We start from the raw sequence: 131,984 nt of genomic DNA, 5'->3' as shown, positions 1-131,984 counted from the left end.
CTGTGGCTGCCATGCCACGCCTCTCACTGGGGATGGCAGGGGCCTTGCCCTGAAAGGACAGGACTGGATAGGAGGGCAGGGACGGCTGGGGACACAGCCCAAGGTTCCAAGTCCTGCCTGTCACTGTGCAGTGGGGGCCCTCCTCTGCTCCTACCGGGGGTGCCGCAGGGACCGAAGCCCCTTGCAGGGTCCAGAGCAGAGATGCCTGGGGGCCTGAGGACCAGGCCATGCTCAGGAGCGGCAGCAGCGCTGAGGTGGGGGTGGTGCCCAGAAGGTGCACAGGGGGACAGGGCAGGGCCCGCTTCTCCGGCTCTGGGACCAGCCATCTGGGCACCTATTCCTGGTCCCACCCTGCCCCGTCTCAGCCCCGCACTCCCCGCTTGCCGCCTCGCCCTGAGGGGCACTCCAGGTGGCAGGAGCTGAGCCCGCAGGGGAACAGAGAGAGGAGTCCCCACAGGGGCCACTCTGCCCCGTGGGAAGGGCTGAGGCGAGGCCATGGTGAGGGCTGCGTGGACAGGCTGCCTGACCCCTGGCCACGCGATGAGGCCTCTGCCTGGGACTGGGAGTGGTCAGGAAGGCCCACGGGCAAGCTGCTGGCATAGAGGGGGCAGGGCCTGGATCCAGCCGCAGGTACAAAGGCCGGGAAGGCCGGCAGCCCCACGGCCAGTGTCTCACTCTGCTGGTGCCTGTGTCCTGGGTGCTTGTGATCTTCCCCGGGGTGGCGGCTCCTGCCATAGGCAGGAGGCCTGCGGCCAGCGTGGTGGCTCCCTCCCCAGCTGAAGGGGGACCACACTCCCACTGCTGTGGGGGGTCTGGAGGTGGATGGCAGCCACGCCTGTCAGCGGGCCAGGGACCGGGAGGCTGCCCCGAGGAGGCGTGGTGTGCGTGAGCCGTCCCCGTGGCTGGCCAGCACTGCCTAACCTCAGCTTCCCCGTCTGTGCTGAGGAGCTGAAGGGGGCCCCCTCTCAGGGCTGTGCAGGGCCCCGCCTCCCTCCTCGGCCCGGTCCTGTGCCTGGGCCCCACCCAGCTGTGGCCCCTGTACGGCCCAGGCCCAGGCTGGCAGGTGATTGGGACCTGGCTGTGCAGAGTAAGCCCTGCCCACAGAGTACACCACGGGTCAGTGGGGGCCGGCGGAGGGGAGGAGCAAGGCGGGAGGGAGAGACCACTGGCCTGGGGCCCTAGTGTGTGACCACCCGGGAGCCCACCTGGGGGAGCGACCCATCCTCCGCTCGTGAGGCCCACACGCCTCATGCCGGAGACACAGCCACCCCGTCCTCCTGGCCTGGGAAGCTTCGGCAAAAGGCAAGGCCTTGGCTCAGCCCATCCCACCACGAGGCCCGGGGCCTGTCACAACACTGCACACTGTACAAGATGTCCCTGAGCACCCTCACCTCAGCTGAGACACCCACCACCCACTGCCTTCACCCTGAGCCTGCTCTGCCTGGGCACCAGGCGCAAAGGGAGCCCCACTCAACCTTCCACCCACCCAGCCATTAACTCACCACCCGTCCACCCATCACGCATCCACCCGCCATCACTGAGCAGCCAGGTGCGCTCAGCCTCTGTGACGGGCGCCATGCTGGAGTCTGGGCCTGAGGGACGACAGAGCAGACCTGTGCCCACGCTCAGAGAGCTCCTGCTGCGGGAGAGGCTCGCACAGAGAACGCCACGCTGTGACCGCAGTCACGTGCCGCTGCCGCGGGGGTCTTCGTGGGGTTGATCTTGTGAGGTCGTGAGGGGCTGTCTGTTCTCCTGCCCAGGCCAGGATCCTGCCCAGCTGGAAGTATCTGTGGGCTTGCCTCCACCGCCAGGGCGCAGAGGGAAGGCCCGCCTTCAGAGGGACTCTAAACAGGCCGCAGCGAGAGGCGCCCTCCTGGGGGAGCCTTCCCAGAGGGAGAGGGGCTCGGGGTGCCCTTCACAGACCAGTGGGGCCGCTCCAGGCTCCACGGTGGGCCCTGGGCCACAGTGGGGCCAGGAGGACGGGAGCCTTGGGGGGCTGTAAGTGTGCGGCTCCCTGTGGGGAGGCCGCGGGGTGACGACTGCCTCGAGGGAGCCTGGCCCAGGGTCGGGGCGCCCAGACGGGGGTGGGCTGTGGCTCTCTGACCGTTCCTGAGGTGTGCCTGCACCCAGCAGAGGCCAGCCCGGGGCGGCTGTCCCCACATCCCCTCGTCCCCACGGCAGGAGGCTGTGCCCTCCTCTCCCCTCCCCAGGCGGGGGCCTCTGTGTCAGGGCCTCCTCATGTTCTGGGGCTCCGGCTGCACCCCTGCCCACGGTATCCCCGGGGCCCTGCCAACTTGCCCGGCTGGGAGCTGAGTGGGGTGGACGGAGAGACCGTGTCCTGGGAACAACCTCGCCCAGCTCACTATGACCCACAGAGACACACACACACACACCCCTCAGGGAGACTCGAGCAGGAGGACAGGCCCGGCAGGCGGCGGGTGAGCCTGAGTTCGCTCGGGGGCTGTCCTGGCCCTGCTGCACTGGCGGGGCCCCTGCTTCATGCTCCCGTGCCCTCCCACCAAGGTAACAGCTGCTCACACTCCTGGATCCTGAAGCGGTGCGTTCACTTCATGCTGAGAGCAGAGGGGGACAGTGCTAGGCGGGGAGGCAGGGCCTGGCTGGGAGGAGCTGGCACCCTGCAACAGGTCCCCGGATGCAGTAACCAACCTGAGGGGGAGACAGAGCCTCAGGGTGGGGGACGGGGATGAGACGCAGGGTGGAGCCAGGAAGAAGGGCCGGGAGACAGACAGAGGGTCGGCTGGAGGGTGCTGAAGGCGAGAGAGGGGCTGCAGCCACTCCAGGGGAAGGGGCAGGGCCGGCTGGCGAGGGGCTGAAGACCATGCCGCAGGGTGCTGTCCTGCCACCAGCCCCCTTTGTTGGGAAGCCCCCGTGGGCCCCCAGACTCACTGCAGACCAGGTGGCCAGGCACAGGGTGCATGCAGGCGGGTGTGCAGGTGGGTGCAAATGTGCACGTGCTTGTGAGCAGTGTGCACAGGGTGTGTGCGCCATGTCTATCTCCCTGTGCATGTGTGCACACATGGGTAAGTGGGTACGTGTACATAGTTTGTGCACATGCTTGTCAGTGTGTGTGCACGCATTTATGCATGTGCAAAGGGCCAGAGGCAGGCAGTGCAGGGGCACAGTGGGAAACCCACCTGGAGTGAAGGACTCAGGAAAGGGCAGGGAGGGGACCCCAGGGGGGAGGAGGCGGCCTAGGAGTGGAGGGACCTGGGTGAGGTCAGAAACCAAGGAGAGATGAGAGCCCCCAGTTCAGGCTCAGGCTGAACCCTCTGGGGCTGCCAAGACCGCAGATGTGAGGCCTGAGCAGAGTCTGTGCCCACCTGCAGGGACCTCACAGGGCTCTGAGGTCAGGGGCACATGCCCATCTGGGTCCAGGCCCCCACCCCAGCCTGGGGACCTGTTACCTGCCAAGTCTGGGAAGACAGTGTTGTTTTCTGAGAGGCCCTGAGTTCGGACCAGGCAGACAAATTCGTTCAGCATTTGGGTCTGTGCCGCCCACACTCTGCCCGGGGCAGACAAGCACAGTGTAGGGCTCAGCAGCTGGGGGGTGGGTCGTGAGCCGTGAGGGTCCGCTGCCCCGCTGGGGCCTCCCCACCTGGAGCCCTGGGCCTGGCTCTCCCCGTCCCCCTCCTTCCTCCCTTGGGCCCACCACCCACAGCCGCCGGGAGGGGCTCACACAGCAGGCTGACCCTGAGGGTGCTCTGGGCGCCTGCCTGCCTGTGGAGAGCATCAGGGCAAGCGTGGTGCGGTCAGTGCCGCACACCCGGACCTCCTCGGGGTCCGCCCCAGGCACTGAGGGGCGCCGCCACAGTGTCAGGGCCCCTCCCACGAGCACGCCCCTCCCCGCCTCTCACCTCCACTGCTGCCCACCAAGCATCTCCCAGGCTGGCCAGCAGGAATCAGCAGCTAAGACCCGGTGACACGACGCCGGCCCCCGGTGGGGGTGATGGGCAGAGGGGTTTCCAGATCCTGGCTGGGCCTTTCGCAGGGGCTGCTCCGAATGCTTCATAGTTGAGCAGCACTGAATGGGGACCCCCCTCCACTGCCCAATCACTGAACCTCCCTCTAGCCAGGCACATTAGATGCCCCCAGGAGCCCAGGACTCCCTGATGGGGGGTCTGGTGTGGCCCAGCCTGGACAGGGAGCTTCAAGGGCTGGTGTGCGACCATGCTCACTGGCAGGCTGGGGCAGGGGGCTGAGGACAGCCTGTCAGGCGGGACTGCATCCCATCCTGGGCTTCTAGGAGCTGCCCCTGGCCTGCAGGATGAACCTGCCTTGCGTACGCGCTCTATTTCATGGTACTTGGAACCAAAAGCCCTAACCGAAGAAGTCTCTGGGCCTCTCCTCCCCCGTGGCTGGGTGGGGGCAGGACGACCACCAGGCCTGCAGGAAGGCTGGCAAGGGTCAAGAAGCCCTCATGGCATTGGTGCCCTCAAAGGGGGCTGCGCCATGCTCTGTGGGACTCCTGGGGGCTGCCCACCTGGATGAGCAACCGCTCCAGGAGCACATGATTCAAGAATAGCCTATTGGGGGCTACCGCCAGACTGGCCTGCATGCCCTCCTTTCTGGAACTGGGACCCCGATAGGGGCATCAGCTTAAGCCACTGTCTTATCCCCATGCAGCGAGAACCTCCCTGAGCAGAAGATTGGGCAGCAGAGCTGAGAGGGAGAGGTAGGGGGAGGGGGTGATAGGGCCCTGATCGCAGCGTTCGAGCTCCCAGATCCCGCTGTACCTGAAATCCATCAGCCCACGGGCTCTTCTGGGCCTGTGATGTAGCAATTACCTTCCCTCCTTTGTGCGCCCCCAGAGCTGGGTTGGTCACCGGCAGCCTTGTGCTGAACTTCGCATTGGGAGGAGAGTCTCAGGAGAACACGGTACCGGGACCACGGTGGATCTGGGCCGCAGAGCCATTGGCTTCTGGGGTGCAGGCTGGGGATTCTCACTTTCCGGGTCATGGAGTAGGACGCTTCAAGGCGGCTGCCCTCATTCAGCTGGAATGTTGCAGTGAAAGGGGCCAGCAGCGATCTGTCCGCTTTCCTGTGGGTGCCGCCTGCCAGGCCCAGGACGAACCACTCCCCCTGGAACTGCAGGGGGCTGGGGATGGCAGAGCGCACAACAGCCCAGGACCTGTCGGGAGCCGGTCTGAACCACCAGCCTGATGACAGTCTGGGCAGTCGTATGGAAGGGACTGCACAGTGGCCTTCCCAGAGGAGCAACCCCAATATCCCTCCTGCTCAAAATGCCCCAATAAATTTGTTTATTTTGGTTTCAATTCAAGCTGCCCTTTCAGGGAAGAGGCCATATCCAACTGCCCCTGAAAATTTTAGGTACTGACTGGCCCTAAAGGAAATTGGAAAAAACCACTACTGCCCTGTGACTACCCCCGATGATGGGAAAGAGAGACCCCATGAGAATTGGACCCAAGTTTATGGGAAAAAAAGATATGGAAAATGTACCTGGGTCAAGGTCCCTTCCCCCACCCCTATGTGGCCTCCAAATGACATATTCAATGATTAATAGCAACAGGTGGGTACAGAGAACAAATGATATTCTTTGGCTAGCCCGCCAGAGAACAACCTGGCAAACTATAAAACAAATGAGAACAGGGCATCGCCTAACTCCAGATCAGAAAAACCTCCATTGTGAGTCTTACTGAAAATGGGTCCAAGGTGCAGTCTGTAAACTTTGTCCCTGCCTGCCAAAGGTCACCGTGTCCTTTCAGAGAGAGCCTCCTTTCCTACCGGAGATGAAGAATGGGAGTATAGCTATGGAAGAATGAGGGCCCTACATAAAAACAATAGAACAGTGAGCTTTAGATAGTCATCTGTGAGGAAGCCAAGGGCCTGACACCTATCTGACCTTTGTAAGATTTTCTGGCCGCAGTAACTAAGAACAATGCTTACTTAGAAACAACTGCTAAGACCTGCCACATGACTGAATCTCATTCTCCAAACTCACATAACCGTGCTGTGTGTCAATTAAGTGATTAATATCTGCACTTTACTTTATGTGATCACAGAGCATATGATCAGGCTGTTACTTGTCATTAGAGGCCTGGCTCGGCTTTGGCCAGTGTCCGTGTCCTCACTCACTCGGTCCGTCGCCAACGCCGTCCACCCTTCAGGGACTCCTGGGCTCGCTGGAGCTGGACTCTGGCAAGGACCCCCTCCACAGGCTGTGGCCCCAGGCCGGGCCAGCACCAAGGACACTGGCAGGAGCTGGAGGCTGCCCCAGGTCTGGCAGGGACAGGGTGGCCCTGGCCAGTGGTCAGCCTGACTCTCAGTTTCCCCATCTGTGCAGAGGGACTGAGATGCCCCCAGTTCACAGAGACTGGCAATAGTTACAGAAGGAGGGGCTGGTCTTTCCTGTTGGAGGTTGGGGTCTCCTTGGTGAGGGAGACCTGAGAGCAGGGCTGGCCAGGCTGGGCCCCCCAGGCAGTGCCCGCCAGCTGGCACGGCCTTCTTCCCTCCCTGCACTTGGACCCCGCCGGCTGCCTCCCCCTCTGTCCTGCCCTCCCTCCCAGCTCCCTGAACCCGGTCTTCTTGGAGGCTCTGCAAGACTGAGGTTGGCTGGAGGCTGGGGTCCCGGCCCTGCAGGCCTTTCAGCAGAGCATTACCCACAGGCATGCCAAGGCCCTGTCCTGGGGGATGGGGGAGAAGGAAGCGGCTACTGGCACTGCTGGCTCACTGACCACCCTACCTCTTTATGGCCGACATGGTGGGCACCCCTCCTCAGATCCTGTCCAGCAAAGGTGGGGCAGCTGCCTGGGAGAAGGGGGAAGGCAGGAAATGGAAGGGTGGGGGTGCCTCTGGGTCCACCAGCTCCCAAGGAGGTTCCTGGGCCTTGTGCTCCGATTCCGGAGACTGCCGGCTTGCACCTCCTCGCGCCCCTTCTGAGAACCCCATGCTGGGGGTCAGAGGCCAGCAGTTAGAGCCCTACCCCAGGCTTACTTCTGCCTCCACCAGGTGGAGGACAGAATGCTCCGTCCTAGACAAAGAGCATGACCGTAGTCCAGAGGCGTCAGGGCCACGGCGTTCTAGCTGCAGGAACACAAGCCTGGGGCAAGGACAGGCCAGGAGCCCTGCAGTCACAAGGGTGTGGGGTAGCCGCCCATCATGGGGAGGCTAGGCAGGCAGCTGGTCATAGCCTGGTGGGACGCTCAGGACAGCCAGATCAGAACGACCACAGGGCACTCTGCAGGGACCCCTCTGCCGGAGAGAGGGCAGGGGCAGGGAGACCCAGGCTAGTGGGCAGGTGCACCCACACAATGGTCCTGGGGTTGGTAGGGCAGCTGGGCGGTCTTGGGCAGGTGCGGGGATATGCAGCCTCCTGGCCGTCCCTGGAAGAAGGGTCAGGGAGAGAAATACGGCCGCGTCTCCGTGGGCAGGTCGGCACGTAGGTGCTGGGCTCAGGGGGACAGCCGGGAAGGACATGTACCTAAGTGGCCTGTGAGCTCCCTGTCCTGGGCAACCTCTGCCTCTCACCCACTGTGGCCTCCGGCAGCTTGTGCTGAGCAGGAGCCTCGCCCCCCGAGAGGGCGGAGAGGCTTCAGGACTCAGCTCCTTCGCGGGCCTCCCTGCGGGTGGCAGGGGGGGCGCTGCCCTCCTCCAGGACAGCTTCCCAGTGCAGGCTGGCCCCAGAGCGGGGAGGGTCGGGAGCCCGGAAGGCTGGGCCCACGGCCCGGTTCACGGAGCTCACAGCCCGCTGTCCCTTCCTTGGGCTCCGGGGCCCAGCTGGTCAGCGCGCGGCACTATTTCAGGAGACGAGCCCACAGCGAGAAAAGTTGCAAATAACCTGATTGTTTCTCCCTGAACCTCCCGAAGGAGCGACGCGGCTGGCCGACACCCCCAGGCCCTGGCCTCTAATGCCCACCCGCAGGCGCCAGCCTACCCCTGGCGTCCGGGCCCAGCCCACTCCGCGCGGCCCGGGAGCTCAGCCCCGCCAGGTGCCCACGGCTCCCCCTCCGTCTCATCGTCCCGGGCCTGGGGGCGGCGGCCGCAGGCCTCGGAGGGGAGATTCAGGCGCCCGCCCCACGCCCCGCTCCTCCAGCCCCAGGGGCCAGCGCGGCGGCGGCGGCCTCGTCTGCTCCCAGGCAGCCGGCGCTCCCTTCCCCGCGGGGGAATCCGGGCCAGACGCGGGTGTGAGGGGCGTCCGCGCCCGGACTCCAGGTCGCGCAGGTGTGGCTCCTCCCTCCTTTGGTGTGATTGGTCGAGGGAGGATACATGATTCCGGCAGCCCAATCAGGGCGCCGCAAGCGTGTGGCCGGCGGGGGCGGGCGCGGGGCCACGTGCTGGGCCCCGGGACGCGGGTGGGGCCACAGCCTCCTTCGTGGGGTTCGGGGGCGGGCGCCGCGGTCCCGGGCGGAGCCGGGGGTGAGGGGGTGGCTGTGGGGAGGCGGCCACGGACCAGGATGCGACAACAGGCGCAGGCCGGACCGCCGCCCGCCCTCCCAAGCCTGGCCCGGCCCGCCTGTCTTCGCAGGCCTGCTGGGCACCGGCCTCGCCGCCTGCCCTCTCCCTCCCTCCGGCCTTCCCCCCTGCCCTGGGGCCGTTCCTTCCACCTGGGTGGCACCGGCACCGCCCCCCGCCACTGCCCCGGGCCTGTCCTCCCTTCCCAAGCGTGCTGGGCTCCGTGCTCGCCCTCCCCTCTCCTCCTACTGTTCCGTCCACCCCAAGAGCTCTCCCCAAGGGCATCGTCCTGGCGATAGAAGCCCGGCGCTGCCCTGGGGGTGGTCAGGGACAGTTTTGCACTGGGAGGGGAGGATGGCACCAGGCTGGAGTTGGGGACCTCAAGAAGGTCTGTCCCTGCTACTGAGGTGCCCACCCGCTGGCATGGACCCAGGAGAATGGGAGCAGTGACCCGTGGGAGGAGGACAGTGTGGAGGGACGCTAGTTTAGCACCCCCTCCGTGAGCTGGAGGGTCCCCAGCTGCAGGGGTCCTGGCGCACCTGCCCTGTGTGGGCAGGGAGGGGCGTGCCCACCAAGAAGGGTTAAGCATGAGGGCCTGAGGTCTTGTGACAGGGCCTGCAATGGGCCTGCCCATGGGGCCACTGCCTCTGGGGGCCTGGATATGGCATTCTCGCATCCCGCAAGGCCCGGGGCTCCAAGGACAGTGCTGCTCTGGCAAGGGGGGTTCCCCGGGACCCGCAACCAAGACTCCATATTAAGGTTAGTTTTCATAGATTTTTTTTTCTTTTTTTGCTATTGTTAATGTACAACTACATGAACATTATGGTTACTAGACTCCCCCTATTATCAAGTCCCTTCCACACACCCCATTACAGTCACTGTCCATCAGCATAGTAAGATGCTGTAGACTCACTATTGTCTTCTCTGTGTTGCACAGCCCTCCCCATGCCCCCCCCAACATTATACATACTAATCGTAAGGCCCCTTTCCCCCCTTATCCCTCCCTTCCCACCCACCCTCCGCAGTCCCTCTCCCTTTGGTAACTGTTAGTCCATTCTTGGGTTCTGTGATTCTGCTGCTGTTTTTGTTCCTTCAGTTTTTGCTTTGTTCTTATACTCCACATATGAGTGAAATCATTTGGTACTTGTCTTTCTCTGCCTGACTTACTTCACTGAGCATAATACCCTCTAGCTCCATCCAGGTTGTTGAAAATGGTAGGATTTGTTTTCTTCTTATGGCTGAATAATATTCCATTGTGTATATGTACCACATCTTCTTTATCCATTCACCTACTGGTGGACACTTAGGTTGCTTCCATATCTTGGCTATTGTAAATAGTGCTGTGATAAACATAGGGGTGCATATGTCTTTTTAAAACTGGGCTCCTGTATTCTTAGGGTAAATTCCTAGGAGGGAATTCCTGGGTCAAATGATATTTCTATTTTTAGTTTTTTGAGGAACCTCCATACTGCTTTCCACAATGCTTGAACTAGTTTACATTCCCACCAGCAGTGTAGGAGGGTTCCCCTTTCTCCACAGCCTCGCCAACATTTGTTGTTGTTTGTCTTTTGGATGGTGGCCATCCTTACTGGTGTGAGGTGATACCTCATTGTAGTTTTAATTTGCATTTCTCTGATGATTAGTGATGTGGAGCATCTTTTCATGTGCCTGTTTGCCATCTGAACTTCTTTGGAGAACTGTATGTTCAAATCCTCTGCCCATTTTTTAATTGGTTATTTGCTTTTTGGGTGTTGAGGTATGCTGTCAACCCCTTATTGGATCTGTCATTTATGAATATATTCTCCCATACTGTAGGATGTCTTTTTGTTCTACTGATGGTGTCCTTTGCTGTACAGAACCTTTTTAGTTTGATATAGTCCCACTTGTTCATTTTTGCTTTTGTTTCCCTTGACCAGGGAGATATGTTCATGAAGAAGTTGCTCATGTTTATGTCCAAGAGATTTTTGCCTATGTTTTTTCCTAAGAGTTTTATGGTTTCATGACTTACAGTCAGGTCTTTGATCCATTTTGAGTTTACTTTTGTGTATGGGGTTAGACAATAATCCAGTTTCATTCTCTTGCATGTAGCTGTCCAGTTTTGCCAATACCAGCTGTTGAAGAGGCTGTTGTTTCCCCATTGTATATCCATGGCTCCTTTATCATATATTAATTGACCATATATGCTTGGGTTTATATCTGGGCTCTCTAGTCTGTTCCATTGGTCTATGGGTCTGTTCTTGTGCCAGTACCAAATTGTCTTGATTACTGTGGCTTTGTAGTAGAGCTTGAAGTCAGGGAGCGTAATCCCCCTGGCTTTATTCTTCTCAGGATTGCTTTGGCTGTTTGGGGTCTTTTGTGGTTCCATATGAATTTTAGAACTATTTGCTCTAGTTCATTGAAGAATGCTGTTGGTATTTTGATTGGGATTGCATTGAATCTGTAGATTGCTTTAGGCAGGATGGCCATCTTGACAATATTAATTCTTCCTATCCATGAGCACGGGATATGTTTCCATTTATTGGTATCTTCTTTAATTCTCTTATGAGTGTCTTGTAGTTTTCAGAGTATAAGTCTTTCACTTCCTTGGTTAGGTTTATTCCTAGGTGTTTTATTCTTTTTGATGCAATTGTGAATAGAATTGTTTTCCTGAATTCTCTTTCTGTTAGTTCATCGTTAGTGTATAGGAATGCCACAGATTTGTGTGTATTAATTTTGTATCCTGCAACTTTGCTGAATTCAGATATTAGATCTAGTAGTTTTGGAGTGGAGTCTTTCGGGCTTTTTATGTACAATATCATGTCATCTGCAAAGAATGACAGTTTGGCTTCTCCCTTACCAATCTGGATTCCTTCTATTTCTTTGTGTTGTCTGATTGCTGTGGCTAGGACCTCCAGTACTATGTTGAATAAAGGTGGGGAGAGTGGGCATCCTTGTCTTGTTCCCTATCTTAGGGAAAAAGCTTTCAGCTTCTTGCTGTTAAGTATAATGTTGGCTGTGGGGTTTGCCATATATGGCCTTTATTATGTTGTGGTACTTGCCCTCTATACCCATTTTGTTGAGAGTTTTTATCATGAATGGATGTTGAATTTTGTCGAATACTTTTCCAGCATCTATGGAGATGATCATGTGGTTTTTGTCCTTTTTGTTGATGTGGTGGATGATGTTGATGGATTTTTGAATGTTGTAGTTTTCATAGATTTTTTTAAGGGCTTTTTCTTTCTTCTAAGGTAGTAAAAATTACCTGTTGGAATTAAAAGGCAGAATACAAATTATATGTACATAAAAGCGATTTACCTAAAGCTACAATTATTTCACCTAGTTTTCAAAAATAGAAATAGAACTCATTAAACATTTTTGTGAAAATAACATGCATTGCGAGTGCAGCACTCAGTGTCCCTGGTCCTGGGGTGAGCAGCCAGCTGGCCTTCTGGTTCCTGCCTGCCTGGGCGGACCTGCTGTCAGACTGAGCGAGCCTGGCCGCCCTGTGGTGGATTGGGAGGGCCTCTGGCGCCCCAGTTCGGACACTCAGCCCTCCTGGACCCTCCTTCCTTCCCCAGAACCCCTGGGAGGGGGGTCTGAGTGCGGAACCTCACTTGCTGTCAGAATCCTCCTCCACTGTGTGGGGGACTTGGGACCAGACATGCAGGGGGCTCTCTGGGGCATTGCCAGCTGAGCCACAGCCCATGTGTGCAGGTGCCCTGTGGTCTCCACTCTGTGGGTCTCGGGGACATGGGGCCCATGAAGGGCACAGTTCCTTTGCCTTTCTTCCTCCCAGTCGAGGGGGCCAGGGCTGCTGTTGCCCCTCCTCCCACCAGTCCTATCTGTCTGCCCTCCTGGGAGGCTAGCACTGAGCGGTGGGCACAGCCCCATCTTGGGATCAGGTGTGACCCTGCCCACTGGGGAACTGGAGCCCCTCCAGGGCTATCACTGGCTCCTCCCAGCAACTGCCCACCCCATTATGCAGTCTGGACTGGCCAGTGGGTGAACTGAGCAAGTGGGCATGCAGTGGGGGGACCAGGGCCCCACCCCTGCTCTCCACGGACCAGTGACCTACAGCTCTTGTGCGATGGCCTGGGCCTCCTCACAGCCCAAGGAAGAAGGCTGCTGGACAGGAGGAAATGGGGGCTGGGTGGGGGCCCAGCTCTCAGGTGCCCCCTCGGCCTTGCCAGCAGTCAGGGGGTGGTAAGCCCTGGACTTTGAGCTCCTGGGGTCAGGGACTCAATTGCCCGTGTGCCCTGGCACGCAGTGGGCACTTCAGAGATACTCACCACACAGATGTCAAGGGCCCTCAGACAGGACAGCTTGGGGGCCAGTTCTAGGCCCCATTCCCCGATCCCCCCAGTCCTAGTCTGGGGCTGCCATTTGCCCTCAGACCCTCCCCCCAGTTGTCCTGAAGGGAGGCCACCCCTCCTGGTTTCTGAGGGGAGAGGCTGAGGGGACATGTACATAACACCATGGCTGGCAGTATGTGCTGGGCACATCTGGCCCACAACATCCCTGGCAGAGGGCACTGACCACTGACCAGTCTGGCTCCTGCCCAACTCAGGCTGATGGGGAATGCTGGGTGCAGGCTGAAGGGGTGGCTGCTGCGGAGCCAGACCAGCCTGCAGGTCACAGGTCACACACCCTCCAGGAGCAGGGTGCCCAGGCCCAGTGGGCAGGTGCCCTCCAGCGGGCAGAGAAGGCCCTGAACTGTTTAACCAGAGGGTGGTGTGGGGGAGGGGGCAGCCACTGGAAGGGCTGCGCTGGAGAGTTCTCACCGGCAGGGGGCAGAGCCGAGCCCCCTGGGCCCCTGGCAGGGGTGAGGGCCGCGGCCCCCCCCACAGCGGGAGCACTTTTCCCGGGACCCCCGGGCAGACCCTGGCCCAGAGGGGGCGCAGCTGGGCTCCAGAGTGACCTTGACTTGGGTTTCCCGGACTGTTCCCTCCAGGGGCGGCGTTCCTGCGGTCCTGGTCCTCTCCCAGTGTCTCTTGCACTGCTGGGGGCGCTCGGTGAGGGGCAGGCAGGTCGGTAAGACCTCGGTGTTGGGGAGGGATGTGCACAAGTTTTCCTGGCACTCAGACCTTTCTCGGCACAGGGGCCCCTCCAGGCAGCCACTTGAGGGGGAAGGACCCCATTACCCCATTTCCAGCCCCCGCCTCCCTCTCCTGTGGGCTTTGGAGCTCCCACATTCTGGAAGGGTCTTCTTTACAGATCAGAGCACACCTTGTTTCCCAGGCTCTCGTGACTGGTGGCCTTGGCCAGACCCTGGCTGTGGGCTCCTGGGGGCGGGGGGGGGGGGCCCGTCTGCGTCAGGGGTCCCTCTCCTGTGCACTCAGGCCCCATGATCACCCCAATCCTGGCACATGAGATAGGCTGGCCTGCTTCCCCGAGCTTGGGGCACAGATGCCTCCGCCTCTCCTTGTTCTGCCCACCTACATGGTCTCCCCCACAGGGGCACCTGGATGCCCAATGCCAGGAGTAGACTCACACCAGATGGTCAGTCCTGCTCTGGGCCAGTCCCATGCCCTGTCTGGCCCTGCCAGCCCCCAGGGTGGCCAGGTGAGGGGGAGCTCACCCCAGACCTGGGCACTATGTCCTAGAACTGAGAGGGGGTCTCCATGCCTGCCCATCCCCAAACTGCCTGGCCCTCCCAGTGGCCCATCCTTCCTCAGGCCACAGGGCCCCTGGGACTCTGGGCTCCCTGCCTCCCACGAGGGGGCTCAGGAGGCAGGGGGACTTGTGGGGAGGGCACCAGGCAGCAGGCTCGAGTCCTGGGCTCACCCAGGGCAGCCCAGCAAGGCCAGCAGGGAATGTGTGCAGAGTCTGCGGGCAGGGGCCCAACCAGGGAGGGCAGGGTGCTGGTGCCTTGGGCCTGGACAAGGACCCATTTCCCCCCACGCCCCAGAGGGTTCTTGGCCAGGGGAGCTGATTCCTCCTCCGCCCACCCTGAGGGAGCAGCACCCCATGCCCGTGGAATGGCAGCGCCCACCCCAGGACCACAATGAAAGGAGGGAGTCAAGGGTGGAGGCTGATGGCATTTAATGAAGGCAGGGTCCCCGAGCTCCTGGCGGTGAGGGGCAGCTTCAGGAGCAGGTGGGAGAGGCCCTCCTGGGGCCTTCCTGACCCTGTGGAGTGCCAGGGCTCAGGGAGGGGACAGTGGGCACCCCGTCTCAAGTCTTCGTTCCCGCTAAGCGTGGGGCTGCTGCCAGCCTCACCTCTTCACTTCTGGAGCACAGAAACGAGACTCAGTCAGCGAGCAGCCCGCAGGGCGGTGCCCCCCGGAGCCCAGCCAGTTCTGCCCACTCACCATCCAGGATGTGGAACTGGTCTGCGGCCTCACAGAAACCTGGGGGCCCAGGCAGGGGTCACCGTGGCCAGGGTGGGGCATGAAGAGGGGGGAGGCTGGCCACCGGGGACACTCACCATAATTGGGGAAGAACAAGATGTGGTCCTCGGTCAGGTCCGCCCCCTGGACCCGCTGCTCAAAGGCACTCAGAGCTGTGTCACTGGCGGGGAGTGAGCGGACTGCAGAACACAGGGCTCCTGGGGTTCTGGGCACCCGCTGGGGAGCGTGTGGACGGGCGCTCTGGGGACACACCCGCCCCCTCCCCATCGCTCCCTCACACCACCGGGGCTCTACCCTGGACCCCTGCTCAGCAGGAGAGGGTCAGACACTGGGAGGGAGGATGGGAAGGGTCTGTGTGTCCATTGGGGCTCGCCCGACCCCACCCAGATGGCCCCAGGTGTGTGCAGCCTGGGCTCCCGTGCGGACGCACCATACAGCTTCACTGACAGCTGCTGTGCCCGCTGCAGGTACAGAACGGCGAAGTCGCGGTAGTCCGTCTCCCCGACGACTACATCCACCTTCCCGTGGGCACCTTGGGCTGAGCAGAGCCGGTCAGCTGTGTCAGTGGCTCCCAGCCCTGCGCCCCGCCCCTGCTGCCCTTGCCTCACCTTGGAGCAGGAAGTGGCCCGGGACCCTCGTGTGTCCGTAGAGCTGCCGCACCTGCCAGCAGATCCCATCCCTGGGGGTGGAGGTCGGGTGAGTGGAGGCACAGCTGGCTTGGAGACTCCACCCCAGGAAGGGTGCATGGGCCAGTGGTCCAGGCCACAGCAGAAGTGTGGCTGGGGGCTGTGGCAGGAGTGGGGAATGCTGGGGGGCGGGTATCCCTGCTGGGACTCACAGCTTTCGGAAGGTGCTGACCCTCATGGCTGCACCCTGTGGGGCCACCTGCAGTGTGGTAGCCTCAGCCTGGTGGCCCTGCTCCTGCAGGAAGCGGCACGAGGAAGCCACGGCCACGAGGAGCCACGTCCCTGCAAACTGCAGGAAGGCCACGTTGAGGGCACGAGGGGATGGGGATTGCCTGGGCCTGACCCCAGCAGAGCGGGGCACTCTCCTGCCCCCCTCTACCTGCTGAGCATCGAAGCCGGCCTTGGGTTGGATGGTGCTGAAGTGGGACAGGGGTCGGGGTGGCCTCTGTGCCCTGTGGTCCAGGGAGCCAATGGCTGGGAGCAGAGTCAAGAGGAATGCAGTCCTGGGGGTCAGCATGATGGTGGCGGCAACTGTAATGGGGCTGGGGAAGGCTAGGGCAGGACGGCCAAGTCCCTGGTCGGAGTCCACTGTCCAGTGCCACCCAGGAGCCTGGCCCAGGAAGTCCGCGAACGTCCACCTCCAGCCCAGGAAGTCCACGTCTGTCCTCCAGCCTTCCAAACCCCGCCCTGGCCCAGGGTCTCCGCACCCCAGCCTCATGAACTCTGCCTCACCTTGGACATCTGACCTCGACTCAGCACTTCCTGGCAGGGCCCTGGCGCCATGTTCTGAGCACAAAGTCCGAGTTGACTCTTGGCTCTTGTCCACTACTTTCCATTCCTGGGACCGACAGCGGGGAGCTCGGAGCCGGGTCTCGAACCCTGAGACCCTGAACCTCACCCGCAAGCTCCGCCCACAGGCCCAGGAGCAGGCTGCCTTCCCTCCTGGTCGCTAGGGGCGCTGTTCCGAGTGAACACAAGCGTGCGCAGGCGCACCCAGAAGCATGGCCCGGGCCGCGAGAACCGAGGCGCAGGCGCATGAACCGTCGACACCGGCTCCCGGTCGCTCGGCCCTCTGCGGCCATCAATGCCTCGGGGCTCGTAGCGTCGGCCTGGCGGTCTCCATCGTAGAGACGCAGCGGCCGGAGTGGCGGGGGCGGAAGCGGGTCCGCGGGCCAAGCCGGGGCGCCGGGGAGGGGGCAGTGCAGCCGGGCAGAGGCGGCCGCGGTGAGTGCGCCCGGCCCAGGGAAGCGTCGTCACCGGTCCCCGATCCCCGGCCCGGTCCCCAGGTCTAAGGCCCTGGACCCCTGGACCTCGAATCCCGAGGCCCCCTGGATCCGAGACCCCGGCCCCCGGCTCCAGCCGCACCCTCGGCCAATGAATGAGTCGCCGACACTGTCCGCGCCGGGGCTCAGAGGCAGAGCGAGACCCCGCCCCTGGCAGCCCCTCGGAAGGGAGGTGGGAGGGGGCGCCGGGCGCTCCGCCCCCGCCCCGCCCCCAGCTCGCCCGCTGAGCGCCCGGCAGGGCTTCCCTGAGCCACAGGGCAGAGGCCAAGGGCCAGCTGGTGTCTCTGGCGGCGTCTGGGGCCCACGGGCCGGTCCTCTTCCCGCTGGCCCCAGGCCTCCTCTAGGACCTCTGTCCCTTGACAGCTCTGAGACCTTAGGGCCGCAAGGTCAGGATGACGGGAGCGGTCGGGGGGCACCGCTCACTCCCCAGGAACTCATCCCTTTTTCAGCCCCGGAGCGGTCACTAGCCTTGGCTCCTAGACATCTTCCTGGGCCCTCCTGGGAGGGAGGTCAGAGGGCCCCACCCGGAAGGCCTGTCCCCGAGGCCAGGAACCTTTTGGGGTGAGGAAGGGTCTGGGGTCTCCAGGGCCGCCCCACGCTCCAGCTCAGGCTGGACCAGCCCGGAGGTGCTGAGAGGTGCGTACTGCCCGCCGGGAATCACTGGGACTTGCAGAGGAGCCCCTCAGGCGTGGGGTCCTAGGACGGCCCTCGGGGGCCTGGAGAAGCTGCCGGATCCGTGGCGGGGCGGCAGTGCCACCTGGCCCTCTGCACACAATGTGGGTGGGGTGGTCAGGCGGCGCCTACTCCTCCGGGGCCTGCATCCTGTCTGGCCTCGCTGCCGACTAAAGGGGCCGTGTGTGGGTTCCAGGGCCGTCTGGGCAGGATGTCACGATGGAGGAGGGGGGCACGCCCCTGCTCCCCGACAGCCTCGTCTACCAGATCTTCCTGAGCTTGGGCCCCACGGACGTGCTGGCCGCCGGGCTGGTATGCCGCCAATGGCAGGCAGTGTCCCGGGATGAGTTCCTGTGGAGGGAGCAGTTCTACCGCTACTACCAGGTGGCTCGAGATGTGCCCCGACACCCAGGTCAGCGCCTGAAGCGCGTCGCAGCCTGCCGGGCGGGCTGGGTGGGAGGCAGGGCCGTCTCCACGACTGCCATCTTCTGAAGCCGCCAGGCCCGCTGACCAGGTCTGCACTGCGGTCAGCGTGGCGCCGCATGGCCCTCACAGACAGGGACAGCCAGATCGGCCTCAGCACAGGGCCTGGCAGGGAGGTGAGGGTGGGGTGCAGGGGTGCCCCCCAGCTGAGGCCTGTGTGGAGACTGGCGCACCCGGGGACGTGGCCTCTGTGGGAGGCAGGCTCCAGGCCGTAGCGGTGACCTCCCCACAGCGGCCACATCCTGGTATGAGGAGTTCCAGCGGCTGTACGACACGGTGCCCTGCGTGGAGGTGCAGACGCTCAGGGAGCACACGGACCAGGTCCTGCACCTCAGCTTCTCCCACTCGGGGTACCAGTTTGCTTCCTGCTCCAAGGACTGCACGGTGAAGGTGAGGGGCGGGCCGGGGGAGGGGCTCTGGCCGGCAGCCCATCCAGGCGGGAAGAGAGGGCCACCTCAAGGAAGAGGCGACAGGGCCGGCGTGGGGAGGCCCACGCCTCAGGGGTGCTGCCAGCCGGAGCTAGGAGCCGTGACCAATGGCCTGGGGCCGGGCTTGCTCATGAGGTCCCGCCTACCTCTCTCCGCAGATCTGGAACAACGACCTGACCATCGCGCTCCTGCACAGCGCAGACATGCGGCCCTACAACTGGAGCTACACCCAGTTCTCCCAGTTCAACCAGGACGACTCGCTGCTGCTGGCATCGGGGGTGTTCCTGGGGCCCCACAACTCCTCTTCGGGCGAGATCGCGGTCATCAGCCTAGGTGAGAGCAGGCCCGCGGCACGTGGGCCCCAGAGGCCTCGCTCCCCCTGCCCACCTGGCTGACCCCACCCCGCCTGCCCGCAGACAATTTTGCCCTGCTATCCCGAGTGCGCAACAAGCCCTATGATGTGTTTGGCTGCTGGCTCACGGAGACCAGCCTGATCTCGGGGAACCTGCACCGCATCGGGGACATCACGTCCTGCTCAGTGCTCTGGCTCAACAACGCTTTCCAGGTGCGGGCACGGGGGCGGGCAGGGCGTCCCAGTGGCGGCCGGCTCCCTGCCCAGCACCCACTCCGACTCCCATCCCCAGGACGTGGAGTCGGAGAACGTTAATGTGGTGAAGCGGCTCTTCAAGATCCAAAACCTCAATGCCAGCACCATCCGCACTGTGATGGTGGCTGACTGCAGCCGCTTTGACAGCCCTGACCTGCTGCTGGATGCGGGGGCACCCCCGGGCCGCATCTTTGACCTGGGAGGCGACAGCGAGGACGAGGAGTCCGGCCCGGCCCCGGTCCGTGCCAAGGAGGGCTTGCGGAGCTTCCTGGACGGGTTTCTGGACGGGCGGGCGCAGCCCCAGCTGTCAGAGCGTGCACTGGAGACCAAGGTGGCCGAGCTGCTGGCGCGGGGCCGCACCAAGCCCCCCGAGCGCAGCGCGGCTGACGAGCGGAACAAGCTCCTTCTCTTCACCACGGGCTGCCTCACTTACTCGCCACACCAGATCGGTGAGTTGCTGGCCCTTGGTCCCTGGAGTCCTGGGAGTGAGGCTCCCCGGGGCCCCAGGCGGGGTTCCATGGCCAGGCAGTGAGTCTGCATCGTCTTTGCCCTGGAGGCCCAGCCCTGGCCCGGCCTGAGCGCATGTTCCTTTGAGGGCCAAGTTGGGGTTCATATCTGGGGAACACTGACACCATCCTCACCCTGCTGTCCCACAGGCATCAAGCATATCCTGCCCCACCAGATGACCACAGCTGGGCCTGTACTGGGCGAGGGACGGGGCTCAGACGCCTTCTTTGATGCCCTGGACCACGTCATCGACGTGCACGGACACATCATTGGCATGGGCCTCTCCCCTGACAACAGGTGGGCCCCTGGCAGCATCCTGGGTCGGGGCATGTGCAGGTCACTGGTACTGAGCTGCGTGTCCCTTGCCCAGGTACCTGTATGTGAACAGCCGAGCCTGGCCCAGTGGCTCCGTGGTGGCCGACCCCATGCAGCCGCCACCCATCGCAGAGGAGATCGACCTGCTGGTGTTTGACCTGAAGACCATGCGGGAGGTAAAGCGGGCTCTGCGTGCCCATCGTGCCTACACGCCCAACGACGAATGCTTCTTCATCTTCCTGGACGTCAGCCGGGACTTCGTGGCCAGGTAAGAGCTCAGGCAGGCAGCGCCCAGGTGAGGCCTGGCCCAGGTGGGGCTACAGGGGCTTATCCCAGGCTGTCCTGCAGTGGGGCTGAGGACCGGCATGGCTACATCTGGGACCGTCACTACAACATCTGCCTGGCTAAGCTGCGGCATCAGGATGTGGTCAACTCAGTGGTCTTCAGCCCCCAGGAGCAGGAGCTCCTGCTGACAGCCAGCGATGATGCCACCATCAAAGCCTGGCGCTCGCCTCGCACGGTGCGCGTCCACCAAGCCCCTCGTCCACGCCCGCGCCCCTTCTTCTCCTGGTTTGCCAACCAGCGGCGCTGAGGGACTCTGGCTGACAGAAGCGTCCTCGATGTCCTCGAGCTGCTGGGGACCTACTGAGGATGCCATGGAGGCCTCTGGGCCTCCCAGGGTCGAGCCACCACCCAGACCACACGGGGGGCCATCGTGGCAGTCGGGCGGGCACACCTTAGGAAGGAGGTCCGGCAGTACTGCAGGAGGGGACAGTCTGACCCCCACCACACTTGTTCACACACACGCACAGCGCTGGGCGGCTTCCTGGCTGGCTTGGGGTGCACAGCAAGCTGGGGGCCCTGCTCTTCACCTACCCCCTTCTCCCCAGCCTGGGCCCTTGGACAGTCAGCAAGATGCATTCCCCTTGGCAGGCCCTGTGGGCCCTGGGCAGTGTTCCTGGGTCCAGCCTTGTCCTGATAGCTCATTGTGCATAAGTAAGGTCTGTGGCGCAATTCTGTCTGCCATGGGCCCGGGCGAACTGCATGTCACTTGTCACCTGCTCAGGGCCTGAATAAATAGTTGGCAATAGCACACTGCCGTCCGGTCTCTGTGTGCAGGGGTGGAGGTGGGGCCTCCTGGTAGCCACGTGACCTCTCTTGCCTGCCTGACAGGTGGCGGGATGCCCAAGGCTGTGGAGGAGTGCTGGAGTGCACTGAAGAGGGCAGGGGGCTCAAGTTTGCATCCCCTGAATGCTGCCCCTATGGTCTCTAAGGCGACAAGGATGTGAGCATGCGGCGTGTGGCACACCCCGCCAGCCGGGGATGTGAAGGGACGCACACACCCCGGCAAGTGCAGTGGAGGACGAGGGGGTGCACAGCAGGGCAGGCAGGGCTGGGCGCAGGGGCTCTGGAGACCTTGCAGCTTCAGTTGTATTCTGGGGTTCCCTGGCTGCTGGGGGCAGGGCAAGGTCAGGGCTCTGCTGCCAGATGTGAGGACAGCATGGAGCAGAGGTGGCCCAGGCCCATCCCCCTGGGGCCCTCCTGGCCCCCTTGTTCACCTCAGGATGCCCTGAGTGTCGGGTGATGCATGGGGACGCCGAAGGGGGCAGCAGGCCTGAGGAGCGTGCCTGCTGCACGTAGAGCTGTGTCAAGTTGCCCTCTGATCCTCGCACAACAGCCATCGTGCAGCTGGGGAGACAGGCATGGACAGGACCTTAGGGATGACAAAGTTGATGTTCCTCCAGGCCAGAGGCAGTGGTGAGCAGAGACTACCAGGGCCAGAGCCCCACTAGCACTGGGAGAGGGCAGGGCAGGACCCCAGGGGTTCAGGGCCCCAGTGAGGGCAGAGGGCCCAAAGTTGCCACTTGCGGGTAAGCCTCCACCGCTGGGGGCTGCACCACAGAGAACGGGCACCTGGCCCACAGCAGCAGGAGGCCGGGGGCTTGCGTGCTCGCCGCGGAGCCGGTCGACAGGAGTGAGGATGGAAGGAGGAAACCGGGTGGCACACCAGCAAGCCCAGGTGTTCCGCACAAGACACACCTGCGGGCGCCCTTCCAGACCCGAGGCCCATGCCAGGGGAGCAGCCAGCAAGCCCACAAACAAGTGTACCCCTGAGACGAGGCCTCAGCATACATCTCACTGAAAGTCACCAGGGAAGCTAACAATAAAATCCATAGAACAAAAAAGGGGGAGAGGAATCAAGAACACAGAAATTTAAAGATTTAAGGGGGCCGACTGCATGTAGCAGGTGGAGAGAAGCTCAGTAACTGGACAAAGGTTGGCCCAGACCCACCTGGTGTGAGAACTAGAAAGCAGGCAGCGGAATGGAGACAGAACTGAACACAACGCAGTGAAACGGAAAAGTGGAACGAGGCTGGTGCAGGGGCTCTGGGAGAGCAGGGCAGGGGTAGAGCCTCGGGTCCAAGGAGAAAAGGGCTCAAGTACCTAAAGACATACATCCTCTGAACACAGGTGCTGAGGCTGACTGAGCAAAGTGACCACACCAGATGCATTGCCATGAAACCGCAGCCTGGCAGGGATCCTGAGAAACCTGCATTCTGAAGGGAGGCCGGAGCTGGCATGAAGCCCTCTTCCTCCATGTGCAGCTGAGAAACCCAAGCGAGCACAGAGCTGCTCAGAACGTGGAGGAGGGCACAGCAGCGGGGCAGAGGTCCCACAGAACCGCACTCTGGCCACTGTTTGCCCTCATACTCCGGCTGCAGCCACTGTCATCAGCCCCGAGGTGCCCCAGGAGCAGCCGGCCGTGGCACCAGGAGAGGGTGCGACAGATGCTCCTGGTGTGGGAATACCCCAGGTCTCTCTCTTTCCTCTGGTCTTATAAGCCCAGCGATCCCCAGCGGCAGGGGGCGTAGCTACAGGAACCCACAAGAGCCAGGCCCCAGGGTGGGAAGCGTGGCCTGCTGCTCTGCGCAGCTGCTGTTCCAAAGCTCCTGTTCCCTGGCGCACTCTGCTCTCCTGCGGCAGGAACCCAGACATGGTCTGCCCAAAGGGCATGGCAGAGAAGGGTGATGAGAATCCCAAGTCTCTAGCTGAAGGCCCAGATGGGGTGCTGGCACCCAGACCTGAGGGAGCAGCTCTGCAGGCCGCCCATGAAGTGACTGGCTTCCAAGGCTCGCCCTTGCGCTGCAGATGCATCGATCTGCTCCTCAGGATCAGACCCTTGCGAGTTTGCAGACCAGCACTCAAGTCCCAGCCGGAGGACTGGAGGGTGTACACGGGACTGGCCTGAAGAGCACGGCTGCGGAGACCTGAGTGACCCTGGGTCCAGTGCACACCTGGCAGTGAATGTGGGTCTGAGTGTAATAAGACCAAGTGCCTATGAAAAGATTCCAGCGTTCTCCCAGGGTGTGAACAAGACCCAGATCTGATAAAGCGATACTTGAAATGTCCAGAATGTAAAACATAAATTACTTGGCACAAGAAGACCCATGAAAATTTCAACTTACAAAGGAAAAGACATTCAGTGGATGTCAAAGCTGAAAAGACAGATTTTGAAATTATCTGACAAAGACTGTAAAGTAGCCATTATAAAAATGTTTGAACAAGTAGTCACATTTTGCAATGGATGTAAAAATATGAAAGTCTCAGTGAGAAACAGAAGATATAAGAGGAACTAAATGGAAATGTTAGAACTGAAAAGCAAATTGACCAAAATTTAAAAACTCACTGGACATACTCAATAGCAGAGTGGAGATGACAGAGAAATGTCAGCAAACTGGACTGAAGACAGTGCAACAGAAATGATCCAGCCCGAACAGAGAGAAGAAAGATTGGGGGGAAAATATCAGAGCCTTGAGGACCTGTGTTCAGTAAATGAAGATTTAACATTTGTATTACTGGAGGCCCAAAAGAAGAGAAAGTGATTTGAAGAAATAATGGGTGAAAACTTCTCAAATATGGTGAAACATACACCTACAGATTCAAGTAGCTGAATAGACCCCAACAGAATAACCTCAAAGACATGCACAAACAGACACATCAAATTGAACTGCTGAAAACTAGAGGCAAAAAGTCCTAAAAGTGGTGAGAAAACAGCACTCTGAGCTCCAGGGGAGCAACGACCGCAGAGCTCTCTTCTCCCCCTTCCTTGGACGCCAAGGAAGCAGTCATTTCTCAGGGCTAGGAACACAGAAATGCTGTCAACCAGAGTTCTGTATCTAGTGAAGATGTCCTTCATAAAGATGAAATAAATTCTCAAATGAAAGAGAAGTTTGTAGGCAGCAGACCGGCTTACAGAGGCTCTGTGACAGGAGGGAGGTGACATCAGGAGGGCGCATCAGCAATGGGGGCATAAAGACAGACTCTTCCTCTGGATTCACTGAAACATATTTGAAGTGGAAAGGGCAACAGTTGTGACATCTAACGGAGTTTCCAGTCAGGAGAGATGTCATGTGGGGAGATGGTAACGGGACCTACGGGGGCAAGGTTTCTATATCCCAATTACCACCACTGAAAATACAAAGAAAGAGAGTCAAAATCACAATAGATAAATTAAATAAAGTATTAGAAAATGTTCAAATAACTATCATTGCAGTCAGGAAAGATGAAACTGAGGAACAAAAGAACCAACAAAAAATAAACAATAAGATGGCAAGCTTTAGGCATATCAGGAATTATATTTTTGTCAAAATGAGACTTAAAGAAAAACAACCCACCTGTAAGAAACTTACTCCAAACACGAGAGAGATTAAAACCAAAAGGATAGAAAAACATTCCACCGAAGGACTAATACAAGGAAATGGGGTTGGTTATGTTACAATCACACAGAGTAAAAGTCCATGTCAGAAAAAGAACTTCACCAGGGAAAGAGGGGTATTAGCATAAAGTCAGAAGGGGAAATTCTCCAAGATACAGCAGCCCTAATGTGTGCACACCTAACAGAGAGCGGCAAAAATGCAGCAAAAGTGATGGTACTGAGCAGGACACACGGGTCAGGGGCCCACCTGGAGCCCAAGCAGTCACATGGACTAGGGGACAGAGTCAAGCGAGGAAGAGCAGGGAGGAATGCCACCACTGTTGGCTTCCCAGGAAGGTGTCACAGCCCCAAGTACAGCGCGCTCTGAAATTTTAAACAACAGAACCTATTGTGTCGTGGTTCCGGGGGCTGGAAGCTGCAAGCCCGAGACCAAGGTACCGCAGGGCCGCCCCCCCCCACCTTTCTCTCTCTCTCTCTCTCGAGGAGAGGGCCCTTCCTGGCCTCCTCCAGCCTCTTGTGGGTACCAGCCATCTTGGGTGTTCTTTGTCCCACAGAGGCACAGTCCCAGCCTCCTGCCTTCACATGGCGTCCTCCCTGGGCTCCTCACAGCTCCCCCTGTGCACATCTGTGTCCCCATCTCCCCTTCCTATAAGGACACAATCACAGTGGGGTGGACCAACCCTGATGACCTCATTTTAACTTGACTACCTCTGTAAAGACCCTATTGCCAAATATGGCCATTTTCTGGATTACTGGAGGTTAAGACTTGAACATACCTTTTTGGGGGGATGCAATTCAACCAATAACAACTAATCAACTAACTGAATTTAACTGATATGTATAGAACATTCCACTCAACAATGGAATACATATTGTTTCAAGTACATGTGGAACAACCACCCACATAGGCCACAGCCGGTTTCATAAAGCAAACTTCAACAAACAAACGTCAACACTTCCAAATTCCACTTATCTAAACCTAGCATAATTCTGATGCCAAAATCAGACAGAGTGACCAAAAAGCCAATTACGGGGCACATCTGTCACAAACACAGGTGCACAATTCAATGCAGATGCAGAATTCTCCACAAGATATTATTAAAGTAAAACTCATCAATGTATAAATGAATAGTGGGATTTATTCCAGGAATTCAAGGCTGGTTCAATATTCAGCAATCTCTCCATATATGCCACCCTCTCAACAAGGAGAAAAGCTACCTGGATATATCATTTGATGCAGAAAGAGCATTTACAAAGCATCAAGCCATGATGAAAACTCTCAGCAAACTAGCAGTATAAGGGCACTTGCTCAGCCTGACAAAGGTCATCAATACAAAAAATCTACAAGAACCACCACACTTAGTGGTGCGGAGATGCTTTCCCAAAGCCCAGGAACAAGGCAGAGATTCCCACTCCTACAACCCCCATTCAGTCTCACAGAGGGGAACAGCGAGCAAGAGAAATGAAAGGCATACCGGCTGGGAAAGAATAAAGGTGTCCCCCATCAATAGAACAAAAAGGAACCCTACAGTATGGGAGAATATATTTGAAAATGACACATCTGATAAAGGCTTGATGTCCAGAATATATAAAGAGCTCACATGCCTCAACAAACAAAAAACAAATAACCCAATTAAAAAATGGGCAGAGGAACTGAACAGACAGTTCTCCAAAACAGAAATACAGATGGCCAACAGACACATGAAAAGATGCTCCAAATCGCTAATTATCAGAGAAATGCAAATTAAAACTACAATGAGGTATCACCTCACACCAGTAAGGATGGCTGCCATCCAAAAGACAGACAACAACAAATGTTGGCGAGGCTGTGGAGAAAGGGGAACCCTCCTACACTGCTGGTGGGAATGTAAATTAGTTCAACCATTGTGGAAAGCAGTATGGAGGTACATCAAAATGCTCAAAACAGACTTACCATTTGACCCAGGAATTGCACTCCTAGGAATTTACCCTAAGAATGCAGCAATCAAGTATGAGAAAGACCAATGCACCCCTATGTTTATCGCAGCACTATTTACAATAGCCAAGAATTGGAAGCAACCTAAATGTCCGTCGATAGATGAATGGATAAAGAAGATGTGGTACATATACACAATGGAATACTACTCAGCCATAAGAAAAGGGCAAATCCTACCATTTGCAGCAACATGGATGGAGCTGGAGGGTATTATGGTCAGTGAAACAAGCCAAGCGGAGAAAGAGAAATACCAAATGATTTCACTCATCTGTGGAATATAAGAACAAAGGAAAAACTGAAGGAACAAAACAGCAGCAGAATCACAGAACTCAAGAATGGACTAACAGGTACCAAAGGGAAAGGGACTGGGGAGGATGGGTGGGTAGGGAGGGATAAGGGGGGGGAGAAGAAGGGGGATATTAAGATTAACATACATGGGGGGGTAGGAGAAAAGGGAGGGCTGTACAACACAGAGAAGGCAAGTAGTGATTCTACAACATTTTGCTATGCTGATGGACAGTGACTGTAAAGGGGTTTATAGGGGGGACCTGGTATAGGGGAGAGCCTAGTAAACATAATATTCGTCATGTAAGTGTAGATTAATGACACCAAAAAAAAAAAAAAAAAGGCAATTCCTGTGTGCAGACCTCCAATGAGTTCTACACAAGGGTATAAAGGGCATATAAAAGTGTAGGCAAAGGGTCTGTTTGTGTTTATACAGAGGATCAAAGCCTAATTGGGCTACCCCGAAAATGAACTAAGATACGATATGAAAGAGAACTTCCAACATCAGCACTCTCTGGAAGACTCATGCCAGAAGATGATCATCAAAAAACCCCAACAAAGATCCACGCACTGCTACAGCTGTAGATGCACTCATCCCACCAGCTCCTGGACCTGCCATGGGAATGAGGAAGGAGATATCTAAGCTGGCCTGTGCATACAGTAAAACAACAAATTTGACTGGATCTATACTGTTGGAACTCAACCAAGAATTAGGAGAAGTGCAAATTGTAGCGCTCCAAAATCTTACAACTACAGACTATTTACTGTTAAAAGAACATATGGGATGTGAACAGTCCCCAGGAATGGGTTGTTTTAATTTGTCTGATTTCTCTCAGACTGTTCAAGTTCAGTTGGACAATATCCACCATATCATAGATAAGTTTTCACAAATGCCTAAGGTGCCTAACTGGTTTTCTTGGTTTCACTGGAGATGGCTGGTAATTACAGATATGCTTTGGTTATGTAACTATACTCCTATTATGTTAATGTGTGTGTGCAATTTAAGTAGTAGCTTAAAACCTATACATGCTGAAGTACTCTACAAGAAGATATGTCAAAGAAATAATCAATCTTCCCATGTTTTCTGCTGCCTGCTACTTCTATAGCTTTTCTTCTTCCTTCCTAATTACAACCCTTAAATAGAATTCATGCCTCATATCAAATTTACCGAGTATCATAATTCTTCCAAGTGGTAAAGATACCTCAAGACAAATGCTGGGCATAGAAGCCACAGGGCATAAATATGCAAAGAAGTAAAAAGCTAACCTTTTCAAACAATAAGGCTTCTCTCTCACTTACCAACTTTACATTTCCCTGTATGGCCCCGGAAGATGACTGGTTAGCCAGAGACGGGTAAGATTCCTCAAGGGAGGAACAACCTAAGACAGGCACAGTCGCAGGGGGGTCATCAGGTGAGAAATTGGGGATCAACAGAGGTGAGGCTTAGAACCTCACCCCCCCTGTTCTGAGAGAAATCTTCCTCATACGTGGATGTTTTATTGCCCTGGTCTAGCTTGGATTAACACTTAGTCTACAGGCACACACATGATCATCTACATTTGCTCTCTTACAACACTAAACTATGTTTTCTACCTTTATCTTGTATCTACCTACCACTTCAGCATTTTATTAAAAATAATAATTATAAAGAGAGAAATGTGGTATCCACATATAAATCAAGTATAAAAATCAAATGAGTATTCATATTTGAACTGACTGTTTATAGTTCATAATGCATGAGCAAAACCAAAAGTTTCTGTGATGACTGCCCTTGTACTGTTCACTATGTAACTTATTCACTATGTAAGAATTTGTTCTCCATGTAAGAACTTGTTTATTATGCCTCAGAAGATTGGAGACTGACGAAAATTAGGCTTGGGGTGGATTAATGATTGTGCATTGAGCACTGACTCCCCTATACAGAATTTTATTGTTGTTAACAACCATTTGATCAATAAATATGAGAGATGCCCTCACAACAACAACAACAAAAAGTACACACTTCCAATTGTAAAATAAATAAGTAACTGGGATGTAACGTATAGCATAAGGAATATAGTCAAAATATGGTAACAACTTGGTAGGGTGATAGCTGGTACCTAGAATTATCATGTATATAAATGTTGAATCACTGTTGTACACCTGAAACTAATGTAATGTAATACTGTGTGTAAACTACCCTTCAATAAAAAATAATTATCTACAAAAAAAAAAAAAAGAATAAAGGTGTCCCCATTCATGGAGGGCCATCTCCTGAAACAGTGAGTTTATCAGGCTTACAGGATATAAAGACAACATACAAAACCGGTTGTGTTTCTAAACACTAGGAATATACAACTGGAAAAAAAAACACCTTTTACAATAGCTCAGGAAAAAAAGAAATGCTTAGACCTAAACCTAACAAAACATGTACCAGATATATATGCTAAATACTATAAAATAATGACAGAAAACCAAAGACCTATACAGAGACAAAGTAGGATCATGGATTGGAAGATTCAGCATAGATACCAATTTTCCCCAAACTGATCTATAGATTTAACACAATTCCAATCAAAATCTGAGCAGAATTTTTTGGAGATACAGATGAGGTGATCCTAAAATTTGTGTGTACTGGTGAAGGAATAAAAATAGCCAAAATGAGTTTGGAAAACTAGAATAAAACTGAAGAATCACACCACTTGAGTCAAAACTAACACATGAATATCAGAACAGATCAGCGTTGATGACGGGATACACAGATCAACGGACACAGCAGATGGCACGGGCAGGGCAAACCAGCTTTTTACAGAAGCACAGAAACAAGCCGAGGGAGAGCGGGGAGGCTGCCGCTGACCACACAGCTGGGCAGTGGGCATTCGTTCCCATCTGTGGTGTGGGGACACCCGGCCATCCACATGTACAGACGTGCACTGGCTCCAGCTCAGTCCTGGTACACAGATTAACGCCAGTGCACCACAGATCTAAACGTACAATGTAAAACAGTACACACTTCTAGACACACTTCTATGAAGGTGTCTAGAAAACCTTCAAACACCTTCATAATGTGGTGTTGGGCAAAGAATTCTCTGATGTGACACAAAAGTACTTTCCGTTTTTAGACAAAGTTGATAAGCAGAACGTCATCAAAACTTCCAACCTTTGCCCTGGAAAGCACTGTTAAGAGTAGATGGAAAGATAAGCTACAGACCAGTAGAAAATATTTACAAATTACATGTCCAACAAAAAACTTCTGTACCTAAGCTCAACAACAAGAAAACAACAAACCCAATTTAAAAATGGGCAAAAAAGACACCTTACAAAAGAAAACACTGAACATCACGAGATGTTAGGGAGATGCAAATGCAGCCGAGGCAGCACCACACCAGCTGGCGCAGTGGCCGGGGTACCAGGCGGCGGGGTGCGGGGTGGTCCTGCGGGGACACAGCAGGGGTGCTCCCTGGCCTGGTGGGAAACCCAGGTGGTCCGGCCACTGGCTCAGCTTGGGCTGCATACAAAACGCCACGCCAGGCGGCTTGCGAGCAACAGTTACTTCTCACATTTCTGGTGGCCAAAGTCTGAGATGAAGAGACAGCTTGGTGGGAGGGCCCTTGTTCTGGCTGCAGGCTTGTCACCATGTCCCCCCTCACATGGCAGAGGGGTGAGGTGGCGCTCTGGGGTCCCTTCCATAAGGGCACTGATCCCATTCACACGACTCCATCCTCGCGACCCAATCAATCAGCCCCCGAGGCCCCACCCCCTAATGCCATCACCTTGGGTGTTAGGCTTCAACATATGGATTTGCGGGGTACACACGCTCAGACCACACCAGCTCTTCTGGAAAATGGTGGGCAGTTTCTTACGAATTTAAACTACACTCTGTGTGACCCACAACTCTGGTCCTTAGAGAAATGAAAGTCTGTTCCGTGATGGCCTGCACTCAAATGTTCACACAGGGCTCTTCGTAAGTGCAAAAATCTGGAAAACACCCAAATATCCTTAAACAGGTGTATGGACAGCCAAAACGATGGCCCATCTTTACAGTGGAATTCCATCTATATGACATTTTTGGAAAGACAAAACCACAGTGACAGTGAACGTCAGCAGGGGGCTGTCAGGCCTACCAGTGGGAGCGGCCATGCAGAAAGGGCAGCCAGAGACGATGCAGACGTCCTGTACTCCCCCGGGGCTGCCATCCACATGCATATGGCTGAGCTCACAGGTCTGGCCCCAAAACACCAGCAGCTCTACTATGCGGCACATCTAGGAAGCTAGTAGGAAGAAATCTATGCCTGTAGAGACAGTGAGAAGCTTGCATCAGACTTTGACCTGCAGTGGGCCTGGTGGCAGCAGAGGCCCACATCAAGATGCTGAGGAAGATGAGCCCAGAGTCCTAGACACAGAGAGCAGGCACCAAGTGTGGGGACTAGATACCTGCCTGTAAGGGAAGCCGGAGCCCTTGGGAGAGGCTGCCAGCTGGCTTCCTCTCTCCAGACAAGGCACACAAGGGCGGGTACAGACCATGTGAGCAGACATGCAATGCTGTGACCTCTACTGGGTCTTTAGAAACAATTATTTTTTGTGTGTTGAGAAAGATGGAACTAAAATTCTAGCTGGCGTTGCAGATAAGGGGGGTGGGAGGGCAAATAAAGGCATAAATGAAAAACTACAGCCCGTGGTTACAGAAGACAGGCCGTCACCCTGGGAGACAAGCTAGCGGTGCCTCAAATGGCTTAACACACTGCCCAGCGACGCACGCACAGCACCTTCCCAAGAGGCAGCAGCTCATTTTCACATGGAACCCTTACATGAGTGCTCATGGCAGCAAGATTCCCAACAGCCAGAGGTGGCAACAACCCACAGGTCGTTAAGGACACGTAAACGAATAAGGTCCCGCCACACGACCGACCGAGGCTCTTCACAACCCTGAAGGGAGGGAGCGTCACTCACACTGCAGAATCTGGGCAACTGTGCCCAGAGAAGCCAGGCACAGGAGGAAGGTGGCGCTGCAGGGTTCCACCTTCCCGAACATCCAGAACAGGCAAGTCCACGGGACAGAAACTGAGTCTGGCTGCCAGGAGCATGGGGTGCACTGGCAGGGTCGCTTTGGAACTAGGGTTACCGGGGCAATTCCGTCAACTCAGCCCGCAGCGGTGGGGACGCAGCTGGACTAGGACTGCTCATGGGCTCTTCCTCTAGAACATTCCATCTTTCAGGGGTCCGTTTCCCTGCAGCAGTGGCCCTTAGCAAGGGCAGAGGGCTGCTGCCCTGCAGTTTGTGGGGCACCTCTGCCCTTCCTTGAGCCTGCCTCTACCATCCTCTGCACAGCAGGGTGGGGACCTCAGTCCTGGGCTCCACCAGCAGGTTCTCCAGGCCGAGAGCTCCTGCCTGCCCTGTGGGCAGGAGAGGGGCAGGGGGCAGCCAGCTGCTCTGGAGAGTAAGGACCTGGGTGGCGGCTGCCTATCCAGCACCCGAGCAATGCCCCTGCCACAACCTGCCTTCTCTGGGCCCCAGGGACAGCGCCTGCCCTCCTCTGCTCAGTTGCCACTCCCCTACCCACTTTCCACCCTTCCACGATGGGTTCCAATCTCCCTTTTGCTGTTGTCGCCTTCCCTGCTGTCCCTGTGGGCTAACAGCTCCCACTCCTCTCGATTTACTATTGTTTCATTTTACAGAAAGAAAACTCATTCACTATTGGCTTTAACCTAAATTCACCTACTTGGAAAAAAGTAAATTTATATGTTACACACAAATACCACAAATAAACAAAGGTAGAAACACAGCATGTCAAAAACAAAATTTTAGAACAGTCTGAAGAAACATGGAAGTATTTTTCAACCATGGGGAAGGTTAGGATTTCGTGACTGGCAACAGCATTGCTGATAAAGGGAAAGATTATCTGACTGACCACATCGAACTTTCCATTTCTGAACAGCTTCACAAACAGGTCAAAGCCACAACCAAGGACCAAGAAAATGAGGAACGCTTACCAACCAGCAGGAAAACAAGACCACCGTCCAGCAGAGACACGGACAGACAGGTGGGCGAGCCTCCCGAGATTCTGGGGCAGGAAGCTGACCTGGAGCCCAGGGGCTGTCTCCCACACAGCGGCCAGCCCACACCAGGAAGCCTGAGGCCATGGCGGGACAGGACAGGACGGGACAGGAGGCACCCAGGGCTCTCCTTCTGGGTCAGCAGAGCGATGTGGGCATCTGGGCTGGGGACCTTGGAGGGTGCAGGCAGTGAGGGGTGCAGCCCCAGGGCACAGCCTGGCAGTCAAACCTGCCACGGTGCACGCCAGTAGGTGGAGAACCAGCCCTCTGCAGGAACATGGAGTGAGCCCCACTGAAGGAAATGCAGACTTCTTGCTCGTGGACGCAGAAATGAAGCAGGGAAGGACCCATTCCTGGGGACTGGGAGGGGCGGGAACCAAAGGGCATCAGCTTCCCTGAAAAAGGCCTCTGCTCACTGAAACCAAGGGCCTGGCTCAGACATGCCACGCACCCCAGCGCTCGCCCCACTGCCCTCTTCCTATGGTCTCGGCCTCTCAAAACAGAGGAGCGACTGTGTCAAGGGGAAGCCAAGTGTGTCACAGAGCCCCCAGACCAGCCAGTCCTGAGAACACACGAGCAGTCCCCAGCACAGTGGGGGACAGCCAGCCAGAACTCCGTGTTGAGTCTGCCTGACCCACAGGGCTGAGGCCCAATCAGGTCACACTGAGGTTTCCTCCTGTAGTCAGGGTGCCATGGCTGCCAGTTATGGAGGAAATGCCTGGTACCCAGACAAGTCCTGGTTCTGGGGGCAATGCTCTTGTCAAGTCCCCAAACGCAAATAAAGCCACTGGCCACCCTTCTGGGGCTGGGTTCCGCTGCATAGTGGGGTGGGGCAAGCCTGAATCAGAGGCACATGGGGCCCTGCTCTCCAGGAAGCTTCGAGAAGGCCCGGCCAGCCTCACCGAGGGCCCCCGAGCTCAGAGTCCTAAGGGAGCAGAGGCACTCAAGCTGCTGGGGACACAAGGAGGGGCAGGGTGCCATGGGGAGGGCTGCAGAGGGCAGGGAGCCGGGAGGACCCTCTGAGGGTTGCCATAAAGTCAAAGCCAAACAGACACCTCTCACCACAGAGACTGAGCGAACGGTTTAATAGCAACTTCTCCACGGCAGCTGACACGCCTCACGGCAGGGCTGAGTGTGCCCCCCACGTTCTCCGGGGGCAGCACACGGGATGCTCCAAGGACACAGAGCGCCCTCCTCGCCCCTGGCCTGGCCAGGCTGGAGCCCAGGACCCCCCCTCAGAGCGGCAGCAGAGCCCCACGACGCCCCTTCTCTCCAGGGCCCGAGGCAGGGGCCTCCCTGAAGGCCACCCGCCCTGCTTGCCTCACTCTGGCCACTCCTCTGCAGCCGCGCACTGAACCCTGCCCAGGGAGGCCCTGGCAGGCCTTGGTTCCTGCACAGCCGTCAGCTGAGCGCCTACACCAGGAGGCAGCCCCTTCCCAGGGGAACTCGGACTCGGCAGGCACCCGCCAAGCCACAGCAAGGTTCAGGTTGGCGCGCCGGCACCTCACTGAGCCCCGGGCCGGCTGCCCTGCCCTGGCCCTGGTGGGGGGTGGCTAGAGCCCCGTCAGGTCCACAATGGCCTTGATGAAGATGGCATCGTCACGCACATACGAAGTCTTGGCCTCCATCTTGGAGACAGGGCAGAAGAGGGGGCAGCCGCTCGCGATGTTCATGTCACTGACTGGCCTCTGGAAAGAGGACGAGCTCACGTCAGGCCTGAAGGCGTCGATCACATGCTCCCGGTTGTTCTGGTCCAGTAGCATTAAGGTCACCTGGGAGGAGATGATACCCAGCGGGTCACCCCCATCAGCCCAGCATACCTGTCTACCCACACTTGCAGCCCAAGGCGAGCACTATGCCAACCTGCACCCACTCTCGATGACCTCCATCTGTACATGTCCTCTTGCCTCCAAGCTCAGGGAGCACCCACTGCCCAGCCCTAAGGAGCAGGTCTGTGCCCACATCCCTCCCGAGGGCCCCAGGCCCCACACCCGACGTGGAGTCAACCAAGAACGACTCTGGGTCTCAAAGTGCTGGATCGCCTCCGACAAGGCCCTTCAGCTGTATTCCTTCCTTTAAACAGACTCTGCGGCAGCCTCTCTACCTGCTGGTCTTGAGGCTGGGATGCCACCTCTGGGCATGTGCCCAGCATGGAGAAGCCAGGGAGCCGTGGTGACTGGGCCCCATGCGCAGGCCCTGCAACCAGGAGCATGAGCGTCCTTCCCACGGCCTCCCCGCTTGGGGCTCTGAGGTGCCCCACAGTCTCACGTACCTTCTGGTTGAAAGGCCACCGCAGGAGGGCATCATTGGGGCCCTTCATCACCACGAAGAAGAGCGACAGGTGTGTGCCGCGCCCTGTGCCGTCTCCATTCAGGTAGACGCGCAGACACATCTTGTAGCCGTACCTGCTTGTGTAGAAGGCTGCAGGGGAAGGAGCCAGTGAGCCCGCGCCTGTGAGGGCCCAAGGTCCCCGCCGCCTTCCCTGAGACAGACATACGGACGTGCTTGGGTGCGGGAGTGTGAAAAGGGAAGCTCCTTTCAAATTGTGAAGTTAACGGTCACTGACAACAAACTCCAGAAACCCCACGTGGCAGCAGAAATGGCACTTTTGAGTCTAATTGAAGGCGCTCGCACACTTGCCATGACGCCCTGGGCAGTGGGAACCACAGGGGTGAGGCACCGGCTTGGGCTCCAAGCCGGCAATCGGCGGTGGGGAGAGCCAGCATCGGATGCCCAGTGGGGTGCCCAGAACACAGCCAGAAACATGCTGGCTGGTTTTTCAAGTGACAAGACAAGCTGTGGGACACAGGCCACCTGCAGACAGCGGCCCTGGCTGCTTTCTCCCCAAGCCCCCAGAAACCACCCCCTCAGCTCCCCACGTGCCCACCCCATTCCTGCCCAAGACTCGCCAGGTGGGTCAGGGCCAGCAACCTCTGCCTGAGTGGAGACCAGTGCCCACTAGGAGCCCATTTCACGTTCAGGTCTTGCCAAGAGCTAAGCCCACAGGGGACCCAAACTCCCTCTACTGCCAAGGGAACGTGCCAGCGACAGCGCCCAGCAGACTGCACGCCTCCCTCCCACCCCACTCGGAAGGCAGGCGTGTGCACTCGGCCCAGGACACACCACGGCATGCGGCCTGCGTTCCCCTCCCTGCCTGCAGATCCAGCCGGGAGAGGCACTGACACCTGCTCAGCCTGGACTCTGGACCACGTGCTCCCCAACAAGCTCCCCAAAGTAACATCAAGATAAAGGGCTCGTGTGCTCTGTTCCAGGGGTGGCGGGGCAGTGTACACAGGGGCCCGAGGCCGCGGCGTGTGAGGCCGCACAGGAAGCACCTGAGGGTGTGGCTATGGCCTGGCAGGGGCAAGGGGGCCGTGCAAAGCACACTGCCTCCCCCTCCAGCAGCACTTTCCCAGTACAGACATGCCTCACAGAGACTGGCTGGGGGGCACGCGGGGGATTAACAACCAGCAGTGTGGCCCGCAGTCTGCAGGCGGGTCAAGTGTGGGGAGGCCTTGGAGGGGCAGAGCCCTGCCTCAGCAGTGGCGCCGTGCTGCAGGTGCGAGGAGCCATGGCTGGGGTCTTCCTGCCCTCTCAGTGCAGCCACTCAGGCATGAGCAGATAACAGGCCCAAAGCTGAGGGGATGCGGGCCCAGAACAGCAGCACCTGGGGAGAAGATGGCAGGAGTGCGGCCGGCCACTGCTTCCTGGCGCTTCCGGGCAAAGTCTGAGATCTTCCAGATGAACACGCCGTCAAAGGTGGACGCCTCCATGTCATGGACCTTCTGCTCCAGGTCGGCCATGGCCAGGTCCTTGAGGCCGATGCTCCGCTCCAGCTGCTGCACCTGGGGGCATGGGGATCCCGTGAGGACACCTCCCTCTCATGTGAATGGCGGGAAGAGCTGGGCCCACTCCATCTCCTGGGTAGTCTGGCGTGGCAGTGAGGCTATCTCTGCTCCTGGGGCTTTGCCAGGCTCAGCCCGTCTTGGGTCAGCTCTATCCCCAGGAGGCCCCCAACCACACCCAACCCCAGGGTCAGGAAAGGCACTCGTGAGGCTACACAAAGCAGGACACCTTCCCCATGGCCACCTGATGCCTAGGTCTACCACTGACGGGGGCTCAAGGGGAGTCAGTCAACCCAGAACATGGTTGGTGTGCCGGAGAGCATGGCGCTGTCCCTGAGCCCCAGCTTGGAAAGCTGTCCAGGGCACAAACCTGGTTACTGAGGGTCTCGATTCTGTCTTGGTCCAGCCGGTGCTGTCGGCCACAGGCCTCAGCGGTCATGGCCACCCGCTCTACCTCCCGGTTCAGCACGCAGACGATGTTCTCAAAGGTGGCCGTCTTCCTCTCCAAGGCCTCGCATCTCTGCATGAGCTCCTCGGCCTTGGAGAGCTCCACCCCAGGGCCTGGCCTGCCAGCCTCCCAGGGTCCCTTGCTCTGGCCGAGAGGGCTGCCGCCTCCTGGGAGGTGCTCCGCTTCCAGGACAGCACCCAGCAGCATGGCCAGGTGCTCCCGGAGCCGCTGTGCCTCGTGCTCCTGCCTCTTCTCGCTCTCCACCTGGGAAGACCGGATGGTGGCTGGCACAGCACCTGCACGCCCGACCCAGGGATCCGCAGAGCACAGATGCGCCCCAAGCGAGGTGGGGCACGAGGTGGCCACGGTGCTTCCATCCCATTCACCTGTGGCGTCTGGACTCCATTATGTTCCAGAAACACAAACCTTCCCCCAGGACTTGTTTATGTTTAAATAACAGGTGGGGACACACAGTGGGGGCAGCGCTAAAGCTGGACTTCTTTGAATAGTCTGTTCTGTACAAATCTGACTGCAGCCAAATCTCTTCCAAACCATCACGATATCTGTATTTTAAAACGTTAGTAGATGCTCTCAGAAAACTGAAACAAATAGGCCTCCCTGTGAAGCGGCCCACCCAGAGCAGCTCCTGATGGTTCTGACAGGAGACCCCCACCATTCTGGGAGTGCCCCCATGGCTGTACTTGGGGCCTAAGGGGGACAGTACGCCAGTCCCAGCTGGAACCAGACTGGAAGACCTCGACTGACCCCCAGGTAGGTGAGGCGGCAAGCACCCTGTGGCCTCAACAGTCCTGCATCAGGGAACCCCACGCCTGAGCGGAAACGGGCCTGCACCACGTAGCAGCCGGAGCGGGGGAGCAGGGGCACCGTGCCTGTTCACAGTGTCAGAGAGAGTGAAGGCCGGGAAGCGGAGGCCACCAAATAACGACGCTCTGGAGGGGCAGAGTGCAGGCCGTGCCATCCTCCCAGGGCCTTGGGCCCTCAGCTGCGGGGTAGGGCAAGGACAGGGCAGCAGGCTCCACATGGACAGAGTAGGGGCCACTCAGAGACAAAATGCAGGTGTACGGGAGCAGAGGGGAGGCGGGTTGAGGTCCTGAGGGCCAGGGAAGGGGCAGCAGATGGAGGCCGTTCCTCGGACTGGCCAGCACGTGGGAGACAAGAGAAGGGCCCAGAATGACTGCTGGGCTGGGGCCGGAGCAGCTGGGTGACTGAGGTGCTCTCTGGGCAGGTGGGCGGACTGGGCATGGCTGAGCTCTGAGATGCCCACATCCCAGGGACACAAGTTGCTGGGCATCCTCAGCACATGGGGGGTTGGAGCTGGGGTCCCAGGAGCGCATGGGAGGACTGTATGGAGCTGACTGTGGCACCTGAGGGGCAGCAAGGGAGGCAAGAGGAGCCAGAGGGCTGGGAGTGCTGGGGGCAGGGTGGGGCACATGTGCTCAGGCAGTGGGAAGTGACTGGGTCATTGCAATCTGCCGCCTCTACTCTGGGCAACCGGGGTTCCCAGGATGCCCATGTGGCGCCACCTGGCCCCATGGACTCACCAGCTCTGGGCAGCCGACAGCGTGGAATCTGCACGGGGCCCGGCATTTGCCACAGGTCCTGACATGGTCCTGAAACTGGAAGCAGGTGCACTGTGGCAGCATGCTCTGCGCAGGGGTCAGAGCCCAGCCAGGGGTCACCGTGCCCATCCCCAGGGGCTCCGGGAAACGGCTCACTTTCTCACGTGAGATCTTCTTCTTGCCACAGCCGTTGCAAGTCAAGGGGAACTTGGGGCAAACTTCGTGGTGTGCCTGAAAGAAAGCAGTCAGGAGCCTGAGCCCAGGGTACCCAAAGTCAGGCGGAGCAGGTCCCCAGGCCTCCCTCCACTCGTGGGGGCAGGAGTTTCAGATTCTGGGCTTCCTCTTCATGCAGCAGCAGCCATCAGAGCAACACAAGGTGAGCCGCCAACCACCACTAGGGTGGGGTCACCAGTGTGCTGTGGAGGGTGCAGGACAGCGGCTTGGCTCCGGGCACAGGGGTGGGGAGACAGGGGAGGGGGACTCTGGCAGGAGGGGAGGCCTGAGCACAGCCGGAACACCTCCATGGGATCCCAAGGACATGCAGCAGGGCCCAGCTCTTCAAATGAATGGCAAAGGAAAGAGATGCCGGGGCGTTGAAGAGGGAGCCCTGTAGACAGCAGTGCGGCTGCGGGCCCTGCCTGGGTCCCTGCTCCTGTAAGTCAACGCTGCAGACGCTGACCGATGGCCAGAAACGTGGTACTAGTGAGCTGGCGATAAGCCGTCACCGCTGAGCTGTAGACGCGATGACCCACACAGCCCTGGAAAAGGCCCGCCAGCCCGCCGCAGCACACTGAGGAGCTCGTAGGTGAAAAGGCCAAGCACGGGAGGCTGGATCAGCCCGGTGAGGCTGAAGCAGCCTGGCCCTGCCGTTCTGTGTGGGAGCTTTCTAAAATAAAACCATCCCCCCAAGCCCGGTTCCCCAAGAACCCTGTCCCCACGTGGCTGCACGTGAAGGGCTGAGGAGCTGGTGCCGTGTCCCGGGCTTGGCATCCGTGGTTCCGGCCACCACCAGGCCCGGCCCAGGCCCTCACCTTCAGGTCGGCCCAGCAGCAGGGCGCCCGGCAATGCCTGCAGCTGAGGCTCCTCTCAGGGCACTCCTGCTCCGAATGCTGCTCCTTCTGCCCAAGGCGGACCAGGCCTTTACAGGCTGGGCACTCTGTCAGCATGAATGGGCAGTGTCCCTCGTGGCAGCTCTGGTGGCAAGGGAGCAGAGCGTCAACAGAGCACATGGGGGATGCTCTGGGCAGCCGAGGTTCCTGGTAGGTTTTGGCACTGAGGTACTGGTGATCCTGTGTCACTCCAAGTGCCCAGCACAGGCGGCATGCCAAATGCCAAGAATTGCAGCCACTCCAACACCTGCGCTCCAGGTCAGAGATCTGCACCCAGTCCTGCTGGCTGCCCCCACCCACACCACACCCCAAGCATGGCCCTCCCTGCACCACACCCACAGGACACAGACGGGACTGCTCAGGAGTGATGCTGAGGGACAACAGGGCCACAGAGGCCTGGGATGCGGAGTGGGGGGCACAGGGGCAGGGGGAAGGCATCGAGGCAGAGCCCAGCTGACTGAGGGACAAGGCCCTGCTGGGCGCCAGGCGGTGCAGATCCGGTGTGCTGTGCCAAGGCGCCAAGGGCCAAAGCGAGAAGAAGCGGGACCAGGAACTCAGGACCCCACCATGCGTCCCAGCACCCCTGCTGCAGGTGGGTCCCACCCTCCTGGAGCTGACAGCCAGCCAGAGACATGCACGGCGTGTCCTCAGGAGGAAGGGCCCCAGCCTGGGCCCCCTGCAGCAGCGATCCAGAAAAAAGGCTGGGCAAGGCCTGGGCACAGCAGGCGACACTCTCTGGCTAGGGGTCAGGAGCGGGGTCGTGGGGTCAGGGATCCAAACCCCACTGCATCTCAGGCTGTCGCTTTCCTGAGAGTGAGATGCACACAGAAAGCCGCTGAGGGCCCGGGGTGACATGGCATCAGGACCTGGCCGGGGAGGTGAGAAAGGGACCGGAGGCCCACCCACCGACCCAACCCCTCAGGGCAATGGAAGGACAGGCCAGTCCCAACCCTAACAGGCCTTGCAGGGCCAGGGGATGGGGAGACCCACAGGCGCCCTCAGGGAAAGTCTGCTGTGAATCAGGCAGGGAATGGGTGGGAGGCCGAGGAACAGTGCTGAAAACTGCTATTTTTACGGTGGAGAAACATTAACATTTACCACCTAAGCCGTTTCTAAGTGCACAGCTGAGGGGCATTGGGCACATCTGCCTGGTATGAGGCTGTCCCCACCCCCCCCACCGGGACCTCTCATCTTCCCCAGCCAACACTCTGTCCCTATCAGACACTCACTCCCCCTGCCCGGCCCCCACCCTTCACTGGGATTCTGAAAGGGCTGGGTAGGCCTGTGCAGGGCGGGGCTCTGCAGGATCTGTCCTTTCTGGGTCTCTCACCAGGCCCGACTCAAGGTGTACACAGGACGCACTACAGCACGTCCGGCATGCCAGGGGACACCTGGGGAAAGGAAGCCTGCTGAGCAGTGGGGGTGAGGAGCAGGAGGCCCCGGTGCTGTCAGCAGCTCCACAGCAGTGTCCACAGGAGGACCCATCTTCAGGGCTCCCTTGGACAGCTGTGGCAGCGGACTGGAGAGAACAGAGGGCCTCACATGCACCTTCTGAGTGGCCCTGCCACTCCGAGAAGGCACACTGACATGCCGCCGGGCTCGGCTGCTGCGGCCAAAGCTCGCCATTCTGGGAGCAAGCAGGAGAGGCAGCCGTGGTGCCCAGTGCACTGTGCTTCCCGGAGCAGGCACCCCATCCCTGCGGCCTCCTGCGTGCACACACCAGATCAGTGCTATGTTCCCAGCAAGCCTCCCTGCTGATCCCCCACAGCCCGGCGGTGCACCAGGCTATAACCAGCCACACAAAACCAAGGAACATCAGCAGAGCAGGAGGAGACCTGGCTCCCCATGGCTTCCGTTCACCCTCCCAGGGACCACCCCCCACACTGGCCCTGCAGCTGCTTAGCAGACCTGCCACTCCCTGTTGACAACTTTTCAAAGGCTCCTGGTAGGGTGCGTGGCTCAGCCCTCCCAGACCTGCACCTGCACTGGCCCACACAGTGCTTGCCTGAGCCCCCAGGGTGAGGACCGCGGCGGCAGGAGGGAGCCTGCAGCATGCCTGTACGGGGCAGGCACAGCTCTCTACCACCACCCCAGCAAGCTCCCAGGGCAGGCTGCTCAGGTATGCACACACGCTTCACAGGAATCGGTATCATTCAGCCACGTCCAAATAAGGCACTGCAGCCAACGGGCGTTCTGGCCGAGTCCACCAGGACACGTGGTGGCCAGGCGTGCCCGACTCAGCCTCGCCTCTCCCTGCCCTCGTCAGCTGCCTGGGGTCCCCCTGGGGCCCTTCTCTGCGGCTCTCTCCAGGCCCTGCTGGTCTTGCCCCACAGCTCCTTCCTGCTCCCCAGGCCGGGCGGGCTCTGCAAACATCCAATCAACTGGAGTTTGAAGTCCCTGGGTTCTCAGCAGACTGGACATCATTACAAAGGAAAAACACACTCAAAGCCTACAAAGGATTTCCCCCCTCTCTCCACACTTTTCCGATAACTCAGACACGGTGGGAGCACTGTATGCCACCTGCCACCCAGGTCTGAGCGCCCCAAAGGGCCAACAGGCTGGCTCAGAGACAAGGGCAGGGCCTCCCCTACAGAGGTGGTCAGCACTGGGCCTTGACCCCTCAAGCCTGTGACACTCCAGCCTGAGAGAGATTTTATCACGACATTAAAGGCCAGGCCAAGTGTCCAAGGGCAGCGCCTGCCCTCCCACATGACCACACCACCCCTCTCAGGGACTTTCCGGAGCTCTCCGTTGCAGCCAGGGACTTTCCACCCTGCATGCCTGCCGGCTGCAGCGCCAAGCCATGGGCTGGCTGCAGTCCCCGACCCTCAGCCCCAAGCCCATGAAGCCAGTGGCTACACCACGGGTCAGAGGGCAGCAGAAACCTGAGGAATTAGGAGCTGGGGCGCTGTTTCACCTGTCCTCTGGGTTCTCTTGGTCCCCTCCAAAGGCAGCAAGGCACACCACGACCCACTCCCGTGCCCCACACAGCCTCCTGTGCCCACTGCCTCCAAGCCTGCTGGGCTCTCCATCCTCCCAGGAGAGACCCTGACCTGAGGCCTGCTCTCTGGACAGCCCCGGGCAGTAACAGCCGAGCAGGTCCCTGGCTGCACACGTGCAGTGCTGTGGCTCTGGGCCATGCGGGGCCTCTGTCCAAGGAGGCAGAAGTTCCTCACTCCCAGGAAGGGCGCAGGTGGCCAGAGCTGCTCCACTTCAGGCCCCACCAAAGGGTCTTCCCCAGACAGGGCCAAGCAACTCCACTTGCAAAACAACTTAAAGCCCAAACTGCACAAAGTTGAGCAGATTAAGAGGAGGAGGGAGGGATGCACAGCACACAGGCAGGAGCCACCAGGAACCCAGGATCCCAACTGCAGCCGGCCTGCCCCTGCTGTTGACTGTCACAGCCCCAAGCCTGGCCCCTGAGAGGGGGCTTCCCAAAGCCGAGCAGCCCTGGGCAGCTTGCCTGAGCGTGGGAGAGCTGGGGTTCCATGCTCCTGCCTCACCAATGGGCTTCCTGCTCCGAGAACCCTGCCTATCACTCTGCCCCAGGGAACACAACAACTCCCACCCAGCCCGCAGCCCCCATGTCACCTCCCGTCTGCGAGCTTGACTGCCCTAACGGCCCTCACAGAGCGGGGTCCTGAAGGATCAGTCCTCGGTGGCTGGCTCATTCACTCAGCATGATGCCTGCAGGCCTGTGCGTGCAGTAGCACAGGTCATGGCTTCCTTCCTCCCTGGGCTGGACGTTATTCTGTGGTTTGGATGGACCACACCTTGAACATCCCCTCACCTGCGCACAGCACTGCCACGGCCCTCACGTGCAAGTCACTCTGATGTGCTCCTTGAGAAGAGGCGGTGGCGGAAGGCCATGCACTGGGGAGGCCTGCTGGTTAGGGGTTAGCTGCCAGGTGCCAATCACATGGCCACCCCAAACATGGCGACGCAGGGAGGGGCGCAGGTCAGCCTTGCCTACAGACGCAGCGAAAGATACACACCCATGGCTGGCCCAAAGGACAAATGTGCAGGCTACCACTGTGATTTCCAAGTTGATACAGTTCAAAATAGGAAAGCTACGCTTCCCTGCAGCTCAGAATAGCTGCAGTGCCCTCAGGGCCAGTGGCGCTCAAGGCCAGCACCAGGTCTTGCACACACACTGTCTCACCACCACTGCCATGGCAGGGGATGCCATGGCCTGCGTCCCCATTTGACAGACCAGGAAATTGGGCAGAAAGTGTGTAGTCCCAGGCCTGCCATGTGCCTGGCTGTGGTGCTAAGTGATGTCGCTGGGCAGCTGCCATACCCTCCCCGCACACAGCAACCAGGCTGAACCCCTGCAAGGCAGGGGTGGCCAAGGGCAGCTCTGGGGGTGGGGCTTCACCCTGGAGGCTGGACCAGCACTGGAGGCCCTACCTCATACTCTTTAAGGGTCCCCTTCCAGCTACAGCCCTCGCTGGGACAGGCGGCCGGCAGGCTCTCCACCTCCCTGCGGGCAGCGTTGTCCGGGAAAGCCTGGGGAGAGAGCGCCGTGCGGTCAAGCCTCTGCCCAAATGCCCGCTGCCTGCCTGGACTGAGGCTCAGGGACCCAGTCACCTGTCCGTGCTGCCAGTCCCAGCTCCAGATGTCCCTGCAGCAGCAAGGCAATGGCTGCAGCATGTGGGCCGCCACGCTTACAAGCCACCAGGGCCACGGCAGATGCTTTCATTCTGCGGTCGTGTTATTAAAGGGAACACCAGCCACGTCTGATCATTTCAACATTAAGTCAAAGGCCTTTCACTTACCGAACTGCTCTCTAAAATAGAGACGCCTTCCTCGTATATGCCCTCATGCACACAGGCAGCACAGTTCTGGGGCCCGGAGCTGGCAGGAGAGAGCAGAACGTGGGCTATCGAGTCTCCCGTGGAGAACGTCCCATCCAGACCCATCCAGCTCGACCCCGTTTTTTCTCATTTGCCACCAAGTCAATGACAAGCCCCAAGTAACTGCAGGATGATTACAACATTTATTCCCATCCTCCGCGACACTCATTCCTCCCACCATGAACAAGGGTGCCCTGAACGGCTCACGCTCACATGGGAGCACCTGCTGGTCAGCTGGGCACCACGCCCACGAGCGGGCAAGGTCCCTGGGTCCAGGACATGCCAGCTCCCACTCAGACTAGTGGAGCTGGGGTGTGGCTTTATGCTCCCCAAGACCCACGTGAACAGCAGGGCAGCAGAGGAGCCGCTGCAATGCCACATTTCACCTGCATACCCACAACTGCTGTGTCGACGCTGAGTTGGCCTTCAGGCTTCCTGCGGCTTGTGCCACCAGGGAGCATTTCACCTGGTGCAGACGAGCTGCCCAGAGCCACCCGGCGCCTGCCGTACCTCAGGATGCTGGCCAGGCAGCAGGAGCAATAGCGGTGGCCACACTGGGCCTGGAAGGGCCTGCGCAGGACGTTCTTGCAGGCTGAGCACAGGTACTTGTCCTCCAGCGTGGCCCCCAGAAGGGCCTTGGAGAAGCCGGGCTGCAGCAAGTCCAGGGAGCCGGGAGGGGTCGCACTGGCTGCAGCCATGAGAGCCGCACGCCCGGCAAACTGCCAAGCCCTGAGGAAGAACACAGCGGGTCACAGTGGCCCGGAGAGCTGCCTCAACTTGAGTGGCTGTCCGGACACTGAGGGGCCCGGGGTGGTGAGCTGACCCCTCAGAACCTGGGAAGCAGGATTCTGTGCTCTGGGAGCCTTGGAGATAACCTACACCAGTCTCCCGCTACAAACCCAAGGTGCGGAGGCCTGCCCACACTGCACAGCTGGCCCTGGGTGTCCGCCCCATTGCTCTGAGCCCAGCAGGCTGTCCCTGAAGTCACCCAGCCCGGGCTCCGCTCCTAGGCCAGCTTGCATCTGAGCACAGATGATGCCACCTTCGTGCCACCCTAGTGCTGTGCTCCTTGATCCTGGAGCGTTTCTGGCTCTGGGGGTTCCTACAATCAAGATGACTTCAGAATGGTGGATGGCTTGTACCACAGACCTCATCAGCCCGCCAGGAAACCCCAGTGCTGCCCCCGGCTTGAGGCAGCCCCAGGAGATGGCCACACCAACTGCTAGCCCCACAGTACCGGCCCCGAGACCGGCTGCACTGCACATGCAGCACCACCGCCGGGCTCCCTGTCCACCACCGCCAGCATCCCTCTCACGTAAGAGCTGCCTGCTGCCATCCACCAGGCCTGGGCAAGACCCCCAAGACAAGGCTACCGGGACAGGCATGTCTGGAGGACAGGTTCCCATGGAAAAGGGCAAGTGCCCACAGCCCTGAAAGTGAGGCACAGCTAATGCAGAAAGGCCAGAGACGCAGGAGCCTGCAGCCCCTGGGCACACTCTCCTGGGGGCCCTGCCTGCCATCCCGGGGACACATCCTGGGTGTCTTCCCACAGATGCACATGTGAGGGGGGCACACCGACTTTCAAGCCATGACGTTCTGAAACAACACCTCTTTCCAGGAGAGGCGGACTGCGCGGGACGGTGCCAATGTCCACAGGCTGTCTTTGCTGTCCCGTGACAGCCTGGCGCTATAGGAGGCAGGACAGCATGTCGTCTTCCTTTGCTGGGCAAGGCGACTCTCTGCTGACTCCTTGGCTTTGGAGTTTGGTGAGGCCTCACGTTCAGACGCACTCTCACTCACATGGGCATGACCTGCATTTACTCCTCCAGCTACGGATGGAGAGGACGCTGTGCCCCGGAGGTCACTCATGGAAGGGCACACCCTCCCTCCCCCACCCTCCCTCTCCCTCTCTGCCTGGGCCCCTGCACAATCCATCCATCCAGGTGACCACTGGGTGGTCTTGTCCTTTCAAGCCCTCATGACGTAGATATGTGAGCACAGATGGGGCCGCTTATGAATGAAGGCTGCCAGCAGAAGAGCCCAGCAAAGGGCCCAACAGCTTGCAGACGGTCTGACAGGGCTGGCAGGCCGGGCCGAGGAGGAGAGACCCCTCAGCCCGCATTTTCTCAGGTCATATTCGATCTAGTATGTGTGTATGAGACCACAGCAGGGGGTCTATGAGGCACACACTCTGAAGGCCTTCCACACTTCCCACTTTTCTTCTCTCTGATCATGTCACTAAATTGGTTTCATGGGCCTTTTAATGGCTTAAAAATCACGGCCCTCAACTACACTAGAGAGTTTTATTTCTAAACATCACTAGTGAAAAAGCCATGTTCTCTCGGTCACAACCCTACCATGTATTCGTCATGTCAAGCAGAACAAACTATGAAGCGCGAAGGACCTATGACCGCAGGGGCCTTGCACGGCAGGGCCAGGAGGGGACATCAGTGGACCAGGATCATCCTCAAGCTCACGACGCATTTCTCTTCTCAAGCTTCCCTTGACAGTTTCCTGAGCGCCTGTCAGACATGGCTTCACTCTCTGGCATCGACATCACGCCTAAACACGGCCGGGCCCAGCTCCCTGGCCTCCTGGTCACACCTCCTATGGCACACTGAGCCCATTTTATTAGGCCTTATTAATCCCACTTTTACTCCTGTTAGATGTCAAAGAACCACAAGAATGCTCTCTTTTGTGTGATAAAACAGGGAAAATGCCCCAACGCACGTCTGGGCCTGGACCTGTCTGTCCACTCTGCGGTGACCTCATAGCTGCAGGGCATGGCTGGGGGCTGGGTTGTTATTCTTTGTCACACCTGGGGAAACAGCCTCTCTAGCCCAGGGCTCACCCAGCAGCGCATGCTGCACGAGAGGAGGTCTTAGAATTCAAATACTTAGACATCGCATTCAAATCTCATGTGTACATACAATTTAATCTGACTCTTAAGAACTGTAGACACAATCACACTCAAAATCAATGCACCGAAACATGACACTCTGAAGGCTGATCCTGTCTCTCCTGATGTGGTGTGGTGTTCCCAACACGTGGGACCCTCCTGCCTCCTCCAGCCCTGTCTCAGCTTCTGACAGCCTGCCCACGCCCTCCCACTGAATCACACAGGGCTTGGCGGCTCCCCGAGACCACGGGGGCCAGCTGCACTGGACGTGTCACAGAGGGGAGCAGGTGGTCAGGCAATTGACAGAGGGCCAGGCACTCCAATTGAAGCCAGACATTCTACTGGGCCTTTCGAGCTTCCAGGGTGCCCCCCAAACCCTGACTCTCAGGGAGGGTTGTAAAAGTGAGAGTGATGTCCACTTGCGGGACTCATGCGAGTGTGTGGGCAAATACTCTCACAGCCTATCCCGATTTCACACCATTCATCCCAATAAGACACTTGACGTTAATGCACTAGCTCCAAACAACACTTACTTTTTGTTAAAAGGCCATTTCTTTTTTTTTATTATTAAGGCATCATTGATATACACTCTTATGAAGGTTTCACATGAAAAACAATGTGGTTACTACATTCACCCATATCATCAAGTCCCCCCCATACCCCACTTGAAGTCACTGCCCATCAGTGCAGTAAGACGCCACAGTCACTACTTGTCTTCTCTGTGCTACAGTCTTCCCCACGATCCCCCCACACCATGTGTACTAACCATAATACCCCTCAATCCCCTTCTCCCTCCCCACCCCTCCCCTTTGGTGTCCTCTAGTTCTTTCTTGGAGTTTGTGAGTCTGCTATTTTGTTCCCTCAGTTTTGCTTTGTTGTTATACTCCACAAATGAGGGAAATCATTTGGTATTTGTCTTTCTCTGCCTGACTAATTTCACTGAACATAATATCCTCTAGCTCCATCCGTGTTGTTGCGAATGGTAGGATTTGTTTTCTTCTTATGGTAAAAGGCCATTTCTACCAGACGCAGAACAGTATTTACAGAACAGTTCCCACGAAACGAAGTTCAAGGGCTGGCAAAGCAGGTCCAGGGTGACAGACCTGGGACAGCAGTCATGCTGCAGGTGGGGCACTGCGACAAACAGGTATTTGACCTGCTCTCTGACTCCTGCCACGGAGCTCCTAAAGCCCCTGGGGTTTCCTGAGTAACAAGACAGGGGGGCCTCTTCTGTGATTCACACAGCCCTTTGCAAGGGGAAGACCCGGAGACCGCCGACCACCAATGACCAGGGAGCCAAGCCCCCGAGCATGTCCAGCTTGGCGAAAGGTTGCAGTGCTGGGAGAGTGGTGTGCTGGAGAAGGCATGGATGCTTGCCTGGGCAAAGTCTGTGCACCCAAGCAGGGGTCGTGGGAACCCTTGGGTTATGGCAGGTCGTCAGCAGTTCAGCCCTGACTGTGGCGCCCGTCAAGAGATGTGCTGGAATGGGAAACCCACGGAGTTGATGTCAGAGGCATTCTGAGTGGAGAGACACAGAAGTGCTCCATTTAGGGGTCAGCGTTGCCTGCAAGGGTCATGGGGGCCTTGGGTGCTGGGAATGGCTGTACACAGACCAGTGTGTGTGCTGCACATTCAGGCTTCTAGGCTGCTATGTATACACCTCAACTCAAAAACAAAAGGTGGGGTTTCTGTTCCCAAAGTCAAAAAAGATGGTGAGGTCCCTAACTATGGCAGACTCATGCATGTTTACTCCAAATAACTGTCTAACAATACTAAAAGCGGTGAAGCAACCTCAGAACCAGGCTTTCACATGAAAGAAGTCCCCCAGGAGAGTGGGGTCACCGAGCACTGTTCTCCCATCTCTGTGCTGCAGTGATGGCTGGACTGCAGGCCCCCCTCAAAAACCCAGGTCCTGCCTGAGAGCAGAGCAGGAGGGCCCCAAGAAAGGCCATCTCTGCAGGAAATCACTGAGACCATGGCTGGGCTGGAGGCTCCAGCAGCCTCACCTGGGGGCACTTCACCTGGTCAGGGGGCTGGCCCTCACCTGGGGGGGGGGGTGTGTGTGTGGGGAAAGTGGGCCTCACCTGGCATGTGTATGTGTAGAGGCAGGCCTCATCTGGAGTGTATGTGTGGGAGGAGGTGGCCCTCACCTGGCGGGGGGGTGAGGGAGGCAGGCTTCACCTGGCGTGTGTGTGTGTGTGTGTGTGAGGGAGGCAGGCTTTACCTGGCGTGTGTGTGTGGGGGAGGTGGGCCTCACCTGGGGTGTGTGGACGCTGCATCAGTGCACATGTCTGCAAAGGGCAGACTGTCCTGCCATGACAACTCAGCACAGCCCCACCCATGTGAACTGCGACACTGGAGCACCTGGCTGCTGGGGCACGGCCATGCCACCAGTGAATACAGCTCAACCCAGGGCCCTCACCTAGGACACCCTGATGCCAGGGGCTGGGCTTGTCACATTCCTGCCCCCAAGGCAGCCCACTCACTCTGGGACATGTTGAGACTCCACGTCACCTCTCCCTTGGCTGCACCCGGTTCCAACCACCTCCGTAACAAGCCTACTTTGGCAGCATTTGGGGACTTTAATCAGTGCACAGCCGTTAGTGTGAGCCCAAGGGCTGGAAAGCCACGTCGAGAGTATAATTTTACACGTAAGTCCAGACTCAAAATAACGCCAAATAGTAGTCGGGTACCATCTTAATGTCAACAGTGGTTTATACTAGAGCATCATGGGCACATGTTGTCAGCGAGGACCTTTCCAATGTCCCAGTGCTGGTGTGAAGCACTGTGCAGTCAACACTTAGTTTCTCTCATTAAAGACTCTCAACTGGAGAGATTAACTAATGATGATGCTGCCTTTCTGTGCCTCTGAGGTCTCAGCCTAGACTCTGGTGACCCAGACGACCTCCTGCCTCCTGTCCATCTCCCTTACCCGGGCAGGAGTGCCCTGGGCCGGGCATACATCCGCCACCCTACGGGAAGCTCCAGGGGCCCGTGCCCCGCCCCCACCTTGGGCATGCAGCACCCCCTTGAGCAGCTGCAGCAAACCCTTGGAGACCACTCTCCTTACCTGCCTGCCCCTTATGTGTTAGTGAACCCACTGGTCTGCTTCTATAAACACCTGGAATCTGACCACTGCTTCTGTCAGAGCCCGACCACCAGCCCCGGCGACCTGACTCGCTGCCACAGCCTCCTCCAGCCGCCCCGGCAGTCAGAGGGACCCTTAACCCGCGACTGGGACTGAGTGGGTCCTCCATCAGTCCCCCAGGGCTTCCCTGCTGCCCACCCAAGGGTCTGCTGTCAGCGTGGCCTTCCCTGTCAAACCTCCCCAAAGCGTCTAGGTGCTGGCTCTCCCTCTTGCGTGGCAAAGCTTGCCACCTCACCTGCTCTGTTCTCCTTGGGACTGTGATGCTGTGGGGCTGTCCCCTCTACATACAAGAGGAGGCAGGGGAGGGTGGGTCCAGGCCTGTGTCGGGGTGCATGAACGCCCTCCTGCCAGTCCACCGACTCCTACATCCATTAATCTGGCCCTTCCGCCTGACTGCATATTGGCCCAGCTGTGTCCCACCCCACTCCATCTCAGGACACCCCAGTCCTGGAACCCATGTCAGCCATCCTACCCGAGTCCCCCGCTCTACTGCACCTTCCACACCCACCCCGCTGTGTATTCATCTCCCTGAATCACAGCAGGCCACAAGCCCACCTGCCCCAAATGCCACCACCACGACCTGCTGGCCCTACAGGGGATGTGGTCTCCATCCTCTTCTTCCTTGGGGCCTGGCACATCTCAGCTTAGACCTGAACACCAGCTGTGCCTGCCTCTTGGCCTCCCCTCTCTAGCCTCTATCCCTCTGGGCAGGAATGGGGCACCCTGGTGGGACAGTGATATGCCACCCCACCACCTCCAAACACACACACACATAGCTGGGCCACCATGATGGTCCTCACCAGACTGTGAGGGAGCAGGCCCCGTGCAAACGCCTAGACTCCAGAGCAGGCAGAAGTTACACACCCCATCCTCTGCATCATCTCAGGGGTGTTTGGGTAACTTTGTGTTCCTTCTCTGGACCTTCCTGCCCTTAATGCTCAAGATGTCCCACTGTAGAAATCCACCTGCCGGGCAGAGGCCAGTCAGTGCACCAACCATGAGGTGGACAGGTGGGCAGGCTGCATCTCCCACTGTCGGGGGCCCCAAACCTGACTCTCAAAACACAAAGTGAAAAAGCACTTTCTCTAGGAACAAGCAACCACTGTAAATCCTGTGACCTTGACCCCAAATCACAGCCACTGCAGAAAATCCACTCCATCATCAGTAAGTTCGAACTCCTTATGAGAGCCCCCTGGCTGAGAGCCCCTCCCCTGCACTTCTGTAGCTCCCTACAAATGAGCCAGAGAGGCACAGAGGCACCCACCCAGCCTTCACTCTACTCACAGCCCCATGTGGACGGTCCGGGCTCCTGTCCTGGACAGCACATGAGGACTCATGCAGTAACATGAACATTTTTTGGAAAAAAAAAATTCAAGCAACAATTTCAGGCTGATTTGGACCTCTACCTAAAACCAGTAACAGAGTCACTGAACACCATTGTCCTGGCAGATGACATGTGGCCCCAGTCAAGCAGGGCCAGGTGTGGCCTCTGCACCTCTGCTCTGGGCTGGGAGTCAGGCCCAGCTCACCCCCGCTCTGCTGAGCTCAGGCAAGGACAGGAGCCCTGACCATCCACCTGGGGCTGTGAGTAGAGTGAAGGCCGGGTGGGTGCCTCTGTGCCTCTCTCTGTGCTGTCCCGGGCTGCCCACTGTCACAGTCAACAGTGACCCCGCTGTGTCCACAGAGCCTCTCAGCCCCCTGAACAGTTTGCCGGGGCACCCCACTCCAGGCTCTGGACCCTATAGCCAAAACCAGCTTCCCAGCGCCTGCACTCGGACCTTGTTCCCGTCACAGAACGCACGCATGTGGACACCAACAGGGGACTGAGCCTGTTCTCACAGGCTTCGCACCGTGAAGGGGAAAGGGATGGAGGCTGACACGCTGGCACCTTAACCTAACGCCGCCGACCAAGACTCTGCTAGGGATCCCACGGGGTGGCGAGCTACGAATGGGGCTGGCAGGGGAGGTGACACCTCGAGGGACGGAGGAAGGAGGGCAGACTTAGAAGGAGGATGAGCAAAGACCAGGAAAGGCTGACGGGGGGCAGGGGGCACTGGGGCCTTTTGGAGAGGCTGTGGAGGGGCAGCAGAGAAAAGATGGCCCAGAGGCCCGAGTGTCACCCCAGAAGCTCAGGGAGCTGGTCCACATCTAAAGCAGACCGCAAGCTCCTCTGGGAGCAGGGAAGGGACACCAAGCAAGGGGCAGGGGAGCCCACGGCCGGGATCCAGGCAAGGGGCGGGACGCACACAGGCCATTCGCGTTGGCGACGGACGCTCGGGGCAGCTCGGCTGGGGGCACCGCGACCGCAGGCCAGAGATCGCAGGTCAGGACCCTGCACCGCGGACTCCGTGTCCTGGATCCCCAGCCACGGACCCTGCGTCGTGGGCCCTGTGCCATGTCCCCAAGCTGGGACTCTGTGTCGTGGACCCCCGCACCGTGCCGACCTGGTAGACGGCTGCGCAAGTCGCCGCGTTGTGGACCCCACGCCGCGACCCCGCGCAGAACCCCGCGTAGACCCCCGGCAGCAGGCCCGGCGTTCGCGAACTTTCGGCGCCGGCCCCGCTCCGACTTTCGGTTTCCGGCTCCGAGAAATCCCCTCAGGCCGCGGGTCGGCGGGTCGGCGGCCCTGCCTCCACGCCCTGCCTCCAGCGCCGCGCGCCCCACTCCCGCGACCCGTCGACCCCTTACCCGGCCCGCCCGCCCGGCCCCAGATCCCGACCCGACCCGACCCCTACGTCCCGACTCACAACCTTCGCCGTGCGCCCGGAACTGCGCGCCTGGCCACCACAGCCGCCCTCGCCGCCGCGGCGGACACGCCCCCGAGCTCGCCCTGACGGACTGACCCCGGGACCTACCAGGAGCGCGCAGGAGCCGCAGCGGGCGCCGATTGGCCCAGATTCCCCCCGCCTCCTTCTCGGACCCGCCCTCCTGACGGACTGACACAGCAGCCTATCGGAGCTGCAAGGAGCCGCCGCTGGAGCCGATTGGGCGGAGCCGCCGCGGCGCGGATACTTAACGTGCCTCAGCCGTCCGCAGCCCAGCCCACCGGCGTTGGCGCAGCTCTTCTCGCCAAGCTCGGCCGCGACCGCAGAGGACTAGCTCCTGGCCGAGCGCGCCGCGGCGGCACCTTCCCCTCCCCAGCGCCCGGCTCAAAGCAGAGCCTCAGTCTGGGTTACATTTATGAGAAAAGTACAAAAAGACACCTACTAACTTCAAGGGTATGAAGGTGCCCCAAGCCTCCCTTGCGGGAGTGAAATGTTCCAGAACTAGTAATGATCGTTGCCCGATACTATGAATGTACAAATGGCACTGCATTGTCCGCTTTAAAATGATTTGAGTGGTGAATCACTTTATGTGAATTTTACCACCAAACAAAATAAAAAATGCACCACCTGTGGCCTCCAGACACATGGCAACGTGGAACGTGCACTTGGAAACATCTAGAAACAAGGTGGTGGTCTTGGCCAGAAAAACGGGATAGCACTGGGAGCCAGGCCAGAGCAGTGACCCCACCCCATCCTGAGGCTTGGGTTGGACCTGAGCCCAGTCTGTTCCTTTATCTGCCAAAGGAAAGCTGGGACAAGACAGATCATCTCCTGTCGAACTGGGGATTTGCTAAGGGTCTGATCAACAGCCTCTCGCCTCACACCGTCACTCCAAGGTGGGGATCACTCCACTTTGCAGAGAAGGAAGCAGGATCAGGGCAACGCCTCACCAGGTCACACAGCACATCTGGAATCTCCACTCCAGGGGACCATCTGAAGCGAGAAGAGCTGTTCAAGGAAGGAGTAGATCAGAAAACAGGCAGGCTTTTAAGTTACGGGGTTTAAACAGTCCATGTCATGTCCAGAAGTGCTCACACTGCATAAATCATTACTTGGTTTACACTTAGAATTCCCCTGTGCAAGGTGCCACATCCCTGGGACGCGGGGCAGGGCCGCCTGCCTCTGACGGCGCTCAGGAGACAACTGGGTTCCATGAACTCCTAGACTCGTTACCCGCAGTCACGGAAACCTCTCCAGTCTCCAACTACAGGTTCAACGAGGTTTCATTCAAGCCCCATAAGGAGAGAGCTCATGGGCTAAGCGTCTGGGAGGTCAAGGCCATCCAGTGAACCACCAGCAGCCCAGCAGGAAATGGTGCTTGTAGCAAACAGGAGGTTCACCTGCAGCAGTGCACCCCGCTTCCTTCAGGGTAGAATCAGGAAGTGCCCCCTGCCTTCGACCCTTCCTGGGAGTGTCAGACCTAGCTCTTCCGGCATCAGGGATTGCAGAGGTGCTGCTCAGGGGCCCCCTGAGCCCTGCGCCTTGTCCAGAAGAGTCTTACCTCCTGGGAGGACAGCTGCCTGCAGACCTGGCACGGGCAGGGTGAGCAACTTGAGGTACTTGCCCATGCTGCCAGTGTGAAAATGCTGCTGCTTTCAGAGGCTTTCCACACACACACATTTTTTTCTTTTAAATTTTACTATGATGCCCTCCCCCCACCGCCCCCACGAGGCGTGGGGATGTGAGAACAGAGGGAGGGGAGCCTCGGCAGCAGGGCCCTGACTGGATCGCAGCTAGCCGCCCCCACCCACCAGCTGGGAAGAGGTGACACTTCGGTCCTGGGTGGCTGGAACAGAGTGACTCACAATGCTTGTCTTGGGCAGCTCAGGGAATTCCCATGCAGGTTCCTTCCTGCCAAAAAGAAAGCAAAACAGCCGCAGAAGCAGCCACCTCAGTGAGGGTGGGGACAACCCCGAGCAGAGTCGAAGGCGGCTCACACCATCCTCCCACTGCCCCCTGACAGCAGAAGGCACACACTTCAGGCCTGGAGCCCCCCACAAGGAGGCGAGGGCCCGGTGGCAGACTGGGGTCAATGCTTCGGTGGACAGCAGGGACTTGGCTGGGCAGGAGAGGCCCCATCAGCTGCCCACTGGGCCTGCAGACCACTGTGCCCGAAGGCAAGCCTCCCCGGCCTCTGACAGCCCACACCGCCACCCCCTTTGTTTTCCTTGCCCATGTTAGCCCCAAAGACACTTCTGAACACTAGCGGCACCTTCACTCCACACCAGTGTATTCTGTCCTGTTGGAGGCCCTCACCTTACACCCTTTACTTACTCAGGCCTTTGGGAGGACACACACCAGCTTGCATGGGACTGCACCTATGTGTCCCATGCTGTCCCCAGAGAAGGGGCTGGCACTTGGCAGAATTAGCCTCCCAGGGTGGGGCCACCTCACCAAATACCACCCACTTCTGCCCTAAAATCTCACTCTTGTTCTCTCATTTTAAGACATTTAAAGGCCAACCTTAGACTACAGCTTCTGAAAGAAGCCCCCTTATTAGGTCACACCACAGTCACCTGACAACCTTTCCAGAAAGGCTGCAGACAGCTCTGCCACCAGAATTCCCCTGTGCCGGCACCAGCCAGGAGGGCCCCCCCACCGCCACCTCCACTCCCCAAAAGTGCACAGCCACCGCAGTCTCTCCCCCAGGGCAACCCCCAGGGAGAAAGACATGGTGGGCATGGTGAGGCCACATGGCTTGACAGCCCACTCCAGACCCAGGAGGTGGGGACCTCTCATCTTAGAACTGCAGGGAGGGGGAATGAAGCCCACAGCGGAAGGGTCAGCCCAGGGTGGGACTCCCACCAGGAGGCCTGCCCCAGTGAGCCCATGCCCAGCTCCGCACACAGAAGAAAGCATGGTCATGAAGGCATGCAAGTGCCACATTCTCAGTGAGAAAGGTGGAGAGGAACAGGATTTCACCCATCTGCTCTCTGTAGACTTGGAAAGGACACACAGGAAAGTAACAACAGTATGGGTGGGGAGGGGGGCGGATCACGTTCACATACAGCACTTCACACCTTTAAAACCATCGGATACTACCAATTCAAAAAAGTGTGGGTTTGAAGCAACAGAAGGTCACTTCGGAAGCTCCTGAAAACACAGAAAAGCACCAAGAAGAAAGCAAAGATCACCCCAAATTCCCCACCCAGAAACAAGCTCTACAGAGATTCCCTACTCAATTTTACACCCCAGCCTTTCAGCCTTTCAGCCAACCTCAGAGCACAAATGCCACATCACACCCCAGAGTCAAAGGCCCGGGTGACAGCCTCACAAACAGAAGTAAAGATGCCCCAGCTGCCCTGGCCATCTGGGGCCTCCAGTCTCCTGGCAGGCCTGGCCCCAGGGCCTTTGCACCAGCCAGGCCTTCACCTGCATCAGCTCCCTCCCTCCCCCAGGCACTGGGTACAACCTGGGCCCTCTGCAGTCTTAGGGTCCCAGGTGAAGATGATCTCCCTCCTGGTGGCCCTGTGTTAAGTGAAGTTCCCCACCTCTAGAATCAAACTGTGCCCCTGTCTCCCCCACATGTGGGTCCCTGGAGGGCAGTGGCCCCTTCAGCCTCATTCGGGATCCTGTTCCTGGCTCATTCTTGTTAGATGGAAGAAGGCTTGAGTGGGTAACGAATGGCTGAACAAAGCTATGGCCCAGGAACTGCCCTTTGCATCTCCTCTCTACCAGACACAGCGACGGTGGGCGGGGGAAGGGATGGGGCGGGAGGATCCTCGCGCCACCTGCCAGCTGCAGCCGGAACTGCTACCCTGGCCGCGCGATCCCCACCCCCTGACCTCCCCAGAGCACCGCGTACCTGCGCTCTGCAGGGATCTCGCTCCGGACCGCTTCACTCCATCCCGCAAACCGGTGAGATGGCTCTGCTCACACTCAGACCCAGCAAGCTGATCACCTGGCCAAGGTCCACAGCCTCTCCAAGGGTCTCCTGTCCATACTGCAGCCTTCCATAATGTGGCTCCCGCCTGTTCGGTGTTACCCCTGGTCTGGGACCTCAGCATTCTTTCGCACAACTAGGACCTCTAACGCGGGTCCTTCCACCTGTCCAGCATCCTTCCTTGCTTTCCCAGAGCCCAGGCCCATGCCCGCCATTGCCCACCCTCTCCAGCTGGCCTCCTTCCTGGGCAGTGCCATCTGCCCATGACATGCCCCTGGCAAAGTCTAGGCGGTCCTGTCTCTGCTGCTGACTGGGGCTGAAGGCAGAAGCTGGTGGCCCTCCGCTGTCCAGTCCAGTTGCTCGTCCTCCCGGGATGGCAGTCCACACCACTTCCCACACACCCAGCCTTTCCTGTCCGCATCGACAGGGACGAAGTTATCAAGGAAATAGACTGTGAAGATCTCACCAACTGCAGGGCATTATTTTCCTAATTTAAAGGGCCTGCAGTGCTGAGCAAATGCTGAGGGTCCTGCTACAACCAGTCCATTCGCATGACGCTGCACAAAACAGAGGAAAGCAGAAGATCCTAAAAACTTCCAGAAGGGGGTGGTGAGCCCACACAAAGCAGATCATGTATAAAGGATTGACAACCTGCAAGCTATGAGACTTCGCAACAGTGATATGGAAACTAGGAGACGATGGAGCATGCCTGTGAAATTCTAAGAGAAGACAAATTCCAACCTACAATTTGCTGCTCACTATCAGTCAGTCAGCCGGAGGATGGAATGAAGACCTTTTGAACATGCTGTGTCTCAAAAAATTTGGCCCCTGTGTACTCTTGGTCTTTAAACTACTAAACTACTGGAAGATGTCCACCAAGGGGACGGCGTAAGCAAAGAAGAGTCTGGCATTGGCCCAAGGAGAGAGGAGAAACTCCTAGAGACAAGCAAAGGGAAGCTCCAAAGGCAGTTCCAGCCTGGCCCGTGTCTCGGGTCTGCAGGCAGCCCACCCTGACTGTGGGGAGGGCAGACTGCAAAGGACAAGGCCCGGGAAGCACAGGGAGGCCTCACCAGATGGGTGTACCCCTCTGAGAAGAAATGTACAGTTCTGATGACCGGTTGGGGCCAAATTAAGAGGGGTGCATAAACATGAAGCACAAAGACATGTGACCAACCCCAACTAGGGACAATTGTCAGCACAAAGAACAAGTTTCTGGGAAAGGAAACGCCATCACTGCATATGATGTGGCTCTGCTGTGAACAGTACTTACATAGGCATACTTACCAGAACACGGATGAAGGAGCTAAGCAGTAACTTTCAAGGTAAAAATCAATAGCAAGTGACATGCTGGTCTGTTGGTCCCACCTGACATTGTTTGCCTCCATGGGGTGTCAGCCCTTTCTTTTCCTGTTGCCCTAGCCAGTCCAAATCACTGTCCAACTCCTGTGAGCACCACCTCAGCCCCACATACACACACCTGTCCTCCACACCGTGGCCAGAGGGCTCTTCCCCAAGGGCAAACTTAGTGGATTACCCCTGCTTGAATCCCAGAAAGGCTCCTTCTTCTCAGGTGTGTGTCTAGAGGTGTTAGACCTGTGATACCTTCCACACTGCAGATGGAGCCCAGGTGCAGTATCTGAAATGTAAGCTTCTGTAAGTATCATATGAAAGATGGCAGAAAACAGGATGACTGACCCAGAAGATAGGACCATAGACATTAGCCAAACTGAAGAACAGTGTGAATAAAGATTTTTAAAAAGCCCTGTGAGACATAAAGAGCAGGATTACACACATTGACTAGGGTGCCTGAAGGAAAGGAAATTAAAATACTTAATTAGTAAAAACTTCCCAATTTGATGAAAAACACTAATAGACCCAAGAAACTCAGCCAACCTGAGCAGGATAAATACAAAGAAAAGTATACTTAAACACATAATACAAAAATCCAAAAACACAGAGAAAATCTTGAAAGCAGCCAGAGAATGTATCACATCACATGAAGAGGACAATGACAAAAGTGAACACGAAGCACAGCTGACTTCTCATCAGGAACAATGAAAGTCAGAAGACCATGGGATAGTATTTATAAAATATCAGATCTTTCGAAAAGCAAGTATGGACCTAGGAATAAACCTAACCAAGGAAGTGAAAGACCTATACCCTGAAAACTACAAGACACTCTTAAGAGAAATTAAAGAAGACACTAATAAATGGAAATTCATCCCATGCTCTTGGGTAGGAACAATTAATATTGTCAAAATGGCCATCCTACCTAAAGCAATCTACAGATTCAACGCAATCCCTATCAAAATACCAACAGCATTCTTCAATGAACTGGGAACAAATAGTTCAAAAATTCATATGGAACCACAAAAGACCCCGAATAGCCAAAGCAATCCTGAGAAGGAAGAATAAAGGAGGGGGGAATCTCACTTCCCAACTTCAAGATCTACTACAAAGCCACAGCAATCAAGACAATTTGGTACTGGCACAAGAACAGACCCACAGACCAGTGGAACAGAATAGAGAGCCCAGATATTAACCCAAGTATATATGGTCAATTAATATATGATAAAGGAGCCATGGACATACAATGGGGAAATGACAGCCTCTTCAACAGCTGGTGTTGGCAAAACTGGACAGCTACACGCAAGAGAATGAAACTGGATTAATATCTAACTCCATACACAAAAGTAAACTCGAAATGGATCAAAGACCTGAATGTAAGTCATGAAACCCTAAAACTCTTAGAAGACAACATAGGCAAAAATCTCCTGAATATAAACATGAGTCAACTTTTTCCTGAACGCATCTCCTTGGGCAAGGGAAACAAAAGCAAATATGAACACATGAGACTACATCAAGCTAAAAAGCTTCTGTACAGCAAAGGACACCATCAGCAGAACAAAAAAGCATCCTACAGTATGGGAGAATATATTTGTAAACGATATATCCAACAAGGGGTTAACATCCAAAATATATAACGAACTCACAAGCCTCAACAACCAAAATGCAAATAACCCTATTAAAAAATGGGTGGAGGATCTGAACAGACAATTCTCCAAAGAAAAAATTCAGATGGCCAGCAGGCACATGAAAAGATGCTCTACATCGCTAATCATCCGAGAAATGCAAATTAAAACCACAATGAGATATCACCTCACACCAGTAAGGATGGCCACCACCATCCAGAAGACAGACAACAACAAATGTTGGCGAGGATGTGGAGAAAGGGGAACCCTCCTACACTGCTGGTGGGAATGTGAGTTCAACCATTGTGGAAAGCAGTATGGAGGTTCCTCAAAAAACTAAAAATAGAAATATCATTTGACCCGGGAATTCCACTCCTAGGAATTTACCCTAAGAATGCAGCAGCCAGGTTCGAAAAAGACAGATGCACCCCTATGTTTATCGCTGCACTATTTACAATAGCCAAGAAATGGAAGCAACCTAAGTGTCCATCAGTAGATGAATGGATAAAGAAGATGTGGTACATATACACAATGGAATATTATTCAGCCATAAGAAAACAAATCCTACCATTTGCAACAATATGGATGGAGCTGGAGGGTATTATGCTCAGTTAAATAAGCCAGGTGGAGAAAGACAAGTATCAAATGATTTCACTCATCTGTGGAGCGTAAGAACAAAGCAAAAACTGAAGGAACAAAACAGCAGCAGACTCACAGAACCCAAGAATGGATTAATAGTTACCAAAGGGAAAGGGACTGGGGAGGATGGGTGGGAAGGGAGGATAAGGGGTAAAAGGGGTATTATGATTAGCACACATAATGTATTGGGGGGCACTGGGAAGGCAGTATAGCACAGAGAAGACAAGTAGTGATTCTATAGCATCTTACTATGCTGATGGACAGTGACTGTAATGGGGTATGTGGTGGGGACCTGATAATGGGGGGAATCTAGTAACCACTATGTTGCTCATGTAATTGTATATTAATGATACCAAAACAAACAAACAAAAAGCAAGTATGGTGATTCCTCAAAAACTTAAAAATTGAATTACCATATGATCCAGAAACCCCATTTCTTGGGTATATGCCCAAAGGACTGAAAGCAGGGTCTTAAAACAGGTATATGTGTGCACCCAATGTCATGGCAGCACTATTCACATCAGCTAAATATGAAAGTGACCCAAGTGTCCGGTGGATAAACAAAACACGGCATGTGCACGAGGGGGAATGTTATTCAGCCTCACAAAGGAAGGAAGTTCTGACATGCAGAACATGGGTAAACTGGGAGCATGTTTTTCTGAGTGAAATCAGCCAGTCACCAGAGGACAAAAACTGTATGATTCCACTTACATGATGGTCTTAGAATAGTTAAAGTCATAAAGACAGAAGGTAAAATGGTAGATGTCAAAGGCTGGTGGTGGAGGGAAACGGGGAGCTATTGTTTAAGGGGGACAGAATTTCAGTTCTGTAAAGTGGAGAGAGATGGAGATGGAGATGGCTTCACATTATAAATGCACTGCATTAATATCACTGCACTGTTCATTTAACAACGGTTAAAATGGTTATTTTTACGTTGAGTATATTTTACCACAGTAAAAAAGTTTTTTAGAGGGGGGATGGGATTACACAAAGGCTGGATTACTAGGAGGGAAGATCAAGGGACCACCTCAGAGTCCGGCTGTCACTGATCAGGAACAGTTCTTGCATGTGTGAGTAACCCGTCCTTCATGAGGTGTGCAGGCTCCCATTTACCAGATTTTACTAGATAGCTTTTAGTTGGTAACTTTTAACGCTAATTTTTTATCAGGGATACATTCAAATTGATATCTTTATTTCAGAAATATAGAAATAGCTGGGTGTTGGAATTCTCTTCTCCGTATATGAAGATAAGCAGGTACGCTGGCAGAATGCTTACCTTGACCATTGCAGTCCCAGGGTCCGACAGTAGTGTGGCTCTCTGGAGACAGATGAACTGCTCGCCAGGCCTCCCAATGTTGATTCTCTGTGACACCTGCTGCAGCTTTACCCCCAAGCAAATAAGAAGTACCCAAAGCCAGGAGGGAGTGTGCACAGGTGACCCCAGAGGGAAAGAGTGGGTGAGGGGGGAGGCCACAGACATCTATGTTAAGTGCCCTAACAGTAGCACGTGCCACAGAGTAAGTCTTTGAGGCATGAGACCTGGACTCCTAGCCAAGGGCCAGCTGGGACATCTCGGTCTAGACGGCCCTCTCCAGGCCTGAGCAAAGCAGACCTAACTCTATGGAGCTGATATATCTTCTCTGGCAATTGGTTACGCCTCCTGCCTCTTTCTAGGCTGCTCCTCCACACTTAGACACACGCATTTTTGGGACCCCACTAAGGGAACCTTGAGTTGGGATGCATTTAATTGTGGTTCATGGTACAATTCTGTGCTGTTCAGTCTCACTGGACTGTCCTGTGGTGAGTATATCGTCTATGGGTGCCAACAACCTGCCTGCACAGCGCCCAGCCCTGGGAGTTTGCGGGGATGAAGGAGAAACAAGACTTGGGGTGAGAACCCAGGAGTGAGTCTGCATAAACGAAGTCGGAGTTGGTCCTACCCAGCTCCCAGAGTGAGATGTCTCCTTACCATGTGCCTTCCACAATGCAGCACATTCGATCTGACACACTGTGCACCATTTTTCTTTTTGGCTGGGGATTGCATTCATCAGAATTTCTGTGTTTGTAGAGCATTAAAGGAATGAATATAGGAATGCTACAGATGGTGAGCACAGCTACGTAAAGCCCCAAGGGTCACCCAAACCGATGTCTACACTAACGTTCAGATACAAATCTTATCAACACTCTAGACAAGTATCTTAACTGTCTTTCTGTTCCTCCCATAAAACAATCCCTCAAAGTCATAATACGGCACTCAGAGAACACAGCCAAAAATATAAGGAAAAGCACTAAAGAGATGCATTTATTAATTGCAATCAGTTTCTTAAAATTTATAATTGACTTTTCTCATACAAAATTACCACAAATAACTGTAAAATATAACAATTATTGTAAAATCGTATATTTTTAACATGCAAAACATGTTACTTTCAGAACTAATTTTGTTTTTACAATTTCACATCTCTTTCCTTAAGAGCTCTCCCCCAAACTGTACATGCTCCTGGCCCCTGCTCCCAACATCACTTGAGTACAACTCCAGAAAAATAAAACTTGGGGGGTTGCATGCATCGTGGCAAAATAAAGGTATGAAACACAAACCACGTTCAACTACACAAAACCGCTGAGGCGGCATTTGCTTCGGTCACTCACATCCACACACACCCCCACACACGTGGCCGGGCTGACGGCTCGTCCCGTCCCGCAGGTGCGACCTCCGAGGCAGCTGGGGGAGCCCAGAAGCGGCGCAGGAGTGCAAACTCGCCGGGCTCAGGGCTCCTGCGCACCCGCCTTCCCTCCTCCCCTCGCCTCCCCGCAGCCTCTCCCTTTCCCCCGAGAGGAGCCCTTCTCCTGTGGCGCAGTGTCCCTCACTCCTCCTACCTGTGCCCGTCGTCCTGTCCCCGCTTCTCCCCTTTGCGCACGGCACCCCTACCCGCGTTACCCCCCCAGCACCCACCCGGCCACCCGTTCTGAGGCCCTTTTCGCTCCGCGAGGCCCCGCGGCCGGGGTCCCCGATGTCCCGCCCGCCGCCACCTCCCCGGCCCCCGCGCGGCCCAGCCCAGACGTCCTCCACCCTCACGTCGCGCGCGGCCCCGGGGATTCCTCAGACCAGCCGGACGCGGATTGGTGCAGAGCAGCAGGAAGTGCCCGCCTCTGGGCTGCCGACCAATGGGAGGCAGGGGCGGGGCCGTGGCCGGCGCCGGAAGCGGCCGAGCGACGGGGGGACGTCGCGTCGCTGGGTCTCCAGCAGCTGCTGCGGAGCTGCCAGGCGGATCGCCAGACGCGCTCGCCGCCATGGCCGAGAGCGACTGGGACACGGTGACAATTCTGCGCAAGAAGGGCCCCACAGCTGCCCAGGCCAAGTCCAAGCAGGTGCGGCGCCGCGGCCTCGCCACCCCGGGGCGGCCGGGCGGGCGGGGAGCCGGACGCTGGGCGGGGGCCGGGGGCGGGGAGCGGCCGGGGCGGGGGCGGGGGCGGGGGGAGGGATGGGGAATGGGGCACTGGGCCCGGGAGATCAGGGCGGTGGGGCCAGGTCCGGGGGACTGAGGCTGGAGAGTCAGCGCGGGGCCAAGGGCCACGAGACAGGAGATGAGGGGTGGGGAAGGGGGATGGAGTTCCAGGGTGGCGGACAGGTGGGGGCAGCGACCTGGGACGGGCAGCGGGCAGCGGCGGGGGACCGGCGAGGGGCCTGGGGTGGAAACAGGGCGAGGGGATCATACTAAGATGGCCAGGTAGGAACAGCCTGGGGTGGATGTGGGGTGGGGGGTGATGGACGAGTCCACGGCGGGTGGAGTGGGCAAGGGTCAGGGAAAAGGAGGATAGGAACTGGGATGGGGAGAAGGCAGGGCCGGAGGAGAGTCGGGGGCAGGGGGCGGGGGTGGGATGGGGATAGGGCAGGACTGAGGTGGAACCGGAGGCGGAAGACTTGGGGTATAGCCAAGGGCACAGAGTCCGCGCTGGGATGGGGGTGGCAGAGTGAGTGCGGGCTGTTTTGCAACCAGTGATCCAGGCTTGGAGATGAGGCCCAGGAAGGTCCCGAGACCCTAGCCCTCCAGGTGGGGACAGGGACACTGTGGATACATGGTCAGGGACAGTGGTGATGAGGTAGATCAGGGAGCAGGTTGAGGTTGGTGGGGAAGACGGAACAGGGCTGGGAGGCTGGGGTACAGATGGGGAAGTGGCACAGGGTCTTCCCCTCCCACCTGTTCCTGCCTGGTTCTGCTGGGGCCTGGCCAGTCTGATGCCACCTGTAGAGCCCACTGAGGTACACTGCAGACTGTAGGGCGTCCCCATCCCCTGGCTGAGGTGGCCCAGAGACCCAGAGTGGAGGTTCATGTTCCCCACCTGCTTCCCATCTTGCACGGACCCAGTGCTCTGAGAGATGCATGGGGCAGAAGGCTCTCAGCCTGGCTGGTCCATCCAGGTTCATCTGGGGAGTCCCATGTGGAGGGGGGGTGGTTTGGTCAGCACCCCGGCATGGTAGCTACCCTCAGACAGCCTTCAGTGCACGGTGCGGGTCTATGCCAGGACTAGCTGTGCCCTGGGGACCAGCATTTGTTGACTGCCGTTACAAGGTCAAAATCAAATTCACTCTTTTTTTTCCCCAAGGAAACTTAACAGCCCCAAGTTAGGAGTCACGTGAACAGGTCTAGAAAACATTTTTTAATGCCCCACGGCTACTTCTCTGAAGCATTGGCATTGTTAGAAATACTTACGTAGACTTAGGTGCCTGGGTCAGAGGGCGTCTGTCCTTGGTGACGCTTGTGGACGGGGCTACAGGCCCTGGGCGACGCACCATCTCCTACTTGGGAGCCAGGTTCAGTGAGAAAAGCCAGACCTGGGCAGCACTTGATGCTCCTTCCACACTTACAGGAGAGTCTAGGAGGGAAGTAAACTTACCTCAAATAAGGATTTTTAAAGGGCTCCATTAGCCTTTTTGGAATGGCACGTTTTCTTAGTAGCAGTTCACTGGGAGTTGCCTGGACATTTGGTTGTAGAGGGTTTGTGTAATGAGAGTGGGTTTTAAACCCAGCATTGTCTGTCTTTAAAGAAGGACCAGTGGTGTGCCAGGCAGGCAGCACAGTGCTTCCAGGCCAAGCTCCGAGCAGCCTACCTGGGTGCGCACAGCACTGGGCGCGCCAACATGTGCCGACTGGCGGGCAGCAGCCTAACCTGGTGTTTGCCAGAGCCTGCCAAAGCCGACTGTGACCAAAAAATGTTTCCTAATTTTCTAGGCCATCTTAGCGGCTCAGAGACGGGGAGAAGATGTGGAGACTTCCAAGAAATGTAGGTGCTCAGTTTCCACTTGCAGGACGAGGGTATTCTTTGGAGTTCACCTCTGCGGACATGTGTGTGGGCCCCAGGGTGTCAGGAAGGTGGCTGCCAGCAACTGAAGCTGCTGCCGAGCTGGGAGATGTTTGGGATCCTCCTGGAGTGGCTGTGGTTGGCATAGGTCAGGAGGGGTTGCTCTGCCCACCTCCCATGGCTGGGAGAAAGTCCTGGCCCGTACTCTTAGGTGTGTAAAGTTTCCTGAACTTGGGGTGCTTGGTTCGCATTCCGAAAGGACTTTCCTTCAGTTTGCTGTAAACCCTCTTCTCTTCTCTTGCGTCACGCCGCTCCAGGGGCTGCCGGTCAGAACAAACAGCATTCTATCACCAAGAACACGGCCAAGCTGGACCGGGAGACTGAGGAGCTGCACCATGACCGGGTGACCCTGGAGGTGGGCAAAGTCATCCAGCAGGGCCGGCAGAGCAAGGGGCTGACCCAGAAGGACCTGGCGACGGTGAGTGGGACGGGTCCTCTGCGCCCAGGCCGTGGCTGGCAGGACGGAGACCAGGACTCAGAGAGCTTTGCGGTGCGGTTTAGCCGGCTCTCTCTGCCCCCCTGGCACCCCGAAGGCCCCTGGGAAGGGAGGCCATGGCAGGCCAGCCATCACTTCTCTTAAATGTGTGTGACCCCAGTGTCTCCGAGACCGAGGGCCCTGGGTCCACACACTGTCTGGAAGGCGGTTCCCCTTCATTTGGGCTAATTTTGCACCATTTTCTCATTGAGCTGATGTGTTGAAAATACATCTCTTTAGAAAATCAACGAAAAGCCACAGGTCATCGCGGACTACGAGAGCGGACGGGCCATTCCTAATAACCAGGTTCTGGGCAAAATTGAGAGAGCCATTGGTGAGTGTCCTTCTGTCCTTCCTTGGGTCTTGGCTGCTGCCGCCTGACCAGGTGCAGGACCTGCAGGGGTGCAGGAAGGCCCGAGGCCTCAGAATTCTTGGAGCCTTAAGAAAATGCCCTCAAGGGCTCAGGACATTTGGTTGTAGAGGGTTTGTGTAATGAGAGTGGGTTTTAAACCCAGCATTGTCTGTCTTTAAACTCTCCCTTTGCCTGCTTCACTGTCTGCCAGCCCTTCCTCTGAGCCTGTGGGCAGAGCCCTGTGGCTACCTGATCAGGCCCTGGCATCCCCTGGTGATGGCCACATCCCCTTCTGCTCCCACACAGCCCAGCGTATGGAGCCCCAGAACATTCAAGTCCTAGTTCTGGGGAGGGATGTCTGCCCTTTCCTGGAAGACTGGAAAGTAGGAAATAAGACAAGGGACCTGGTGGGGTGTGCTGAGAGTCCAGGCAAGGATGGGGTGGGGCTCGTCCCCTCTCCACTTCCCATGGTAGAGGGGGCCGGGGCTCCAGGGGCAGGCCGGGCCCCTGCTGCCCCCTTGGGGCTGGTGGTAGGGCTGCCATGGTGCTGCCCTGTCCCGTGGGGTCCCAGAGGGGAGCTGCAGTGGTCGGGCCAACGGCTCTTTCAGGTCTCAAGCTGCGGGGGAAGGACATTGGGAAGCCGATCGAGAAGGGGCCAAGGGCGAAATGAACACAAAGCCTCGAAATCTGCGCTCCGGCTGCTCCTGCCTGGCTGGTTGCCCTTGACCACCAGTGCCAGTGTGGCCCCTCCACTTGGCCAAGCGGAGCACAGGGCAGTAGCACTGCCTGGGAACCCCCTGCCCACATCTGCTGTCAAACAAAACCTTGCAAAGTGTTTGCTTCTCCTGGTATTTTTTTCCTGACTCTTGTCCCCCAGATTGGGGTGCACAGTGCTACCCTCCTCTCCCCCATGTTTGCGTAGTCTCAGTGTGGCTCCCAGGGGAACACTGAGTGGGGCTGCCTTGCTTGGCGGGGCTGTGGGTGGGGGGCCCGGCCGGGAAGAGAAGGTGCGCCCCCTAGTTACGCTTTTAGAGAAGCTAATAAACATTTGTGGCCCTTCCCGCGAGTGCCGTGTGCTTTTGCTGTCTGGTGTGATGTGCCTGCCTTTAGTGGGCCTCCGTCTGGCCTGCCGTGGGGCCCCCGGGGGGGCCGTGAAGGCCACACTCTGCACGGTTGGTTCCCGGTCCCTGTCTGCCGGGACGCTGTGTGGCATTGGTCAGCCTCTTGGCGCCCCCGCCCTTGGTGTTGAGCTCCCAGAGCCCAGTGGGCTGGGCGGCGAGGTGGAGCCTCCTGTGGGCCGGAGGGGGCATCCGGCTGTGCAGCTGTGTCTAGTTTGGTCTGTCACTCTGCCTGGAGAGCCAAGCCCAGTGGGGCCTTCCAAGCCTTGTGGAGGGGCACCCACATTTCCTGCATGGAAGATTGGAGCCTGGGACCATTTTTGGGTTAGAAAGACTTGACTCCCTTTCATTAGATGAGGATGGTATGTGGGGCACCGGGGGCCACACCCCAGGGGTGTCACCTTCTCTCTCAGACCCTGTGAAACCAGAAACCTCAGCTTTGCCCTCTGGTGACCTGCTCAGGGGCATCATGGCACCAAGTGACCTCTGTTTCAAGACGTCCTTCTGGGGGCACTGGAACCTTTGCTGTGGGCAGTGGGCGGTAGGCAGCCCCAGCAGCCCAGCTCCCTGCCACCACAGGCCCCAAGGTGTTCCTCCTCAGCCTGTCACTTGCACCCGGTCCTAAAAGGTGTGCAGAGCCACCTGCCAGGCGGGCGCTGCACAGGGCCCGGATGTTGGGGTGCCTGCCGAGCCTGGGCCATGGCCGTGGCTCCCGGGGTTGTAGGAGTCTGCCTCCTGGCGCCCCTCACCCTGGCTGTTACACCTGCCTCTTTCCTGTCGCTGGAGTCACTGAGCTGTGGGAGCTGCCCCCAAGCACATCCCCAGGCGAAGCAGTCTGGGGGTTCCACGGCTGCCTCCCAGCTGGTGGCAGTGCCGGACACAGGCCTCAGGCAGCAGGGGGCCGGCCCTTATGGCCGGCGTGTTTATTGATGGGTGAGGACCGTCCCGGGCACGTGGTGTGGCAGTCTGTGCAGGTGGGCGCTGGGGCCTCTGTGTGTCCAGGGGAGGGGCAGTGTTGGGCTGGGGCTGAGGGGCTGGGGGAGCTGTGTGAGAGCCAGGATCCCCTGGGGTGTCTACTGGTCGTTGGTGATGGATGCCGGCAGAGTGACGCGATCCTAGGAGAGGAGCTCCGTGACTGCTGGGCAACGGGCAGCCGCGGGAGGACGGCCCTGGACAGGTACGGCTGGCACAGCGGCTCCTGCCTGCCCGTCCCCACCCGGGGCTTGTACCGCGTGGAAGAGAATGTTGTCAAAGCCGGAGGCCACGGCTGCCATCTCGCCCTGGGAGGGGCAGCCCTGCTTCTGCAGCCAGCGCCACCCTCCGAGTCCAAGCAGCACCAGGAGGACGAGGAGGAGGAGGGCACCGCCAACCGCAGCTGGCACTGATGTGGGCACTGCCTTGTCCCCTGTGGGCCAGGGGGCATGTGACCTCAGGACTGCCCCAGCCCCCCCTCTCGGTCAGTCCCACATGTAGGGCCCAGGAGGATGCCCAAGACAGCCTGTCCCCGTGGCCCCAGTGGGCTGGGTGTCACCCTGTCTACAGAAGGTGCTGGTCTCCCAGCACAAGGCCAAGGCTGGGGACCTGGCAGGCAGTCGGCTGCTGTCTGCAGGCCTGGGAGGTACTGTCCCAGGCTAGACACCCCTTTCTCACAAGGAGGGAGCCGCCAGAACGGCTCCACTCCGGGCCCTTGGGGTGGGAATGCAGAAGGCAGAGGCCAGGGAGGGGGCTGCAGGGGGCCCGATGGTGCAGGCCCAGCCTTGCTAGCTCTCCTGGCCTCTGGGCAGGGCCAGTGGCAGCCACGTGGGCCACAAGCCAGAGCAGGGCCTGCTGCCTGGGCAGGGCTTACCCTGGCCGGGTGCAGGCAGCTGGCAATGCTGCCCAGCCAGATACTCAACGTCGTCCAGGGCAATGGGCCCCAGGGCTGGCTGGCCGCCCAGAGTGGCTTCAAACACAATCTGACCAGGGGGAAAAGAGGCTGTGTGGACTCGAGCAGGAAGGGGCCCCCACACCCCCTGAGGTCCCCTGGCCCTGGGTGGTCAGCCTCACCTGAAACTCCTCAGCGCTGGCCACCTCCACCTGGCCTTCCAGCCACTGGTGCCGTAGGTGCCCGCCCACACCCCACACGACCAGCTGGCCTCTGGCACTGCCCAGGAGCACCCTCAGCTCGCCCTTGTCTGAGGGCAGGGCCGGGGTGGGTCAGACCCCTGACCCAGTGCAGGGGAGCTCCTGGGCCCCTGGTTCCCCCACCACCCGGGTGCCACCAGCCCGGCCCAACTCACAGAAGTGCTCAGGGAAGCCCATGTGGTACCAGAAGTGGAGGCAGGACGCCTCAGTGGCAGGCAGAGGCTGGCTGCGCAGCCAGGCCACCCGGCCCCCTGGGCCCAGCACGCCCGTTTCAAAGAGAGCAAAGTGACCTGGAAATGAGAGAGGGTGGGGTGGGGTGTCAAGCTGACTGGGGGGAGCCTGCCCCAACGACCCCGACCGGTGGCCTCTGACCCAGATGGGAGCCTGGATGGGCCGGGCTCGTCGGCCCAGGCTGGGGTGCGGGGTGTGCCCCAGGTGTGTGTGGCTTGGGCCCCTTCCCCTACTCAGACACACCTGCCTCTGTGCCCAGGGTGTGGTCCACAGGAGGCTGGGAATAGCGGGAGGGTGTGGCCCCACTGCTCCAGTCCCAGCTGTACCCGCCCGGCCTGGGCCAGGGCAGCGGGCGCCAGCCACACAGGCCAGCCTCAAAGTCACAGGAAGCTGCAATGGGCCTGGGGTAAGTGGTGCTGCTGCACGCCTGGCCCACTGCTGCTCGGGGCAGTGGGCCCGGCCGGCTGTCTGGGGTTGGCACAGAGTGCATTGCACCCATGGGCCACAGCAGGGGCCAGGCCCAGGCCAGGGGCTCCCACCTGGCCGAGGGCAGGGCCCGTCCTGGAGGAGCAGGTCGTCCAGCGCAATGTAGGAGTGCTCCATGCCAGCGGCCACGGCCTCAAACACCACCTGAGCGGGACAGGCATGGGCAGAGTAGCCTCATGCCCGGTCTGGGCAGCCCTTGCCAGTGAGGGGGGCCGCTCCCGGTGCTCACCCTCCAAGCCTGCTCAGCCTGCACATCCACGTTGCCCAGGCGCCACGCAAACCCTCCGTGGGCTGTGATGCTGAGCACCTGCTGCCTGGCAGCCTCCTCCACGTGGACCCGCAGCGTACCTGCCACGCCGCTCTGGGTCAGCAGGAGTTGGGGGGAGAGTGCCTCCTCAGGCCCCGTGGGGGCTCCCAGGCACAGGGGCCGGGGGGACCCTGCAGCTCTTCCTCCCACAGCCCCTCACCTGGACTGTGGACACTCAGGTGGTACCAGAAGGTCAGGCAGGCAGGCTGGGCCAGGGGCCTGTGCTTCTCTGAGGTCAGGGAGGCCACGTGGCCACAGGGCAGGGCCTGTGGGCTTGTGTCCACCACCATGTAGTGCCCTGAGGGGTGTCAGGGTTAGCCTCTGGCCCCGGCCCTGCCCCCCCCCCCCAGCCTGCTGCCCTGGCCCTGCCGCCCCGGCCCCACACCCTGGGCCGTCTCTGTGGTGTGGTCAGTGTGGGGACCCCAGGCGGTGTGGCCTGTGGCATTGGCCTGGCGCCTCCAGAGGCCCTGGGTCCCGCTGGAAAAGCCACAGGCCGAGTCCTCAAATGAGCAGTGGTCGGGGGCCCAGCAGGGTCCGGGCCGCACAGCCAGGTCGTCCAGCGCCATGCTGCCGTGGTAGCCGTTGCGGAGGCCCTCGAAGAGCAGCTGGGGACAGAGGGTGTCAGTGGGCTGGGGGCCTTGCCATGCCCCTCCCCACCTGGGAGCCGGGCTCACTTGGTACTTGGCGCCAGAGCCCAGCTGGTGGTGGAGGGTGGCCCAGGCCTGGTGCCAGTGGTTGCCCTGGGTGCCAGACCGTGACCACAGATGCTTCTCTGCCTCTCCTTCCTGTCTCATCACCAGGCGCAGTGTCCCTGGAGAGAAGGTGGCATTGGAGGTCACCAAACCCCAGCTCCTGATGGCTTCCCATTCTCTCCAGGGCCCCTGAGGGGCTGAGACAGAACGCGGGGCCCCCAAGGGCCTCCACCAAGGCCCTGCCCAGCTCCAGGGGTACTCACCGATCTGGGGCCCACAGAGGTGGTACCAGAAGGTCAGACACTCCTGAGGGGCTGCTGGTGTCTGGGGCTGGGTGAGCAGGTGGGCGCCAGGGCCCCTGGCTGGGGGGTCCGTCGGGTCCAGCAGCATGAAGTAGCCTGCGGGGGAGGACACGGGCTGAGCGGCAGGGCACCAGGCTGCAGGAGGGGCTCAGCGCCGGGGAGACTGCCTCCGGGTCTGTAGCCTCTGGGTCTAGGCCCCCTGAGGTCCCCTGGTCTGGGCCATGTCCTACCTTGGCCGGTGGTGTGGTCGTACCCTGGGCCACGGCTCTTGGCCCGGTGCCAGTGGACATCTGTGAGGTGGCCGGTGTGCCAGCCACATGTGTCCCTCTCAAAGTTACAGGAGACCTCTGGGGGGCCATGGTGGGGTCAGCACACCCTGCCCCTGCCCCTCCCCAGTGTTGAGAGGGTAGGGGAGACTTGTTTCCAGGAATGGGGGCTTCCAGGGGTTCCTCGGGTCTGGGTGGGAGGCCCTGGGTGGGGTCTGTAAGCAGGTGGGAAGGACCTGCATCTTCCTTGGTGGACGCCATGGGGCTGCAGTCCCTCAGGGTCACGTCGTCCACCCCAGCGCCTTGCTGGCCAGGCCTGTCCAAGTCCACCAGGCCGACAAACTCAAGCTTCATGGGGACACAAAGCGGGCTGTTAGGTCAGGGCTGGCTCGGCGCCTGTTCCCCCAGGCCGCCCTCCTTACCCGGAAAGGCCGGCAGCGTGCTCCAAGTAGGACGGTGTGCACCTTCCATCCCCCACTGCTGCTGCCCCCGGCCTGCCACACCAGCTCACGGCTGCTGTCCTCCACCACGACCAATGCCAGGAAGCCTGGCCGAAGGGTCCCCGTAGGTTGGCCTGCCCACCCGCCTTCCCCCGTCAGGGCCAGCTGAGGGACCTCTCAGCCCCAGGGCTGGGCAAAGGGCTGGGGTGGGGGATGGCGGTACCTTGGGAGTGACTGTGAAAATAGTAAGCCATGTGGAGTTTGCAGTGGGGGCCGGAGGGGCCCAGGGCAGGTGTGAGGACCCGGGCCTCCGCGGTCAGCTGCCCCCAGGCCCTCTGCAGGGACAGGAAGTGCCCTGGGACACAGCAGGGCTACTCAGCGCTGATTTCTACCAGAGACCCTCCCTAGTGAGGAGAGCCGGGGCAGGGCCCTCTAGGGATGCCGTCCCTGGCAGTCTCCTGGGTGCCTCACCAGTAACAGCTCCACGGGCGTCTGTGCCAAGGCCCCTGCCTTCCTGGGCTGGGAGACGCCCCCACTGCAGCTGCCCCACGCTGGCGTCCTCCCAGCCCCCAGCCTCGGGGGACTCAAAGTCTGTGGTGCCTGCAACAGTGGCTGGAACTGAATGGCCCCGGAGCCGCTGCCTGGCCCCTGCGGTGGGGAGAGCCTGGAGGAAGGGGGCCCCCCCTGCCTCTGTCTGCCCCTTACCGCACTCCTGCTCGTCCTCACCCCCCCCACACTGCTGCTGGAAGTCACACAGCTGCTCTGGGGGGACACACAGGTCCCCGCAGGAGAGATGTCCTGGCTCACAGAAGTCCTGGGGCTGTGGACCAGGAGGCTGAGGCCCAGGCGCTGGGGCCAAGAGCCCGGGAGCTGGGCTGGACACCTCTGTGGGCGCAGAAGAGGGTCAGGCTGGCAGGGGCTGGGCTTCTCTGGGAGGGAGGGGGCTCAGCAGGCTCACCGGGCACTGGCTTGCAGTGGTCTGACAGGATGAGGTCGTCCAGGCCCACGACACCCCCTGGGCCCGTCTGCCCAGCCAGGAGGATCTGAGGGCACCAGGGGCTCAGGAGGTGCCCCAGCACCCCACTGCTATCCCCAGGTCTGCTTCCTTGAACCCTCTCCCTGTCAACCCACAGCTCATACTTCACGGATCACTGGACACCCCTGCCCGCCATAACCCCAGCCCTTCAGGAGGGGCTGTGGCCCCTGCCCAGCTCTCTGAGCGGCCCCAGATCTCCCTGTCTCTCCCCTTACCACTGGCCTCACCTGGAAGGGGTGCTCACTCCGGATGTCAACCCGGTCTCGGACCCAGGCGGCCCCCAGCTCCCCGTGGCGCCTGCGCAGCAGGATGGGGACCTGGGGGGCTCTGGGGCCATGCGTCTGCAGGAACAGCTGGAGGCAGCCATCCTCAGACCCGTGCAGGTAGTGGTAGAAGGTGAGCTGGAAGGGACAGAGAACGGTCAGGGGAGACCCCTGGGGCTGGGCAGTCTGGATGGGCAGCCCTGTATCCCCCACCTGCCTCACCGAGCAGTTTTGGGAGCCCGAGGCTTGGAACTCAGGGCTGGAGAGGATGGCTGGGGCGCTGGGCTCAGCCACAGAGACGAGGAAGGAGCCTGGGGAGAGAGCAGGTGTGGTCCGAGGTGGCAGGCCCAGCACTGTGTCCGGGGAGGCGGCCAGGGGTCCCCGGCGGGCCTCACCCCGTGCACTGTTCCGGCTGTGATCACGCCGTGGCCAGGTGGGGCACCCAGGGCCTCCGGTGCTGCGGTTCCGGGCCCAGCCCTCTGAATGGCTCCACGGGCCCAGTCCTGTCTCAAAGTCGGTGGCCATGTGGTGGCCTAGGGTGGGCAGTGGGCTCAGGCCACAGAGCCGGGCCCGCTGCCAGCCCTGGTCGCCCTCCATCCTGAGGGTGCCAGGCAGGCCACCACCCCTCCGTGCCCCCTCGGTGGCCTCGCAGCCCTGCCCACTCACTGCAGGCGGGGGGGCTCTCATCGGAGCTGTCCCCGCAGTTGTCCTCGCCGTCACAGAGCTGGTGGGGCTCCACGCAGGCCCCGTTCCGGCAGTGGTGGTGCCCCAGGGCACAGTGGGCCTGGGGGGCTGGTGGGGAGGGTTAGCCATGGCCTCCAGGACCCCAGGGCGGGTGTGCTGGGGGAAAGGGTAATGCTAACCCACTGCCCCCGTGTGGGCCCATGGGATGGGGGCCTTACTGGGCAGCCCACAGCCCCAGAAGACCACGTCGTCCAAGGCCACAGCGCCCCTGTGCGTGGCATTTCGGGTGGCAAAGAAGGTAATCTGAAGAAAGTAGGGTCCTTAGGACCTAGGTTAGGGCTCAGACCTCCCGGCTGCCCCCACCACCCGGACCGCCCCCGCCCCCCACCCCACTCACCCGGAAGTCACCCTGGATCCGGCCAGTGGCCACCACCAGCTCCTGCCAGCCTGGGCCCCAGGGCCCTGAGCTCTGCCACAGGGTCAGCGTCTCGGCACCGTGGGTCAGCTCCAGCCGCAGCTCAGCTGCATCTGCTTTGGGAGCCTGGAGCAGCTCAAGCCCCTGCTGCCTCCCACAGCCTGCTGGCTGTGAGCTGCCCTGGGACCCCAGCCCCTCCTTTGGGGTGCCTCCCAGCCTCTGCTGTAGCCCCCTTGCTTCCCCAGTCCCTCCCCTCAGGGCACCCCCCACCCTGCCTGGGGCACAGGGTCCTGGGCATGCACCTCCAGAGGCTGTGTAGTGCCAGAGCCTCAGCTGGCAGGTGGGGGCTGCCTCGCGCAGGACAGGGGAGCGCAGGGCTGCAGTGGCCACCTCCTTCCCACGGTGGGTGCCAACAGCCATATACCAACCTGGCCGGACCGAGAAGTCAGGAGATGGGCAGGAAGCTAAGAGGGTTGGGGGTGGCACGGAGCCCCACCCAGGTCTCACCCAGATCAGTGCCTAGCGTGTGATCCGAGTGTGGCCCGGGACCCTCCCGTTCAGCCCCTGCCCGGCCTCGGAGCCAGCTGTAGCCTGAGGTGCTGATGTCCCTCCAACCGCAGGAGTCCTGCTCGAAGTCGCAGGTGAAGGGGGTGTCTGGGGCAGGCAGGGCCCCGTGGTAACCTGGGGAGCAGGTGGCCAGGTGAACCACCTGCAGAGAGCTGGCCTGGCCCCCCTCCCAGCCGGCCCACTCACCACACTGGGCCTCGTCGGAGCAGTCCTGACAGTCACACACGAAGTTGCACACAGCCTCAATGGGAGGCCTGCAGTGGTTGGGGACCCAGGCCCAGCCTGGGGGCCCTGCTGCCAGCAGAGAGACAACCAGGTGGCCTGGGGCAGGGTGACCCCTCATCTTGGCTTGCCTGGGACAATCCCATATCCCAGAAACTCCTCAGACCTGGAGAAGCCTCAGGTGTTGGTCACCCTGCTTTGGAGCCTGGTCAGGAGATTGTGCAGGGAGGGGGCTGGGCCATAGCTGGGGGCCTGGGACCCACAGAGGACTGCCACCCAGGGGTTCATTGTTAGGGCCAAGCAGAGCACATCTGATCCCAGAGAGGATGGCTGCATGTCAGGATGAGGAGATGTGGGCATGCATGCCATCAAGGGCTCCCAATGTGAGACACCCCCTGGCTAAGGAGGTACAGGTGCCCAAAAAGGCACCAAAGAGCCTGCCAGGAGGGTGCCCCTCTGCCAAAGGAATTAATTAGTGGCCCAGGTTCCCTCAGTTCCATCTAGTCCAAGAGCAGCAGACCAGGATGGGCCTCCAGGCCCTCTCGCTTTGGGGCCTGGGTGGCGGAGATTGGGGCCAGGCAAGCAGAACCCTGCCCCTTCACGGCAGGGTAATCCCCAGGACCCCAAGGGTTTGCCCTGGATGCCCCTGTGGCTGGCTGTCCTGGGCCTTGCACCCCCTCCTTCCCAGCTGGCCCTGCTTCAGAAGCCAGACCTGATGACTCACCCAGGAGCAGAACCCCAACAGGCAGGAGGTGGCCACACAGACGCATTGGTCAAGCCAGTGGGGGCGAGGTGAGGGGCAGTGTGTGCTGGGCAGCCTGGTGGGGACTTGGTCCAGTTACCAGTCTGTGGTCCCACAGGCTGGCTCTGCTAACTGGAGAGAGGAGCTGGGCCCCTTCTGTACCTGTGGCCCCTGGCTGGCCCCTCCCCATGCTGACGAGGACAAACATCTGCCAGTAAAGGCGTTCAGGAGAGGGGCCCCTGGCCCGGGAGGGTCCCACCTGCCGGACTCCGTCAGAACAAAGGTCAGGCCCCTGCAGTCGTACCCACCCCACCCCCGGCCCTGCCTGGTGGAGGCCCCCGTGGAGGCAGTTCATGGGGCACAGGGCACAGCCCTTCTGCTGGGGCCCCAGCCCCTACCCTGCTGTGGGGTTGACTCAGCCTGGCCCCAGGCTGCAGGCAGGAGCCCGGTGTGCAATCCCTGGCTGCTCTACAACCAGGAACATAGCCCCCTCCCTGCCGCAGCCTGTGGGTTTCTGCTCACCTACTTGCTTAGATGCTGCTCACTTGCTTGACACTGTTCAGAGCAGTGCGGGCCAGGCAGGTTCTTGTGGCACAGGCCTCTCCGCGGAGGGCTTAGAGCCAGGCCCTGCTGCATGACGTACCACTGCTGGCCCTGGAAACTTTCCCCCCAGCTCGTATCCTCATCTATAGGTCATGGTGGAGACGCTGCCATGAGGCCCCAGGGAGCTCAGACAAGGCACCCACCCTGCATCGCAGCACGGCGAGGGGCCAGTAAGGTACAGGGCTGGCTGGGCCTCTGCTGTGCCTGGCCCTGCCCTCCCTGAACTGGGAGGAGGGTCCTGGCAGAGAGGCTCTCAGCTCCAAGTCTGAAGTCCTGCCTGTCCACTTTGAACAGGAGTCCGTGGCTGCGGGCAGGGGCCTTGGGCCTCTTCACGAGTGACCTCAGCTGGCAGGCCACTAGGGACACTGAGGTTGGTTGGGATGGTGGATATGGGCGCTCTGCCTGCCCTGCACACTCGGATGGGCACCCCGGCTCAGCTGACCCAGCGGTACCAGGCACTAACCCCTTGCGCAAGGGCTCCTCAGCCTCCTCCCACACGTCCTTGGGCACAGCAGCCACGTGGAAGAGCAATCCAGCCATAAATGGGGGCAGCAGCCCAGGGGCCCCCTTATCACTCCCCAGAGGGCTGAGTGTGCACTGCCACTCCCTGGGGCCCCCAGAGGCACAGCTGGCTGAGGGGCCTGCTGCCCCCAGGGCCACGTCCAGCAACCTGCCATCCACTCATCCAGCTAAGGGTCCAGAGGGATGACTTGGAACAGAGGCCAAGACACACAGTACCAGGGAACTCTTTGGGGTGACAATGCTTTTAATTCCTGTGGGTGAGGTACACTGGGGCATAGGGGCTGGGCTGGCGTCCATCTCTGAGGCCTGGCCAGGGGGCACAGTGCCAGGGGGTGCAGCCCAGCCCCTCAGAAGGAGCCTGGAAGGCAGAGTTCCGAGCTGGCTGCTGGAGGCAGCAGGTCTGAGTAGGTCTCAGTAGCCATCATCAGCCCAGGTGACCTCGTAGTCAGGGTACCTGGCTTTGATCTTCTCAGTGGAGATGTTGTGCTGGGCACGACCATAGCCCTGAAGAGAGAAGGCAGCTTCTGCAACCGGTCTTGGCACTGCCGGTCCGGTCGGCAGCACCCAGGAACCACTGGGGAGGCCGTCAGGTGGAGCCACACACCTTCACCCCCTACTACACCAGGGAAAGGTGGCTGCCAAGACGAGCAGACCCTAAGGTAGGGCCTGGGCTCTTGTAGGTGACAAGATAGGCCGGGTGAGCACCCGTGTGCCTACTGGTGGCTTGGAAAAGGACGAGGGAGGGGTCCCTGAGCGTCCCCCCAGTACTGCCTCTGAGGGCTGGGCCAGAGCAACAGAACAGCAGGCCTCTTGGAGCACAGAAGGCGGCCCACCGGCTGAAGGGCAGTCGGCGACTCCCCCCTCCTGCCCGGTGCTTCCTGCCCCACGCTGCGCGGGGAACAGGGAAGCACGGCTGCGGGCTCACCATGGAGTAGCCGTACACGTGGATCTTCTTGTCCCGGCTCTGGTGGGAGATGCGCCCGCCGCCCAGGCACTCACAGTCCAAGCCCTTCTTCTGCATCTCGCTGGACACCTTGTCATAGATGTCCGCTGGGGCGGGAAGGGCGGCTCAGAGCGGGGTGGCCAAGGAGGCACGGGGCGGGGACCCTGAAGCCCCAGGTCCACGCAGCTGCTTCCCCGGAATGGGAGGCAAGGGCGCTGGGCCTCGGGCAGGGTCGGGCCATGTTCGTCCCTTGACCTCCAGAACCCCAACTCTTCCACGGTCGGCCCACGACGCGACCGGGGCAGGACTACTTCCCACTACGCCCCGCCCCCGGATGCAGGTGGCCCCGCCCTCACCGTGGTATTCTGCCCACTTGTAACCGCGCACGACCTCCTTGCTCTCCCCGGCCGGGGCTCCGGAGGGTGGCGCCGCGTGGACTCGAATCAGCACATACTTGAAGACGCCGTCGGAGTCGATGTCCACCTCAGGGATCTGGGCGAGGTCGCCCGCCGCCATGTTCCTGGAGCTCGCCCGCCCGCCTTTCCCACCGGCGACCCCGCGCTGCGTCCTCCGTGCGGGAGGCGGGTTCTGGGACCCCGTGACCAATCCCTCGGGAGCATGCTGCCCCGGCCCACAGCCTCAGCCAATCGTTCCGCCGACCGGATACACAGGCTAGCCAATTGCAACCCATCTCCTTGGAGCTCTGCGACCACGCCAGGCGCACTTAAAGGGGAACGTGGAGTGGGTAGTGAATAAATACAGCCCACGGAGAACTTTTTTTACGGTCGAGAAGGCGGAGTGGCGGCGGCGCGGGTGGCAGGCCCCTTTGGGGGTGGGGGCGGTCCGTGTGCCGGCTCTGACTCTGCCCCACACCCGGTCGGGGCGTTGCCCCCGACACCCAGAGCCTGGTCTGAAGGCTTCCGCCCACCCCGTTCTCCCCAGCCCCCTCCGAGGGTCTTCCCTCGCACCCTCAGTCTGGTCGGGTGGCCCCCCGACCCCCGTTCGCCCCCAGCCTGGTCGGAGGGCCTCCCCCGGCACCTCCAGCCTGGTCTGACATTCTTCCTTCCCGTTTCCACTCTCCTTATAATGAGACAGCAGTAGCTACATTCGAGTTGTTTTACTTGGTTCGAAAGCGCTCGCCCTCTGGAAATAATTCTGGTTGTTCCCGGGTGGCTGGATGTCAGGCGTGGGCCCCAAGGCGGAGGCCCAGGGGCCGCGGGACGGCAGCCGACTTGGAGGCAGCGAAGGCAGGTGGAGCTAGCGGGGCGCTTGGCCGGTGCGAACGCGCAGGCGTGGATGGGGCGCGGGGAGGGGAGGAATGGGGGAGGTGAGTGGGGTGCACGGTCTCGGGCGAGAGCCGGGAACGGAGGCGGAGAACGTTCATAATTTAATCCACGGGCTGCCCCCTCTCGCCCCGATGGGGGCTGGGAGCTCCAGGAGGGCCCTTTCGAGGTCTGGCCTTGCCTCCTCTTCTGATCGCTCACCCTCGGTGGAGCGAGGGCCAGGACTGCGGTGCACCCCGGTGGAGGGTGGAGAGCGGAGGCCGACGGCCGCCAGCCTCGCCGCTCCAGCCCACAGCACTGGCTCCGGGTGACTCCCCCCCACCCCGCCCCGCCCTGGCCAACTACCTCGCTCCAGAGCCGGATCCCACTCTCAACTGGAAAGGCCCCTCCCGGACGGCCTCTGCCGCCCCTCCTGCTTATCCATCCTCTTCGCCTGCTTCCTACCCCCTGCGAGGTGAGGGCCGGCGCTGCCGTTTGACCGTTGCTCTGCCCTGGAGCCTGTCCAGAGTCATCCTGTCGGGCGTGGGCACACAGCCCGGCTGACGCCCAGCCAGGTCTCGGCTCTGGGCCGGCGCCTAGCCAGCGCCCTCAACCACACCCTGTGCTTCCCTGACCCAGGCCACCTTCCCTCTAGCTGAGTGCCTCGCGCCTTAGGTGAAAACCGCCGAGCACCCCTCCACTCTGCTTAACCCGCGCCCTCCTGCAGGGCCTGCAGAAGGGCACTGCGTAGGACAGGACGTGGTCAAGACACAGACACAGAGGCCAACAAGAGTGTCCTCCAGAGATGAACTCCTCTGAGCAGGACGCACCCCAGACCACAGGAAGCGGGTGGGGGGCGTGTTTAAAGGGATGGGACTAGGATGTGATGGATCTGGGCTCCTGAATCACGGTGAACCAAGGTTGGGGAGGTTTCTGGGCGGCCCTGGACGACAAGGAACGGAAAGCGAATCTGTGCGGTGGAGTCTGCATTAGTGACCCCTCCACGTGAAGGCAGGCCCGGGCGGTCCTCAGGCCCACCCCACCTCCCAGCGGGGAGCACCAAGCGGCTGAGGACCGGCCTCTGCGGAGGCGCGAGGGCGATTTTCGGGAGGAGAAGCAGGGCGGGACCGATTGAGGGGTTGTGGATGGGGCGGAGGGAAAGGCGGAGCTTGTGGGGGCCGCAATGGGGCGGTACCTGGGGCAGAACTTGCTGAGAATAGGGACAGGCGAATTGGAGGCGGGGCTTAGGAGAACTGGGGGCAACCCTGGGTGGGCGGGGCGGGGCCTGAATGGACAGGGCAGTCAGAGTGGGCTGGGAGGGGTCCTGGGCGGGGCACGGGGGCGGGCGGCCCTGAGTAGACTGGGCGGGGCCTGAGTGGGCAGGCGAGGCTTGAGGGTGGGCCCTAGGTGGACTGGGTGGGGCACGGGTGTGTCCCGCGGCTTACATGATGTCGTCCAGCAGATTGGCACTGGCCACCCAGTCGAGCGCGCGCGGCTCGGAGGCTGCCATGATCATGCACATGAAGGGGCGGCCGGTGCGCCGGTCGGTGGGGTAGATAGTGGTGGGCGTGAAACGCCGGTTGGCCTCGACGAACTCGCAGAGCTGCTCATAGACGCGCGGGAACTCGTGGCGCAGGAAGACGCCGCGCAGCCGCAGCTCACGCTGAATGTGGATGAAGGCCACCTCGCGCGCGCGCCGTCCCGCCTCGCCATCCTGGTCCAGGCCCGCGGTGCCTGGCGGTGGCGTCAGAATTAACGTCTCCATGTCGGGCTCGCAGCCCCGCGCCGGGGGCGGTCGCGCGGGACTACCGGCCGCTAGTGCCACCTTGGCGAACTTGCGCACCGTGGGCCCGGCGCTGCGCGGCGCGGGCCGGGTGGGGGCGCCGGGGGGCGCGGCACTGGGGCCTACGGCCACCGATACGCTCAGCAAGAAGCACTCGTTCGGCTCATAGAGGCGCCCCGCAGCCGCCAGCTCGCGAGCGTAGCTGCCCAGGGGTGCCGCGTGAGTGGCCAGCTCTCGCAGCGACAGGTAGGTGGGCGACAGCAGCAGCCCCTCAAGGCCGAAGCGCAGGAAGTTGTCCGCGGAGCCGGGGCTTGGGAAGCCCAGGAAGAGCACGCCGCGGCCGCGTGACAGGAACCCGACGCGCGCGATGCGCGAGAAGGCGCGGTGCACCGGGTCGCTATCACGGCAGAACTGCAGCACGTGGCGGCACACGCTGCCCACGCGGCCGTACACGCAGCGCGCCTTGTGTGCGTCCCAGTCCTCTCGGCGGCACAGGCGCGAGCAGTAGTAGGTGTAGCAGCTGTGGCAAGACTTAAAGTAGAGGCAGGCGTTGAACATGGTCTCCGTGCGCCGGCAGCGCGCGTTGGAGCAAGTCATCAGGTCGTCCTCGTCGGCGCTGGGTTCCGGGGACGCGTCGGCCGCCTGCCCGGGGATCGCAGGCTCTTCTGCACTGCCGGCGGACGCGGGCGGCGAGCGGGGCGCTAACGCGGGCGCCCCGGGGCCTGCGGGCCTTGAGTCCAGCATGCGGCGCAGCTGGCGGCCCAGGCCTTCGGCCCCGGGCTCGGGAACTTGGCCGGCCGGGGGCCGGGAGTCGATGACCAGGTCTGTGATGAGCTCGTCCAGCTGCTCAAGGCTGCGCTGGCGGCCGGCGACGGGGCCGTCGGGGACGGCTGGGGGAGGCGGCCTCGGGCGGCCCCCGGGCAGCTCCCAGGCCCTAGAGGTCGTGCGCTCGGCCGCGCGCAGGTCGTTGTCGGTAATGGTGATCTCGGGCGTGACGTACCAGTTGCGGCCGGGGCCCTCGCCTGCGCGGCCCTTCTCGGAAAGCGACGTCTCAGACAGCGACAGCGCCGCGTAGCGCCTGGGCGAGGTGGACAGGTTTACAACGACAGGAGGGCGCCTTCCTTCGGGGGATGCACCCCGAGGCTCCCGAGGCTCTCTACCCAGCAGGTTCTCGTAGCTGCGGCCGCGGCCCAGGGGGTCTTCCCGGCGCGGCCCAGGCGCCAGGATGTTGTCCCAGGAGCGTGAGTAATGGCGGCTGTCGGTGGCCAGTCGGGGCGGGCTGGTGGCGGTGCCGCCGTGCCACGAAGCAAGCAACTGGCGGGGGTCTGGCGGAGGCGCCACCTGCAGGGTGCGGTAAGGCCGCGGGGCCCAGTCTCCCCAGGCCGGGCTGCCGCGTGGGTGGGGGTAAGTCCGCGCCAGGGCGTCGCGATCATGGTACCGGCCGAAATCCTCTGTGTAAAAGCAGTGGGCAGCGGGGTGGGCCCGGGGCCCCTGGGGGGCATAGCGGGGGCCGCAGGGCGGCCCGTAGGCTCGGGGGGCCTCCCCCAGGTAGAAACGGGAGGGCGGCTCCTGGACCGGGAAGGTGCGCACTTCCCCAGCATAGAAGCCGCCCGCGCGCCTTGGGCTGGGCCCCGGGAGCCCCTCAGACAGGAAGGGCCTGGCGTAGTGGCTGTCGAAGGGAGGCCTAGGGCTGGTTGTAAAACCGCCGGGGTGGCCCTCGGGCTCCTCGGTGTAGAAGAATTGCGTGGGGCCTGGTGGAGTGGTGAAAGGCAGGCTGCGGCGCTCCGGGTAGTCCCGCGGCCCTGTGAGGGGCCCGTCGCAGTACAGCACCCGGGGATCCATGCAGTAGGAGTCACTGGGGGTAGGGGTGCGCGACAGTGCCACGTGGCGAGGCCCGGGCACCGTGAGGCCGTGGAGTTGCGGGGCCGCGCGGGCCCAGGACGCAGTCTCGGCGGGCCCGCAGGGCCTTGAGCCTCTGGCGGCGTGCTGCAGCACCGCGTCGTCAGGCTTGATGTCCAGGCGGCAGCGGACGTGGGGAGCGGGCCCAGCAGGCGTCTCAGGCGGCGCACAGCGGCCGGAGGCGGCGCATAGCGGCGCGATGCGTCCGGGGCCGCTCCGCTGCGGCTGCAGTTTGATGGGGTGTAGCTCATTGGCGAGCGCGCGCAGCGCGGGGTATGTGGGCTCTCTGCGCGGTGATGCCTCTGCCCGCGCTGCCCGCTGGGCCTCCCTGCCTCGGCGCGGCAGCACCGGCGACGAGGCGGGCGCGGGCACCAGGCCCGGGGGCGCGCGGGGGGCGCTCTTGGAGCGGGCTCGGCGCCGGGGCTCGCCGTCGCGGGGCCTGGCGCGCGGCACGGCGGGTTCCGGGGGCGGCAGCTGCGGGTGCGCCTCCATGGCCGCCCCGTCCAGCGCCTCCAGGAAATGGAAGCTGCGGCAGTGGCGCTTATTGAAAGGCGTGGGGGCAGCAGGCCGGGCCACGGAGCGCTCACATAGTGGGCGCCTCGACTCGGGCCCCGGGGCCGCCACCTTGATATCCTGGTACACGGTTGACACCAGCAGGTCCGGCGGGTCTGTGCGGGTCATCTTAAAAGTGGTCCCCAGGCTGGCGGCTGCAGCTCACTCGGCTTTGAGGGGCTTTTGCCCTGGGGGGAGACGGGAGTCAGGGCGGCCCCCCTGCACCCAGGCCCTGTTCCCCATAACCCCTCCCCCCGCGCTGGCCCGGCTTACCTGGTGTGCAGCGGGCGGAGCAGCCCTGGCTGCGGGCCTGGGCTGAGGCCACAGGCACTTGTTCCATGCCGGCGTCAGAGCACCTGTAAGAAGAACCCAGCTGTCCTGGAACCCAGGCCCGTCTCCCCGACCCAGACCATTATTTCTGGGCTATTTTCTGCTGTAATGGGGTGGGTCAGCCAGAAAGGCAGTGCCATTGCTGTGGTTCCTGAGCTCCTGCATTCAGGCTAGTGTTCCTGGGCCTCCCCCGACTCCATTGTTGACTCCTGGGACAGGCCAGCCTTGGGGTAGGAAGAGTGGGGGTGTGGTCACAAGGCTCATCCCCCTCCCCGCCCACAGTTGGAATGACCTTGTGTTCACTTGGGCGCATTATTTACAGATTTCTTTATAAAAGTTGGTTCCACAAACAGTTCTGTGGCTGAAACGCCCACCCTGCCCAGTGCCGTCTGATGGTGCAAAATGAGGGTGCGTCCTGGACCTGAGTCCTAACTAGCTGTGCAGAGTCACTGAGCCCCCACCCTGCTTGCTGACCAGGCTGTGCATGAGACCCCTTCCCCCAGCAATGCAAGGGCCAGTGCACTGGGGACAGCCTGCTGCTCCAGGCTCTCGTCCAGAACAGTGGCCTTGTTAGATCCAGTGTGGCCCCTAGGGTGATGGACTCCGTGGCCCATATCAAAACAGTGGTCCCAGAGGACACTTCTGGGCCCTGATGTTCCCTTTCCTTAACAGAAACCTCCTCTGCCCCCCTGGTCCCACCCCCCACCTTGGGGTGGCTGAAATCCACCAAACTCATTGGGATCGTCATGACTGAGGCCCAGAGGGCCGCCTCCCCTCCCCCCTTTGCACTGTGTGTACCTCTGCCGGGAAACCTGGCCTTGGCCGCTGGACCATGGGGACCTGTGAGCCACGAGCTCATGGCTGCCCCTCTTCCCCTAAGCAGCACCCCCAGAGCTGGAGGCCGCCAGTGGGGAGGCAGGGAGGTGGGCGGGTAAGTCCTCCCTATCAGGTGGAGCTCCGGAAGGCTGCATGGAAACCTGAGGTTCTCCAGCCCCCATGCCTTGGGTTGGGCTGGGGTGTATTCCTCCACACCAGGCTCACATTCAGACTTGGGCCACAGCTCCTGTGGTGCCAGGGCCTGGACGGGCTGGGGATGGGCTCTGGTGGTGCTGATAGGCCCCCACCTCCTCACCCAGTCTGAGGGAGTGTTCTCCAGGGTGAGCTGGGCAAAGTGGGGGGCTGGGCCCCAATGAGCAGGACCTGTGGTCAGGTCGCCTGGGACCTCTGTGTCCCGGTGTGCAAGGGGCTTCCTGCTAGCAGAGCTGCTCTTCTGGGTCAGGTCGCAGCCTAGATTCCACCCCAACTCTCTCTGGTTTGCAAGACCATCCCCCTCCCACCTCCTTCCATCAGCTCAAAGCCAGGCCGGAACTGGGGGCTGGATGACAGGGCATGAGGCTCCGCCCCAGGGAGGTGACAGCCTGGCCTTGTCGCCGCAGCGGTGAGCTGGACCAGGTGCTGCCCCTCCCCGTGGGAATGTGGGGTGGTCGTCCCTACTGGGGTCCTAGGCCTAACGAGCCCTGCAGGCGGCCCTCACCTCTGCGGAGCCCTACCCCCGGAATGATCCCTTGAATGTGGACCAGCTTGTGTCGCCCGGGGGCTGAACCCCCATCCCCATCCTTACAGCGCCCCAGCCACGACAGGGAGTGCGGGACAGCGGCCTCCGACCCCTTACCTGGGCGCTGCTCCCTGGCCGCGCGCGCCCGGTGGGCTGCGCAGGCCCGTGCCCGATCTGCCGTCCCCGCATCGCCGCGTCCGCGGCACCGGCAGAAGCTTCGAGGCAGTGGCGCTGAGGCCGCCCGGCCGCTCAGTGCTGCCCCCGACGGCGGCCGGTGGGGCTGCACTTAAAGGGACCGCACTGTGGTCCTGGAACACGCGCGGCCCGCTGTTTCCACGTTGGGGATATGCTGGGTCCTGGGTGATGGGCTCTCTGGCATCCCGAGAGGGCAGGCCTGAACTCCAACTAGGAGACCCATGCCCAGGGAGCAACCTGCTGGTCGTGCCAGCCCCCACTCCTGGACACCTGCCTGAGGTCAGCTGGCCGCCTAGCAGGGTTTTGGAGCAGGGCCCTGGAGGGGCTTCAAGCCGTGGTGAGGGCTGCAGACAGCTCCGGAATTCACGCCCAGGCAGGAGCAGATGGGCTGTGCCCCCTGCCCCACTGGCCTCTGCGCTACAGTGCCGGAGGTGCCAAGCTCTCCGCAGGTGGCTGAGTTCAGAGGGGTTTATCTGCGTGGCCTCTCCCAAGTGAAGGCACCCCTGCACCACGTCCACTGCCGGTCTGCACTAGGCCCACTCCAACAGCACGGGGACATCTCCCCTCCAGCCCGGCCAACCTCCTAAACCTGGTGCCGAGGCAGGGTCACAGTGCTCTTCACTCCAAAGCATGGGACCTGCCCCCTTAGGTGTCTTGTTAGACACCAAACTCTGGACAAATTCCCTTCGTGTCAGCCTGGTCCCCCCATCAGTGGGCTCCACAAGCGTTGCAGGCTAAAAGGAGCGCCTAGTGTCAGCTTGGTGTCTGCCCCCAGCCCCTGCCAAGAAGACTACTGCCTCTAGGTAGTGTACAGCTGTCTGAGCACAGAAATTGGGGAAGGGTAGGGCTGGCCACCACCTCCACTCTGCCCCACATGCACAACCTGCCTGCCCCAGAGGGGCAGTTAGTAGAGCAACTGTGGGATGGTGGGTGGGGTGGGGCCTGAGAAGAGATACAGGACTGCAGGCAAGTGTCCTGAGAGCAGGGAGCTAGCTGGGAAAGGATGGGGCCTGCCAGCAGCCAGCAGAACACAGATGGGCACCTGCCCTCAGCGGGCCAGGGCCCCCACGTTTCTCCGTGCAGCTGTATGGGGTGGGCTTGCTGGGAAGTGCTCTGTGCACCCCAGGGCTAAATAAGTGTTGCAAAGCCTCCTACCCTAGGGGGAAGCCATCCCTCTCAGAAAAGGGTTCTTTGGCCATGAGACAGAGAACTCTCCTTCCAACCAACCCACAGCGACGTGGGGCAAAGGGGGCCTCCCTGGGAGCTGAGCGCAGGAGCAGACACAGACACGCAGTGAAACAGGAGAGCTTTATGGTCGCGCGGGTGTCTAGAGTGAAGGGAAGGGATCAGGGTCTGGGGACCTCCCGGTCCTGGCTGGCCAAGGCCGGAGTGCAGCAGCAGGAGCGGAGTCCCGTGCCCGGGGCGAGCTCTGGCGCTGCCTAGCGTCTGCACACCTGGGCCCAGATGCTGTGCCGCGGCGGGAAGCAAGTGCGGCTGCCCGGCAAGCAGGAGCCGGCGGTGACGAAGGTGGCGCCCGCTCCAGTAGGCGGCCTCGCGGCCTCGGCCCATCCCTGAGAAGCGCTGGGGCGGCTGCCCGCCGCCGCCCCTCCGGCGAGCGCCCTAGAGCTCCTCGTAGCCCCCGCCCCCGCCGAGGTGGCCGCCCGGGGCCCCGCCCCCCAGGAAGGCCTCCAGCCCGTCCGCCGCCGTCCTGCCCGCGCGGGGCCGCCGGCGGTGCTGCTCGTCCCGGCCCCGGCCCTCGTCCCGGGCCCGGCTCCTCTTATGCTTGCTCCTCTTCTTCGCGGCCTTTACCTCCTCCTGGGGCGGGGGGCGCAGCGCAGTCACGCGGCCGCCCCGGAACCCACCGCGGGCCCCGATCCCCCTTTCCCACCCGGGCGGCGGCCTCGTACCTCTCTGCCCTTCTTCTTCTTCTTCTCCTTCGAGGCAGGCTTGCCCTCCAGACCTGTGCCGATAGGGAAGCAAAGTCAGCTCGCGCAGCTCCGACTTCGGGGGGTGGGGGGTGCAGGCAGAGGCCGCCCAGCTGCCCAGCCATGCAGCACCTCGGCCTCCTGCCCCATGTGGGCCCCTGGCCCTGGCAGCAAAGGCAACAGGGCTGTGGGGGGTGGGGGGTGGGGGTCAACACACTTTCAAACCCTGGCCAAGCCTGGGAGAAACCGTGGGATACGCTGGGTGGCACTGCTGGTCAGGGCAGAGCTGGTGCGAGCAGCCCAGGGTGGAGGTGGGGACAGAAGCCCGCAGAGGGTCAAGCTGGAGCAGATCGGCCAGCATGGCAAAAGCCTCCCAGTGGGGACGCAAGGTCAGAGGTCCCTCAGCCACCCCTGGCCTCGGCTGTCCACGCGCTGCCCGGCCCCAGCTACCTGCATTGTAGCTCTCCTGGCGGCCTGTCTCCTCCAGCCCCAGACCAAAGAGATCCTCACCCTTCACTCTGAAGGAGGGAATGGGGGGCTTGGCGAGTGGGGGTGGCCGGGCAGGGCTGGCGTCCTCATCTGTGTCATCTGAGAGGTCCTCTCGTACTGGGAACTCATCCTGGAGGAGCAGCAGGCATGCTGTGCCATCAGACCCCAGGGGTCCCCATTGTGCCCCAGACAGGCTCCTGCTCACCTCTGGCAGGTGATAAGCCCCCTCACGCAACCAGCACCACACAAGTGTGCTGCAGTCCCTCCACTGCGCTGTCACTGGAGTGGGCCCCAGCCCTCCCAGGGGCCATGAGGGCTGAGCTCAGCCCGCTCACAGTGCGACTGCCCAGCACCTTCTGGAGCTGTCCCCACCTTCCCGCCGCTCCCTGCCTGGGACACATCCTGGGGCCTCAAGGCAGGGTGGGCACCCCGCTGCCTCACCACTCTCCGCTGAGTGTCTGAGTCGCTCTCGAAGTCAGGGTCGTCCATGACGAAGGAGAGCATCTGGGTGGCGATGGGCCCCTCGGGGTCACTCTCTGAGGATGCTGCCTGCTTGTCTTTCCTGTCCTCATGCCCATGGGGGGAGCCCTCAGCCCTGGGACCTATGCCCCTGTGTGGCCTCGAGGCCTTCGTGGAGGACCTTCAGGACAAGGAGGAGGTCAGGGGGTCTGTGGCCTCCCTCGCCCAGGGCCCCTCCCACCCAGATTCCCCACATACAGTTTGGTCTCTGGCTCAGCACACTTCTGGGGGGCCAGGACAGTGGCCCTGGGGTGCCCTGTCACCTCATCTGCTTCCTCCACACTGGAAAGAGTGGTTTCCCTTGGGACAAGGCCTGTGGGCAGCAGGAACCTGCTGGGTGGCTTATCTTCCAGGTCCACGTCCTCCTGGACACCTGCCACCATTGGGTTCCCTCCCAGAGCTTCTCCATCGCTGCAGTGGGGTGGGGGCAGGGTGGTCAGAGGCCACCTGGCTGTGTGAATGCCCAGCTCCCACCCTGAGCTCTGGGCACCACCGATATCCACAGGTGCTGGCCAGTCCTCTGTGACAGGCATGGGCATACCAAGGGGCTCACATTGGTGCGAACATGGTGTGGGGGGCATGCTTCAAGGGTGGTCTTGGGGCCTCTATGGAGGGGACACTAGTGCAGCACCAGCACAGACGCCAACAGGAGGGGCGTGAAGTGGGGCCAGGGAGGGGGACAGAGATGCCATCATGGGTGGGAAGCCACGCAGACCTGTTCTCTCTAGAGGGGAAGCAGGTGCCTGCCAGGGGTGTGTGTGGGAGGGGCTTGGGGAGGAGCGTCTCTGAGGGACCTGTGGGTGAGGCTCTGACCCAAGTCTGGCTGCAGGGAGGGCATGTGGGGAGGCCTGGGAAGTGCCCTCTCTTGCTGTCCTGACTGGCTTCCTCTACCTGGCAGTGCTCTGTGACAGCCGGCCTGCCCTCTCTGCATTCGGAGCCAGAGTGTGGTTGGGGCCCACAGAGCCAGCTCCCTGGGCAGACTTCCCCACTAGGGGCTGGCCCTTCTGCTCACTCTGCGCTGGCAAAGGCCCGAGTTCGCTCCCCTGGGAGCCAGGAGGCCAAGGGTGAGGACGGCAGGCCCCGGGCTCAGAGGCTGCCTGTCCAAACCGTTACCTGTCACTGTCTTGTTGGACCCTGGCTGCAACTTTCTTCTCATCCTTCGTGGAGGCTGGGTCATCCAGGAAGCTGTGGTCAAGACTGTCTTCAGGAACAAAATCCTCCACATTCTGGACTTTTCCTGGGGCTCCTGCAGCTGGGGCTGGCTCTGTGGACAGCAGATGACAGTTCCCACTTGCTCAGTGCCCACCCTGGTGGGGGCCATCCTGGGCTGCACCCCAGGGCAAGGACTCCAGAAGCCGAGGCGTTCTCAGGGGCTGTGGGGCTACTTGCCCAGGAGCAAAGAAGGGGCCTGCCCCAGTTGGCAACAGCTCGTGGGGCCAAGAAGGGGGTGCTGTTCGACCACCTGGACCACCACACCCCCTCCTGAGGGGCTGCACCCTGGGCCTACCTGGAGGCACTGGGGCCACCTCGGCAGCTGGTGAGGTCCCGAACAGCCTGGAGATGATACTGCGCCGTGGAGGCGGGGCGGGGGCCTCCGTGGGGGACAGGGGGGATGGGCAGGCCGAGGGGACATGGAGGGGCGGCTGCAGGGCCAGCTGCGGTGTGCTGGGGCTGGAGCTCCCTGTGGACATGGTGCTTGGAGGCACCACTGGAGACTGGGACCCCGAGGACGGGCTCTGCCCATTGGTCGCCATTGGGGTTGCGTGGCCACGGCTGCGTGCCTCCATCACCTCGAGAAAGCTGGGGGGTGGAGGGACACGGGGCATGGGGTGAGGACCTGCCTTCCCAAGTACCCTCCCCTGGGGGGATGGTGACAGCAGCATCCTCGCCCCTCTGGCTCAGGGCGCTGAGCGGTGTCCCGTAAAGGTGGGCTGAGAGGCACACTTTGTGCTACCCATCCAGGCCCCGTGAGCAGCCCCAGTGCGAAGCCTGCAGGACCTGACTGCAGAGAGGGGCTCCCACCCTCCCAGGTCGGGGTGGGGAGTGGCCCAGGAACCAGGGGCCCTGAGTCCTCTTGGCCATGCTGGCCGAGGCACAGCTGTCCTGCTGGCTAAGGGCAAGGCCTCCCTCTTTGGAGACAGGCTTTCCAACAAGGCCTAGAATGGAGAGCTAGGACTGGAGGGCGGGGGTAAAAGAGAAGGCCAGGTGGGGTTCCAGCCCCTGAAGCAGGCTGGCAGGGGCCCAGTCTTTGGCTCCTCATCTCAACGGGGCCTAAGGCCCCGGTGAGGCCCCCACCTCCTAAGGGCAGGTAGTGGGGACCCCACCACCAAGCTCACAGTGCCTTCTTCCAGGGGCAGGTCTCGGACTAGGGAGGCCCAGCTGCCCTCTCCCAAGAACAATGGTGACGGGGGGCGCCCAAGCTCTGAGTCAGAAGGAACCTTGCGGGAGTCAGTCACACGCAGGTCGGCTCTACGCCAAGGGTGGCAAGGGCAGTTGCTCACCAGGGCAGGGGTACCCCTTGGGGCCAGCCTGGCAGCCTTCTTCTCTTGCCATTTCTAGGACCGACAGCTGGCTCTGGCTCTGGGGAGACCCAAAGGCTCTTCTGAGAGTTTCTTTGGGAGAACTACCTGCTGGGGGTGCTGGGAGGCATGGGGGTCCTGCCCAGGCTCCTGGGGCCTCAAGCACAGTGGGAAGCAGCCTCCTGTGCCCCCACCCCAGGCCCCCACATCTTTCTCTGGGAACCGAAAGAAGCACCTGCTTTGAGTGGGGCTTCAAGGCTGCACCTTCTCTCATAAGGGTGAGAGCCTTCCCCAGAAGCTGTGGGCAGTACAGGGCTGCCACCTGCCATGCCACCCTGCCGCACCCGGAGGCTGCTCTCCACCCACTGCTATCTTGTACGAAGCACACATGCCACTTGGTGCCCAGGCACGGCCGGGAAAAGGCACCCTCGGAATGAACATCCCTCTGCTGCTGAGGACCAGAAGGCTTTGTTCCCACTGCGTGAACCTCCGCCACAGGTTCCCGTGGTCAACGGAAGACCCTACGCTACGCCAGCATCAACCTGGGAAACTGAGCTCAAAGCAGGAAGCAGCCTGGGCTGGAAACCTTCAGGCAGCTGGGCTTGCACGGACCTTGGGTGGACATGGGTCTGGGTCAGTGGCACAACTTGTCCACACTGAAAGATCCACCTGGAGTGGGGGGTGCTCAGCACAGACCCAAGTCTGGGGGTGTGCAGAGCAAGGCCTGCCCCTCAGGGTGCATGGGTGCCATTCCCGCAGGTGGGCCCTTGCAGGCCAGCCTCCGAGGCGTCCCTGACTGACATACATGTCGTAGTTCTGGTCCTCGGTCTCCTGCTGCACCAACAGCTCCTCCAACGTGGCGTCGATGTCCAGCTGGTTGGTCTCCAGCTGCCGCAGCAAAGTCTCTCTCTGCAAAAGGAGGAGAGCCCATTGCTGTGGTGAGCAGACCCCTCCTCAGCCTTGGCCAAAAGCGGAACAGCAGCTGAACAGGGGTGGTGCAGAACACAGCCACCCAGAGACCCAGGTGGCAGCATGATTTCTAAGCCACCAGGTGGAGTTCTGAGGATGGACGTCAGTGACTGGAGCAAACCACACAAGGCAGCCCCCAAAGCTTAAGAAGCCCTAAGACTTGGTGAAGACACAGCCTTCCCAGCACACCCCCTTACCACCCTGAGGGTGGGCACTCCTGAGGCTGGGCCTGAGCATAGCCTGTGTTGACAGCTACGATTTGTCACTGCAGGACACCAAGGAGTTTCTGCGTACAGTGCTGACTGCCCAGGGGCAGAAGCCCATGCTGGGGTGGTCTCCACAGGATCTGTGCACGTGCTCTGCCCAACCGGAAGAGGAAAGGATGGCCAGAAGGATGCTGAGCGACACCACGTCCCAAGGGAAAGCACAGGAGTCCAGCGGTGGGTGCCCAAGCAGTCAGGGGTGCTGTCCTGCTAACCAGAAATGGTGGCTGCCTTTGCCCGTGGGCACGCACTTCTTTCGGAAGGAAAAAGGCATGAGGATAAGAAAGCCTGTGCCTCTCCCGGGCCAGTTCCTTGTCCTTTTAGAGAAAGAACAAAAGCTGCCAGGGCTGCAGAGGGGTCATGGGTCAACATCCTGGCAACAAGCTGTGCAAAGATCATGTGCCCCACTACGATGTGGTAAGGGCTGCCTCCGCAGTCTTCTGCCTACAAATCCATAATCTAAGGCCAGATAGACCCTAAGCCAGGCTTGTTTGAGGCCTGTCACAGGCCCACGCAGCCCACTGGAGTGACCACTGTGTGTGGGGTGGGGCCTGGCCAGGGCCGGGACAGAGGGTGTCCCGAGGAGGGGTATCCTGGACAAAGCCTGTATCTGACCAGCAGACAAGCATGTCCACGGTTTTGAGAAAAGCAGCCTAGGAACATGAGTTTTGAGTGAAGGTAATGAGGATATGGGAGCCCTCTGCACTGTCTCTGCAACTTTTCTATAAATCTAAAGTCACTCCAAAACGGAAAGGACCCTGCATGCTGTGCAGAGGGTGGGCTGGGGGACAGCTGTGGGTGGAAAGGCCTGGGTCCCCATCGAGGGTGGCTGGCCCAGCCACAGGCCAGCAGAGGAGCCAGGGAGTGACATGGACACCACCGTCCTGATCTGGGTGCTTGGGGGCCACGTGCACTTCAGTGAAGAGGGACCGGCGTGAGCAGCAGCGAAGCACCACAGCAGGGGCAGCAGTGAGGCCGAGGGAGGTGGGGTCCAGGCCTCTGGCCCCAGCGTGGTGGTCGGAGACATGGCCTGCGAAGAATGCTGTAAGGACACCTGTGTCCTGTCTGTGGTCCTTCAGAGGCCTGGGCACCACCTCCCCTGCCCCCCCCCCCCCCGAAAGCCTGGCAGGGGGGAGGGGGAGGGCCACCAAGGCCACCAGCACACTCATCTTAGCTGCTGCCTGTGCCCCAAGTGAACTGCTGAACTGCTTTCTCAGGGGTCAGGAGGGTGGCCTGATTCCCGAGCCAAAGGGCACCTGAAAAGCGAGTGGCACCACTCTGCCTTGGGGCGCGGCTCACCTGGAGCTGCAGAAACGGGACGTTGAGGAACTTATGCAGGTACTTCAGGCCGAAGCCGTTCTTCATGGAGGACTCAGCATAGCGGAAGTAGGAGGAGCCGGGGGGCCTGTTTGCATAACGGGGGCGGGCGTGAGGGACCCAGGCAGCTGTGGGTCTCAAGCTGCAGCCCTCTGGGCCAGGCCTCCCGCCCACCAACCCCAGGGTCCCGAGCTGCCTTCTGCATGGATGAGGGAACTGTGCTCCCCCACCTTCTGACCCTGACTGACCCCCACCAAGTGCATGTGTCCGTCTGCAAGAGCTCCCATCCCACCATTTCAGCTCTGTGGCCTCAGGCTGTGCTCCTGCTCAGGTCCCCCAGCTGCCCTTGTGGGTCCCACTAGAGCAGAGGCCGGGGGACCAGCGCATGGGTGTGGTGGAGTGACACCCACCTGTGCAGGCTGTCAATGAAATGGCGCACATCATCCGGCAGGACCACCCGGTGCTCACCCATGTCGCGGCAGTTGCCCAGCACACATACTGGCACGTGGGTCGGCACCTTGGGCAGCTCCCGCATGATGTAGTTGAAGGTCCTGGGGAGACACACGAGGAAAGACCACCTTAATCTTTCAGCCGTGAGCCCCTGCCCCCTGCCCTGGAACCCCACATCTGTGTCCTGTCTGAGGGCCCTCCCTGGGGCAGGGCACTAAAGGCCAGGGCCCTGAGCCTTGGCAGACTCTCCCCAGTACATCAGCGCGGCGGTGGCCCCTGCTCCAGGCGCCCCCATCCTGGAGCTGTCTTCGTCCTCTCATGTAGGAAGCCTCTCTGCCTTGTTTTCCTGCCTCTGCTGAAGGGCACAGCTGCCGCCTGTGGGGCTGAGGTGTCCCTTCTGCTGTCCTGGGGCTTTGAGGTGTCTTAGCACAGGGCCCAAACCTGTCTCCCAAATGGCATGCAAGAAACTAATGATGTGTGACAAAACTTTGGTAATTTAGACAAAATCGACACAGTCAAGAAATAGAGCGTGCACCTCGTTTACAATTTGACTTTATTTCCTGTATTTACACACAGTAAAAACCTAACAAAGGGCCAGGGATGGCTGCCCTCCTGCACCTCATCGGTCCACAGCTGCCCCACGTGCTGGGACAGGACTTCCTCCGGCCTGCACAGCTCACCTAAAGCACTGGCCAAGCCATGGGGGGACCCGGGGAGCCATGGTTCTGCACGGCGGGGTCCTAGACAAGTCTCCTTTTACCACCCAGGCACCGCCGTACAGTGGCGTCCAGCAGCCCCTGGGCTCCCAACCAGGCACTGCCAGACTGCAGGCCACCTGCACCCAGGCCTCCAGCCTCATGGACGCGTGCCTGCCCCACTTCCTGGGCTTTGTGCTGCTGTGGGCACCCCTCCTGGCCCGCGGGGCCCCTCTTCCCTGCGGCCCTCCCTTCCTCCAGGGCGCTCCTCTCTGCTGTGGCGATGCTGAGGCCGCCCCCACCTGGCCGAGCAGTGTTAAGTGTCTACACCAGGTTCCATACAGGACAAGACGCCGCTAATCCCCCAGGCTAAACAGCCTGCACAGCTCACACAGGGGGTGCCCCTCCTGCCCAGTGCAGACCCAAGAGCAAAGCCTGCTGCCTCTCACGGGTGTGTCTGGGACCTGTATGTTCCACCATGCCCTGCGGAGGGCTCCACTACCCCTCGCCTTCTGGACATTTCCAGTGTGCCACCTGCCACCACCCAGGGGCTTCTCACACACCCACCCTGGCAGTCAGTCTGTGAGAGGCTGGAGCAGGCTGCGTCAGATCCCCCAGACTCGAATCACTGACGGGAGCCCAAGGCTGAGCACAGGAACCCATGGAAGACTGAGGGGTCCACCGAGGCACCGTCACCTTCCTAAACAGAGCAGTGTCTGCAGGGCTGCATGGGAGGCCCCGGGGTGGGGAAAGACGATGTGTGCGACAGTCAGAGGCCTGGCTGGAGGCTCCCCCGCCCCCGACAACGACAGGCAGCCTGTGATGGTGGGTCAATTTTTCTCTGCACTTCCTGATTTTTCTACAATGAGCACAGAATCACAGATGCAGTAATAAAAAACCTGAGCAGAGCAGAAACGCAGGGTGAATTTGATGCGAGCTGCCGTCAGTTCCTCCTTGAGCTTTTTAAGATGTTTTCGGAGCATGTAAAGTGGGCCTAAGGCTTCCAGCCCCGGAAAGGCCCGCCTGCCAGGCTGACAGGGGGAACAGGCTCTTGGGCATCCCAGCCACCAGCTCCCAGCTGAGGGCTTGTTGCACCTGCACAGCCAGGCCTATGCACAACACCCGCTTTCCTTCCGGGAGGCGGGAACCCCACATGCTGGGCAGGACCCGGGTGCTGTCTCAGGAGCCCCCCTGGTAGACACCACTGCGTACGTGCCATGTCCACCTGACTTTGTGGAGAGGACCCTTGGGAGCTGGCACTGGCTTCCCCACACCGCCCCTGGGTCTGATCTTACTCTGAAACCTCCTGCTGTGATGAACTCAGCTGTGCACCCTCCTAGCAAGTCACAGAATGTGGGGGTCTTGGGGAGCCCCAACACTTGATTCTGCCAAAGTCAGATGGTGCTTTCCCGGCAGGCTGTGGGCCTGTGGAAGGTGTGTCTCACCACTGCCGTCCCAGCCCACCCACTGAGGTCCACACTCTCACCCGCTCCACGTCCACACTTACAGATGCCTGGAAATGTCCAGGCAGGGGCTGTTGTGAGGCTGAACTGCCAGTGTGAACTGATGGTCTGCGCACCTCTGGCTGCGTGGTGTGGTGCTAGGTGCCATGGTGGCCGTCGCCAGCCAGCGCCCCCTTACCACTGCTTGGTGATGTCGAACATCATGACCACCCCGTTACAGCTCTTGTACACGTCCAGGAACTCGGCGTCCAGGGCCATCTCAGACTCTACCTGGGGATGGGAGGGAATCGGGCAGAGAGAGACTGCTCAGGGCAGAGTCCCGCAGGTGAGAACCCAGGGTCCTGGAAGAGGCCGAACACAAGACTTTACAATCAGGAAAAACAACAGTGGTTTTTGTTTTGGAAAAAAATATGTAAACAAGATGATCTACTGTGGGGGTGGAAAACTGTCTCGAAGGGTCTGGCTGGGAAAGTTCAGACCCTGGGCCAGTGCACCGACTTAGGGTCTCCACCAGCCAGCAGCACCCTCCTCAGGACAGGTGTGTCTCCCAGCATGGAGGGAAAGTATCTGCAGAGAACCTTCTAGAGCACACAAACCGGTGACTGGGGGCCGTGGGCAGAGGCAACGTGCCAAGGGGCCAGAGAGATGTGGGCTGCACGGCCACTTTAACACCCTGCCCTGAAGTGGAGCAAGAGGCTGCCCACCAGCCCGAGGCCTCCAAAGGTGGGAGGGCACAGCTTCCGAGGAGGACGGAGGGCCAGTTTACCCCGACTCCTCTCCGTCAAGGGCACTGGCAGGGACAGCCCGCTTGGAGCCATGCTCACACCTCCTGTGCCCGGGGCCCCGGCTTGAAGGTGTGGCCTGTGCTGAGGCCTCTATGATGGGTATACAAAATTTGGTCAGTTCCCCTAAACACCTTGGTCAAACTCATCGCGGAGCCTGGCAAGTGTCACGACATGTCAGCACAGGCAAGCCCAGCTACCCCCAAACGGGACCCTGGTTGGCACAGGGCAGCGGGGGGCCACCACGCCCGCCGGAGACCACCAGAGCAAGCAGAGTCCTCAGGAGGGCTGGGCACGCAGGTCACACCCCCCTCCCAACCACGGGCCACGTGGGTATGGGTGTGGCTCACCTCCTGGGGATCGTTCTCCATCTTCAAGCCATCCCCTCGCTTTTTGCATTTTCCTTATTAAAGGAGACAGAAAGCTGGGCTCAGGGATGGCCCAAGGGAGGAGGGCCCCACCCCATGCTCATGTCCTGCACCTCAGCCCCCACCACCTGCAGGCGCCAGGCTGACTGGGCCAGAGCCCTGGGGGCTGGGCACTCATTCGGGGAGGGCACTGGGGCAGCACAGGCTCAGTGGGCCACAGAGCGAGGCTGCCCTGCTTCCACCTGGTCCCCGCCGTGAGAAGGTGCCACGGGCCGCCCAGGCTCTGAGGCCCTGCCTCCGAGGCCCTGGAGGCTCCCAAGCCAGTACTGCAGATGACCAGGGGGCCCAGGAGGCCCGTGGAGCCGAAGCCAGCCCTGGGGGCTTCCGGGTCATAAAGCTCCTGTCCATTAGCCTTCCCTTCCCTCTATCGAAATATTAGGAGGAAGGGCATTCCAGGGCCCCCAGTCCAAGAGTAACGGGCAAAACAAGCCCCGAACACACTGGGGTTTATTAAAAGCCAACCTCTGCCTCTTTCCACAGCTTCCTCCGAGTCTCCTGCCACCTTCTGGTCTGTCTCTGCAGGTGGTCCCAGCTCAAGAAGAGCTGGCCACGCTGCGCCGGGCTGGTGGCTGTTCTGTGGCCAGTGCTGCAGGCTGAGCTCTGGCGGGGGAGGCTCCCCGGGCCCTGCCGCACCTGCCCCTCCAGCACTACCCTTAAGCTTGGGGAGCCACCACTGCCAAGAAGAGCTACCAGCACTCAGGGGAATGCTGGCAGGGAGTCAGGGTGGCACCTTGCCTTCTGGGTGCCCCCGTGCATGGTTCTGGCCCCTGCCACGTGACCTCTTCACTGGCTCTCCTTTGCCCATGGAGGTCTTGGCCTCGGCTGCCCTCTCTCTGAAACTGGACACCCTCCACTGCTGCAGACGGTGCTCAAGACTCCATCCAGCTGGTGACAAGTTAGGGTGGTGGAGAAAGACGCTCTTCCCTTATTCAAAGGGTCTAACCCAAAGGGACCAAGTGACGACTGACAACGGGGTGCCATGCGGGGCCCCAGATAATGGGGCACCATCTGGACCCTAGATAACAGGGCACCTTGCCACTGGCACTGCAGGTCTCTGGGTCCGGAGCTGCCCAGCCCTGCCAGCCGGCCCCTAGCTGACCCCGCCTGCCAAGTGCTCAGTCTCAGTAGGTGAAACATGTTTGACCTGCGCAGACTGAAGGGCCCTGACAGGTCACCGCGTGCATTCCACCCTGTCCAACATACACGCCGGGTAAAGCCAGGGCCCCGGAGACGTGTGTGGCAGCTGCACAAACCCTGCCCTCCTTCCCTGGCGTGCGAGACCCTGCATGGGGCAGAAGCTGATGCTGAGCCTGATGAGGAACCAGAAGTCCGAGGGGAGGAGGACAGGCAGGTGAAGGGGGGGCAAGGAGGCACCCCTTCCCAGGACACACAAGGCATCAGGGAGAGAAGAGCCCGTGAGGCGAGCGCCACTCACCTTTGTCGACCACGTCCCAGACTTCAACTTTGACGATATCGTCAGTGGCTGAAGTAGGGGGAAAATGCCACAGTTAGTATACAGAGCGGACTTCTGGTTCCAAGAAGATGGGCATTAGGGGCCACTCCCCAGGGCACCCGGCTCCTGCCCAGGCCTGGCACTCCCTCGGGAAGCCTGGGAGGCTCCTCGCTTCTGGCTCCGCTCCAGGCGCAGGGCATGGCACACTCCTGGGTCCCTGGGGTGGGCTCATCCCCAGGCACACTGCACAGCCAGGGGCATCTGTGCCCACAGCCCCAGCCAAGGAGCAGGCAGCCAGTGCCAGAGCAGGTCCGAAGGAGCTGACTGCTCCCAGCTGCCCCTTATCCAGTGGCCAGCCTGGACTTCGTTCTGAGGGACAGTGGGGAGGCTGGTACTCTCTACTGGGTCGGCCCAGTGTCATCACACTTCTTTCAAAAGCCTTTGCAGCACCAGGTGGCATGGAAGTGGCCCTGCAAGGGTGGGCCTTGAGAGGCTGCTGGGACGCAGCTGCCCGGTGCCCCCCGCCAGGCTGTCTTTTGTGAAGTTGCTGTCTGTGCTCCGCATTCCTTCTGGGCAGGGTGGTGACAGAGGCTCTGCAGCAGCAGCTCTGCGCTGACCTCGGAGCCGCTGGTCTGGTGTTAGGGCCCCAGGGCAGCGGCTGCCGAGGATCCCAAGGAAAGGGGCGAGGTGGGGAGCCCCCGCACTGAGGGCTCCAGCAGTGGACTGACGCCCAGCTTCATCCCGAACCAGGAAGGGGGCCATGGGGGCTTCTCTGTGCTGCCCTGACAGCGGCCACACCCAGTCACAGGGCCCCACACGCCCCCAGGATGCCTCCCTGTGGTAAACCTGGAGCTTGCCTCTCTGCCGCCTCTGGAGCAGAGCAGGGCCCCCGCCACTGCTCCACCTGCTTCTCAGGGCCGGTCTCCCCTGGGAGAGGGGCCTGCAGGGTGACCCAGAGTGGCTTTAGTTGAGTCTCATGATAACCCCTCAGTTCACTGGCGCTCCCACACTGCCACAGTGTCTCCACACCAAGGCTGACAAAGGAGCTCCCGGGGGACAGAGGCAGAGGAAGGCGGAGGAATGAGAGCCCCCGCCCCACAAGGGGCCCCAAGCTGCCCCCGAGGGGACCCCCCACCCCCTCACTTTTGTAGCTCCAGTGGATGCTGGTGACCTGGATCTCCTGCGTGGGGATGTACTCCTCCACGAACTTCTTGCCCTGCAGCCGATGCCACAGCGTGGTCTTGCCCGTGTTCCTGTCTCCTCGGATCACTATCTTCACTGGGGGGAGGGGAAGAAAGGTCAGATCAGGTGAACAAATCAAACCACAGGCAAACCAGGGCCTTACCAGGGAGTCTGTGTGCCACCCACACAGACTGTGGCCTGCGTGGCTAGTGGCACAGAAGAGCTGACAGCGGGGGTTGGGCTGGCCAGCGGCCGAGGGGGACAAGGCCTCCTGGGCAGTCTGCAGAGGAGACCCAAGGTGCCCACTCAGTGCTCGCAGAGTGTCCTGGTGGCCCAGCCCCAGAGGTGTGTCCTCCTGGGCTGACAGAGTGGGAGCCTGGTCAGACTCTGTACCGGTAGGAAAGCAGGTGCCCCTGAACCAAGCCTGGGGACCCTGCTCCCAGGGTCAGGCTCAGGCTGTCAGAGGAGCCAGGGGCGGAAGCTGCCCTCCCTAGACAGCTTCCGAGATGTCGAGGGTTTGCCTCCACCGACTTTCCGCAGCCCTGGTATGTCTACCGTGCATACCATGTATGTCAGACCTGCAGGCCTCCCAAGACCTCGCATGTGGGTTATACGTGTGTGGGGCTAGGAAGCCTAGACTCCACTCTGCTCACTGAACAAACGCTGCAGACAGTGCTGCCTGTGCCGCAAACAAGCACCCAGGCAGCAGGGCGCACAGACTCGGGCAGGGGTGGGCTGAGCGCCTGCAAGGTGCTGGCCGGACAAGCATGCAGCACAGGAGCTTCCCGCTGCCTCCGGGAAGGCGCCGGGTTCAGCCTGAGTGCCGCCACCTGGACTGTTCTGGAAAGAGGGTGAAGGAGACCGGGTGGGTGTAGGCGGAGCTAGGGGCAGCGGAGTGAGGTGACAAACTGCTGCCAGACTGGGTCTCCAGGGAGGAGTGCTCGTGTCAGAAAGACGCTGGTCCAGCCGATGAGTGGACGGTGGCGCCCGCCGGTGGGCTGGGCAGCCTGCAGACAGAAGCCCCCACCATGGCTGCAGAGCAGCCGCCCCGCTGCACCCGTCCTGCCCCCTCCTCCGTGAAACCTGGTCACCAGGCCACTGCCTTGTCCCGGCTCATCCCCCAGTCCTGATTTCAGTCATGAGACGCGTCGGCTCTCCTCACACTTCAGGCATCTCCAGCCAGCCCTGTATCACGTCGCCAAACAGGACACCTGGGAGAGCCACCACTCTCACACTCGCAGGCAGTCTTGTCCTGATTCTGGCCAGAGGCCGATCATGGGCCCAGACCGGGAAGTGTCACGTAGATCCGGGGGTGTCCTGGGTGCGAGTCGTGGCCCGACTCCACCTCGGGCAGGGAGGATGAGGGGACAGAGAGGCTGTCTGCCCCCCGACGCCTCCTGGGCGGCAGGCTCCCCATGTCCCAGGAGGTTGGTGGCCAGGCTGAGGGCAGGAGGGCAAGCCCAGGGCACAGGCCTGGGTGCCCCGGGCGCAGGCAGGCACCGCTGTGCATTATCCTCTCCATTGCTTTTCACAGCCCTGGAATCTCGTTCCTACTCACAGGTCCATTTCTCAGTTTCTCACCTCCCTGGCTTTCAAATCTACTGACTTTAGGCCCCTGCTGTGTCTTCAAACTCCTTTAGGTATGTTATTGTTCTGACTATGTTCTGTGCAGTCTCAGGTCTCTGGAGCTCAGGTCCCACATTTGCCCCCAGTGCTGGTGCCACTTGGGGACTGGGGTTCTCTTGATGCTTCACTGGCACTCTGTGTGTCCCTGAACTCCATCCACGGCCCTCCTGGAGATACGGGTCAGAGGTGCATCCTCAGAAAGTTATCTGTGGCATTTCTGTCTGTTGCCTGGAACTGCCAACTTGGGAATAGCATGGGAGTTTTTGGGCTACACAAAATGACTCAGAGTAAAGCCACCTGGAGGTCAACCTGGGCTTACAAGTACTTGGGGCACCCTTCCTGGCCGGATTCTAGACTTCCCTTCTGCCCGAGCCCTCTCAGCTGGAGCCAGCAGTGCCCCAACCCTGGGAACAGGGAACAGGCAGCTTCAGAGCAGGCTCCCCTCCCAGTGTCCACTCCCTCTCCTTTTAAGTAAAGAGAAATGAGCAGCTGAGTACCCTTTATCCAAGGTCGAGAGCTGAATGGTGAATTTTTACAAACTATTTTTAAGGGCAGGTCATCGGCTTTAACACAGCTGGGACAGAAGTGGGCACCGAGGGAAAGGCCTGGTGTCAGTCTGGTGTTCAGTCCCTTACACGTGCAAGCTTCCGGAAAAACACAAAACCCTTATTTCTGATTTTATGTTAATTTTACTCCTAAAGAAGGACTTACATCTGCCTCATACTTATTTTTCTCGTGCTGGGTGGACTTTGTACACCAACGAAAAGCTTGGGGAGAATGGGGAGCTCTTGTCTTCAGTCCAGGGTTTGAAAAGAAGGCATCCTGTCTCATCACATGGATGTGGCTTTTGGTAAAGGCCCTTCAACAGGTGGTCGAGGGTCCCTTTGGTGCCCAGTCTGCCAAGAAGTGGGATTTGTCTTTTACATGTCATGAATGGGTGCTGAATTTTATCAGATCTTTTTCTTGCACCTGCTGACATTATGTTTTCACTTTTACCTACTAGTAAAGCATTTAATACATACTTTCTGTTAAACAATCCCTTCACTCGTGGGGAAATCTTACTTCATCACAGTGTAGAAAACTATCATTACAACAGAATAATTTCCTAGATCCAGTTTCCTCACCTTTTACTGGGCCTTTACACGTATGCTCAGGGTGACTGTGGGTCTCTGCCCTAGCTGTGGTTGTGGGGCCTGGCGCCCCCACCCTGCGCACGGCATGTGGCCACTCACTTTGTGCCCAGCACAACTCCTGGGGCTGTGCACAGCCTGCACTTCTCACACCGTCTGTTTTAGAAAAGTTCTCTAGGTCACTGAACATTCCAAGTTTTCAATGTTACCACCAGGTCACTTGTGATATTTTATGCTTAAAAGCTCCACTTGCGTATTCTTATCACTCGGTCTTACTTTGTCTCTTCCTTTATCTATCTTCCAGATGTTTGTCCACTGTGTTCATCACATACACACACTCGAGATTCTGCTGAACATGATTAATTCTTCTTAAAAATCCCTTGTTTCTGTTACTTTGTTTCTTTCCCTTCACTTTCTTGGGATTTTGTTCTTTTCCTAGGTTTTCAAATTGAATTCTTCAAAATGATCACCACAAACATGGGGGTTGTTCATCATCACTGGGTTACACTTTCTATTTCCCATTTGCTTTCTTCTTTGACCCACAAATCATTTAGAAGTGGTATCACTTCTACAAGTGTCACAAAAAGAAGAGTTGTCGTTTATTCAGACCCAATTTTACTCACTGTGGGCACAGAACGTGGTCTGTGTGGCATCCACTCCACCCAGGCTGAGACTGTCCATCTGCAGGAGAGCTCCTTGGTGGAGGGGAGGGTGGCCCAGCCGTTCTGAGCCCCCAGCGGGCTGCCCTCCGGCTCCCCCATTCTGCTCACTGAAGGGGCATCAGGCGCAGCTGCTCTGTGGCTATCATCTGCCTCTGCTTTGTTTCCAACTTCGTGCGCTCACCCTTTCTCTGCCGTGGTCTGGATGTGTCTCTTACAACGGCCGCTATTACAGTGAGCTGTGTTATCAGCTTATTGGCTCTTCCTCTGAAGGCAGCACGTAACAGCCAGGAAAGAAAAAAACCCAATCGCGGATGTTGTTTCACGGTGAGTCCGCTTATTTATGTCTACTGTGCTGCTGACACAGGCAAGCAACTTCTGTGCCTGCGTGTTACAGTTCTGACCTACCTCTGCTGTTTCCTCCCTCTCCCTTCTCCGCCCTCTATTTTTGGGGAAAGGTTTTCAGTTTCTCTTTTTGCCTATTTGGGAGGTTTGCAATCTACTTCTATTCTTTGAATGGCAACTCTTGAATTTTTAACATTCACCCATTTGCTGTAATAAAGCCCCAAGTTGGCAAATTTGTCTTCCTTTTAATGTGAGGACTGTGAAACACCTTAGCTCAGCTCAGCTCCGCCCTGGGTCCTGTGGTCACCCCGTGTCTCAGCTTCTCCTACACTCCCCCCGCTAACCACCAGGACAGCGGCCACGGTGACCAGTGCTCACATCTCGCCATGCAGTCACCATTTCTGCGCTCGCCTTTGCCTTGAGAACCCTACTCCATATGCCCTGTGCTCCATTTCCACTGTGCTGCAGCAGACCCTTAGCATGTATTTCAGCCAGAAACTGCACAGTAAACTGTCCACCTCAGACTGAAAATGTGTTGTCATACTAACACTGAGTAACTGCTGAATTAGGCACAGATTTCTAGGATGACAGGGATTTCTCCTCAATACCAATGTTGTATGGGCTGTGTTATCAGTTTGCTGGCTGTTCCCCTGAAGGCAGTCTTTCCTCTCTGGTTGCTTCTATTTTTCTTTTGATTCTGATGGTCTGAAGACTTCCAATGATGTGTCTAGCAGTGGATGTTTTTAAAACTCTGAACTTAAGAGTTTCATGTATTGCATGAATTCTGGAAAAGCCTCAGTCTTCATTTCTTCAAATACTGTCTCTCCTCCATTCTCACTACTCTCCACATCTGAAATTTGTATCAGGCATGTTGGAATCTGCTTAATTTCTCTTTCAGGCCCTAATTCTCTTTTGAACTATTATGCTACTTCACCTGTTTGTTGACTTCTTTACGTTAATGACCATGTTTTTCATTTCTAGAGATTTTCTCAGGTTCTTTTTTAAACATGACCTATCTGTCCAGAGGCTTGATATGATCTTACAGCTGTTTCCTTCTCTTGAATCTTCACCAATTTTAACATCTATTTGTTTTCTAGTCTCAGCTTTTGATAATGAAAAAAGTTTTATTTTTTCTCTCTTGAACTGAAATCCTTTTAAAATTTGAAATGTACTCATTTTAAAAGTTAACTAAGACAACATGGATGGATGGAGCTGGAGGATATTATGCTCAGTCAAATAAGTCAGGCAGAGAAAGACAAGTACCAAATGATTTCCCTCATTTGTGGAGTATAACAGTGAAGCAAAACTGAAGGAACAAAATAGCAGCAGACTCACAGACTCCAAGAAGGGACCAGCAGTTACCAAAGGGGAGGGTGGGGGAGGGCGGGTGGGGAGGGAGGGAGAAGGGGATTGTGGGTATCATGATTGGTGCACATGGTGTGTGTGGGGTCACGGGGAAGACAGTGTAGCTCAGAGAAGACAAGTAGGGACTCTGTGGCATCTTACTACACTGATGGACAGTGACTGCAATGGGTATTGGGGGGGACTCGATAATAAGGGTGAATGTAATAACCACTGTTTTTCTTGTGAAACCTTCATAAGAGTGTATATCAATGATACTTGAAAAAAAAAGTGCCAAAAAAAAAGTTAACCAAGAGAAACTCTTAGTGTCAGAGATAAATGATCTGGTTTCATCCAGTAAAAAGTTAGCCCATACTTGGTAAGTCAGAAAGTCAAGTCAAACTCGAAGACCCTTAGATATTGGCTCAAATAAATTGATCAAATAAGTGGTTCACCTGGAAAACCTTTAAGATTCACCCAAGAAGTGGTAAGAGGAGCCCTTTACTTAAAAAAAGATCTGTTTTACCAAAAAGATTATTAACTCTCTGTAGAAACAATGAAAGTTCCTGTGGCCAGGATTCTCACCTGGCCTTGGTCAGCTCGCCCACTGCACATGTGTGGGCAGTACGTTGTAACTGACTATATAAGGAGCTCTGCCCAGGGTTCTGGCTGCGTGGCTGCAGGAGAGCAGAGGCTGGAGTGGTGGCAGCACCCAGGACAGAGACGGAGCCAGCTGCCGGGCGGAGAGGCCCAGAGACAGAGACCGGCTTGCTGCGTGCAGACTTGCTCTGAGTGGACATGATTCTAGCGCTTGACCTGCCACCGTGGGAACAAAGTTGGGTATAAAGCCTTTCACCCCAAGAACATTCCATTGTCATTTTTCGGTCTCACTGAATCAAGAGTGAACTTGCCCGGGGCTGAAACCCACTGGCAAGACAATCTCTCTATTCTAAGCTTTTTCTTTAAGTCTAAGCAAAGATCCCATGCAGAAGACACATGGTTCCACTACAGAATTGTGAGCCATTTTTAAGCCCTGATTCAATACTAATTCACTCACATTCCCACACATTTCCTGCAAAATATGGAATCATTTTCCTACCAAAAAAAAAAAAAAGCTGATGGTTTACCTGAGATGCAAATGATGCAATTGCTTCTGTGTCTGACTCGGCTCTGAACCCTAAGGATACCCTTCACTGCGGCCAACTGCACAAGAGTGCTATAACCAATGTCCAGGTGGCCCCCTCCTGCCAGGAGCCCTCCTGCAGCTGCTTTCCTGCCCATCAAAGGTTTCTCACGCACAAGGTCCCTACGTGGCCCAAAGGCCTCGCCTCACCTCTGTGGCGTGGCCTCCTGTCTCGCTTCTCTCCGAGCTCACTCCATGCGGCTCTTGCACACTTCCTAAGGATCTCTGCCAGGCAACTCCCCTGGCCAGAACACACCTTCTGTACCTCTCCACATCCTACCTGCTGCTCCAATGTCACCTTCTCTGGCAGGCCTGCTCTGACCCTCTATTTAAAGTCCCAATCCCATCGCAGCCCTTGCCTTGATCTGTTTTCCTAGCACTCGAGCCTTCAGATGGCTGTTCGGTCTATGTCCACCGTGCTGCCTGTCTCTGGCCCACCACGAGAAGGTGAGCACCACAGGCAGAGCGTGCTGTCTGATTTTTCACTGATGAACACTCAGTAAATAGTTGCTGTATGAATGCTAGGGAAGGGAAAACTGTAAAGGAAAACGTGGCATATTGTGGACAGTAAACATTTGGGCAATTGCAAATTGGCCCTGCCAGGGTAGATAGAACAATTTGCTAAACACGGTCGTTTATTCCTTGAGGAAGAGCACTTACACTGGAACCATCCTTTCAAAGGATGTCTTTGTGAGGAAGTGTTAGGTCCCTTTTTAAATCCTAGCCCTGAGAGCTGACTTGGCCAGCACTCTGGCTGTCTCCGCCCCCACCCCCATCCCAGCAGGAGGCCCCTTGGTGGGGAAGCAGTCCTGATGGGTCTATTACTCAGGAAAAGCCTCTCCACCACACCGAGCTGATAATTATGTGCAACTGGCAGGAGAAGGAGTGGATCAGTTCAGTAACATTCTTTCTTCCACTTTAAAGGCAAATGACTTCCAACCTAAGATCTCCAGATTTTGACTCTAATTTTAATGTGTATGCTGGGTCTCCTGCATGTGACACAAGTCCCTCCTCATTATAGGAAGATAAGCTTCTGTAAGAGACAACTCATAACCTGGCAATAAACTCTTACCTATAAAAATCCTGAATCTGTAATTTTCACATTGTTGGTTTGTTTTCCCTAAGATATTTTGGAAAACACGAACATTCTATACTGTTGAAAGTTTCAAAATTGCTTCTTATTCAAACATAGGGACAATCTCACTCTAAAAGGCAATTCAGATACAAGCCCCAACTTCCGTCAAGCTCACCATCTTTCATTCAGTTCTGGGGGGGTCACAACCTGTCCCCCAAATACCTGAGGTTGGATTTTCCTCTCTGGAACAACTCCACTGCCCTTTTCATGTCTGTCCACCTGGGACTAGGGGGTGTGCCCTCAGGGAGTGCTTTTCAGAAGGTGAAGTTTCCAGTTTCCTGGTCTAATTTCCAAAGGACTAGGATGACGTTTCAAATACCTTAAATAATAAAATTAAATAAGGGATCAAAATATAGATTCTAAAGATTTGTGTTTACCAGCTATATCCATTAAAATAAAGTAAAATAAATTGTATAAATGCTACTCTTACTCTTCCCTGAATGTGAAGAAAATATGTACAAAATTGTGAGTTGAGTATATCTAAAATTATGTCTCTTTTAAATGTGCACAATGTTTCTCAATGTACATTGCCGTTGAAATTCCTCATTATAGAGATTGGAAGGCTCCCCCCTTCAGGTAGCAACACGGGGGTCCAAAACTGTGTAGCAATACATGGGAACACTTGAGAAGGAAACAATTTAAAAGCACAGAACATATAAAAAGCCTTTAAATACTGAGAGGAGAAGCCAGCAAGATGCAAAAACTTAAGGTCAGTTAAGACGGCCAGCAGCCAGGAATCATACAACTTACATAATTTATAACAGAAGCCTGAAAACGTCCAGGGCTCAGGGGCATCTGTATATAACCCCTCCTTCCTGCAGGGGAAGCGAAGTCTCCTACAGTAACAAGAGATTCTATGCCTTCTGGAACATTTCTAAATATATCCCTTACAAATGCTTCTTAAAAAAAAAAAGGCAAGAAATGTGTGGCGTAGCTGATATTCCGTCTTCAAACTGCTCACGGAGTCTACAAAGAAAATTCCCATAGCTCAAAGACCAGAGTCAGCTGGCTTTCACCTCCTCTTGCGGGTTATCACACAGCCCACTGACGGAGAGCTCCCCCCGTTATGTAAGAGCCTCCTAGACGAAGTCACCGGGCCGATCACTGCACCGCGGAGCGCACCGGGAACAGCCTGGACGAGTTTTACTAAGCAAACAAAACGCGCAGGTTTCCTACGTGCCAGCGTTCCTCAAGAACAACCCACCGGTCGGAGGGAGGGGCCGCGGGCCGAGATGCCCACGCTCCAACCCTGGGGTCTTTCAGGACCTAGCCTCCTGCCTGGCAGCACCCCCATCCCCCCCCGCAAGTGAACCCTAGGGTACCGCCCACGTGCCCGGCACAGGTAAGGGCCCCTCACGTCTAAACACTGATGAACAGGGCCCGCCACCATTTCCCGCTGACAGGGAGGCCCTCGGGACGCGACGGGGCCCCCGACGGTTCCCGGGCCGAGGCGCACCCCGGTTTCTGCCGAGTCTCGGCCGCCGCGGCCCCCGCACCCTCGGCCCTGCTGTCCACGTCCCCCGCAGGAGCGCGCGCCGCCACGCACTCACTGTTGTACTGCACCCCCTTGGCGAAGCGCCTCTGCAGCGCCTGGTTCATGGACTGCAGCCCGGCAGGGATGTTTTTGTCGCGGCCTGGAGCCTGCTCCGACCCCACCAGCTTCTTGAGCGCGGAAAACATCTTCCTGTTCCCGCGTCCGAGCCCGGCGCGGCCCGCGAGTTCAGTGGCAGCGACGGCGGCAGTGAGGCGCGGGTCGCACCATGTCCTGGGACTCGGCGGCCGAGCGCCTGCCTCGAGGGCGGCTGGGGGGCTCAGCCGCGGCGGCTCCGCTCCGGCCCCGGCGGCTCCCGGGACGGCCTACCTCCGCCCGTCAGCGCCGCCATCTTGACGCCGGCTGGGCGGGGCGCGCAGCTACGGGACACCACGAGGGTCATGGGATGCTGTGCGCATGCACGGGGAGGCGGGTGAGCTGGCGGCTTCGGCGTGGTGCGCGGCTACCGGGCGCCGCGAGGGCCAAGGAGGTCCCGCGGCGCGGAGCGCGCGCATGCCCGGGGCGGCCCGCGGGGTCTGGGATCAGCCCGGACACCTGTCCACGCCCCCCCGCCTGGACTCCCTATTCACCCTCCCCCTTCAGTCCTGGGGCCTGGACCCATACGGAACACCACTTTCCCGCAGACCTCGCAACGCGTCCACCTGGGGCTCGCTCTCCCCGGGCCCGGCAGTCCAGGAAAAATGTTTATTTGCGTAACAAAGCCAGCGGGTTTGGGCCGGGTCACTTCTTTTTCTTGGCCACCTTGAGCTTGCCCTCGATGAGCCGCTGGGCCTGCCTCTTGATGCCGGGCCGCGACGGCACAGAGCCGTTGTCCACGTCGGCGAACCGGAGGGTTTCTGGATGAGGGAGGGCGGAGGGCAGTTGGGCAGGTGAGGACCCGGGGGGCAGACAGGGCGAGCAGGCGGGGAGGGCGGCTCGCCGAGTCTGCAAAGCAGCTCCCACTCCCCTCTCAGAGCTGCCTTGTCTATACGGGCCTCTGCTCTTCCAAGGGCCAGTGGCAGTAACTGCCTTTTTTTTTTTTAAAGGAGAACACAATCACTTTTGAGCCCATTTATGGTTGCAGACAGGGCGCCATTCTGTTCCTCGAAAACAAGCAGAGCCTCCAAAGGACAGAATGCAGCCTGTGCTGCAGGGGAGCCCCCCCACACCATGCCCACCCCACAGTGTCTGCAGGCCCTCCCCGCCCCCCCAAATCCACCCCAGATCCTGCCCTGTCTATATGGATGGGCCTCTGCTCCTCAAAGGGTTAGTGGCATTAACTGCATTTTCCACTTTCCAAATCCCTAGTTCTGGCATTCGGGGTCTGGCACACCGGGGAGTCGGCCACCCCAGGGCTAGCGGTTCCTAGAGCCGGCGGAGGCCCTCCCAGCCACGGCTCTCGTGCGCACTGCTCCAGGGCCCAGGACCCAGCCGCCTCCCTGAACACGCTCTCATGGGCCTATGTCTCCCGCCTGAATCAATCCTGGGGCAGCCCCCATGCCCCAAGCCCACCGGAATAATTCAGAAGAGAACATCCCACCCTGGGCCGTGGGCGGGGCGATGCCGACCAGCCGGATGTAGAGGTGGTCGATGCCCGTCTGGATGGTCAGCAGCCGCTTCTGGCTCTTGGTCATGTTGCCACGGGCCAGCTGGAGCCTCTCCTCCTCCAGCACATCCTTCATCTTCTCGGCAGGTGGGGAGCTGGTGAGGACAATGGGGCAGTGGGTAGCACAGACCCAAGGGCAAGGTGCCCGGGGTCCTGCGTTGGTTGCTGTGCTAAACTCAGGGTCTCAAGAGCTCAGAGGTGGGTTGCAGGTGCCAGTTGGGCCTGCAGCTCATGGGCAGAGCACCCGGACTCGCTGGCAGGGGTCACCGCTCCAAGCCTGGTTCTAGCCCACAGGCTGTGAAGACCACTGTGGGGGCCATGGGGAGGCAGGGTCCCTTACCTGCCGGAGCCGGGCACCTGGTGGAGCCTCAGCACTGCACCCTGCCTTTCCAGCTTGTCCATCAAGGCCTCCAGCTGCAGCTCCAGGTTCTCCTCTGTGTTCCTCTGAGCCAGGAACCGGCTTGTGATGCCCTGGCTGGGCAGTTGGGGAGAAAAGCAGGGCTGGGCTAGGCAGGTGGAGGCCCCAAAGAACTGGCTTCTTCCAGGTCCCTCCCAATGGCCAGTAACAACATTCACCCCACTAGGCTGGGGACTGAGGGCTTGTGAGGGGCTTGCCGTCAGGTGGCACATGTGTCACGATATCCTCCTAGTGTGCAGAGGGCAGACAACCCCACGGGGGAGGCAGGGAGGCCACTACTGAGAGGCTGTGTGGCTCGGAGGCACTGGCCCAAGGATGGAGCTTCTGTCAGGGCCAAGGCAGGAGCTCAAGGCTTGCTAATAACAAACCCAGATCGGATTAAAGTAAAAGGTGGGCAGCAGAGAGGCAGCTGCTCGATACGATGCCATCGGGTTGGGAAGGGGAGGAGTTGGAGGTAAAGGCCTGCCCTTGATAGCCCCTGGAATGCGGCTCGGATATGCCAGCTTTGTCTTGGGAGCACCCTTTACTCTGACCTGCGAGGGCTGCAGCTTTGTGTGCCCCTTTGTTCAAAATGTGGGCAGACCCCCACCCAGCTCAGCCAGCCCTTGGGCTAGAGCAGACCCCCCTTCCGCCCACGCCCCAGGTGTGTCAGGGAGCAGTACCCAGAGGTGGGAGCGCTGCACAGCGGTCTTCACTTTGTCCACCAGAGCTGTCACATCTGCCTGGTATTCAATGTCCACCTTGGAGGTCTCCCTCCTCCTTGCTACACAGAGTAGAGGGGAAGGATGGCGGGCGTGCAGGAATAGCGCGGGACCTCTGCAGGAGGCTGTTAGTGCCTCTGTTCATGCTCAGTTGGCAGTGGAGGTCACCCAGGAGCTGGGTCCCATCAGAATCACCCACACCTTAACCTCCCTCCTTGGCTGCCCTTCAGCGCTGCCCCTGGCAGCTCCAGCCAGAGGCCGCCTGGCTCCGCAGGCTGTGGACACTTCCCAGAGGCGGCACAGGGCCTCCGGGGACTCCACTGATCTCCTCTGAGGGGTTACTGGGCCCTGGGGTGCCATGGGATGACATTGCTGAGTGCGTCTTCCAGCTGAGAAGCCAGGGGGCTCCCCCACACTTGGCTGTGAGCCCAGAGCTGGCCTTGTGGCGGCCTGCCTGGGGGTGGGCAGAGAGCTGGGCATTGCCTTTCAGGGTGTCCGCGCTCATCAGATTGGAGGGGAAGTCCAAGTCCCGCTGGCCCTGTGGGGAGGAGGTGAGCAGCATGTCTGGGAAGCTGGCTGGTGCATCTGGAGGGGCCGGGGCCGGGGCCGTGCCTGGTGCCCGGATGGCAGGACTCACCCAGAGGTGCCTCACTGGTCTCCTCGGTGTGGACCTTGCCGATCAGCTGCTTCTGCTGGTCTAGCTGGTTCTCCTGTGCCCGGTGTTCCTCCATGTAGCTGGCCTCCCCGCCGCCTCATGTTCATCTGGGGGCACAGGCAGGGTGGCGCCGTGCCACCAAGCCTCCCATGGTGCCACACACAGCGGTCAGTTTCAGTCCCCGTCTTCCTGGATTTCGGGATAGCCTTCAAGGCTGGGGCCACACCCCTCTTCCTAGCTAGCTCCTCCCTGCCGGCTTTCACCACCCTTGTTTCTCTCCATTCCCTGGCACCTCTGCCACCTGGCCTTGTTCTCCTTCACCCCCGTTTCCCCAGCTGGAGCGGGGCTTGGACATGTGCTTAACAGAATGGTCTCTGCCTGCCGGCCAGCTCCACTCAGAACCCACTGAAGTGGATTCCACGTCTAAAAACGAACTCAATTTCCTTCAAACCTGGTCTCTCCCAGTGTGTCCTGCTTGGTGGTTAAACCCATCGCCCGTCTGCCTGCTCACGCGTCCTGGGCACTGCCCTCCCGTACTGTTCACATCTAACTCGGTACCAGATCCCTTACGGGCTTCCTGGCACCCAGTTTGGGCATCAGTTCCACCACTAGTCTGGCTCAGGTGCCCAGCACCTCGGCCCCAGTTCCCTCCGGTCTGCAGCCAGGGCGTGCCCATTTTGAAACACAAATCCTGCCATCTCCCAGCTACAGGTTATGGGGACACCAGTGCTCAGCCCCAGCCACCCCGCCGCCCTCCCTGCAGCCTCGCTGCTCCAGCTGCTCACCCCTCCTGGCCCATTGTGCCCTAGGACTTGGTCTTCCTCCTCCAGGGCTCAGGCTGCCTTGACTGCTAGAGCCCCACTTGGGCACCACCTCCCTGGGCAGGTCAGTGCCCCAGGGCGGCCCTGAGGCACCCACACCTCTGCAGCGCTGGCCAAGGCTGCGTGACATTTCTCCACGGGCTCCTGGGTGAGCAGCTGCCTTGCGCTGCTCACTTCGTGAGGACAGGGCAAACCTGCCTGGCAGGGGCCTTGGTTGGCTCTTATACAGACTGGGTGAATAGGTGGCTGCTGCCCGGGCCAGACCAGCTCCTCTACTACACCTGCCTCAGAGCTCCATGCCCAGTGGGACCCCTTTGTCCAGGGCCAGTGTGTGAGCAGAACAGGCGAGCAGGGGGGCTGCCAGATTCCTCCACTGATCATGGGTGGTGTGCGCATGGGTGTGTCCCATTGGACCCTGGGCCAGACAGGAGGAGAGGGAGCCCTGCAGGCCAGCCCCCCCAGCACTGGGAACTGAGCTCACCTTGACCTTATCTGTAATCATCATGGCGTCTTGGGACGTGACTGTCATATCCACCAGCTCCGAGCAGTAGTCAACCACGAGGTTCTGCAGCTTGTCCAGCTCTGTGGGGTACCCTGCCAGCTCCTGCATTGCAAGGCACAGCTCCTGCAACTGGGCACATGGCCTGATGGCCAGGGGCTCTGGGCCAACCAGATGCTGTCCCAGGCCCTTCTCCAGTTCCCTCGTGGTTCCTACAGGGTGGACCTCACCTGCCTACCACCTCTTAGCACAGACTGTGAGAGACCTGAGGAGACAGTGATGCATCTGGCCTGCAGCCCCAGCCCCCACAGGGCACACAGAAGGTGAGAGGAAACGTCTCAGCAGGGGCAGACAGCGTCTTCCTGGTAGCGAGTCTCCCACTGACCAGGGCCCCGCAGCCCAGAGACACTGCCAAAGAGTTTGTAATGGAATGTCCCTCTGTGAGGTGACTGCCACCAGGGAGGCCCACTGCTGGGGAGTGGCTGCTGTTGGAAGTGAAGCAGAGGAGCTTGAAGCTTGGATTTGGGGCCAGAGACTCAGGCTCAAGGCCAAGGGCGCCCTGACCAGTGGCTCTGGGACCTTGGGAGAGCCACTTCACCTGAGTGTCCCCATCTGTTGAAAGGTGATAGTGGCTCTCCTGGAAGGCTGCTACTGCCAGGATCGACTGAGAAGGCATATGAGGCACTTAGCACAGGGTCAGGTTCATGGACGTCCAGGGTACCTCGGCTCTTAGTATTTTGTGGTGAATAACTACAATGTAGAATCTTTGCCAGTTTTTTAAGAAATGTGGGTGAACACGGGGGTTATTAAAAAACTGCCTATGTTCTGAAAACATAAGGTGTTACGGGGGTCATAATGTGCCCAGGCAAAGGAGGGCTGGACCCCAAGTGTAGCACGGTGGGAAGGGTCGTGAGGAGCAGGGGCCCAGGAAGGAAGGCCGGGCAGGGCCTTCAGGTGAGGGTCCAGGCCCAGGGGGGTCAAGGCAGCAGGGGCAGACTGAGGATGACTGTGTGCTGCCTAGCCCCGAGGGCCACAGGCGGGGTCCGGGAGCCCTGTCCCTGCCCAGGAGGAGCTGCAGAGCCTGCCACACCCTTCTCCCCAACCACTCACCTGACCGTCACCCTCCTGGATGCACTGCCCTGCAGGGCTCCCCTCCCCCAGTTTCAAGATGGGGGAGTCGGGGAGCTTTCCTCACTTCCCCTGCCCTGCCCACCAAGCTGCCCCCCTCAGCCCCCTGGCACCTACCCTCCAGCCTTCCTGTCCTATCCTGCCCCATCTGCTGTCTGCCTCTCCTGTGGGGCCCCCTGTGAAGGGGTCTTATCTCACAGTGGGGCTCACAGCCCTGGGAGGCCTCCTCCCTGCCCTCACTGCAGGGACAGGGGCAGCTGGCTTGGAAGACGTGGGTGGCAAGCGAGGTTACCGGCCTGCTCAGAGGTGGCTTGCCACATATGTCAGGGCACTTTCTGAGGGCGCAGGGTCCATCTCTTGCCTTCAGAGTCCAGGCAACGAAACACGACGGGGCAAAATCAAAATGCCACCAAGCCATCAGATGCGTGCAGGAAAACTCACACGGTTCTGATATGTCCCACGTGTCTCTGGAGTAGCAAGTACGCTTCTGAAAGAATGTTTTCCATGTACGGGGTGGCGCTGATCAGCTGGCGCCCAAAGCAGGGCTCTGTCCTCCTGGGGGTAATCCTGCCTGGAGGGGAGCAGCTGCAGGTTCCCCATCCTGTGGAGATCCCCACCCTCTGCAAGCCTGGCCTGAGACCCTCCACCCTGCCCCCCCATCCAGCTGGGCTTCCCGGGTTCGGGGTGCAGGTGGGGGGGTGGGGGGCCCACTTTCTTCAGGGGACCCAGCAGGTCCACATACAGCCGGCGGATGACCTGGGGGTGGTCCCAGGGCCCGCTGAAAGTGCCTGGGGACGCCAGGAGGCCCAGAGGCCAGGCGGGAGGCTTTCTTCCGAGGCGGGGGTCTTGTTCCTCTACCCTTGCCCTCCCCACCACAGAGCCAGCCCTGCTCCGGGTCCCGCCCACGGGCCCCCAGCAGCGACCCCTCGCCATGTGCATGCACAGCTCCTGCTTGGTGGCGTCGGGCTGCCCGCGCGGGCTGGCCCACTCCAGCTGCAAGCTCCCCAGTTTCTGCCCGCGAAGCCGCACCGGGTGGGTCAGCCCGTTGTGCACGTTCACACGGTTGAAGACGTACTTGCACAGCTTCTCCCGAGCCCCCTGGGTCAGGAGGGCACGGCCTGCACGCGGGTGCGGGGCGGTCAGGGAGGGAACCGTGGCAACCCCGCAGGGACCTGGGGCTGGGACCTCACTCTGCACCCACCGGCTCTGCAACGACGTTTAGTGGAGTGCTCCTGCTGGGGTGAGGGTCCCTCCTGCCGCCTTACGTCCGTGGTGCAGCGGCAGTGCGCCAGCCTCATTGGCACGTCCTTCCCGCGGGCCTGGGATGTGGTCCGCTGGTTCCACTGCGGAGCCGTGGCAGCAGCTGAGCCGGGGGCCCAGGCTCTCCGAGTCCCCCCAGCCGGGCCCCCCAGCTACTCTCCACGGGCCTCTTCTGCCCTGTGACCTCCAGCAGGAAGACCCCAGCCCCTGGGGCCACAGGACCCCATCCAGGCCATCCCAGCTCAGATGTGACGGGGTTGTGGAGAGGGCCCGGGCCTCCCCTACAAGGCCAATGAGCCAGAGAAGCCCCTGCTGTAGGGACAGCCCAGGAAAGGGACCCTAGTCAGGCCCCCCGCCCTGCCCTCTGAGGTGGGTGGTGGGGAACCTGCCCGCCAGTCTCGCTAGAGTGACTGGAGCCCATCTCTGAGATGCCCGTTGGCTCTGTAAACTTTGGGGTCAGAGGGGAAAGGAGAGAATGTGGCTATGTGGGCGTGGCTTCTCTGCACGTGCCCGCCCCGCCCCCAGCCCGCGGGCAGCAGGGAGGGGCCGTGCTGGTCACCTTCATGGCCGAGGCCCACTCTTGGACCCCGCGGCGGATGTTGCTGCGCAGGAGAGCCAGCGTGGCCCTGTTCTTGACCGTCTTCTCCTTCACCGCCTGGATCTGCAGCGCCCGACACTGCTCTGTGGGCAGGTGGGGCTGGGCGGCCAGGATGTGGGCCGTGAGCCTGCCAACCACGCTGTCTGGGGGGGCCCCTCTGGGGAAGGCCTGAGGGATCGTGGGCACGCCACCTCCACGCTGCCCGCCTTCATCCCTCCCTCCGGCGCCTGGGTCCTGCTCAGCCATGCCCATCCAGGCAGTTGTCACTGGGTGGCTGTGCTGGTCAGTGGGGAGGGTGAGGCAGAAGCCAGGTATGGATAAAATGAGAGTTCCTGTGGCTAGGATTCTCATCTGGCCCTGGTTGACTGGCTCACTGCACACCCGTGGGCAATACATGGCTGTTGACTCTGTATGAAGAACTCTGGGCGTGACACGGTGGCAGGGCTGCAAGGCTGCAGGAGAGCAGAGCAGAGGCTGGAGTGGTGGCAGCACTGAGGACAGAGGCCCAGAGGACGGCTGTGTGGGACGGCTGTGCAGGCAGAGAGGCCCAGAGGCAGAGACTGGCCTGCTGCCTGCAGACTCGCTCTGAGTGAACGGGATTCTAGTGACTGACCTGCCACCTGGAAATAAAGTTGGGTATAACCCTTTCACCCCAAGAACGTTTTGCTGTCAATTTCTTTGGTCACATTGAATCCATAGCGAACTTGCCCGGAGCTGAAACCCATTGGCAAGACACCAGGGGTGGGCCGGTCCTATGATCCCATTCAGACGCCCTCTGCCAAGGAAGCAGGTGGGTCGCTTTCTGACCCCTGGCCTTGGGGGCCCACTGCACTCACACATCTTGAAGTCCCCCAGCTTCTCCTCTGCCCACCCCTGCATTGCAGGCCCCTGTGAGCCCTTCTCTCAGTTCGGGGTTGAGTGGGAAGGTGGCCACTAGCCTGTCTGCCTCATACCGTCCCTGAGTCAAAGCTGAAGTCCTGCACTGGGGAGTCCCTGATCTCCGAGGTGGGGCTGGTCACTCCCGCGGTGGGCCTACCTGGGAGCCGCGTGACGGCCTTCAGCTCCTGGACCTCATCCACATCTGCCTAGCTGTGCATCTTCACGGCAGCTCTTGGGCTGCCCAGGGGCTCGCTGCGCCTCGTCTGCCCTGTGCTGGGCACAGCTGCAGATATATTGTCCCCGGCGTCTTGGCCTGTTGTGATGGGGGCCCAGGTTCTCAATGCCTGGGGAGCCCTGGAGTTCTTGGCCTGCCCTGCCCCCACCCTCTGCCCCCAGGGAGCCTCCAGGTTGTCCACTGGAAGTGCAGGTCTGTGGCTGCTCTCTACTCAGGATCCCTGGGTTCAGGGCACCTTCCTTCCACAGGGAGGGGATTTGTGGTGGTTTGGCGCTGTATCCCACACCCTTCCCATCCCCTCCACAGCCCGAGGCTGCCTGGGTGACCTGGCACAAGACCTCACTGTGCCATCTCCTCCTGGCCCTCACCTGCTGCTTGGGGCCTGCCCTGCTCTGCCTCCACTTCGCTGAGTCCTTGGGTCTAGATGTCACCACTCCAGGAGGGGTCCATTCCCCATCTCTGCTGCCCCAGTCCAAGCTTCCCTTTTAGCCGTATGCCCCGAGCACCCATGGGACTCCAGGGGTGCACACCATGTGTGTTACTTTGTCCAACCACTCGGCATGAGTCTGCTGGGGCTGCCATGTGGGCACCAAAGATGGGGCCTCAACTGCCCGTCTGCAGGCGGGGGGCCCACGGTCCAGGAGCTGGCAGGGCCGGCTCCTCCTGCGGCCGCTCCCTGACTGTGCAGAAGCCGCCCTCTCCTGGCACCCTCATGTGGCCGCCCCTCTGTGGGTGCCGGAGTCCCGATCCCCTCTCTCCTAAGGACATCAGGCAGACTGGATCAGAGCCCCCCTCTTTAACAGCCCTGCCTCCAAATGCAGGCACATTCTGAGGTCCTGGGGGCTAGGGCTGCAACAGAGGAGTTTGGGGCCTTCACCCATATGCTGTTACTTAGAGGTCCTCTATGACCTCTCCCACAGATCCTTCACCCTTCCGGTCACTCCACATTTTAAAAAGCGAGCCCAGTCCCACCTGAAACTACCAGTTCACCCTCTGCACCCCGGTCCTACCCTCAAGCACTTGCCGTGGGCACGACCTGCTCCCTCCCCGCCTTCTCTCAGGGCCTGAGGCAGAGCCTGCATGGAGCCACGGTATTGGTTCTCCTGTCTTCCTCAGATACAGAACCCATGAATTTAAGTGGGGCACACGGCTGTCCAAGGCTGGGCTGCTTCCTTAGGTGCCTCTGCACTAGGTGTACCCCAAGGCTTAGTTCTGACCAATGGAGTGTAAGCAGAACTGGGGAGTTAACTGCCCCCTCCTCCCCTTCCTCCTTCCTGTTGACTGATGAAGACAAGATGGCTGGAGCTGGTCCAGCTGCCTGGGACAATGAGGCAGGAGGCCTTTACAGCAGGGGACAGGCTGCAGGGAGTCTGGCTCTCTGACCCCCTACCAGCCCCAGACCACCCACTTGGGCTTATACATGAAAGAAAACTAAAACCCTGGCTCACTTTGGCCATGGTTATCTTGGGCTTCCTATCCCACAGATCTGCTGGGGCACAGTAGCTACTTGGTAGACATTCCTCTGAGTGACTGGCAGCCGAGGGGCATGCGGCTGGGCTGGGGGTGCTGCGTTCCTTCAGTGTCCTGGGGCAGTCGGCGGGAGAAAATGGCGATTGCCCAGGTTTTGCACGGCCTCTGCCTCTTCCTCCCAGTGGGTAAGGTGGGTAGTCTTGCCCACTTTCCTTGCATGTGGGGAGCACTCCAGGCTAGCTCCGGGCTCCTTCCACACCACACCTCTTCCTCCCTTGGAGAAGTGGCTCAGCTGATCGCATGTTTGGAGTGAGAGGTGGTAGGCATAGCCACTTCCTGTCCCTTGCATCTTTGTTGCCAGGCACTGATTGGCTGTAAACCTTCTGCTTTTCCAAGCCATGAGTGAAGCAGGTCCCCTCTGGAGAGGTCTTGGTGGTAGTCTGGGGCCCACAGGGTCAGCAGGGGTGTCTGATTCTGGGGTCTAGTATTAGGAAGCACCCTGACACATCCTCCAATTCCAGCTACCAGGTGACACATGTCTCTTGACCCCCTGCTGCTTTTTACCAATTGCTTCAGATCTTGGGTGGGAAAACAGCATTTATTAGTCCTGCACCGCCCACAGCAGTCACTGTGACTGGTGGTTGTGGGGCCAGAAAGGGTGTGTCAGAGCACCCAAGTGGAGTGTGCACACTCCCCTCTGATCCTCCCTGGCTCAGTGCCCACTGTGCTCTTGCTGCTCCACAGAAGGCCCACCCCACCAGGGACAGCTGTCTGCAGACTCCTCCTGGGCAGGGCCCAGCTGGGGGCAGGAGCAGTTTGCACAGGCTTTGCAGACCCAGCCATGCAGCTGTTCCCACCACCCGACTGGGACACCTCAGGGTGTGGGGAGGGCCTGAGTGTTGGAGAAGGCCAGCCTGGGGAGCAGAGGTGAGAGGTGCTGGGGCTGTGCTCTAGAGCTCCCTGGCACCAGGTCTTCTGTGCACATCTGGAAAGACAAAAGGAGAAAACTGGAACCCCACCCTAAAGCTGTTCATGGTCCCCGCACCCACTTTACTGTGCAAACCCCAGGCCTGCACAAGAAGGCCTGAGCTCCAATGGCTAGGGTGCCACACTTCACTGGGCACCACGCACCCAGGCCCACCCAGGCCTGCCTAGTCCCGACCCAGCCTTCTTCCTGCCTTTGGGGCTCTGGACCGTCTGGCTGCTGCATGCACTCCTGCACCCGCTCCAGGAAGTGCGTGAGAGGCAGGCAAAGGGGAGGCCTTGTCCACCTAGGCTTGGGGTGCTGGGCTGGCCTGCTTAACAGCCTGGGCACAGGAGCTCCAGGTTCCCTTGTCCAGCCTGCACATCTCACCTGTGCCTGAGTCTCCAGGGAGCTTCCCCGTCTCCAGGAAGAGCCAGAGGTTGCTGCATTTCTGTGACTCCACTCGGGTCACCCAGTAGCTGGCCACGGAGCCTGCGACTGGAGGGCAAGGGTCAGGGCCAGAGGCTGAGGGGCCGGGGCCCCTGCACCTCTCAGGGAAAGGGAACCGGAGCACAGTTTCTCCTGGGCAGGTGGTGGTGGGTTTGGGCAGGCTCCCACCGAGACCTGGGCCCCACCCCAGTGGGCAAGGATGCCTGGAATTAAAGCACCCCCACCACTACTGGGGACCCACCCCGCTGAGGATCCAGCGTCGCCTCGGCTCCTGGGGTGCATTTTAAGAGCCCCAGGCAGCCGCCCTGGAGTACCCACCCACGGCCACCAGCACGTTCCACTGCAAGGAGTACGGGAACTTCCTCCGAATGAACATCTGCAGGCCGAAGGTCCCACTGGTGCCTGCCGAGATCGGGGCTCTCCATCAGCCGGCCTGTCCGCCGGGCGCACCAGGGGCCCCGCTGCCAGGCTCCCAGCACACGCTAGCAGGCGACCTGGCGCCACCTGCTGGGCAGTCGGGGCGGGATAGGAGGGGAGGCCCCCACACCCGAGGACACCGGGATCCAGCCTACCTGCGACAAAGGTGGCAATGCCCTTCGTGAAGGCGAACGACTGGCACGCGGCATACTCCTCCAGTCCCTGGGTTAGGGGCGGGGGTCGGGGGCTCAGCTCCCCCCCCCTGCCTTCACCGTCCCTCCTGTCCCTCCTTTGGGCACACTCTGGCCACTGGGGAGGGGACCACTCGCCGTGACGCCCTGCGAGCCTGGACACATACCACCTGCCCCCACGCCCACCGGATGTCCCGATCCCCACAGCAAGGGGGTCCCCCCTCCCTGCCCCTCTTCCCTGACGGGAGCACCCCCACCAGCTCCCGCCCGCTCAGGTCAGTTTCCGAATCCGGGACCCGCGTCCTAGGCCGGCGTTCTCACCGGGTGCTTGGCGGCCACGGTGTCGTCCACCCGGGACAGGCCCAAGTTCACCATGGCTGGCAGGGAGCGGGCCCAGGAGGAGGGTGCGGGGCCGAGCGCGGGCGGGCGGGTCTGCGCAGGCCCGGGAGGGGGCGGGGCCGGGCCGCCCACTTGGGCTCTGAGGTTGAGCGGAGGGGGCGGAGCCGAAGGGAGGCGGGGCCTTCCCCGCCGGGCTCTGGAGTGTTGGGCGAGGGGGTGGGCGCGGCTGGGGGCGGGGTTGGCCCTGGTCGCCCCGCCTCATTTCCACGCTCGAGGACGCGAAATGGTTTTTGTATTATTTGTTGGGATGGTGCTTTGCGTAAGGGATTAAACCTCTTGAAAATGACCGCGGGGTGGTGGTGATAATAATCGAGTGACTATCTAGCAAATTCCCCCGATGCTAAAAGCCCATACTTGGTGCCAGTTAAGCACTAGGAGCTGGGGTCCCACGGAGCAGACAGGTAAACAGAACCCCGAGGGACATCAGGACACATGCGGCTGGAGGTGTGGGGTACACCCCAGGAGCTCCTCAGAGGATGGGTCTCCGCAGAGGACCCTTAGATGTGAAATGCGCAGAATGTCCGGATCTGAGGGCAAGGTGGGGGGTGAGCTGTGAGGTCAGGTCGCTTGCTGCGCCTTGGAGCCTGGTGGAGCGGAGGCTGGCGAGGGGCAGCGGCGGGTCCACGCGGGGATGGCAGCTCCAGCTCCACGGACATCTGGCTGTCCTGGGATGGCGTGGGGGCCAGTCTTCCAAGAGCGCATGCACCAGGGCTCAGAACGTGTCCCAGCAGTGGAGCAGACAGGGGCTCTTTAGGGTGCAGGGGTGTTTTGGGGGGCACAGGGACATTGTGAGGTGCAGGCATGCTGTGGGTTGTACGGGGTCCTTTCAGGATGTAAGGGTACTATTGTGGTAAAGGAGACTGCTGGGGTACTGGGTGCTATGAAGCGCTGTCGGGGTGCAGGGGCATGTCAGGGTGCATCTGGAGGCTTCACTGACAAGCCTTGACACTGGGTTGGGGGTGTAGAGAAAGAGGGAGGGGGCCCAGGCTGCCTGCGGGCGCTGCCCTGAGCACAGGGGGCGGCAGTGGGGGCCGAGGCAGCGGCTGGCGTGGGACAGCACTGGAGGCGGTGTGGGCTCTGCTGGCCCTGGGCGCTGTCGGGTCTGGGATGTCTGGGGACAGGGGAGTGGGATGTGTGAATCTGGAACCCAGGTGGACGGCAGTTGGCTGTGGGCTTTGTTTCCAACAGCGTTACTGAGATTCCGTGCAGGGACCGCATGTCCACCCACGCAAGTGGACGTCCGGCAGGTCTGTGTGCATTCACAAGTGTGTCATCACTGTGGTCTCCACGACATTTGCATGATGCCAGGAGACCCCAAAACCCCCCACACAGTTAGGCTTCCCCCAGCACCTGGTCACCACCAATCTTCTCTGTTTCTGTGGATGTACCTGTTGTGTGCATTTCACAGGGGGCCTCTGGGTGTGGCCTGTCGCTCAGCCAGCTCGTCCTCGGGGGGCACCGGTAGTCCTGGGTCCCTCTTGTGCCAGATGCCCTCCGTTCTGCAGACCAATGTGCTTTGCTTCCTATTGGCAACACTTTTGAAGCTGGGCAGCCACGCAGTGGAGCCCACACGCAACTTAGGGTGATACTCAGGCTCTGAGACCTCCCCACCCGACCCCAGCAGGCTGGAGGCCCCTCCCAAGCCCCTTTGGAGCTTGGGGTCTGCCCACTGCCCGCTAAGGACAGCTCTCCCACTGGTGATGCCCGCTGAGGCCTGTACAGCAGCGTGTGCCCCCTGAGCCCTCCAGGGAGCTGAGGCTGACAGAGTGGGAGGTGCTCTCTGTGGGCTGAGAGCTGTCCTGCACCTCCGAGGTTCCGTGCTTGCCGAGGGGTCCCTGGGGGGGTCTGCCAGCTGCAGTTAGGTGTCCCTGCATCTTTGCTGACTCGAGGAAGGACAGATGCCCCACTGGGCCTGGGGGTCCCATGCGTGCTGTCTTTTATTCACCTGTTGGAAAGCCTCTCCCTGGGGTGCTGTACCTGCAGCCTGGGCCTTATCATTCCCGAGCCTTGCGGCTGCTCAGTGCAGGAGGTGGCACTTGGGGGAAGATTTTACGTGGCTTTGTAGCTTACATCTACACCTTTTAGAAATGGAGATGCAGTTTACATGCAGTAGAGCACCCCCCCCTTTGGGGTACAGGTCTGTGAGTTCAGACAGTCACCAACAGGGATGCGACCACCTAAAGGCTCTGGGTGGCCCTAGGTCGTCAGCCACTCCCGAAGCCCTGGGGCTCGAGCAGCGTTCTGCCCCTGCGGACTTGCCAGTTCTAGAATGTCATAGAAAAGGAGCCGTCTCAGAGTGCTTCTCCCACACAGGCGGTGCAGCCGGAACTTACCCAGGTTTTTTCGCGAATCAGGGGTTGTTCTGGTTACTCTGGAGAAGAGGCCCATTGTGGAGGGGCAGCGGCCTGCATGCATTCATTGGGAGGGCGCTGGGTGGCTCTCGCTCATCGGCCTGTGCAGGCTCATGGGGTGCCTTCTCGTTTCCCCTGGGCAAACCCCGAGGCGTGCAGCTGTGCAGTTGGTGGGACCCGATGTGCCTGCCTTTCTGGGCGCTGCCCCAGTCTGTGCCAGCCGGTGGCTGATGACATGGAGCACCCTCTGGTCTCTCATTTTCCACCTGGTATTTTCTTTACTGAAATGACTTCTCAGCTCTTTTGCTGTCCCTTTTTACTTTGCAATTGGGTTGTTTGCTTTTTTGCTATGAGAGTCTCGAGAGTTCCTTACAGATTCAGGATTTAAGTTCTATATATCAGATCTGCGTTCTGTAAACATTTTCACAGAAAGGTTTTGCTTCATGCTGCCCAGGGACCCTGGGGCCTAGTTGAGAGCTGGCGCCTCCTGAAACCTGGGGGAGGAGGTGAGCAGAAGCCCTTGGCTCCTCCCCCTTCCCCACTGGGGGATGAGGGTCTTTCTCCAGCCCTGTACCCCTTCCACTCCAGAGAACTGGTAGTACTGGCCTTCCTTGGAGACCCCTGTGCCGGCCAGAGGCATCTGGGTGGTGTGCCCCAAGGCCCCGTGCTGCTCCTCAAATAGGTCTCCAGATGCTCTGTCCTGTCTGCGTGGACACAGGAGGCTGCCAGGAGAGCCCTTGCCGGCTTGCGCCCCACCAGCCCATGGCGCCTCCTTGGCTATGCACCTGCCCTCATGCTTATGCAGCCGGTGATAAGGTGGCTTTGATACCATAATCCACCCGGTGTGGTGGCTCAGCCCCACCCTTAGACTGCTTGCCGAGGCCATGCTGGTGGCTGGAAGGAGGAAGTGGGGGTCTGGAGGGAGGGGTGCCAGCCCTCTGATGTCCCCTCTGTCATAGCTGGGATGGTGCAGGCTCTGTCCCTAGACGTGGTCCAGAGGCTCGGGCCAATGGTGACTTTGGTCCTTTGCCGAGGAGAAGGGGGTGAGGACTCTGGGGGCCTAGACACCAAGTGGGGACCTGCTGACCAGCACAAACCTGAGTGTGGCTGCTTTCTGGCGGCACCCCTGAGGGCCCTAGGCCCCCAGCCTCAGCCAGGCCAGAGGCAGATGGCCACCTGCTCTCAGACTCCCTGTGCCTGCCTGAAAGGTTTGGGCGACAAATCCTAGCTTTGGTGAGTCAGGTGAGAGCCCTTCAGGAAATGAGCCCTGGAGCCGGTGGGGACACTCCAGTGATTGTATCAAACAATGGACAAAGGGGGGCCTTCCGCTCCCCAGCCTGCTTCTTTGGTGAGCTCAGCTAGCAGGCTGGGCTATAAAGCTGGGCCTGCAGTGGGTGGGACTCATGTGCTGGGCCAGAGGACAGGCATGGGGATGAAGTCTGTTCTGCTGGGCTGGGTTCTGGCGCTGCCTTGGGTGTCTGGGGCTCAGGTCGAGGTCCTGGTGCAGCCGGGTTTCGATGCCAAAAAGGTACCAGACGTCTCCATGCTGCGCCTCGGATGGGGGTGGGGGCCAAGCTGGAAACAATGGCAACGACACTGTATAATAGCAATACAGGGATAATAGTGCCACCTTCTGTGCGGCCCTTGCTCTGTGCCTTGGCCTGTGACCCTTTAAGGTTCCCTCTCCATTTAATCCTGAAATCGCCCTGTGTTTGGGTAATTACTGACCCATTTCACAGCTGGGGAACTGAGGCACACAGTGGCCATGCAACCTGCCCCAGGTAAGTTGCAGAACAAGGCCTCAGACCAAGGGATGCACACTCCAGAGACCCCTGGTGGGCTGTGCCTTCAGACAAGTCAGCTGGCTCTGTGCCCCTGGGTCCGGGCAGGTGGGTCTGGCTGGCATGTCCCTGAGCTGCTCCCAGTTCTCAGGCCTCTGGCACGTGGTCTCCATGGTCTCCGACTGCAAGGTCTTCCTGGGCAAGAAGGACCACTTGCTGATGTCCACCAGGGCCGTCCAGGCCACAGCAGAGGGCGGCCTCAGAGTGCACATGGAGTTCCCTCAGTGAGCAGTGGGGCCTGGCGGGGCAGGGTGGCCCGGTGGGGTGGGTGGCAGGGAGTGAGTGCTGCTGTGTGCCCCCAGGGCTGATGGCTGTAACCAGGTGGATGCCCAGTTCCTGAAGATGGGCTCCGAGGGGCACTTCAGAGTCCCAGGTAGGTCCTGCCCCATCTGCCTTCAGGGGCGCCTATGCCTGTTTTCCATGGGGTGACATGGGGCTGTCCCTCTGCCCTGGACCACTCCCCATCACCTTCTCCGGACCCTCCCCTTGGGCGCTCCCTTACCTGCCCCCACCCCGTGGCAAGCAGAGGCTGGTGTGGGGGAGGGGGGTCAGGGCCTGAGCCCTGTGCTTCCCCATGGCTGCTCGGCCGCCCCCTCTGCAGCTTTGGGCTACCTGGACGTGCGCATCGTGGACACGGACTACAGCTCCTTCGCTGTGGTCTACATCTACAAGGAGCTGGAGGGGGCACTCAGCACCATGGTGCAGCTCTACAGTGAGGGTCCCCTGGCTGCCTGCCATCCCCGCCAGGCCCCCTGCCCCACTGGCCCCCGCCTGGCACTGCCCCGGGCTTCCCCATCTCCCCTGGTCCCGTCCCTTCAGGCCCTGCCCCCTCTCCTGTTCTACCCAACCTCATCACACTCAGCTGGGGTGGGGTGGGCATGGCGGGACCCCACAGCATTGGGGTACTAGCGGTTGCCTGGAGGGGCTGCTGAGGGCTGGGCACTCAGGTGAAGCTTGTGCCCCTCTCTGGCCTCCCAAGGGTCAGGACTTACCCTTCCCTGTTTGTCCCCACTATCTCAGAGGGGCTGACATCTATTTTGCTTTAATTCATGGGGGGCTTGGCACAGTGGGCCAGGGGCTCCCTAAAGTTGGTGAGGCTGAGGTGAGGGCCCAAAGCTGGCTTTGGGAGATCAGGGGAAGATGCCTGAGGGCGGTGGTGCCCGGAGGAAGGTGTCCTGGGGGAGCAGCCAGGCCACCCCAACCTTCAGACGGCCCTGGATCAGGGAAGGGCAACTCTGGGCAGCTCCAGGCCCCTCTGATCCCTCCGCCAGGCAGGCACTTTTGTGCAGTGCACACCCCGCCCAACCTTGGTGCCAGACCAACTGTCAGCCCCAAAGCAGTGCAGTGAGGCCAGGAGACCCTCGTCTCACATAGCCCTTCGCCTCTGACCCATGGGGCTCATGGGGGCCCCTGCTCTGCCCAGGCCGGACCCAGGACGCGAGCCCCCAGGCTGAGAAGGCCTTCCAGGACTTCTACCCCACGGTGGGGCTCCCCGACGACATGATGGTCAAGCTGCCCAAGTCAGGTACCCCGGCCGCGCCCCGCCCCCTGGCCGCGCCCCGCCCGGGACCAAGCTGCGCCCGGCGCCCGCAGGGCCAAGTTCCACCCCCGGCCAAGTCCCGCCCCATCTCCGCCTTTCCCATGTGCAAGCACAGGTGGGCTTCTCTGCTAAGGGTGGACCGGCCCGCAGCCACCACCTGCCCTCTAACACTCCTAAGGGACGGGTTTTGGGCAGCTGGGAGGGGGGGCTCTGCTCCACCCCCGTGGGGCTGTCCCTGGGCCCCGGGCACGCAGGCAGTCCTGGCTGCTGGGCCGCTCACAACTGCCTTGCTTCCGGCAGACGCGTGCTCCTCAGCGGGCAAGGAGGCGCCCTGACCCCTCAGGAGTCCCACCCCGGGCTTCCCAGAGCTGGAGCAGGTAACTCCGCCCTGCCGGCCCGGGCCCGGTGGGCTGCCCTTGCCGCCCCTCGCCACTGCTCCCCAGCCGCCAGCCCTGCTTGTGCGACCTGCCCCACCCCACCCCGCTGGGCGGCCTGGCCGTCCATCCGTCCATCCGTGTGCTTCAGGCCTCGGCTCGCCCATCTCCCCTTCCAGGAGCCTCCCCTGATTTCCTGGGGCCGGCTAACAGGCGACCACAAACCGGGGTCTCAGAAACAGTCCTCACATCTGGAGGCCTGAAGCCCCAGTCAGGGTGTGAGGGTCGCTCCTCCGGGGCTGTAGGGGGATCCTTGCTTCGTCCGGCTTCGGTGTTGCCCGAGATGCCTGGCGTTCCTTGACTTGTAGACTCACTGCTCCCCCGTCTCTGCCTCGGTCGTCACATGGCCAGCTGGCCCGTGTGTCCATCCGGACTGCCCTCTTTGGGGGCCACTGGGCGCGGGGCCCACCCTGACCAGGATGACCTCACCTCCAGGGCCTTAACTAGGCACATCTGAAAGACCCTGCTTCCAAATATGGTCACATGTGGAGTTCCAGGCAGACTTGAACTTTGGGGGAACCCCAGCCAGCCAGCACTCTGTGTCCCTCTAGCCCCTTGGCTCACCCCCTGGGCCTCTGGGCCCTGCTTTGCAATCGCCCGGGTCCTGTCCTCACCCCGAGGGTCCCGTGAGGCAGGCCCCCCTCATTCTGCATCAGCACGTCCCTGGCTGTCCTGGCCATCCATGCAGGGGACATTTGGGCTGTTAGTTTTTCACAGTCCCCGTGGTGCTGCCCCACGTCCTGGCACTGTCCCCCTGTGGTTGTTTCAGAAAGGTTACCGGGTGGGAGGAGAGGGTGTAGGGAATCTCGCCAGATTGCCCTCCAGGAGGGTCTGTGTGTGGAGACTGAGGCCCATCCATCTTCCTGCTCTGCCCACGCCCAGGATTATCTTAAAAAGAAATAGCAGCCTTTGGGGTACAGGGCCCCACAACCCCACCTTCAGCTGCTGAGGCTCTGGGTTTTGTTGTGGCTCGGTGGCCATTCTGGGGCCTTCTTGCCATGTCAGCCATGGAGCGGGCGGGGTGCTGGGAAGCGTGGCTGGGCCCCAGGAGCCTGGGGGCAGCGGGGTGTGTGTCTGCACACTTGTGGAAGCTCTGGTGGCAGAACTGGCTCACACTGGCATGTGGGTAACACGTGTCTGGGAGGGGTGCCCTATGGGGCCAGCTGGGGGCGTCCTGGGAGTGTTTGTTGAGTGGGTACATGGAGTGGCTCCCCTTTCTTGTCTGTGCAGGGTGAGCCGGAGCAGCAGTACCCTGAGTGGTCCAGACCCGTGGACTTCCCGCCTCCCCCCGCCACCCCGAGCCTCGGGTCACCCTCCCCTCCTCATCCCTGGGCCTCCCCCTCCCGCTCAATAAACATTCTGCAGACTTCAGACTCCTCACTTCTTTGGAGAGGACCTTGGGAAGGGCACAGTGGCTCCATCTTAACCCAGGACTTCTGAAAAACTGAGGCAGGGACACTGGCACCTGTGTGGGGCTGTGTCCCCCACCTGCCGGCCCCCGTGGGATCACAGCACCTGTGGGGAACCAAAGTGCCCCGTGAGGCCTGGCCCTGCAGCCAGGTGTGCACAGGCCCTGCCTGAGCCGGAGGCGGAGCCGCACAGGGGCTGTGGGGTGGAGCTTGTTGGGGTTTCCCCTCCCACCACTGGTGTGACCTTGATCTTGGGCACATTACGCAAACCTTTGAGAGTCCAGGAAAGGTCCACTGTCATGGCCTGAGTCCTCGCCTGTGGGCGCACACCGACCCCAGACACACATAGCAAGCCCATCATGCTCCTGGTTTCAAAGGTCAGGAAACAGGCACAGAGGTTGGTGATTTGTCCAGTGAGGGCCAGGCTGGGGTTCAGGCTCAGTGGTCAGGCTCTGTGCTGCGGCCACCTTCCACATCCTGACACTGCGCCAGTGGTCTTCCCACTCAGAGCTCTGGACGTCCAGCTGGTGTCCAGCGCACATACTTCAAAGGGCTGGGCGCGGGGCAAGGCAGGGGGGTGCAGAAGTCCTGTTTGGCCGCTCGTCGCAGGGCTGGTGCTGGAGGCACTCAGCCTCGAGGGGCATCTGTCCTCATCCTGCCCCAGCCACCCAGAGACAGCGGCCGGGTGTCTCCCATGCCTCCTGTCCTCCCCCTTGTGCCTGGCCCAGCGCAGCCCTGGAGGCCCGGCTCACCAGCCCAGAGCTGTGGTCAGCCGGGGCCAGGGGCAGCGAGTCCCCAGCCTCCTCCGGGTCCCTGCTGCTCCTGCTCTTTGGATGGCCCCTCTCTACTGCTGGTGTGCCTGCCAGCTTTGGGCCGCCCTGTCCTAGCTTGACTCCCACGCCCTCCACGCCTGCCTGACCTAAACCAACAGCTTTGTGGGAGGGCAGCGCTGCGGCAAGTCCCCCTGGTGAGCGGGGCCTCCCTCCTGGCTGACCATGCCTGGAGCCATCCTGGGGGTGCTGTTCCAGCCCTGAGGGTGGGAAGCCTGCCCCCCAGCTGGCCAGGGATGAGGGTTGCTGATCTGGGCAGGAGTTGCTTTGGGAACCCTTGAACCCCTCTTGGCCACGTGGTGCCTCCTCTGCTTTGTCATCATCACAGATGGGGAAGCTGAGGCAGAGCAGCTGGCCCTGGTCACATGGCTGGGGGGTCAGGGCCGGTGCCCAGGAAGCCTGGCTCCATCCTCACCTTGCCTTGATCATCGCTGGGTCCTGGTTCTGTGATAAAATTTGTTGGGAGCCCTGGAGCACAGATGGGGTTCCTGGGGCACAGATGGGGGTCCTGGGGCACAGATAGGAGTCCTGGGGTACAGATGGGGGTCCTGGGGCACAGATGGGGAAGGGGAGGACTCTGGCATCCCCCAGGCTGAGTTCAAATCCTGGCTGTGCGCACACCAGCCTCGGAGCAGGAGCAGGACAGGGCCTCTGTGAGGCTGGCCCTCTGGGCTGTGGGTCTCACTGTGGGGCCTGAGTGAGGCCAGGGTAGTTGAGCTGCGTGGGGCCTGGCATGGGGGTGGGGAACAGTGCGAGAGGGTGCAGGCCACAGGAAGGAGAGAGCAGTTGGTGGCCCCCTCGCCCG

The 131,984-nt window shown here is 59.8% G+C and overlaps 11 protein-coding genes and 2 long non-coding RNA genes across 52 annotated transcripts; 3 read left to right on the top strand and 10 right to left on the bottom strand.

Annotated features, from left to right (window-relative positions):
• Nucleotides 1–14,434: 14,434 nt before the first annotated feature.
• Nucleotides 14,435–16,130, bottom strand: C8G (complement C8 gamma chain). Its single transcript, XM_036901619.2, has 7 exons — nucleotides 15,824–16,130; nucleotides 15,597–15,733; nucleotides 15,367–15,437; nucleotides 15,189–15,296; nucleotides 14,836–14,937; nucleotides 14,720–14,758; nucleotides 14,435–14,637 (listed from the first exon to the last, which is right to left on the bottom strand). Exons 1-7 carry the CDS (start codon nucleotides 15,959–15,961, stop codon nucleotides 14,624–14,626), a joined length of 609 nt encoding a protein of 202 aa, XP_036757514.2. The 5' UTR covers nucleotides 15,962–16,130; the 3' UTR covers nucleotides 14,435–14,623.
• Nucleotides 16,131–16,364: 234 nt separating this feature from the next.
• Nucleotides 16,365–20,832, top strand: FBXW5 (F-box and WD repeat domain containing 5). 4 transcript variants are annotated; one of them, XM_036901607.2, is made up of 9 exons: nucleotides 16,365–16,668; nucleotides 17,596–17,811; nucleotides 18,115–18,272; nucleotides 18,469–18,643; nucleotides 18,727–18,875; nucleotides 18,955–19,366; nucleotides 19,574–19,721; nucleotides 19,795–20,007; nucleotides 20,088–20,832. In XM_036901607.2, the coding sequence occupies exons 1-9, from the start codon at nucleotides 16,446–16,448 to the stop codon at nucleotides 20,329–20,331; spliced, it is 1,938 nt and encodes a 645-aa protein (XP_036757502.2). In that variant the 5' UTR covers nucleotides 16,365–16,445; the 3' UTR covers nucleotides 20,332–20,832. The 4 variants fall into 4 exon arrangements, with proteins under 4 accessions (XP_036757502.2, XP_057355250.1, XP_036757501.2 ...); XM_057499267.1 differs by having other exon boundaries at nucleotides 16,488–16,607; XM_036901606.2 differs by having other exon boundaries at nucleotides 16,533–17,113.
• Nucleotides 20,833–33,814: 12,982 nt separating this feature from the next.
• On the bottom strand, nucleotides 33,815–53,458 carry TRAF2 (TNF receptor associated factor 2). Of its 7 annotated transcripts, none has more exons than XM_036901611.2 (11): nucleotides 53,381–53,458; nucleotides 45,097–45,315; nucleotides 44,509–44,587; nucleotides 44,141–44,239; nucleotides 39,653–39,814; nucleotides 38,778–38,852; nucleotides 38,604–38,678; nucleotides 36,964–37,305; nucleotides 36,416–36,593; nucleotides 35,021–35,169; nucleotides 33,815–34,520 (listed from the first exon to the last, which is right to left on the bottom strand). In XM_036901611.2, exons 2-11 carry the CDS (start codon nucleotides 45,282–45,284, stop codon nucleotides 34,302–34,304), a joined length of 1,566 nt encoding a protein of 521 aa, XP_036757506.2. In that variant the 5' UTR covers nucleotides 45,285–45,315; nucleotides 53,381–53,458; the 3' UTR covers nucleotides 33,815–34,301. The 7 variants fall into 7 exon arrangements, with proteins under 7 accessions (XP_036757506.2, XP_036757505.2, XP_036757507.2 ...); XM_036901610.2 differs by having other exon boundaries at nucleotides 53,384–53,458; XM_036901612.2 differs by lacking the exon at nucleotides 53,381–53,458 and adding an exon at nucleotides 51,434–51,457.
• Nucleotides 53,459–61,638: 8,180 nt separating this feature from the next.
• On the bottom strand, nucleotides 61,639–64,094 carry LOC118920556 (uncharacterized). Its single transcript, XR_008996715.1, has 3 exons — nucleotides 63,551–64,094; nucleotides 62,922–63,008; nucleotides 61,639–62,333 (listed from the first exon to the last, which is right to left on the bottom strand). It is a non-coding gene; the product is annotated as an uncharacterized LOC118920556 (long non-coding RNA).
• A 35-nt stretch (nucleotides 64,095–64,129) lies between these two features.
• EDF1 (endothelial differentiation related factor 1) lies at nucleotides 64,130–68,198 on the top strand. The gene is made up of 5 exons (XM_057499265.1): nucleotides 64,130–64,321; nucleotides 66,184–66,235; nucleotides 66,571–66,731; nucleotides 67,029–67,122; nucleotides 67,749–68,198. The coding sequence occupies exons 1-5, from the start codon at nucleotides 64,244–64,246 to the stop codon at nucleotides 67,808–67,810; spliced, it is 447 nt and encodes a 148-aa protein (XP_057355248.1). The 5' UTR covers nucleotides 64,130–64,243; the 3' UTR covers nucleotides 67,811–68,198.
• A 148-nt stretch (nucleotides 68,199–68,346) lies between these two features.
• MAMDC4 (MAM domain containing 4) lies at nucleotides 68,347–78,237 on the bottom strand. 18 transcript variants are annotated; one of them, XM_057499262.1, is made up of 30 exons: nucleotides 77,558–78,237; nucleotides 77,018–77,111; nucleotides 76,258–76,365; nucleotides 76,012–76,185; nucleotides 75,807–75,932; nucleotides 75,487–75,617; nucleotides 75,308–75,392; nucleotides 75,072–75,197; nucleotides 74,801–74,938; nucleotides 74,628–74,716; nucleotides 74,370–74,543; nucleotides 74,065–74,149; nucleotides 73,812–73,991; nucleotides 73,578–73,706; nucleotides 73,330–73,461; nucleotides 73,089–73,213; nucleotides 72,903–73,014; nucleotides 72,631–72,747; nucleotides 72,362–72,496; nucleotides 72,081–72,217; nucleotides 71,792–72,011; nucleotides 71,567–71,704; nucleotides 71,329–71,447; nucleotides 71,153–71,243; nucleotides 70,857–71,003; nucleotides 70,538–70,672; nucleotides 70,305–70,432; nucleotides 70,105–70,213; nucleotides 69,488–69,663; nucleotides 69,192–69,373 (listed from the first exon to the last, which is right to left on the bottom strand). In XM_057499262.1, the coding sequence occupies exons 2-30, from the start codon at nucleotides 77,061–77,063 to the stop codon at nucleotides 69,332–69,334; spliced, it is 3,654 nt and encodes a 1,217-aa protein (XP_057355245.1). In that variant the 5' UTR covers nucleotides 77,064–77,111; nucleotides 77,558–78,237; the 3' UTR covers nucleotides 69,192–69,331. The 18 variants fall into 18 exon arrangements, 17 of the variants coding, with proteins under 17 accessions (XP_036757481.2, XP_036757468.2, XP_036757471.2 ...); XM_036901586.2 differs by lacking the exon at nucleotides 69,488–69,663 and having other exon boundaries at nucleotides 68,347–69,373; XM_036901587.2 differs by lacking the exons at nucleotides 77,018–77,111; nucleotides 77,558–78,237 and having other exon boundaries at nucleotides 76,258–77,007.
• A 138-nt stretch (nucleotides 78,238–78,375) lies between these two features.
• Nucleotides 78,376–79,875, bottom strand: PHPT1 (phosphohistidine phosphatase 1). Of its 2 annotated transcripts, none has more exons than XM_036901604.2 (3): nucleotides 79,558–79,875; nucleotides 79,086–79,210; nucleotides 78,376–78,664 (listed from the first exon to the last, which is right to left on the bottom strand). In XM_036901604.2, the coding sequence occupies exons 1-3, from the start codon at nucleotides 79,721–79,723 to the stop codon at nucleotides 78,572–78,574; spliced, it is 384 nt and encodes a 127-aa protein (XP_036757499.1). In that variant the 5' UTR covers nucleotides 79,724–79,875; the 3' UTR covers nucleotides 78,376–78,571. The 2 variants fall into 2 exon arrangements, with proteins under 2 accessions (XP_036757499.1, XP_036757500.1); XM_036901605.2 differs by having other exon boundaries at nucleotides 79,460–79,775.
• Nucleotides 79,876–80,205: 330 nt separating this feature from the next.
• AJM1 (apical junction component 1 homolog) lies at nucleotides 80,206–87,667 on the bottom strand. Of its 3 annotated transcripts, none has more exons than XM_057499263.1 (4): nucleotides 86,602–87,667; nucleotides 84,873–85,153; nucleotides 81,811–84,787; nucleotides 80,206–81,308 (listed from the first exon to the last, which is right to left on the bottom strand). In XM_057499263.1, the coding sequence occupies exons 3-4, from the start codon at nucleotides 84,726–84,728 to the stop codon at nucleotides 81,242–81,244; spliced, it is 2,985 nt and encodes a 994-aa protein (XP_057355246.1). In that variant the 5' UTR covers nucleotides 84,729–84,787; nucleotides 84,873–85,153; nucleotides 86,602–87,667; the 3' UTR covers nucleotides 80,206–81,241. The 3 variants fall into 3 exon arrangements, with proteins under 3 accessions (XP_057355246.1, XP_057355247.1, XP_036757484.2); XM_057499264.1 differs by having other exon boundaries at nucleotides 84,873–84,955; XM_036901589.2 differs by having other exon boundaries at nucleotides 80,206–84,787.
• A 306-nt stretch (nucleotides 87,668–87,973) lies between these two features.
• On the bottom strand, nucleotides 87,974–110,411 carry RABL6 (RAB, member RAS oncogene family like 6). Of its 10 annotated transcripts, XM_036901598.2 has the most exons (16): nucleotides 110,103–110,255; nucleotides 108,715–108,871; nucleotides 101,123–101,229; nucleotides 99,934–99,981; nucleotides 98,421–98,473; nucleotides 97,467–97,558; nucleotides 95,091–95,231; nucleotides 94,663–94,768; nucleotides 92,937–93,040; nucleotides 91,120–91,412; nucleotides 90,726–90,876; nucleotides 89,811–90,023; nucleotides 89,535–89,733; nucleotides 89,055–89,223; nucleotides 88,587–88,639; nucleotides 87,974–88,494 (listed from the first exon to the last, which is right to left on the bottom strand). In XM_036901598.2, the coding sequence occupies exons 2-16, from the start codon at nucleotides 108,759–108,761 to the stop codon at nucleotides 88,300–88,302; spliced, it is 1,971 nt and encodes a 656-aa protein (XP_036757493.2). In that variant the 5' UTR covers nucleotides 108,762–108,871; nucleotides 110,103–110,255; the 3' UTR covers nucleotides 87,974–88,299. The 10 variants fall into 10 exon arrangements, with proteins under 10 accessions (XP_036757493.2, XP_036757486.2, XP_057355240.1 ...); XM_036901591.2 differs by lacking the exon at nucleotides 108,715–108,871 and having other exon boundaries at nucleotides 101,095–101,229; nucleotides 110,103–110,411; XM_057499257.1 differs by lacking the exon at nucleotides 108,715–108,871 and having other exon boundaries at nucleotides 87,974–88,491; nucleotides 101,095–101,229; nucleotides 110,103–110,411.
• LOC130683071 (uncharacterized) lies at nucleotides 95,667–97,460 on the bottom strand. The gene is made up of 2 exons (XR_008996714.1): nucleotides 97,333–97,460; nucleotides 95,667–97,250 (listed from the first exon to the last, which is right to left on the bottom strand). It is a non-coding gene; the product is annotated as an uncharacterized LOC130683071 (long non-coding RNA).
• A 323-nt stretch (nucleotides 110,412–110,734) lies between the features above and the next one.
• CCDC183 (coiled-coil domain containing 183) lies at nucleotides 110,735–119,094 on the bottom strand (the record flags this gene model as incomplete). Its single annotated transcript, XM_057499423.1, is given in 13 exon segments — nucleotides 110,735–111,125; nucleotides 111,596–111,784; nucleotides 112,030–112,160; nucleotides 112,770–112,870; nucleotides 113,292–113,346; nucleotides 113,456–113,551; nucleotides 113,553–113,570; nucleotides 114,766–114,888; nucleotides 116,623–116,667; nucleotides 116,785–117,009; nucleotides 117,177–117,254; nucleotides 117,731–117,852; nucleotides 118,806–119,094. Coding segments are annotated over 13 exon segments (1,773 nt in total), but the record flags the coding sequence as incomplete, so codon positions are not given.
• Nucleotides 119,095–120,932: 1,838 nt separating this feature from the next.
• TMEM141 (transmembrane protein 141) lies at nucleotides 120,933–122,826 on the bottom strand. Its single transcript, XM_036901603.2, has 5 exons — nucleotides 122,697–122,826; nucleotides 122,340–122,406; nucleotides 122,086–122,169; nucleotides 121,708–121,815; nucleotides 120,933–121,338 (listed from the first exon to the last, which is right to left on the bottom strand). Exons 1-5 carry the CDS (start codon nucleotides 122,748–122,750, stop codon nucleotides 121,304–121,306), a joined length of 348 nt encoding a protein of 115 aa, XP_036757498.2. The 5' UTR covers nucleotides 122,751–122,826; the 3' UTR covers nucleotides 120,933–121,303.
• A 3,539-nt stretch (nucleotides 122,827–126,365) lies between these two features.
• On the top strand, nucleotides 126,366–130,484 carry LCN15 (lipocalin 15). 2 transcript variants are annotated; one of them, XM_036901570.2, is made up of 7 exons: nucleotides 126,366–126,653; nucleotides 127,051–127,190; nucleotides 127,269–127,339; nucleotides 127,568–127,678; nucleotides 128,390–128,491; nucleotides 128,807–128,883; nucleotides 130,171–130,326. In XM_036901570.2, exons 1-6 carry the CDS (start codon nucleotides 126,432–126,434, stop codon nucleotides 128,839–128,841), a joined length of 681 nt encoding a protein of 226 aa, XP_036757465.2. In that variant the 5' UTR covers nucleotides 126,366–126,431; the 3' UTR covers nucleotides 128,842–128,883; nucleotides 130,171–130,326. The 2 variants fall into 2 exon arrangements, with proteins under 2 accessions (XP_036757465.2, XP_036757466.2); XM_036901571.2 differs by lacking the exon at nucleotides 127,568–127,678 and having other exon boundaries at nucleotides 130,171–130,484.
• Nucleotides 130,485–131,984: the final 1,500 nt, after the last annotated feature.

Source organism: Manis pentadactyla, chromosome 3, assembly GCF_030020395.1.
Source record: "Manis pentadactyla isolate mManPen7 chromosome 3, mManPen7.hap1, whole genome shotgun sequence".
Classification (NCBI taxonomy): domain Eukaryota; kingdom Metazoa; phylum Chordata; class Mammalia; order Pholidota; family Manidae; genus Manis; species Manis pentadactyla.
Note: the sequence above shows the minus strand (reverse complement) of the source record. Positions and strands in the feature narration are given on the sequence as shown.

Excerpts from the sequence above, each read along its gene's own strand:
- C8G (XM_036901619.2), bottom strand. The coding sequence starts at position 15,961 with ATGCTGACCCCCAGGACTGCATTCCTCTTGACTCTGCTCCCAGCCATT. Across the intron at positions 15,438-15,596 it reads GTCAGCACCTTCCGAAAGCT|GGATGGGATCTGCTGGCAGG; the intron begins GTGAGTCCCAGC and ends CTCCACCCCCAG. Across the intron at positions 14,759-14,835 it reads CTTGTTCTTCCCCAATTATG|GTTTCTGTGAGGCCGCAGAC; the intron begins GTGAGTGTCCCC and ends CTGGGCCCCCAG.
- FBXW5 (XM_036901606.2), top strand. The coding sequence starts at position 16,819 with ATGAATGAGTCGCCGACACTGTCCGCGCCGGGGCTCAGAGGCAGAGCG. Across the intron at positions 17,114-17,595 it reads TGAGACCTTAGGGCCGCAAG|GGCCGTCTGGGCAGGATGTC; the intron begins GTCAGGATGACG and ends TGTGGGTTCCAG. Across the intron at positions 18,273-18,468 it reads CCAAGGACTGCACGGTGAAG|ATCTGGAACAACGACCTGAC; the intron begins GTGAGGGGCGGG and ends CTCTCTCCGCAG.
- TRAF2 (XM_036901617.2), bottom strand. The coding sequence starts at position 41,546 with ATGTTCCTTGGTTTTGTGTGGCTGGTTATAGCCTGGTGCACCGCCGGG. Across the intron at positions 38,679-38,777 it reads AGAAGATCTCACGTGAGAAA|TTTCAGGACCATGTCAGGAC; the intron begins GTGAGCCGTTTC and ends ACCTGCTTCCAG. Across the intron at positions 37,306-38,603 it reads CTGTCGGCTGCCCAGAGCTG|GTGGAGAGCGAGAAGAGGCA; the intron begins GTGAGTCCATGG and ends CGGTCTTCCCAG.
- EDF1 (XM_057499265.1), top strand. The coding sequence starts at position 64,244 with ATGGCCGAGAGCGACTGGGACACGGTGACAATTCTGCGCAAGAAGGGC. Across the intron at positions 66,732-67,028 it reads CCCAGAAGGACCTGGCGACG|AAAATCAACGAAAAGCCACA; the intron begins GTGAGTGGGACG and ends ACATCTCTTTAG. Across the intron at positions 67,123-67,748 it reads CAAAATTGAGAGAGCCATTG|GTCTCAAGCTGCGGGGGAAG; the intron begins GTGAGTGTCCTT and ends CGGCTCTTTCAG.
- MAMDC4 (XM_036901572.2), bottom strand. The coding sequence starts at position 76,414 with ATGAGGGGTCACCCTGCCCCAGGCCACCTGGTTGTCTCTCTGCTGGCA. Across the intron at positions 73,214-73,329 it reads TTTTCACAGTCACTCCCAAG|GCTTCCTGGCATTGGTCGTG; the intron begins GTACCGCCATCC and ends CCCTTCGGCCAG. Across the intron at positions 71,244-71,328 it reads AGGCTGAGCAGGCTTGGAGG|GTGGTGTTTGAGGCCGTGGC; the intron begins GTGAGCACCGGG and ends TGTCCCGCTCAG.
- PHPT1 (XM_036901604.2), bottom strand. The coding sequence starts at position 79,723 with ATGCTCCCGAGGGATTGGTCACGGGGTCCCAGAACCCGCCTCCCGCAC. Across the intron at positions 79,211-79,557 it reads GACTCCGACGGCGTCTTCAA|CGGACATCTATGACAAGGTG; the intron begins GTATGTGCTGAT and ends TTCCCGCCCCAG. Across the intron at positions 78,665-79,085 it reads ACGTGTACGGCTACTCCATG|GGCTATGGTCGTGCCCAGCA; the intron begins GTGAGCCCGCAG and ends TTCTCTCTTCAG.
- AJM1 (XM_057499263.1), bottom strand. The coding sequence starts at position 84,728 with ATGACCCGCACAGACCCGCCGGACCTGCTGGTGTCAACCGTGTACCAG. Across the intron at positions 81,309-81,810 it reads AATCTGCTGGACGACATCAT|GGCCGCCCAGAAACCTCCCC; the intron begins GTAAGCCGCGGG and ends CTTGTCGTCCAG.
- RABL6 (XM_036901591.2), bottom strand. The coding sequence starts at position 110,232 with ATGTTTTCCGCGCTCAAGAAGCTGGTGGGGTCGGAGCAGGCTCCAGGC. Across the intron at positions 91,413-92,936 it reads GAGGACCAGAACTACGACAT|CTTTCTCGAGGTGATGGAGG; the intron begins GTATGTCAGTCA and ends TCCACCCCCCAG. Across the intron at positions 88,495-88,586 it reads AGAAGAAGAAGGGCAGAGAG|GAGGAGGTAAAGGCCGCGAA; the intron begins GTACGAGGCCGC and ends CCCCCGCCCCAG.
- TMEM141 (XM_036901603.2), bottom strand. The coding sequence starts at position 122,750 with ATGGTGAACTTGGGCCTGTCCCGGGTGGACGACACCGTGGCCGCCAAG. Across the intron at positions 121,816-122,085 it reads GAACGTGCTGGTGGCCGTGG|TCGCAGGCTCCGTGGCCAGC; the intron begins GTGGGTACTCCA and ends CTTGCCCTCCAG. Across the intron at positions 121,339-121,707 it reads CCCTGGAGACTCAGGCACAG|ATGTGCACAGAAGACCTGGT; the intron begins GTGAGATGTGCA and ends TTGTCTTTCCAG.
- LCN15 (XM_036901570.2), top strand. The coding sequence starts at position 126,432 with ATGGACAAAGGGGGGCCTTCCGCTCCCCAGCCTGCTTCTTTGGTGAGC. Across the intron at positions 127,679-128,389 it reads CACCATGGTGCAGCTCTACA|GCCGGACCCAGGACGCGAGC; the intron begins GTGAGGGTCCCC and ends TGCTCTGCCCAG. Across the intron at positions 128,492-128,806 it reads GGTCAAGCTGCCCAAGTCAG|ACGCGTGCTCCTCAGCGGGC; the intron begins GTACCCCGGCCG and ends TGCTTCCGGCAG.